Source organism: Melospiza georgiana, chromosome 2 (genome assembly GCF_028018845.1).
Source record: "Melospiza georgiana isolate bMelGeo1 chromosome 2, bMelGeo1.pri, whole genome shotgun sequence".
Taxonomy (NCBI): domain Eukaryota; kingdom Metazoa; phylum Chordata; class Aves; order Passeriformes; family Passerellidae; genus Melospiza; species Melospiza georgiana.
Genome location: NC_080431.1, coordinates 25,142,217 through 25,269,185, shown reverse-complemented (window position 1 = coordinate 25,269,185; position 126,969 = coordinate 25,142,217). Strand labels below are relative to the sequence as shown.

General features: G+C 40.8%; 4 protein-coding genes across 7 annotated transcripts; 1 reads left to right on the top strand and 3 right to left on the bottom strand.

Annotated features, from left to right (window-relative positions):
- Positions 1 to 6,144: 6,144 nt before the first annotated feature.
- CYFIP1 (cytoplasmic FMR1 interacting protein 1) lies at positions 6,145 to 81,276 on the top strand. Of its 3 annotated transcripts, none has more exons than XM_058019014.1 (31): positions 6,145 to 6,298; positions 23,599 to 23,722; positions 24,285 to 24,374; positions 25,164 to 25,241; positions 26,064 to 26,165; positions 27,660 to 27,841; positions 28,928 to 29,024; positions 29,163 to 29,291; positions 30,732 to 30,836; positions 30,999 to 31,090; positions 32,331 to 32,448; positions 33,518 to 33,640; positions 36,129 to 36,254; positions 36,567 to 36,733; positions 38,519 to 38,666; positions 40,517 to 40,670; positions 41,891 to 42,047; positions 42,601 to 42,697; positions 43,040 to 43,116; positions 43,213 to 43,321; positions 43,894 to 44,013; positions 45,975 to 46,174; positions 52,963 to 53,050; positions 63,825 to 63,968; positions 65,481 to 65,571; positions 74,267 to 74,397; positions 76,625 to 76,697; positions 77,784 to 77,878; positions 78,958 to 79,196; positions 80,055 to 80,202; positions 80,656 to 81,276. In XM_058019014.1, the coding sequence occupies exons 2-31, from the start codon at positions 23,606 to 23,608 to the stop codon at positions 80,818 to 80,820; spliced, it is 3,762 nt and encodes a 1,253-aa protein (XP_057874997.1). In that variant the 5' UTR covers positions 6,145 to 6,298; positions 23,599 to 23,605; the 3' UTR covers positions 80,821 to 81,276. The 3 variants fall into 3 exon arrangements, with proteins under 3 accessions (XP_057874997.1, XP_057874996.1, XP_057874999.1); XM_058019013.1 differs by lacking the exon at positions 40,517 to 40,670 and adding an exon at positions 40,064 to 40,211 and having other exon boundaries at positions 6,224 to 6,298; XM_058019016.1 differs by lacking the exons at positions 6,145 to 6,298; positions 23,599 to 23,722; positions 24,285 to 24,374; ... (10 more) ...; positions 36,567 to 36,733; positions 38,519 to 38,666 and adding an exon at positions 40,138 to 40,211.
- On the bottom strand, positions 48,256 to 61,672 carry LOC131080621 (fibronectin type III domain-containing protein 9-like). The gene is made up of 3 exons (XM_058019019.1): positions 61,335 to 61,672; positions 58,337 to 59,047; positions 48,256 to 48,576 (listed from the first exon to the last, which is right to left on the bottom strand). Exons 2-3 carry the CDS (start codon positions 58,925 to 58,927, stop codon positions 48,460 to 48,462), a joined length of 708 nt encoding a protein of 235 aa, XP_057875002.1. The 5' UTR covers positions 58,928 to 59,047; positions 61,335 to 61,672; the 3' UTR covers positions 48,256 to 48,459.
- Positions 81,277 to 83,786: 2,510 nt separating the features above from the next.
- NIPA2 (NIPA magnesium transporter 2) lies at positions 83,787 to 96,720 on the bottom strand. Of its 2 annotated transcripts, XM_058019017.1 has the most exons (8): positions 96,501 to 96,720; positions 93,447 to 93,503; positions 89,607 to 89,670; positions 89,031 to 89,246; positions 87,269 to 87,325; positions 86,400 to 86,490; positions 85,698 to 85,858; positions 83,787 to 84,754 (listed from the first exon to the last, which is right to left on the bottom strand). In XM_058019017.1, the coding sequence occupies exons 4-8, from the start codon at positions 89,167 to 89,169 to the stop codon at positions 84,117 to 84,119; spliced, it is 1,086 nt and encodes a 361-aa protein (XP_057875000.1). In that variant the 5' UTR covers positions 89,170 to 89,246; positions 89,607 to 89,670; positions 93,447 to 93,503; positions 96,501 to 96,720; the 3' UTR covers positions 83,787 to 84,116. The 2 variants fall into 2 exon arrangements, with proteins under 2 accessions (XP_057875000.1, XP_057875001.1); XM_058019018.1 differs by lacking the exons at positions 93,447 to 93,503; positions 96,501 to 96,720 and adding an exon at positions 91,650 to 91,809.
- A 3,627-nt stretch (positions 96,721 to 100,347) lies between these two features.
- On the bottom strand, positions 100,348 to 115,841 carry NIPA1 (NIPA magnesium transporter 1). Its single transcript, XM_058018661.1, has 5 exons — positions 115,667 to 115,841; positions 112,360 to 112,407; positions 108,341 to 108,431; positions 106,949 to 107,109; positions 100,348 to 105,670 (listed from the first exon to the last, which is right to left on the bottom strand). The coding sequence occupies exons 1-5, from the start codon at positions 115,824 to 115,826 to the stop codon at positions 105,159 to 105,161; spliced, it is 972 nt and encodes a 323-aa protein (XP_057874644.1). The 5' UTR covers positions 115,827 to 115,841; the 3' UTR covers positions 100,348 to 105,158.
- Positions 115,842 to 126,969: the final 11,128 nt, after the last annotated feature.

Here is a 126,969-nt window from a genome sequence, read left to right as displayed (position 1 = left end):
GTATGTTTGTGTTGTCCTTTGCTACCACATGACACACTTTTCCAAGTGGATGTTTTTTGTGGTAGCTGGACACCTATTAACAAAAGTAATTTGTACTTCTAGTTTACCATGACTCGTTCTCATTTAAGATTCCAGATTATTTATTTATTGCTAGCAGAGACAATGCGTTGCTTAGTAACTTTCTTACTCAGAGTAAAATTGAGTAGCATACTGAGAGTTTTAAAAGACATGCTTGGAATTTCAGCACTTCTGTGCACTGATTCATTACTTTTTGAGTATGTCTTGCACTCTGTGCTTTTGAACTATCTAATGTGGTTGCTTTATTTCTGCTTCCTATACAGAGATTACCTTCAATGAAATTCCTACTTTTCATAGCCTTACCTTGGATAATATTAGCTAGATGTGGGAGAAAAAAAATCCTTCAATCCTTCATGTGGTTGAAACAACAATTCCTAGTAAACCCCTTGGCCCATTTTACTTACTTTATGTGAACGACCCAGTGTAAGTGAAAGATTTTGCTGTTTCACCCAATTTCCTGCTTAGGCATTAATGTTGCATTCTGCAGAGAGACTTCTGTGCACTTTGTAGACAAGTGATGTTTATTCAGCCAGCTTCCAAGTTTGCTCATCTCTCATCACAAAAACAGAGTGGTAAGTCTGGCTCTGGAAACGTTTACTGATTCTAGTCGTGGACATCCTCAGTGTTTAACTTCTTGTGTGTCAGCACTACTTGGCTGACAAATTCCCTTCAAAGAGTCAATCTTACGGCATTTCTTTTTCTTCAGAGCCACAGGAAAAAAAGCAAGTCCTGTCTTTTCGTGTGCATGCCCTGTGATGCCACCAGGACCTTTCCATCAGTCCCCTGGCAGTTGTTAAAATGGTGATTTACCTGTTTGGAGAAAAAATTGGTTTTATGTGAGATACTTCATATCTTAACTATATATTTACTCAGATTTCCTTGTAACATTTTCTGTTTTCTTTACAGAACCGTTGTTTCTTGGATTCTGTCCTGAATGCATTCCTTCTGGATGTTTTGTTACCTTGTTTTCACATTCCTGTTTTGTCAGTTATTTCTGAATGTATTTGAATCTTAACTTTTGGATACTTTTTCTCTTTGTTAGAGGAGACACAACATTTGAATATGCTTTACTTGCTCTTCTGGAATTTCAAGTAAGCAATTTTGGAGACGTTAGGAAAGGTATAATCTATTCCATGTGTGTATAGATTCAAAAGACTTCTGTCATATAGCCTGTTGTTTTGTGAATTGCCAAGCTTAGCTGAAGCAAAGCATAAAGCACTCAGCAAAGAATGTAGAAACAGAATTTCAAAGCTTCTAAGGGGGTATAAAATTCTTTGGAAAGAACACACTCTATTATTGGATGCTGTCACAATTTCATTTCTACCTTTATTTGTTCTCTGTAGCTTCTGCATGCAGTTTTAACAAAGTTGCAGCATAGAAGCCTTTATTTGACTTGTTACTTTTCTTTCTTCTCCTTTGTTTTTCCTGTGGGCTTCTGTTATCTCTAGGCCACATTTTAGCACTGATTTAGTAAATTCTCCAGTACCTTCTTTGCTCTTTAGTTTTAATAACCCCTAATTAACCTCTATGTGCTTGAGGACCTTTGGTTGTGTCAAACTCTTGATATAAAAAAAGTTAGCAACCAGTCATTGATCAGATGGTTTCCATGGGAGCATGGATTAAAGATAGTAGTACTATATTACAGGCTGATTAAAAATAAAGAAAAAATTCCTCTGGCATGCTTTTTAATCTTACTAACTAAAGATTTGCAAGTTTTTCAGCTTTCCTCTTGTGCTACTTTGCCCACTTAGAGACAAATCTTTCCTCACTGATTGCATTGGTATTTGCTGGCTGCTGTAGTGTCTTGTTGCTGCACTGTGCATTTAGTGCTGGAAAGGCTGCACAGGATCACAGGTCTGAGGGCCTGGAGAGCAAATGAAGTTCCCAGGGATGGAGGGGCAGGGCTGGGGTGAAGTGTGAGGGGGCTGAATTGCCTAACATGCATGCCCTGATTTCTGCACTGATGTCCTACATGAGCAAAGTGAATGTAATTTGTAATGGAATCAAGAAAGATTTCAATGTGTGTTAATGTCTGTCAGAGACTTGGGGTGGGCTCTGGTGTGGTTTGGCAGCACGATGTGCAGCAGGCTTGGAAGGCAGGGTGAGGGGACACAGGCCCATTGTACATACATATAGAGTTAAATCCCTATGGTTTACAATAAAACCTTGGTCTAGTGTTTCAGAGAGCTGGAAAGCAGAAGTAGGGATCCCTGCTTGCTCAGATCCATTTCAGATGGTGTCAACTCAGCTCCAGGAGGGAAATGGGAACCAGGGAGCTGCAGGTGTCATCGTGTGCTAATGAGTATTCATGAACATGCAGCACACCTGCTGTTGTCAGCCCTGCTCTTGGCAGGACATGGGCACTTGGGGGTAGGAATCTGGTTTTTCCTGGGATTAAAGGTAGGTATGAGTGACCAGATCCCTGCATTTGTGTAAGGCCTTGTGAAGTGGAGGACTCCTAATAGGAGTTTCGTGTTTAGGTAGCTGGTGTAGACTTCTTGCTGTGGGTCAGATTCTCACTTTGCTCATTGAGACCTCTGAGATGCTGCTTTATGCTTGGTCTCTTCTGCTTAAGCTCTCCCAAGTGCTGTGTCCTCTTCATAAATGCCTATCTCCTGAGAGCTGAAATAATGTGTTACTGTAGGCAATGTGGAACCTTATAATATTTTTGTAGCCTTGTTGAGCTTTAAACCTTTAGCCACATACAATACCAAGTCTGTGCTGACTTCTGGTGTGAAAAATCTTGTCCAGTTCTTTAAAGTATGCACAAGTAGCTGATATGTAGCCAGAAGTTGGATTTAATTTTTAAATTGATTTATAGACAATTACCTATTTTCTTGTATGATGTCCTGTTCTTGAGGTGGTCGGGACCATTGCATACCGTGATTTTGTAAATACCTTCCTGTGCCAAATCAAGACAATTTCCTGTGTTCTTTATGAGGATGAAAAATCTCTGAACTCATAAAGGTAAGAAAAATTAAATGAATAGCTAGATGTATTGTTAAGCTTAAACACCAAGATATCTGCAAAACCAGAGAGTAACATCACCATCTGAGGCATAGTAGGCATCCAGTGGCAGAACCATAGGACTCCTGTTGAGTCCTGTGGCTGCTGTGGAATGAAACTCTTCAGTGTAATCCTGTGGGCTCTTGGAAAAGATTCCTTCATTGCCTTAGGATAAATGGTTAAAAGGAAAGTAAAAATGAAGTGAAATTAGCTGGAATTCAGGAAGTAGACCTGTGGCTGTCCTGTAGCATAGTGCCTTGATCAAAGGCAAATCCAGTCTTTGGGCAGTTGCGTTAAGCTCGTTACTACCTTATTATCTGATACTTGTGTGGTTTAGGTACAGTGTGCATAAATTGCCAAGCAATGATACGTTACTGTTGCAGATCTTCCTAAAGATTTTTGACAGACATGGGTTAAAATCAATTCCAGCCAAGAAAGGATCTCAAACTGCCCTAAGTCTGGCCTGATAAAAACCACACCTAACTTCAGAGGCTAGGATATCAGTTAGTGGCTTGATTGAGAATATGTAGATACATGTCTCTCTAGCTACATCTAGAAGGCCTGTGTTCAGTGTGGTAGGGATAATTGAGAAGGACAAATACAGTGGAGGGAGACGCAGCTCGTGGAGACCCGCCGAACATCTTTAATCAAGTACCATCATTGCACTCCTTAAGTTCCACCAAAGTGGGAAGAGCAGGGAGTTGTGGAGGCATTACAGAATTAAAGCAACTGGAATGGTATTTTGTGGGCTCACTTAAAATGGTTTTGATAGGCATATCACATGTTACATGAGACCATAGACATTCAGAAGGCAAAAAGTGATTGTTGTGTAATTCCTACATCAAATAATAGAAAAAACCAACACAGATCTTGAGTAGCTGTGTACTATCATCTACTTTTTTTGTATGATCTTATGTATAGGAATGCTAATAAAAAGCAGATTGCCCAGTCAGTGGGGAAGCAGCTCTTTTCCCCACTCAGTTATTTAGATGGAGATAGCAAGATCTGGGGCATCAGCCAATCCTTGTGACAAGCTGTTGTTTCCTGGACAGGATGGTGCTGGTTGGCAGTCTTGCTTTCATACAGAGCAGCTGCTCCTGGCACCAGCTGGCTGTCAGCAAGTAGGGGAGCCACAGTGGTGGTCTTGCTTGGGACAGACTGGCAGGCTATGAAGTATTGCCCATGTGGGGGCAAGCTGCTGTTGATCAGATCTCGTGGGGAGCATTCGACTTTGCCGTCCTTGCTGCTCTGTTGTGCCTGGTAACAGATGTCTCATGGCTGATGTAGGCTGAGGGGTTGCATTAACAAGGCTGTTCTGAATTTGCACTTGCTCAGGACAAGGAAACAAAACTAATTCTGTTTTACAAAGGTGAGTAATTTACTTAATCAAGCTCCTTGTCGCAAGCGGAATTTGCAGAAAAGGGCATAGCATGGATGGCGCTGGAGACAATCAGGTGTCACTTTGGAAATGGAAGCATCCAGCTCTGGATGTATTTTACACTTTTGCTTAAGCTGGGTTAAGAAGTTAGGCTGATAAAGAACTGTGATGGTTGAAAGGAATTGAAATTAATTTATTCGATATATGCACTCAAAATGTTTATGAATATATACAGACAGAGAATAGTAGCCATGTCCTAGATAATTAATTGTTTCATAGAAAAGACTATGTTGCAGTACTTGGAGAAAAACATGGCTATGAAGATGTCTCTGTGATATGATGAAATGCTAATGATAACATTTTGCAACGATGCATAACTTCTCCACAAGCTGTGGAAATTCTTGATGACATGGAAAGGGTGGAATAATTGGATTAGATCATATTTGAAATAATTAAAACTGGGGGTCTAGCACCTTATCCCCACTCTTCACAGGTTTTCTTGTAGATGCTATTACAAAAAGGTTATTTAAAGAAACTTGAGGCAGTGCAAACTTTTTGGGAAAAACCCAACAACCGATAATTGAAGTAAAGGACTAATTATTCTGTTCTCAGCACAAAAATCATTAGCACAGTGTCCCCTGAACAGCTGTTGAAAACAGAGACTTAAAAGTGCTTGCTATGGCAACAGTGTGCAGTTTGATTATGATTATAGAGAGGGTTTTCAAGGGTAAATAAAGTGTTGGATGCAGCTTAAAGCAGACAAATACAAGCAAATATGTGGCTTTGATGAAAAATTGTTTGCAAGTTCCCATGCTCTCAGGTGGCTGTTCCCTATGTGCAGTAGTTTGTGGATTCCTTCTGCCATAAAACAGTGCCTGGAAAGAGCAAACAAACTTCCTGACAAACTTCCGTGAAAAAGAATGGGTAGTTTGAGTTTGTGCTGCAGTGTCAAGTTCATTAGATGGAATCTTGAACAAGTAAGTAAAGCTGAACTTCAATGGGAGAACACTGCATGGAAAAAGTAAGAAAACTTTAAAATGAGAAAGTACGTATGTTTGGTGTCATTTACAGAAAAGTTCAAGTGGGAGGCTGCCAAACCTGCCTGGTTTTTATGGTTTTGATTTTAATGAAGTGTGGTTATTTCAATACAAACACCACAGACATGAGCACCCTCTGCAGGATGTTTAAAGGGGTTTCCCGCTCGATCCCTTTTGATTGTTAAAGGTTAGGTTTTTCATCCTTACGGCTGGTGTTTTTCCCTCGCCGTGCTGGCGGAGTTTAGCGGTGGGAAGCCCCGGCCCTGAGCTGTTACTGCCGCCCGGTGCCCTGTGGCGCTGGTTTCCCTGCGGTGGCGCTGGGGCGGGCGCTGGATGGCACTGTGCGGGGTTCGTACGAGTGGGCACGGTCGTTCTGGGCGCAGATCTGTGTTCCGAGAGGCAGGTTGCCCCGTGTACATGCACAGAAAAAGTGCCTTTCGTTAACAGCAAAGGGCCGGTCCCGGACGCCGCTCCGCCGCCTGCGACAGCTCCGGGATTACTCCCGGCTCCCTGGGAGGAGGAGGAGCCGGGCCGGAGGCTGCCGGGGGCGGGAAGGGGCGGCAGGTTTGGGATGAGGAGGAGGAGCTGGAGCGGCAGGAAGGGTGTTTCCCTGCGCAACTCCCGGCTGAAGTGACTCACGCAGGAAACTCCCTGCCAGGCGCGGCCCAGGAGCAGAGCCGCCGGCCCGACGCGACCCTCGGCGGCCGGGCCGAGCGGAGCCCCCGCACGGACGGACAGACAGACGGACGGGCTCCTGCCGCCGCGGGCAGCGCCGCTCCCGGGAGCCGGCGGAGAGCGGGTGGGTGCCCTTCCCGGGGCCCTCCCCGGATCCGGGCGCTCCGTCTGCGGGTCCGCGCCCCCGCCGCGCCCCTCTCGCCGGTAACCGTGAGCTCCGTACTCCTGTTGGCGTTGGCTCATCCCCCCTCGGTGTCCGGGGCTCCCGGGGCTGGGCGGTGCCGCGGGGGTCCCGCTGCTCGGGCGGTGCCCGGGGCCGGGCGGGAAGGGCCGTGCGGGGCCTCGGGCGGGCCGGGTCCCTCAGCGGCGGGCACCGAAACGCCCTTCTTGGGTTGTGTTTCTGGGGTGAGGGTTAGCTTGTTCTCTCCCGTGCCTGGCCCCTGTGTCTGCAAGCGCTCGAGTGGTCAGAGTTCTGCCTACTAGGCTGTCTTGGAGTGGGCTAGATGAGGAAAATATAAAAGTAAAAAAGCTCTATGCAGGTTCGTCTCCCTCCTCAGAGGAAGGAGGTGATCTGGAGTGTCTGTCTAAGGACGTGGAATAACTTCCTCATGAGGAACTTGAGAATTATCCGATAAAAATAACTATGCTGTAATGGCAGCAGCCCTGTAAGCTTGAAAATCCCCAGATGGAGGGTCTGCCACCCCTTCCCTCCTCTCTAATGAGCAGAGGTCTTGCACTTCATCTTTCTGAGTATTCCTGTAGTTCATCAACATCTCTGCTAATATTTTGCCTTTCGGTAGGCTCTCATTGCCTTGATTTTTATTCCTGTGCTGTTTGATGGCAGGTTGAAGTAGCATTTAGACATGTAAATGGTTGTTTGTGCCAGCGAGGCTGTTGGGAGGAAGTTGCCTTTGTGGGATGCAGCCAGTCTGCCTGAAGTGCTGGCTGGAGAGTGTGTATTGGAGGAGGAGGAAAGCTAGCTGGAGGAATTTCTTTTAATTAGAAGGTCATAGCAGGCTTTTCTGTAAACTGTGGGAAATGGAAAGCTTAGTCTAATGAGGACTCCAGTCCTTATTGCATTCCAGTTACTTATTTGGCATAACTTTATTATAATAAGCTCACTGAACATGTACATATGCAGTGTTGTGTGGTAGTGTTTTCTTCAAAATTGAATTTGTAATAATACTGTAGTGCAATTCAGCAATGTCTGAATTATGTTTTTATTAATTGTACTTAAACTGTTTTATGCTCAGAGAATGTCTGAGCTATATGATAGAAAAAGCATTCTACTCCTTACTTAAGTTCTGATTCTTGACTTCATTTAAGTCCCACTTTTACCTCTAAAAAGCTTTTTTTTTTTTTAAACTTTTGTAAACGTGAAGTTCTTCCTGTTCTAGTATAAAAGACTCTTTAAGCTTTCCCAGGCAACTGGTCTGTGAAGTCTGGCTGGTGTAGGCAGCCAGTTGTCTCTGTAGCTGCCAGGAGGGAGGAGGAGGAATTTGGAAGAAGTACCGCGTTGGGAAGGCTTAACCCCAGTATCATCAAAGCTTGCTTGGCTTGCCCTGTAAAAAGTGTACATCAGTCTTTCTTTGTAGCAGCTTAGATTTTTATTTTTTTTTAATAGGGACTATGTACTTGATGGAATATCTCTATTATACTTTGGTTTTCAGGTTGTCAGCTTGTTTATATATTCTGAGAATAAACCTCTCTGAGTCTTGGGAAAATACTCAGTCTCACCCCTGCAACATCCCTGTTTGAAAGAGTTTGTTTTGATTACAGGTCTTGGGTTTGTCAGTTTCTTTTGAGGGTCCTGATGCTGAGAGTGGAGTGGAGTTTGAATGGAGCAATAGATATCACAGCATTCAAACTTAAATGGAGCCAAATTGTCTAAGTTGTTTAAGTTTTTTTTTAAATATATATGTTATAAGAAAGGGAATGTTTCACAAACAATTCAGACTTTTCAGTTTTTAACTTCTGAATATGTGACTTATAAAAAAAGCTCATAGTGCTTTAGTGATGCACCTGTAATATTCAAAGTATTCATTAACAAAATTCTTGTTTCTTCAGTTTGCTTTAGATGGAAATTGTCCTCTGGGCATAAACCAAGAGATTCTCTTGGTCCAGTATGCTGATTTTGTAGCATAAATAAGTAATTACCAGGAATCTGTTCTAGCTCTGTGTTCCATGTTAGATATTTGTCTGATACATTCCTTAAGTTTTGGTTAGTGCTTTGTTTATTCATTCTGGCAGAGATTTGTCTTGGAAGGTGGCTTGTTCCTGAGGGTAGGTTTTAAAACCTTGCCATAACCCTCTTGTCAGAATCATCTGATTTTTATTTTAAAGTTTGTTTCTTGAAGGTTTCCAAGATATTGAGGTTGAGGTGGAAAATTCAGAGTGGTTGGAATTGAGCTGCAAGGTTGGAACAAAAAGATGGAACAAAAAGTCCCCACAAAGCTCTTTATTTGTGGGAACAGTTGTATTCATCCTCTGGCCTGAAAGCTGCTAGAACTGCTTGCAGTGCTATACAAGAGAAAATTAATTTTAATGTAATTTCCATGCCTTTATGTGCATATCAAATGGGTTTTATTTTACAGTTTTTGTCCTATGTTCTCTGGGCAAGTTCTTCGAGTGGTTCCTTGGTTTACTTGTTGCTGTACCAACAAGTAAATTAAACCTGAATGCTGGGCAGCAAGTTTTACCCTGCTGAGCTGGAAGTCAGCTCTGTGATTGACTTCACTGCTTGGAACAGTGGCTGTGTGACCTTCTGCATTTCCACTGTTTATACATTTTAAATAACTGCAGCTACTATGGCAAGCCCCGAGTTAATAAGCAATTGTGGCTGACCCAGGGTAGGTGCTCGTTGACCTGGGGATGCTGCAGGAGCTTGGCACAGCCCAGGCGTGAGGGGCCACTGAGGTGGCTCAGGGTGGGTCCATCCCTGTGCGTGGGACTGGGGTTCATTTCATGCTCCCAGGGATGGAGGTGAAGAGGGAGGAGTAAATGTAACCGACTTGTAAATTTCTGATCTGTAGAAAATATACCTTGTTTCAAGTGGCCTCTGGCAGGCTTTACTCTTGAAGGTCATCTGGCTACTTTTTGGCTACATTGTTATTTGTACATACGACAAATGAAAGCTGCCTATCCTTGTCCTGGTTTTTATGCAGAGCTGAGACAGTAAAATGAAAGGACATTTCAACACGGTGAAATATGACTATACCTACAAAAACTCACAAAGAGCTTGGTAATGGTGCTTTACATTTTAATTTACATACGTCAGTTCAGGGCTGTTCTTTACTGCTGGTCTGCCCTTAGAAGCTGACATTAGCAGGGCTCGGGGGCACACTTTGCTGGGTAATGCTGATAACAGAGTGCCTATTGATTTGCTTTGTTAAAACCTAATTCCATTAATCCACATCACTGCCTTTCTGGTGGTAAAAATAATGTATGATGCATTGATGGGACTTGCTACAAGAAGACAGAGGTGCAAAGCAGCAGTTAATCTTTCTATCTCTTGGCACCAAAAATGTTGTAAGATATTTTGGGTAGCTCCTTATCTCTTGTAAACACAGTGGTGAAAATCCTGAAGCATGTTTTCTTCATAAGACTTGAAAGATTTTTCTCTGTGTTAGTATGTACTGTTTACTGTATGCCTCTGTTATGTCTGTAAATATATGTGCACTCACAAATATTTGTGAAGAAAATCCTGTATTCACACATTTCAGTGTTTTGGGGGAAAGGTGGCTATCTTTAACTGGACTTAAACTGGAAAAAGTGGAGTTGTGGTAAAGGTTGGTATGGCACAAATAATCATCAGGCATTTGCCATCTCAGGAGAAACCCCCTTTCCCTCAGGCTGAGCATCAGCAGATATCAAGTGAATTTATATCTGTGTAGCCTTTCTGCAGAAAGACCATTGTGGGAGAGGTGGTTTAAGGCTGTGGACAGCCAAGTTGAGCACAGATCTGGCTTGGGGTGTTGGACAGGGAGCCCATCTCTCCAAGCCTTCCCAGCTGGGAGATGGTGGTGGTCCCTGCTCCTGAGGAGCAGCACTTGTATCCTGCTGCTCTGTCCCTTCCCCACATTTTCTGTAGCTGTTTCATTCTGCCAGACCTCTGCTCCTGCTGGAAGGGCCCCCAGCAGGGCATCAGTGTGATGGTGAGCTCAGGAGGGCTCTCAGGTGGGAATCCCTTCATTGCTACCCTATCTGCCTGCCAGGCACCCGCTGATGGGACTTAGCCAGCTTGGTGTGCTGTGGATTTGCAGCCCTCTTAGCCAAGCTGTGAGGTCCTGATGTGCTCTTCTCAGTGCCTACAGAGCAGTGAAAGTGAACATGGTAGTTCTTTGGCTGGGTGGTTGTTCTGTGGTTCTCTGTGTGTTGCCAGGACAGGTGCTCTGGCCTAGGCAGAGCTTAAAGTGAGTGTCCTCCACCAGAGTGGATGTTCTACCTGTTAACTTGACTAAAGCTTTTCTTGTTCAGGTAGTCAGGTAGCACATATGGAATTGGCACTTCTGCTTTTGCTTTCATCAGAGGTAAATGCCAGGGCAGAGGTAAGTGCAGGCTGTGGTGCCCTCCTTTTCCCAGTTTGTGAGTGCTCCCAGCTTACACAGTGGTTATTTGTGGGGTGAACTTGGAGGATTTCTCTTTGCTTGAGCCATACTCTGTGATATTTTCTCAGTTGAACAGTCTGTCTTTCAGCAAGCCTTTCTCATGGCTGGTTTTTGCAGGTCTCTTTTCCGTCACTGTTGGTCAGGGGGTAATAGAGTGACAAACAAACTTTTTAAAGCCAGTAATTGCTCATTTGGTGGGAAAAAATGCCATCCCCCCTCCTCTCCCTCCACTGAAAGGCATCTTAAGAATTCAGTCAGTGTGTAGACTTATGCTTACTAGATGACACTCTCTACAAATGATTAGCAGGGTTGAGTCTCAGTAATGTTCTTATGAATTACTTTATTCTAAAGTAAAAGAAAAATAATTAAATAGTGCTTTTGGTTTTAGAAACAAATAGATTTAAAAACCAATACTGTGGTTTTGTGTTAGGACATGAGTCTCAAGAGTTGACATGCTAAGAAGTGATTCCAGCTGTGCAAATGACACAAGGTGCTTTTGGAGATCCTTGCTTTATACTCTACACCTATAAAAGAGATTTTTTTTCCAGAGTTTAGATAAAAATATATTAGTACTGTACTTCAGTTTAAAATACTTTAATTCTGACAGGGACATGGACACTTTGTTGGCAGAAATAAAAATGCTGTTGACCTGAAGCTATTTATAGCCTTCTTTCAGTATACCTCTAATTATTTTAAGTGCTTTCAGTGATGTAAAATCAATAAGGAGAGTACGCTGAATGATAGATTCTGAGTGTGAAGTTCAGGCAAACTGTCATGATACACGGCTCAAGATAGATGTGATGGCTTGTTAGGTGATATCTGAAGTAATGCTTTGAATGAATTTCCACTGAAATTGTGTATTTTCTTGTATAAAATACTACAGGTGATGAGCTCTTTCTGAGGAAAAAGAGAGCTTAAGAAACTAAATTTTATTTATTTTTGTTTTCTACTTGGTCATGTACTATTTTCTTAGTTTTTTTAAGATAACTATTAAGCCATTATTTACTTCTTGTCTGATTCACTCTCTCCTGACAGAAATGCACATAATGTACATTATTATTGTACTGATTTAGACAATAAATGAAAAGCTACTTTTAAGCATGGATAGTACAAATTTGCCTAAACTATCTTCCAACTTACTATTCAGACGAAGCTGTGTAATTTTTTTTAACTGAAAGTGGAGAGTGTTGTATTGGTGACTTAGAAAGTACCTACAGGTATAGAGGAGGAGTGGGAATGACAGCAGACAGCCTCTCTTTCAGAGTAACTTTTCTTGAAGCCTTTGTTGAATTTTTAAACTCAAAACAAGGCAATGCTGAAGCCAGAGCTTCGCCTGCAGGCTTGCATTGCAGAAACCCGCGGGATGTAATGAATGCCTGTCGTGTCCCTGGGGGCACAAGCTGTGAGATGGAGCTGGTGCCAAATGCAGAGGCACCGTGCAAGGGGCACCTGGGGGCTGCCCCAGCAGTGGTGGGAGGGTGTCCTTCCCACAGGCAGGGGTGGTGCCCAGCAGGCTCCCCTGAGGAGCTGCCAGGCTGAGCCTGGAGCAGCCCTCTGTGTAACTGGGCTGAGGAAGAGAGTGCTGTCCTCCCCTCCCCCGAGAAAACAATGCTGCTTTTTCTTTATTTCTCTCCATTCTTGTGAAATAAAAGTGCAGAACTCCCATGCTTTATCAGGAACTGTAGTGATGGGACAAGGAGTAACGGGTTCAAACTGAAAGAGATGAAATTTAGCTAAAAGATACGGAAGAAATTCCTGACTGTGAGGATGGTGAGGCACTGGAAGAGGTTGCCCAGAGAGGCTGTGGGTGCCCCATCCCTGGAAGTGTTGAAGGCCAGGTTGGATGGGGCCTTGAGCAGCCTGGTGTAGTGGAAGGTGTTGCTGCTGATGGCAGGGGGGATGAACTGTGTGGTCTTTAGAGTCCCTTTCAACCAGTGCCATTCTATGAGTGCAAATAAACAGTTTGTCTAAGGTTCAGGGCTTGTGTTGTTGCTTAGATGGAAACCTGAAGCCTCCAGACTCTTGTCTTTCTCTCCATCTTTGAGGCTCATCTCTGTTACCTGTGACATGACCTCCTCCATCCACTGTGGTGCTCAGCTCCCCCATCCCCAGCTCCTTTCAGCCCACCTGCACAGGTGTGCCCCCTTTGAGTACCAGCAGTAAATACACCACACACCAAGGGCAGCCAAGGAAACCATGCTGGGCAGGTGTGAGCAGTCTGTGATGGAAGACTTCATCCTGAGCCATGCCAGGCTCATCCCATGTGAACTTGCTCTCCTTTCTCCTTTCTGGGGTGGTTATTGCTTTTGCTGCTCCCCTTCCCATTGTTTGCAGAGTGTTCACAGTGGGAGTGTTACCTTTGCTAAGAAGTGAGAGAGCTTTTCACAGCTGTAGTTGTAGTTTTCACATGCTGTAGGTGCTGTGCTTCTGTGCTAAACTTCAGTCTGCTCCAAAGCACTGCTGTGCAGCTTTGCTTCCTACCAGCCGTGCAGCAGCAGGATCAGGAGCAAGTACAGCAGAAATGCTTGCTGAGAACAGCTGCAGGAGAGAGCAGCATCAGCAGAATGCAAAAATGGCAGCAAACTGAGAAGATTAAAAAGGGCTGTGGAGGAGTGAACCGGGTGAGAGGAAAAGAATGCAAAAAAAAAGAAGGTGAGGGGGTTGGTCAGGAAGGTGAAATGGTGCAATACCAGAGAATGTTAATAGGGTAAGGCAAGTAAGTGTGGCAAGACAGATCTCAGCAGACCTAACCTAAAATGAAACAATGCTTAAATCTCTAGCTTCTTTGCAGTCTGAAGAGAGACCAAATATTTGCAGAAGAGGGTTCATTCTGTACATTAGTCAGTTCACTCAGAACTAACTCAGTTCTGTGAGAATTAATTAGTAAACCAGCACAAACCCTCTCAGCCTTCTAGCCCCATCAACAGCAGATTTTTTTTACATTTGTGACTTATCTTGGGCTTCAGACTTTGGTTCACAGATAAAGCAAACCAAACAAAACACCTCTGTGAATTCTTGTAGCACAAGTTCCATTGCAGAGGGGGGTTGCATGCTGCAGGACAGACACTTGAGACAGGCCCTCCCTCCTTGTTCATCTAAGTGGGATATTTTTGGTGGAAATTTTAGAGGCTTCGGCTTCTCCCATCCCATGCCATCACAATGGATTCTCAAATAAAATAAATGGAGTGAACAAATTAATTTTTCATTTTTGAAATGTCTGTATCCTCCACTTGAGCTTCCTACACAGGGATAGCATTTCACCCTGTATTTTAACATCAGGAAGTTGTATCTCTCTTCCAAAGCTTCAAGATGTGGAATGATGCTGCAGATGCATGGTACTGGCCAGGCTGCCCTTGGAAATACCTGGTTGTTACTTGCTGCTTCATCATCATCCACTGCAGATGCTGCTGCTGTAGAATTAGTATGTGCTCATCCATGTGCTCCTGCTGGCTGCTAGCACGGCAGGAAAAGATAAATTCACTCTTGTGGTGCCTTGCTAGCAAAAATAGAGTGACTCCAGCCAGGTGCTAGGGTACAGGAGTGCTGAGGTTGCACTGTGTTCTCCAGTTGTGGGAGGGTTTTCTTACTGATGCTGTAAAAAGGAGTCATTAGTGGACATACATGAGGCTTCAGGAAAGGCAGGTCTGGACTGCCATCACTCACCAGTCTTGGTCTAGGCTTCATTCAAAGAGCCTGAGACTCCCCCATTCCTAATCTGCTGTGATGGTAGTAGAGTGCCAGACCTTCCTTTTGTTGGGAAGTGCTTGAATTCCTCCCGGATATTGAAAGGGAAGTTACTTGACAAGCATAACGAATTGTTCTCTGAGTCCTGGTGGTCAGTGTGTCAGCTCCCTGGCAGCATCCTTGGCAGGGCTGTCCTGACCTTGCTTGTCCTGTGGGAGTGGCTGTACTGACTCACTGAAGTGTGCCCTTTATGTTGCATTGATGGTGCTGCTGTTGCCTACTGATACTGCCCAGAACTGAGTTTTCCAGGTGATAAGAGTGGTGTATCACTGAGCACTTGAACCTTGCTTGCACAATCATAGCATTGGATAAGGAGATGGCAGGCATGGGGATTGCTTGCTGTTCCCTGCAGGAGACAGAAGCTGGACAGGTGACAGTGTAGATTGCATGAAAAAATTCACTTGTGACTGAACTCAAAGAGCTTTTAATTTAGGAAGCTGAGATTTGCTAAAAAAAAAAAAAAATTATTTAAAGAAAAAATCATTTCCTCCCATGCTATTAGCCTCATGTTCTTCCCCCAGTCTGTGCCTGCTTTTGGAAGCCTGCAGTCACTGTGAGCCACATTCCCTGTAGGAGTCTGATACTGAAGTAATCATTTCTATTATATGGCCATTCTTCTGGGACTTGCTGTGCTGTTTGGATGGGGTAATACAGTGCTGGAATTTTTTTCTCTTTTTCATGTATTAAGCCTGTTTTTAAATTCCGTTTGCAGATGTATTTTTGAAAGCTTAACAGTATGTCAAATCTGTTGCACAAAGGACTGTCAGCTGCTGTTTGCTTTCTTCTGTCTTTTACTTTAATCAGGCAGGCCAGTAAATGATGTGAAAAGCATTTTTCTTTGCTCCTTCAGCTTATGCAAATGTGTTGCTTAGGAACGGAAAGGAGCTCCGGTCCCAAAAGGAACATCTTAGGCTGATCTGCATGGCAAAAAGGCAGATTGTCCTGTCTAGGGCACAGGAAAAGAGCATTCTAACAGAGAAAATCCATCGTGGTGCTGTTCTCTGAAGTGCTTTAGCTATCAGGGTGTAAAATATTTTCTTCTCAGTCTGAATTGATAGGTCAGCACTTGAATGGCTGAGGTGTTCAAAATTTAATTAAAATAGAACTAAAAGGGAGTTTTTGAGAGAGATCTTGGAGGTTTGAAATAAAAATGAATATTTTTGTAATTACTGTGCTGTTCTTGGAAGAGAAAGTCCATTCCCTTTTGTTCCCTTTCTATTACAAGGGCCCTTTGTGATTGGAATCTCATGGTTTAAATTGGGTAGGAACATTACACTGAATATTTAATCACATTTTCCTAATAGTAAAATTATTTAATTGATTTTCTGCAGTGCAGTAATATAGAAAAATGACACAATGGGACAAAAAACCTGAAAATGTTGTGTTGCTGTAGGGATAAAACTTAACTTCTGCTGTTGTGCTGACCAATTCTTTTCTTGTGGGAATGTTGTCAGCAGTTGCCATGGAGTTTACTGTGGTTGATCCTGAAGACCCCAGTTCAGCAGGCCAGTCACTCATCTTTTTAAATATACTTTCATTTGAATTTCTTTCCCTCAGTGTGTGGACTGTGGAATATATTTGCCTTTTTTTTTTTTTTTTGTAAATAGTATGTAAATGATATTTTTTGTAAATAAATAATTCTTTTCTTCCTCTTCAACTGCAGTACATAAAATTTTCCTGATTTTCATCTGTCCTTTTAAGTAGGGTAAGCTTTGATTTATTTATGCAAAAGGCATTTAGTTACTAATATTTATATTAATATATAATAATTTATTTTAGGCAAAAGCCACTTGTGCGGATACATATTTCAAATAATGGATTGCACATTAATTGAAATATGTATCTTCAGTAGCATCTTCAGTACCATGATGCTATATTTTAATTTAAGATTCAATGATTCTGCTTTTGCAGACTTGGGAAAGAAGAGACACAGTGTCAAAGGGAGTTGCTGTTTAAAGTGTAGACATACTTCCTCTTTGTCTTATTTTGAGCCTGGGAACATGTACAAGCACTTGGAGATCAAATGCATCTGTTCAGAACCAACATGTGTCCAGTGGACTGCAAAAAGGCATGGGGCATCCCCTCCCCACATCATTTTTCAGTCAAATGAAACATATTTTCTGACTTTGCAGATGAAAATAGTTCAAAAATTTCTGCAGTCCAGCAATTTTTTGTCATTGAAACTGCACCTTAATTAACTCACTCTTTGGCATGATGCCTCTCCATATTTTTAATATGAAATAATTTTTTTGTCACTTTAAATTCCAGTCTTGGAGAGCTTTTTGGGTTACGTAGAGAATGGTGCAACCCAAACCAATTCCCTGGGTGTCCCAGAGCACCTCTGCTTCCTTGGGCTGCATTCTCCAGCTGATCTTTGCATGTGTTTTATTGCTGCTGGACGTGTGCTGGTGTCCAGGGCTCTCCCTGGGCTGGGTGCAGCTGGAGGAAGGGCGTGCTCTGCACGTTTGCTTGTGCACTCACAGAGCTCTGAATGCTCTGTGGGAACTTCTCCTGCCATGGGGAAGGCGAGAGGCTGTGCTGGAGTGGGTCAGAGCGTGATCCCTGGCTGCCAGCTGCAGCCCAGAGCTGCTGGTCCAGCCCCTCCTGACCAGGGGCCCCAAACTCCTCCCCAGCCTGGGAACTCGCCCTGCACTTTGGTGCCTCTGGGATGTGTTTGTCCTGGACTGTTTCAGGCTGTTTGAAGTATAAATATCTACATAAGTATCTGCATTTTGAGTGGATGCATGCCAAGTTTAAGCTCAGTTTTCTGTGAGCTTTTGGTTAAATAAAGTTAAAAGATGTGGAGAACAACTATTTTTTTCTTTTCCTTTTTTTTTTTTTTTTTTTTTCTCACCCAGAGGTATATTTAAGATAGTGGTATAGTGTGTACCATGGTACCAAGATGGTGAGATAAGATCAATGCTGATATCCCTCTGACTCTTCTCACCCTGAGATTCAGCAGTGACTCAAATCTTTGCCTGTTCAGCTTTTCCCAGGTGCTGGGATGGATGTGCCTTTTGGAACCAGGAGGGAGAGGGTCTGTAGCAGTAGTTGGGCTGTTCCAAAGAGTACAGGGCTTCAGGAGAGGTTTGCTCTGCTGTCACTGCAGAAAAAAGTGCCTGTCAGCTGTGAGATTTAGATTTTAATTATTTTTATTTATTTCAGGGGAGTTTAACGTTGTAACTCCAACTTCCATAAAGTAAAGCAAGAATTGCAATAGACACAGTTGTGTCCACTGTCTGATCTTTGCAGTATGCAGCAATGTACCAGGAGATGTACTGTAAGGAGCTGACAGCAAAAAACACCTGGAAATCCATTTCCAGATAGATTGTTACCTGCTGCAATCCACTGTGCTTCAAGAGGGAAGCCTGCTATCTTACTGCTCTGATGGTTGTGTGAGGATAAATCCTTAGAGATTCCAAAGTGAGGGTGCTTAGATCTCCTCAGGGTGCCAAACTTTTGAGTGAGTGATGCAAAGGAAAAAAGTGCCTGTCAGCTGTGAGATTTAGATTTTAATTATTTGTGTTTATTTCAGGGACATTGAACACTGTTACTCCAACTTCCATAAAGTAAAGCCAGAATTGTCATAAAGTAAATGTGTGTCTAAATGTTCTGAAGGTGGCTTTCACTGTAGCTTGATATTTTCTACCTTTATTTTTATAGCTATTGATTACACTATAGATACTAATTATACTAATTAGTATAGTTAGCTATACTAATTATACTATTAATTGACTGAATTATACTCTTTATCAGTTTTCTGTGGGAATGTTCACTTGACAATCTTAGTGCAGATAATAATGACACTTTACAAGTAATTTAAATGGCATATGTACCTGTATTGTCCAAGGACTTTCCATTCTTTCCCTGTGTATTTTCAAGATACTCAGTATACCTTTTGGGTTTTTTGAAGTGTTTTGTGTTAGCATGATACCAACCTCATCTCCCTGTCTTGTCTAACACAGCCACAGCTTTGCATCTGATAACTTTTGTGGTGAAGGGCTTTATTTTTCACCAGTAAGTAGATATCATCAAACCTGGTTATTTGAGATAGAACTTTAATGTTGGGAATCAATGTCTTTGAAACTCAGCTGGATAATTTCATAAGACCATTAGAGGACATTTCTGGGAAGTCTTGGCCATAGGATAAAGAGGAACTGTGTGGTAATTTCTACACTTACCCCAACAAGGGTGCAGTTATCTAAGTTCATTTGCCTTACCCACATTTATATAACTACAAGTTATATTTGTTGGATTCTATGCACTCCTACTGAACATGTATAAGAACTGTCTTGTATCATCAAGCATATTTTTTCCTGTTTCATCTATTAATAGGCTGGGTCTTGCTTAACTCTTATCACTGAGAGAAAGCTTAAAAGCTTGTTACTTAACTCTCTAGTATTTGGGGGATTTTTTTTTTAACCTCTAAGTTTGAGAACAGAATAGTTCCAGCAATCCTTTCTCTCACAGTAATTCTGAAATTAATGCTTTATTATCTGCTTTCTCAGTCCTTACCTTCTGTAGCTATTATTATTTCTTCTGGTCAGTTTTCTTTTTTTTTTTTTTTTTGTCTCAAACATTTTTCTTCATAATTTGCTCCTGTTCATATTTTCTTACAAATAATCTGAAGCTTGAGGAGGCCCAAAAGAGCATGGCTGAGAGATGCATGCTGGCTGTTTTCTGATATGATTAGAATTAAGAATATAGACTTTCTGCAGAGACTTAGACATTATTCTATAGGGATGGAGAAGTGGAAATGGTATCTTCACTAGGACTGTCAATCATCTCCTCTAGATACCAAATCAGTGTTAGCAGGGCACTGCTTACATGCAGTTGCAGGGCTGAGAGCAATGGTGCAGAGTTATGACATTTTAAAGTTTGCCAACTCTTTTTTTTTGTGAATATTTTCAATAATAATCCAGTTCTGAAGTGAAATAAAATGTAAACAATGCTAAAGAGCTTTCTCTTTTTGGCTTCATTTTTCACATGGACAGAAAGTGAGAGATGGTTCAGTTCAGCACTTCTCCACAGCAAAGCTGTTCTGAGCAGGTCAGGCCCATGTGGTGCTCATTTCTTCAGAAATGAAGAAAAAGAGGATCTCCTAGTTTAAGCTAGTCTGTGGCCTTTCACTAGCATACTAAAAGAACCCCAAACCCCGGGACTGATATCTCTTGACCCTTGGACATGGTGGGACTTGGTACTGTGAGGCTGAAGTTCTTTTTAGACAGGGATTTTCTTGCTTTGAAATCCAGAAAAAAGAACTGGGAATCAGCACAGGTGTTGCTTTTCCCTGCTTAGAAAGCTGTGTGTGCTCATCAAACACCAACATTTAGCAAAACAGCTTGCTGGTGTGTGTGATTCTCTCTCCTCAAGGGACAATGTCAGACCATGAATGTTGAATGTTCACTAATTAAGTTGTGTACAACCAGGAAAATGTGTTCTTGTTCATACATTTTTACTTTAGTGCTTTAAGGATGGGTCATAAAAAGGTACCAAAGAGAAAAATATTACCTCAGAAGTAATGCTTACATGTCTTCTGCCTGAGAAAAGCTGTCCTGGGGAATTTCATGAGGGTACAGAACTGAAAACACAACTTTGTAGGAATTTAGTATGAAAAAAAATCTCAGTTTGTCCTCATGTAACTATAATGGTGAGTATGACTACAGCATTTTAGTCTGTTCTCATTTATGTAAACTCCTAACCAAACTTTTTTTTTTTAAGTATGTCTTAGAAGTTTCTGATGTTCTCTGCCATAAAGGAATCTGTTAAAATATTAGCTGTTCTACCCAGTAATTTCATCTGTTAAAAACTCATGACTATTAAGGAAGCAGAGCTATCCAATTTTTTGTCTTGGGAATTTTAGTTTTTCTTAAATTAATTTTTTTGAGCTTAGGGGAAAAAACAATCTGGTTTTTCCAGTCCCTCATCATTATACATGAGAAACAGCTGTTGTCTTTTTGGAGCTTTTTATTAACAAAGATAAAGAAGGGGAGAAAACCCCTGAGCCAGTTCCAGCTGTCGCCCTGCCGTTGCTGTTGTCAAAACTCCTCTGCTCTCTTCTGGGGGGTCAGAAATGTGAGGGGAAATGTGAATCACACTCTTGCAACGTTTGCAGATGTGTCAAAGCTGGGCAGGAAGGAGCTGCTTCCTCTTTCATGTCTTGCTAGATACTGGAGTGCAAAGGCTGGGGAGCAGGGACATTGAACTTGGCCATGGAAACGCCAGGCCTGTGGATACCTTTGGCAAAATCGCAAAGCGGAGCTGTCAGCGAGCAGCCTCAGAGCAAGAGGGCATGGACAGCTGTCTGTGCCCAGTGGCTTTTGTTCCTGCTTTGAGAAATGCTGAGCTTTGGGAAATCAATTTCTGAAGGATTTCACAAAATGTTTCTTCCTGTATCTCTTTTCACAACCCAGAGGGCAGCAGGAAGCTTTTGTTTCTTGCTTTCACCCCCGGCCTGTCAGTGAGGGTTTCCCAGACCTGTGCTATTAAATAGATGGCAGTGTAAGTCAGCTGGGATTTTGGGTTCTATTTTTAAATTATTTTCTGAGTATTAAAAACAAATCTACAGATAGTCTAATGTCCTATAGTCTGAATATAGCTGGTGCTGAAGGAATCAGCTGCACTCCTGTGCAGCTGTAAATATTGAGGTCAAAAGCCTCAATTCTCAATTCTGCAGGTATGCTTTCAGAATTGGGATGTACAGGACACATCTTCAGAATGTGCACTTGTAGTGCTGAGGAAGTACAAGTCATGAGCTTGGATTTTGTGAATGCCTGGCTCTGTTCAACAGCAGGGACACAAGTCATTGGTGGACCATGTTTTAGGAGGAGAAGGAAGATGTGTGGACTGGGGAGAGGCAGATGATACTTACCTTGCACGCAGTGGCACCTCCCCTTTACACAGATAGTTGCACTAGTTTTTGGTGTAGAATGGCTGGCCATTCTTCACTATGGGTTTTAGAATAATTTTTGTAGTGCTTTCTTGGAGCCAATGCTTTGTGGCCATTTGCCTGTCTGGTGGCAATGGGCTGTGGGCCATTGATCCCACCCCCAGCACATCCCAGAGCAGCTGCACACTGGGCATTTCTACTTTGACAGGGAGGCTAAGAGGAAGAGGAGTGTCAAGTTGGAAGGAGTCTGTCAGTTAATCTGTTTTCTTTTTTTAGCTAAAACTTGATTTATAGATACTCAGACTCATCTATAAAGTGCTTATAGATGTAGACTCATCTATAGATGTTCTGACTGCTTGGCAACTCATTTTCCTCTAGGGTAAAACTGTTCAGTCTGACCTCCCCACAGGATTTTTGCCCAGCCATGGAAGTTTTTTGGCATGTGTTGATTTATTGAATGAAGGACATCATGTTCTTTATTTGAGAATAAGTGTGGTTCTTGTGTTGGAGCTTGATCTGGATGTAGGCAGGTGTTGGGCAAACATCCTGGCACAAGTTTGCCACCCAGCACTCCTGTCAGTCCAGTCCTTCATCCCTTTTTTGGCAAGGATCACAAATTGCACAATATGAGCACTGGATTATTTATTTATTTTTTTTAACAAACACTGATAGGCCCAGGCTGGGAGCAAGGTTTGGGCTGGCCATTCAAGAAGAAATAGACCTATGAATCTTTCTGTTGGTGGTTGTTTATAAAGTTGTTGGCAATTTATCTCCATATGTGGTACATTAGCTTGGCAGCAATGGCTTGGTATACAGGGCTGGTCTCTGGAGATGGACAGGTAGTTGCTTAATTCCAACTCCTGATTGCTTTCTCTCCTTGGGTTTAGGTTTTGGTTCTGTGTTTTTTGTCAGCTGAGCCCTTCCTTGGAGGTAAAGCTGCTGTTTCTGTGGATCTTTCTGCAGGAATCTATAATTAGGCAAGAGAAAGTGAGGAGATGTTTCTGCCAGGCCAATAAAAGTGCAGTGAGTTGTGGGATCACCAGCCCATACCAGCTGTCTTGAAGTGAGTTTTTGTCAAAGCTGCATTGGGATCTGCTTGTACCCGCCTTATATGTGGGCATGTAACAAGTCCATGGGATGTCCCATGCCAGGCAGGCTCCTGCTCCTCTGGGATGTGGTGCTCAGTGTTCCTTTCCTCCTGGTTAGAGCAGAGGTCAGTGCTCAGCTGCTCCTTGCACCAGGTGTATGGTTTTTCTCTAGTAAATGGGGGGAAATAACATGCAAATAAATGAGACATCCTGATTAGAGATATTACCTTAAAAATCAAATTTTTCTTCACTCCACTGAGGAGAATGAGTAGATCATTATACAAAAGTGGATGACTGAGTTGTTCCACCGCACGTTTTCTTCGTAAATTTTCACAGCATCAGAATGGGTAAGGTTGGAAAGGACTACAATGTCTCACCTGGTCCAGCCTCCCTGCTGAAGCAGAGTCATCCTGCAGCACATGGCACAGGATTGCAGCCAGGCAGTTCTTGAAAAGTTCCAGTGAAGGAGACGCTACAGTTTCTCTGGGCAGCCTGTTGGTCACAGATGGCCCAGATTTCTTCCCATTGCCCTTCTTGGTTCAGAACCCCAGGCAGCAGCAGCAGTCAAAGGTTTATGGAGATTGCCATGGCCCTGAGGGGTCTCTCATCAGCTACCAAAGCAGATCTGGCTGTCCTAGGACATGAAACACTGGAAACTGCTGGCACCTTTTGACAGCCTGGTCTCCTGAACATGATTTGGTTGTAGAAGCTGTAGTGCATGAAGTTTTGAAAGTACATTGGCACAAAACTGAGCTTTAGAATCATCATAATTTCCTCTATTTTTGATTTATTTCTGGTGTCCAGCAGTGAGGGAGGAGAAACATTTCTTGAGTCCTAAAAGTGAGGACAGGGACGTTAGTGTGAAAAGTTTAAATAAAATTTGTATTTGAAAGTCAACTGGGTTTCTGTTTGACTGTTTCCCTTCTGTTTTGGTTGAAGGGAAACTTCCCGTTTCCCACAATATAAATACTTGCCTGCCCTTCATGTTACTCTTCATGTTACTCATTTATTTACCATGTATATAGTAACACATTTAAAGTTATATCTAGGTGTACACATCTACAAATCTACATTTATGTATGTATTTTCTAACCAGGTGCAAAATGACTGCTCAAGTAACTCTGGAGGATGCCTTGTCCAATGTGGATCTCTTGGAAGAGTTACCATTGCCGGATCAGCAACCGTGTATTGAGCCACCACCATCATCTCTTCTCTACCAGGTATTTTCTCATTAGAGGAAAAGATTTTTCCATTTCCCAGTGCTGTTAAGAAAGAATGTTTTGCCCAAAACTGAATTGCGTTTATATTGGCAATATATATAAAAATTATTTTCATAGAACCATAGAATGGTTTGGGTTGGAAGGAACTTTAAAGATCACCTAGTCCAGCCCCTCTGTCATGGGCAGGATCACCTTCCACTAGAGCAGGTTGTTCAAAGCCCCATCCAGCCTGGCCTTGAAGACTTCCAGGGATGAGTCAGCCACAATTTGTCTGAGCAACCTGTTCCAGTGCCTCACCACCCTCATAGTCAATCAGTTCTTGCCAATACCTAATCTAAACTACTCTTAGTTTGAATCCGTTCCCATTTGTCCTGTCACTACATGCCCCTGTGCAAAGTTCCTCTCCAGCTCTCTTGCAGGACCCCTTTAGGTCCTGGATGTTGCCATAAACTCTTCCAGAACCTTCTCTTTTCTAGGCTGGAAAATGCCAGGTCCTCAGTTTTCCTTCATAGGGGACATGCTGCTACAGAAGACTTAATTCCATGTTTCCCTTTCTCTGCAGCCAAACTTCAACACTAATTTTGAAGACAGAAATGCATTTGTCACTGGTATTGCCAGATACATTGAGCAAGCCACAGTCCATTCTAGCATGGTAAGTAGATGTTCCAATACACACTTTTGTATTGGATAGAACAGGAGGAGAGGAATGTGTTTTCTTGCAGTTCATTACAAGAATTATGGTCACAGATAACAGGTTACCTACTTCCTACCTCCAGGGGGAGGTAAGATGCAAAAGTGTCTGGCTTTTCTTTTTTTCAAACACACTTCTTAAAATTTTTTTTAATTGCCTTTCTTCTTGAGCAACTAATGTTGTTCAAAGGTTCCCTTCTTTCATGGCATTCTTGGAAAATTAGGAATAATATGTCTTACAATTCTAGAGCCAGTTCACAAACATTGGAATGGGCAGATAGCACCTGGTAACATGCTACTTAAAATTATGTATGTTTACATCAATCTACTACTAAAATTATATGGTTACTCATTTACGTGTTTTGATTATTTGGATATTGTTGTACCTCTCCTTTGCCATGTAGAAAGTTGCTCTGCATGTGCTGACTCTTTCATCCTTGAACATTCCACCTGGGGTCCTTGAATTTAAAAAGAGGAATAAATCCCATCACCCTCCCCACCCCAAGATTAGCATTTCTATTTATCCTTATAGATCACAGTGTCATTAGTTTTGGGAAGAAAGAAATCAGTATAATTAACCAGTCTAATCTGGGGAGATAATAATTCAGTATGCAATGCATGTGTGTTTGTACATACACATTCTGATAAGAGAAGTAGGTTCATTTGGACAAGGACTTGGAATGGCAGAAGACACATGGATATAATCCTTTTGTATTACAATTCCTAATTATATTGAGTGTCTTCCCTACAGAATGAAATGCTAGAAGAGGGCCAGGAATATGCAATCATGTTATACACATGGAGAAGCTGCTCAAGAGCCATTCCCCAGGTAATGGATGAAAACTCTACTGTGATGCAATGGTGAACTTCTGTCTTGTTTTGGGGTGGAATTACACAGAGAGATTTGTCAGTGAGATCCAAAGTGGAGTCTGCTTTGACTCCTGAATTGTTAAGCTGGGCATGCCATAGAACAGTGTCTTTTAGCACAGGTAGCATAGCATGTAAGGATTAACATTCAGGTTAAACATGTAAGTTTCTAGACACTTCTAGTCCAAGGCAGCCACTTTCTAAAGGTCAGAGCTACGCAGTTCTTTCTTGATCTGTAAAACTCCTGCTATGAATAGGGCACAAGCCAGCTTCAAGTGTCTGGGAGTGGCTGTACAGGAGTGGGGTGGGAAGAATATTAAGGGGTGTCAGAAAACTGAACACAATTATTACCATGAGTTGACTCCTTCCTTTTTTACAGATTTTTAATGCAATTATTTTTATACTGAAATGCTAGGAAGGCTGATCCTGTGGTTTAAATATTTAGGGTGGAAGTCAGGTAATCTGTTTCAATTTACAGTTCTGGCCCTATTTTAGTGCATGATTTTGAGCAAGTGGCTTAATCTGGAAAGGCTACACTCTACACAACCTGCAGAGGTGTTTGACAACTAAATTACTTGCTGTAAGGTAGAAGGGAAATCTTAGATTGTTTTGGGTTTTTTTACACACAATTAAGCTTACAAGATCAGCATAAGATTACCAAACCTGGAAATTTTTGTCTTTAAGTTTGTCTCTTTTGGATGATATTGCATTTTCTCAGGATCTTAGTTGCTGAGGCTTTATCAAAGAAAGTTCCAAGTATAACAACCTCTTTAATTATCCACAGGTCAAGTGCAATGAGCAGCCTAACAGAGTAGAAATTTATGAGAAAACTGTGGAAGTTCTGGAGCCAGAAGTCACAAAACTGATGAATTTTATGTATTTTCAGGTAAAAGGAATGGAAACAAAATTTGTCAGTAGGCTTGTAATTTTATATTCCTGCTTTGTATACTTCATATTGTGTGCTCAGGTACTGAACCTAGTCATTGTATCTTAGAAAAAACACACCAAATTCTCTTACAGAGGGGCAGAATTTTTAAAGCCTGTCTTAAAAATTTGAGTCAATCTCCATTAAGACTTTCAAAATAAAATCAAATGTAATTGTGTATAATCCCTATGCAGCACATGGAGACAGAGACCTGTCACTTCAGGAAGGAAGGAAATAGAAAAATAATGTGTTTCACATGTATAATAAAAACATCTCAGCACAGAAACCATTTGCTGTGGAGTGAGGGATCCACAAGTCTGGGCAGCAGAGCAGCAGGTGCAGCTTTGCTGTGGCAATTCATAATTGAGGCAAGCCAACCCAGCTGTTGTGACTTGCCAGCCACCCGAGCTGGAGAATAGCAGTCTGTCTTGCCTTCTCCTCCCTCCTGGCAGCTTGCCATCTATCTCAGTGCACTGAGGATGTTTCCAGGCATTATTCACAGATGGAGCAGCTAGAGCCTGTGGGGCCCGGAGCACACAGGAAGGAGGAGATTGTTGTACTCAGTAAGAACCCCGGTTGGGAAAGACAACAGGAAATGTTACATTTCATTCAATCTCCTTTCATTCAAGCAGATTACAGCTTTAAAGTCAGAACAGATTCCTTTTTATGTTTGGAGTTGCTGTCTTTTTGGTATTTGTAATCTCTATCTGAAATGGCACTGGTGTGCAATTGGAAATAAGCCCTCAAATAAACGTGCTGGGATGACTTAACAGAGCTGGCATGTACAGTGTGCTGTGGATTTTTGTTTGTTTGTTTGAAGGGAGCATTCCTATAATTTGCCTTTTAATTCATATATATTTCCTCACCAAAGAGCATGAAATCCCTTTTTTTCTGAGGGATTTTAAATATCATAGAATCACAGAATAGTTTAAGTTGGAAAGGATATTAAAAACCATATAATCCAACACCCCTGCAGTGAAAAAGACTAGATCAGGTTGCTCAGAGCCCCATCTAACCTGACCATGAACACTTCTAGGGATGGGGCATGCACAGTTTTTCTGGGCAACCTGTTCCAGTGCCTCACCACCCTCATTGTAAAAAACTTCTTCCTTATATCCAATCTAAATTGACCCTTTTAGTTAAAAAACATTACTCCTTGCCTTGCCCTATTTTTTATTTGTACTTTTAATTACTTTTATCTGCAAAGAAGAACCTTGGCTCTTGTGTCAGGCAAGCTTGGTGGCAAAAATCACTGGTGACACTTGCAGCAGCCATCAGGTACACAGTGGAGGAGCTGAAAGGCCTGTACTCACACCTTGCTACTTTTCCATGCTTTAAACATTTTTCTGCTTCACTGGAGCTTTTCACTGGCCCGGCTCTAGGTACACGATGAAACTCTCTCTCTGGAAATGTCATGGCTTTTACTCCCTGTTTTTCTGTCTTTCCCCCCATTAGAGAAATGCCATTGAACGGTTTTGTGGGGAGGTGAGGCGATTGTGCCATGCGGAGAGAAGGAAGGACTTTGTGTCTGAAGCCTATCTGATCACACTGGGCAAATTCATCAACATGTTTGCAGTGCTGGATGAGCTGAAGAACATGAAGTGCAGCGTCAAGAACGACCACTCGGCCTACAAGAGGTGAGTGCAGGGGCAGCAGGACCCGGCCTTTGCTGCCAGCATTCAGCCTCCCACGAGATGGCAGCAGCTGCTTTTCTTCTCACAGCTTTTTCTTCAAAAATAGTCTCTTCATGTGTGGGACGAGCTACCTTGGAACTAGGGATGGCTTGGCTGCAGTTAGGCAGTTGAATACATCTGTTTTCTGTGTGCTCTTCTTCCAGCAGCAATAGGTTTTTCTGCCTTTAATGCCAAGCTGTCAAATACTTCTGTCCTGGTGTATGCGAAATGCCATGCATATACTTTGTTCAGTAAAGCTTCTGTTTTTAAATTTGAGAGAAAGCTGGCTTTCTGGTAACTTGTGCTACTCCTGTTCTAATAAATTCTACTCTTGGCATCCACTTCTGACATTTTTAGCTGACAATTGTTGTACTTGTTCTTAAGATGTTTTGTCTTTGCTGTTCAAAGTCATTGTGATTGCAGGTATAGTAGGGAAGGGAAGGGGTGAGATACCTGTGGCCAAATTTTGTGCATGAGCTACCAGATGGCATCAGATATCTTCTCTTGAACACAGTGGCAAGAACAGCAGGGAAAGTCAGCTTTATGTGAGCTCTAGCATCTGTAGTCTTTCATGCAGAAAGCTATTCAGTCAATGACCAGCCAAATTCACCTGTGTTGTTTCTGCTTACGTGAGATTTAGTTTCTACCTCCACCTGTTGTAGTTGTTTATTGGAATATTATCCCAACCTCTTAAGCTTATTTGGTTTGCCTTTCTTTTTCTTTGGAGATATGTTTCTGAAGGCCAAAAGCTTGTTTTCTGGAAGACTGACTTTTCCTGGGGTGTTGAGTGGCTTGGACGTATAGAGCCACAGCTGCACTCAGTTGAAGGATATAGCCAATGATTTTTCATTTGTTTTTTCATTTCATTTTTTATTGGACCATCTAAGTAGGGATGTAGTGGAATTTCAGATAGTAAAGCAGTTTATTTTGGATAAATTAGGTCCATATCTGTCTTCTAGTGAATTTTTCACCTTTTTTTTTTGAGGAGATAGATTTACTTACAAACAGTCCTGGCCAAAGGAAAAAACAGTTTTTATTTTGTTTTTAAAGAGCTGCTCAGTTCCTGCGGAAAATGGCAGATCCTCAGTCCATTCAAGAATCTCAGAACCTTTCCATGTTCCTTGCCAACCACAACAAGATAACACAAGTAAGCTTGGATTGTCTTCTTGCAAGTTACCTAATGCTTTGCAAAAGTCTTAAAATAAAGCTCTTCCAGTTTGGTAGTAACTTATTTCCCAGTCAGTGTAACTAGTTAACTAATATCCTTCTTTTTTTTCCCCTCCAGTCTTTGCAGCAGCAGTTGGAGGTGATTGTTGGCTATGAAGAACTGCTTGCAGATATTGTGAATTTGTGTGTGGACTACTATGAAAACAAAATGTACCTAACACCCAGTGAGAAACATATGCTTCTGAAAGTAGGTTTCTTTTGGGTACAAAATTAAAAAAAAGAATGTTGAGGAGGGAACAGGTGTTTGAATTCCAGATTGTTTCCGGTTGTTTTTTTAAAAGGAACCAGATTAAGCAAATAATTCGCATTACTGCTTTTCCCCATTATTGTCCTTTTGTTGTATTACATGCTAAAATTATTTTAAAGCTTTTAATCCATTTTTGTTTTTCATAAACTGAAGTTGACCCATTTGAACTGCATCCAATTCTATGGAGTTGTGTTTGTATGAAGTATGATGACAGCAGAAGGGAACTGCTGCACTTTATTTTAGATATGTGGCAAGATTGTTTAAGAAGTTTTTGGAAGTGAGGCTGTGTATCAAATATTTCAAGAAACAAGTGTCTTGAAATTAGGATTAATTAGTCAGTTTAGTTAGCTGGACTATGCACCTGAAATAAGAGAGTGCTGGGCGATGTGAAATGTGGCTGATTTTCATCAGCTTCATTTCTTGCAGTCGAAGAAAAGATACAGAGTAAGAGCTAAAAATATGCCTCCTGACAAATATTTTGAGGCACTTCAGTGTTTAACTTTTGAAGAGCTCTGTTTATTAGGAGTAAACAAAAGTCTTCTGAAACCACACATGAAGTCTAGAGCATTTTTGTTCTATCTGCTAGGGTGCCCAGCGTGACTTTTGTATTTGGGCCTTTTGCTCACTAGAGATGCTTAGAACACAGTCAGTTCCTCTGCTTGGCTCCTGTAAATACTAAGGAGAATCCAAGAACATACTGAGCTGGGAGGGATCCACAAGGGTCATTGAGTCCAACTCCTGGCCCTGCACAGCACCATCCCCAGGGGTCACACCTTGTGCCTGAGAGTGTTGTCCAAATGCTGCTTGAGCTGCTGTGGCCACTGCTCTGGGGTGTGTTCCATTGCCCAACCATCCTTTGGGTGAAGAACCTTGTCCTGATAAATTCCTAATCTTATGTTTATTAAATACTTGGACAAAATCTTATTAGATTTTTTTTGGATGCTTCTGAGCTCCTGGGTGTATAATTCAGAGAGGCACTGAAAGCCAGAAAAGCAATCACTCAGAGCTGTTAGATCTAAACTTCTGTTACCAAATCAGTTTGCATGTACAGAATTTTAATAAATTGGAAGTGAAAAGAAAAGCTGTAAAAATAGCCAGACTCTCAGTGAGATTTTTTCTTTTTATGCTAAACCTTTATACAAACAAGCAGCATCTTTTAAGGGTAATTGATCAGGCTAATATTAATGTAAAAACTGCTAATACAATAAAAAAAGAATAGTACAGAAAAGTAGGTATTTAAAAATATATTCTGTTTGAAGGTGGTTGGATGTTTCAGGATTGGTTTTAAAATGTTACTTCTTTAATTATATGAAGAACAGACTTACAAGTTGTTACTTCTGAGGTCCTTTTGTGAAAGGCTTAATTTTTTTCCTTTTTCAGGTGATGGGCTTTGGATTATACCTGATGGATGGAAGTGTCAGTAACATCTATAAGTTGGATGCAAAGAAAAGGATAAATTTAGCCAAGATAGACAAGTACTTTAAGGTTGGTTAAGATGTGATTTTAAAGGTAGTTTCTCTTGCATTTTAAATATATTTAAATAAAAAAAAGAGATCATTTTGGGTTACAAGATGGATAAATAATGGTGTGCTTTCACTATGATTTGTGTTACTAATTTATCCAATCTGGTTTGTTCCCTGTGTACAGCAGTTGCAGGTTGTCCCACTGTTTGGTGACATGCAGATTGAACTTGCAAGATACATTAAGACCAGCGCCCATTATGAGGAAAATAAATCCAGGTAGGAAGGAGAAAGAAACAGAGTGGAGCATCTGGGATGGGGAAGATCTGACCCTTGGAGTATATTTTCATACTCACTTGTTAGTCCATGGGTCTGTGGTAATTAATAGAATTTTCACTTTGTCATCTTTTTTATGTGGGTACTTTACTATTAATGTAATTTGTGTAATGGATACAACTAAAGAAACAGAGGGTTTAAAAACCTTTCTGTGCTGCTGAGGTCATTCTTGTATCTGTGATGTTTATCACCTGGGTTGGAAGAAATTAATTTTATCTTACTCTAATTTAGTTTTTATTTTTCCCTTTAAATATGAAAAGTTTCATTAAAAGAAATGAAGGATTTTACTAAGCAAGGTGAGCAGTAGTAGTGCATGGGTGAATAGGCATGTGTACATTGTACATGGAGCAGCAACTTAGCTTGTCTCCCCCTATTTTTTTTTATTTTTTTTTGGCTAGGTGTGCAGCACAGCAAAATAGTTGGAAAATACAGCCAGTGATTGCATTAATGGATCCATGGTTTTTGGTTATTGCTTTGTTTTAGTGAACCTTTCTGTGCTCCTCCAAGACCTTGCCTCTATGTGTTACATGAATTTAGAATGCTGTGCTTTGCATTTTAATTCCTGCAGAAAAAACCCACATAACTTGCATGTAATTGCTAAGAGAAAATCAATGGCAATGGGCCTACTGAGCTACTAAAAATATGAGGCTACTTAACATGACGTTCTTGGTAGCATGTTTTTGTGTGCCTCTTCATAACATGTTAGTAGTCTTGATAATGTCTTTTTTATAGCTGAGAGCATACTATACAGTCTTCAGAGTTCAACAAACTAAACAAAAAAGTATCTGCAGGTGGCTAGAGTATCTTACAGCCTATAAGAGACTGCACTTCTGCCCTAGCTTTTAATCCTTTTTGGTCTTGCTCCTAAGTGCCCTTGAAGAGAGGTGCTGGTTTGTATTTCATAGCAGCAGCCTTTAAAAAACAAAAAGAAATATTCCAAAAGAGAAAACAAAAACTGAGCAGTCTTTTCTTAAGACTTGGAAGAAGTGCTATTTGAACTCAGAAGGGCAGTTCATGGCTTTTGCAGGGGTAAAGATGTGAAGAGAGAAAAAGCCTCAAACAACAGAGAAGGAAAATGGGTTAAAAAAAAAGTAATGCATTGCAGATCTTTCTTTGCAGTACCAGTTGTGCTGTTTATTGTTAAAACTGATTTAAGTGGGGGATTTTTTGTCTTCTGAACCAGATGGACATGCGCATCTTCCAGCAGCAGTCCCCAGTACAATATATGTGAGCAGATGATCCAAATCAGAGAAGATCACATGCGTTTCATATCTGAACTGGCTCGTTACAGCAACAGTGAGGTGAGTGGGGTTAGAGCTACGTGTGCAAATTGCACATCACTCATTAACAGTTGTTATTAAGTATTTGAAAAGCAGGTAAATCTCTGGCTAGCTAAATGATAAAGCTTGGCCACCTGAGTCAAGAAAAGAGGCTGCAGGTCTAATCCCCATTCTCTGAATTATATTTGTACTATTTAAATTTAACTTAATAATGACACATCATATAAACTCTGACATCCTTCGGTCTCTTTCTCTTTATGTATCTCAGATTTATCCTGGAAATTTTGGTATATCTCATTTAGAATATGTAGTCCTTGCTCCAAAGAGGCGCTTGTAACAGTTTAAACAAAACTAAGTTAAGATTAGTAAAAGAGTACAGAAATGCATATGTATACACACACTCATACATATATAGTATATAGAGACAACAAATAACTATGTATATCATATATAATTCATATCTTGAATTCATCTGCAACAGTATTGGAGTCATTAGGGATACCAGTGATTTCCATCTCTTGACCAAAATCTGTGAAGTTTCCTAAGTCTCTAGAAGAAAAAGCTGATGTTAGATGGTAAAGCAGGTGTGGTACACGATGCTGTTTTAGTGCTTCAATCAATGTAGAAATTTGGCTGTGGATGCTGAATACAGCTCATTGTGATGTGGATTTGGGTGTGTGTGGTGCTGTGAGGTCTCCAGGACAAGGTGAGAGATGAGAATTTGACTCCATGTTCTCAGAAGGCTGATTTATTATGATATGATATGATATACTAAAGAAAGGGAGAGGATACATCAGAAGGCTAAACAAGAATGGTAATGAAAGCTCGTGACTGACTCCTCAGAGTCTGACACAGCTGATGGTGTTTGGTCATTAATTAAAAACAATTCACATGGAACTAATCAAAGATGCACCTATTGGTAAACAACCTCCAGACCACATTCCCAAGCAATCAGATAATTATTGTCTTCATTCTTTTCTGAGGCCTCTCAGCTTCCCAGGAGAAAATCCTGGGCAAAGAGGATTTTTGAGAAAATATCACGGTGCCAGGTGTGGGGTTTTTTGTTTTGTTTTTCTTTTATAATGTCTAGGTGGTGACTGGGTCTGGTCGACAGGAGGCTCAGAAAACAGATGCGGAATATCGGAAGCTCTTTGATCTCTCTCTCCAAGGCCTGCAGCTCCTTTCCCAGTGGAGTGCCCATGTCATGGAAGTGGTATGTAACATGGGAAGTATAACCAGATGAAAAAGAGGTGTCTTGGTGAGGTTAGACAGAATAAAACTGAACTTAAAAATGTATGTTGTGTTTTCAAAGGATCACTGAATATTCTGAGTTGGAAGGGACCCAAAAAGAATCTTGTTTCCTTACTTTCCCTCTTCCTTCTTCCTTCACTCCTTTTCTCCTTCTGCTTCAAACCTCATTCTTAGAGGATGGCACATGAAGTCCACAGAGTCTAGGAGTAATGTTGCTGCTTTGAAGATCCAGTAGCTTCTATCTCACACAGTACATTCAACTTGTTCTATTTAGAGGATAGGCTGGCTGTCACCTGTGAACCTTCACCAGATGTTTTAATGTCACTCTTCATACAAACATTTTGTAGACTAAGACTTCATAATTTCCTTCTAAACATTGTTTAAAATTATGTTGTTGGAAACATCTGTACTGACATGCAGTCACTGAGGAGGTGAGAGAACAGCTCCAGCTGGCTGTGTTTAGACATCAGTAAATAGAAGCATGTATGGTTTTAACACACAAAAATGGATGGAAGGGCTCCCACTGGCTTTAGATTGGGCTTTTTTAGTCAAAAGGAAAGTAAATGCAGGAAAAGGAAAATATGAGAGGAGATGAGGGAGGGGAAATAAAGAACATGCTGTGTTGTTTCTGTATATTGTAGTAGTTTATTTTCAAAGCAGATGCCAGTTAGAAAAGTGGCTGTGGTTTTTCCAATAGGAAGCTGCTTAAGGCAGAAATTGAAGAGGAGTCCTTGTTATGGTGCAGACACTGAATAAAAGCTGTGTGCCTTAGCTGAACCAAAACACGTTCTAGGAAGGGTTGGAATGTGACTTACTGTATGAGAGAAGCCAGACTTGCTCCTCTTCTGCCTCAGATGTCTTGGGGACATGAAATAATTTGCACTATGTGATCCACAGAGGGCATAGCTGGTGAACCAGTTCTCTCTCATTTGTATCTTTAACTGCCTCTTTTAAAAGCCAGTAGATGAGTCATGCTTTTCCCTGTATTATCCTATTCCTGATTGAATCCACAGTGTATTTAATGGTGAAAGTCTTGTTCTCCTTTCTCTTCTTAAGGGAGTTTGCTGTCATCTATTCCTTGCCTCTGCAGCTCCTAGACTTGTACCCTTTATTTCTGTCATCACAAATTGCTGCATCCAGGGTCTCTTCACAGTGAAAATCTTCCTATTGTTTTATATCTCTGCAGGATGTCTCTCATTCTTAGCTCTGTTTTTGTCCTACTCATTCCAGGACAAACTTTCTCTGGCATCACAGCAGGTTTTTTGGGTATTCTCACTGCTTTTCATTGTCTTTCTAGTTTAAATGGATTCCCATAAATACTTCTCATCTAAGTTCAAGTTTGTATTCACCTTCTTCCTGAACTACTGAGAATTTATTCTGATAGGGAGTATCCTAATTATTTACCTGTCTCCACCTTCACTGAGTATCCATGAACATAGTTGTGTGCATCGTGTTGAGATAAAAACTTGCATATGTTTGTTGTGTGTGCATCTTAACCCTGTCAGTTTAATCCCTCCAAAGAACTTCTTTGTTTAATCATTTCCTCAGTGCCCTCTTTGTAGCACTCAGCTTGCAGGATGTGATGCTTCTCTTTGCCATAGGTTAATTGAAGCTGTTAATCCATTATAGTAGGCAAATTTACATTGCTCTGTAATTTAATATTTATGCTAAGGTGGTCTCAAGCAGGTCTTGTTATATGCTGAATTCAAACTGTGAGAAAATTGTATTTAAATGTGACTAGGATTTTTCACATGATGTGCCCTGATGGATATTAGGCCAGCCTGATGCTGGTCAGGAATATTTTGAGCTGTGTTTGCAGTGACTGAAAAGGCAGTATTTAAGAGAAGTGCACGCTGTGCAGTTCGTATTGTCACAGATAATACAGCTATTTCCACACATTTCAGCCTAGTAAACTTAAAAATCAAGCCCCCTGAAAAAAAACCCAAACCATCAACAACCCAAACCTGTAGTTTTCTGGTTGTGTTTTGAAATCTAAATGTGAATATTTCATCAAGTGGGAAGCTCCTCTTTTTGTGTGTGGGTCTAATGGATTGCTTTTTTTGTGTTCTGAAGTCTTTCTGAGTTTCTCATATTTCAAGCAGAGAAGAAACTTTTGCCTATGTTAACATTTGCACAGTAAAAAGCACCCTTAAGTGCAATACCTGTTGAGTTTGAGAGATGCATTTCTTTGGAATAATACAGAATCACTGGTTTTCAGGAGAAGTTTTTAGGGAAATTATTGTTTGGCATTTCCACCAGATAGTAGTTTCAGAATTTACACAAGGTTTGAACATAGTACCAAATAATATTCTTCAAATATTCATGAAAATGCTGTGATATTTCTCAAAGCATGCTATTTGTGTCCAACTGTGTTTTGTGTTTCTCAGCATTTTTGTTTCTTTTTGTTCCCCCCATCTTTTTCTCTCCCTTTCCTGCCTTGTGAACTGCAGTACTCGTGGAAGCTGGTGCACCCAACTGACAAATATTCCAATAAAGATTGTCCTGACAATGCAGAGGAGTATGAAAGAGCAACAAGATACAATTATACTAGTGAGGAGAAGTTTGCTTTGGTTGAGGTAAGAGAAATGTTTTTCTATAGGGATTTTCCAAAGATTAATTCTATACAAAAGAGAACATTCTCTATAGGCATTTTGCATACCCAGTGCAGAAAGACAGCCTGCCCTGTGCTGACTCTGAAACCAGAGTCTGACTCTGTGTTCCTCAATTCAGTAAATAAGAGGAGCATAGCAAATCTATCCTTTGTCATTTGTAACTCGTTAATTCCTCTTTTCTCATTTTTTATATTTAAAAATGCACTGTTTGTACAAATATAGACACAAAATAAGAAAAATACATTTGTCTGTTTTGTTGTTTTTTTTTTTTTGCAGGTGATTGCCATGATCAAAGGTCTTCAGGTGCTGATGGGACGAATGGAAAGTGTTTTCAATCATGCCATTCGTCATACCATTTATGCAGCTCTCCAGGACTTTGCCCAGGTCACACTTAGGGAGCCATTAAGACAAGCCATTAAAAAGAAGAAAAATGTCATTCAGAGGTAGCATTACTGTTCTCATATTTTTCTATATTCTTCTCTCCAGACCTTAGTAATTAGTTGCAGAATTGCACAGATGTTAAATTTTACCTAAGCCTGTACTCCCAGTCTGTCTGGCATTCATGGTTAGCTTGTTTGGATATGAATTGAAGTTGAAGCAGTCGGAAGGTAAAAATGAATGGCTGCCAGCATGGCTGCAGCAGAGTCCTGGCTGTCCTGAGCCTCTTAGGACTACTTTAGGAAGTCTTGTGTTCAATGTTGTTCGTTTTTATTTTAAGAAAATACAAATGCAGTAATACTGAAAGCAAAATCAGTGTTTGTATTTTGAAGAAAGATTTCACTGTTGTTTACTTTATGATTCCAGTATTTCCTTTTTTGTGTCTTATGTTTATCCCATTCTCTCTTCTCTTTGCCTTAGTGTTTTGTCTTATTTCTCAGCTTCTGCTGCTTTTGGTTTATTAGCCTTACACATCTCTTCCAGTGCTCCATCTGCCCACGCTGATTAGTGACATTTCCTGACCTTATTGTTTTTTGTCCCTAATTGTTTGCTTTTAATCTTGACTTGTTTATTGTGTTCACTCCCACATTTCATTGCAAAGCTCTTCGAGGTCAAAGTCCTTAGCTAATTAGACTATTGCTAAGTGCTCTGTCTGCCACAGAAATATCATCATAAGCTAAAAATAAATAAATTGCTCCACATTATCAGGTTTGCAGGGAAAGTGTTTTTGTCACAGGATTTTAATGAAATAGAAAAATATTACTTTCATACCTACTCAGATTTGGGATGAGACATTTTCTTGGTCATTCAGCATGCCACAGATTATGCCTGACTGTGTTCCTGGCAAGTATCTGAGTCCCAGTTCAGTATTTGGACCTAAAAGTATGAAGCTATTTGTGTAAATTTCATCTGAATTCTGGAATCTGAATTTCTTCTGAAAATTCACAGGATTTCACAGGAATTTTGCTTTTTTTCATTTCAAGCTATCATTGTCTGTCTTTAATTTTGTGAATAATCTGCTTTGGTTTGATTGAATGTTAATTGGATTCATAGTGAATACGTATTCATATTAGTATGAATTTGGTTTGAGTGATCCAACTCTGGGGTTCTCAACACAAGAAAGACGTGGACCTGTTAGAAAGGGTCCAGAGGGCCATGAGGATGATCAGGGGCTGGAGCACTTCTCATATGAAGACAGGCTGGGAGAGCTGGGGTAGTTCAGTGTGGAGAAATAAAGGCTCTGGGAGGCCTTATTATAACTTCCCAGTACCTTAGAGGGGCTTATGACAAAGAGGGAGAAGGGCTTTTTTGTGCAGGCAGATAGAGACAGGACAAGGGGCCATGGTTTTACTGAAAGAGGAAGGCAGGTTTAGATTAGGTATTAGGAAGAAATCCTTTATTTGGAGGGTAATGGAGCACTGTCACAGTTTGCCCAGAGAAGTTGTGGGTGCCCCATCCCTGGAAGTGTTCCAAGGCCAGCTTGAATGGGGCCCTGAGCAGCCTGATGTAGTGAAAGGTGTCCCTGCCCTTGGCAGGGGGAAAGTTGGAACTAGATGGTCTTGAAAGGCTCTAGATTAACTTTTCTGATATACAGCATGGAGTGGTTATTTTGTGGCTGTGTCATTCTTGAAAACGTTGGTGAAATTCTTTGTTCTTGGTTGGAATTACCCTGAGCTCGTAAATGTTGTTGCAAACTTTCTGTGCTCATGGAAGAATGCTTTAAAAAAGTAAAGTGTTCTATTAGAGAGCTTGGATGTGCTGCAGTCTGAAGATGTGGGAATTGTGTTCAGTGTTTTGCAGGCCATAAGGAAGACAGTGTGTGACTGGGAAGCAGGTCATGAGCCATTCAATGACCCAGCTCTAAGGGGAGAAAAGGACCCCAAAAGTGGCTTTGACATCAAAGTCCCAAGACGTGCAGTTGGACCCTCCAGCACTCAGGTATTTTCCTGTCTGGTGGTTGTGATACCTGTCAACAATTATTGCATGAGGTGTGTTCTTTCTGTCCTGAACTATTTTAAAATTGCAGGTTTTATTGCGGTCTTTTTTTAATGCTAAAAATCTACTCTGATTTAAATTTGTAAAATTAGATGTGCATAACCAAGAGCCTCTGCCTGGACTGCTGTAATTTTCTACTCTGTTACATAATTTTTCCAAGGATTCAATCACTTTAATTTGATTTTCTGGGAACAAATATTTTCTCATTGAGCTCCTAATGTTTTTAAATAATATTTTTGAACTATATGAATTATTTCTATACTGACTTCTATCTTTGGTATGGCTGGTGAAATTTTTTTTCTTAAATCACACTATTCAGTAGATGTCCAGTAGTTTAAAAATATGTTTAACATATAAATGAATGTCTGTTAAAATATGGGAAAATATATGACTTCTGACAAAATCCCAGTGTTCAGTAATGAATGATAAAGCTGGTCCTTAGAATCTAATTTGTCTGCTGCTGCCACTAAAGCGAGATATTTCAAATGTTTTCTGTGGTAGTCATCAAAATCCCATACCTAGATGCTCATTCTTGTTACCTCCATATAGTTCTCTTTATTTCATTTGTGGATGTGTTTGGAGAATGTATGGTCTGATATTCATAGCTCATCTGAGAAAATGAGGTACTGAGTACTTGAGGTGAAAAACTGAAGGCAACTGTGATTTGTGAAGACAATCTTTTAATATCTAAAATCTGTGGGAAAGAGAGCATGTGTGGTTAATAATTTTGGGCAATAAAAAGTTGCTTAGTTTGTGATAAGATTGGCTTAATGAAGATTTTGTTTTGATAATTGCAGAATAATTGTTTTGATTTCTAATTTCCTGCGGTGAAAGAAAAGGTTAAATATCACCACCAATTTGCTTCTCCTGTGCTTTAAGGGCTTTACTTCACCTTTGCAACATGCTGTTTAGAGTATGTGGTTCTCTCTGCTTTTTCTGCTCTTGGGCTGGCACACTTGTCCTTCTGGGTTGACAGGAAGGCAAGAGGTCAAATATATCCATTTTAGATAGATTTTCCTCAGTTTCATGTGTTTCTAAAATGGCTGTGTATGAACGGGTAATTGATGCTAAATAAGTTTTAAATCATTTGATAAGCTAATGGCTCTCTGAGCATCCTCTGAAATGAACAGGAACTTTCCCTTGGCTTGAGGCAGCCCCAGATTGCAGTGATTTTTCTGAACAACCTTTCTGTATGGCCTCCTCTGCATGCTCACTGTGCTGCTTTCCGTTTTTAACAAACTAACATGTTTTCTCTGCTTCTCTTTCCCGTTCCTTATTTACCCGTGTGTTTTTATTAACGGATTCTCTTCCCCTGCCTGCCCCTGTCTGTTGGTTTTTAGCTCTTCATGGTTCGCACTATGACAGAGTCCTTGAACTCTGCTGAGCTGTTGAAGCAGCTCAAGTCTCTGGGATTGGAAAAGCTATTGCATGTGACACACAAGTTTCTGAGGCAGTCCTACATCTATCCGCCTCTTTTAAACTTTGGTGGTAAGACATTACTTATTACTTTTACTTTTTGTGGTGATGTGAACTGTTCCACTGCAAGTGGTCTGCTGCTGAGTGTCAGTGGAGGTCCCCTTGGCACGGGTAGGCATTTGTGCTGCTGTCTAGGCTAGTGTTGCATCTGTTCCTCTTGCCTCAAAGGCTTTTATCCACACAGTGCCAGTTTTCAGTTTGAAGTGGAGCAGTCGCTTACTGATAGTAATTCTCAGTGTTGCTCAACTAATGTACCATGTGTATTTTCCTTTTTTCCCCTCCCCTTTCCACCGTAATTGTTTCCTTTAATGATACAGCTTTACATGGTGAGAACTATGTTAGAGTCCCTCATTGCTGACAAAAGTGGTTCCAAGAAAACCTTGAGAAGTAGCCTTGAGGGGCCCACCATATTGGACATAGAAAAATTCCATCGCGAGTCTTTCTTCTACACTCATTTGATAAATTTCAGTGGTAAGATATGTAGATGATCAGTGTCCAGCTTAGCATGTCCTAACACCTCTAACACGATCTGGAAAATGTTTCCGATTGCCTAAGTCAACTTAACCTTTGGTTTATTTATCAAAAGCCTTGGTCTGTCCAAACTTTTTCTGAGATGGTACTTAGCTTTGTGGTGGGATTTTTATTTTGACTTGTTACATGTTTGTTTCTAATGCGTCAAATTTCATATTGTTACCTCTTTTTTCTATTTTATGTATGTACTTACATAAACAATAAGCTTATACACACTGAAATTTTTTTAAAGGAAGTAGTTTTTGTGTTTTGGGAGATATTTTTTTTTGTTTTGTTTTAAGTACAGAGGAAACAAATTCTCTGTTGTGGTAAATTTGATGTCATTTCACTACTCTTACTATTCAGTTAATTGTAATCGGAAACATGCTGTCCTAAAGAATTCACCTACTGACATTGAGTGTACCTAGTCCTTGTCATCACCATGCTGTGTTGTCTTTCATTTTTGTTTTGCTGCTGGTCTCCTTTACCCTTGGAGAAGGGGGAGTCTGTTAATACCAGTCACTGTGCTAGCTGGGGAACAGCACTGCAAAAGGTCTTCAGAAGGTCTCAGTGTAAAAAGTTCATTCCTGTTTTAGTTCACAAGCCTTCAGGAAAGGCAGGATTGTACCAAGTGTTTTCTGGAGAGGTGGGAAGCACACCTCTGTGCCCTTGATGGCATCCTTAGAAACTTGTTGTTTTAATCCCTACTTCATGTGTCTGTCTGTCATTTCCCGCCCATCTAATCAACAGGAACATGTGGAGCAATTCAGTCCTCCATAGGGAGGGATGATACTGGTAGTTCCAGTGCAATTTTGCCTCCTTCACTTACTGCTTCCCAAATTCAGTGTATGGCTTTCTCAGCCCCCAGCTGAGAAATTAAACTAGAAATCCCTTTTTACTGGTGTACACAGTTTTTCTGTTTAACTGATAGTCTCATCCAGTTCCACTCTTTTTTTTTCTATAAGAAGGCACCACTTTGGGGGCCAGTGATGAATTCAGAACTCTTACAAAAAGTCATGGGCTTTACATTTTGAATTTGCTTTAGATTATATGCCCTGTGTACAGCTCTAGTGACTTGCACCTGCTTTTTTTTGTTTTGCATTGCCTCATCAGAATCACAGTTGTATTGTACTTGATGTATTTCTATAAGAAGTGTAATTCTCCCTTATTCATTCTGAAAGAAACCCTGCAGCAATGCTGTGATCTGTCCCAGCTGTGGTTCAGGGAATTCTTCTTAGAGCTGACCATGGGCAGAAGAATCCAGTTTCCCATTGAGATGTCCATGCCTTGGATTTTGACGGATCATATTTTGGAGACAAAAGAGGCATCAATGATGGAGTAAGACCCGCTTGTGCTCTTCCACTGAATGATTATTCTTAATGATTGCATTCCTTATTATAATGTTGCTCCTTTAATTGGTTTTAACAAGTAGTCATTGAGAAGGTATTCTTAACTTGAATAAAATTTTTGTCTTCATTTGCCCATTTTCACAGTCTCTTAAGTTTTCTTTTTGATGTGAATAATTGAAATGCTAAACCTTTCACATCATTGCACCAGCCATGTATTTTGCTCCTTGAGTTCTCCTTGCTTATTCTTCAGAGATATCAAATATAATGTACAGTGGTTAAAGCCTAGTTCCATTTTGATGGACAGCTAAAAAACAAGTTTTAGACTTCAAACATATCTACACCTTTTCCTAAACCAACAAATATTTTCTTAAAGGAAAAATTGTGATCCTTTTTATATAAACTAAAAAAGGAAAATACCCTGTTTTCGTGAACCACTTGTGGATTGCAATATTGATTGGCTTACTTCATCTTGACAGCACCATCCTAAAGAATCATGACTTTCCTACACATGTAACTCTCATGTTTTATTCTTTTTCTTGCAGGTATGTTCTGTATTCTTTGGACCTTTATAATGACAGTGCTCATTATGCACTTACCAAATTTAAGAAGCAGTTCCTCTATGATGAAATTGAGGCAGAGGTAAAGTAACCTTACCTACTGGAGAAAAATCATCTGTACCTGAATGTGAAAATCATGCTAAAGGGCAAGGTCTTTTTAAGAGATTCAGAACAGATGGCGATAATAGAAAAGCTGAGAAGACTGACCAGAAGATGGGCAACTGGTTGGGTGATATGTTGTGGGGAAAGCTGTAGACCTGTGCAAAAATCCCTCACATTAATGGTGAAAATTGAACCACATCTCTTGTACTGGGAAATTCAGACCTATTCACTTCCTTGACGATGTTTGATAAACAGTGGGAGATCTTAGAGAAGCTCTTTTAAAAATTTTAAGTATCTCTAAACATATATTTTTTTCCTCAAGGTAAACCTGTGTTTTGACCAATTTGTCTACAAGCTGGCAGACCAAATATTTGCATACTACAAGGCAATGGCTGGCAGGTAGCTATTCCTTCCACTATGAGAGCTTTCCTTCACACTTCTCTGCTCTGCTTTGCTGTTTAGTACACCTTTAGCATTTTCTTCCTTTCTTCATAGCCTGCTTCTGGATAAACGGCTGCGTTCAGAGTGCAAGAACCAGGGAGCAACCATTCAGCTGCTGCAGTCCAACCGCTACGAGACACTGTTGAAACAGAGACACGTTCAAGTGAGTTAACTCCAAGGTTTTATCTGAGTTGCTTGGCAGCTTTCCAGTGGTGTTGATTCATGTAGGTAGACAAAACTCATTTTGTGCTTCATGTTCTGTCGTCTCGGCAGCATAACTGAACACTTGAGATCTGCTTTTTTTGTCACATGAAGGTGTAAATTAAGAAAGAAAACTTAAAAGATCCTATTTTAAAGCAAATGTCTGTTGCAGTTAGGAAAACATGAGCCAAATAGGAATGCCATGGGTGATAGCGTTGTCTTCCTAGTAATGTCTTTTACTAGTTTTCAGTATGTTGTTGGCACAATATGATAGAAGCATAAAATGCTGATACAAGTATTTAAATATAGATGCAATGTGTACTTTTAATTCTTTTTGTGAGAATTGGGATGCAAATTGTAGTACTGCATTTGCTCATGAATTTATAATTTTTGTCCATCTGCTTTGTTTCAGTGTGTTTGGGATGCAAGTTCACAAAGTGAGAGTCTGTTAATCTGGGGGGGTCTCATAGTCCTTGTACAGCATGTCTTGTAACCTGTCTGGCAGCTCAGAGCCTCACACGTGTTTTCCCTTAGCTCCTGGGCAGGTCCATAGACCTGAACCGGCTGATCACGCAGCGCATCTCGGCCGCCATGTACCGCTCCATGGAGCTGGCCATCGGCCGCTTCGAGAGCGAGGACCTGACCTCCATCGTGGTGAGTCTCTGCTGCCCTCTGCCACAGCCCTGGCACACCACCCGGGGGGGAGCAACCCCAAACTGCTGCAGCTCGGGGCCCTGGGGGTAAAGTGTACAGGAGGCAGGCACTTGGAGCAGTGAGAAAACAAAGAAAGCAATCACCTTTTGATATAAGTTTTTGTAAGCGCCCACTTCTGCCCATGCTTATAAATAAATTGCGCATCAAAAAAACTAGCCTTGTGCTTGGGAGAGTCAAAATTCATGGATTTACTCAGGCAGCTTGGTTTTGTAGCATGACAAAAATAATTTTTTGGTGAAGGAAAGAGATCTGACTTGTCCCCGTGGAAGAGAAGCATCTGTGCAATATTGAGGTGTCCTTTTGAGTTAGTTTCCCAGTTAAAATGCTAAAAAACAATTTTTATTTCAAGACAGCATGAATTTGACAAGTAAACACGCAGTCAGCAAGAAAAAATATCAGGCACATTCAGTTCTGCTGGAATGAAAAATAAATTAAAAGTTGTGCAAAAGAGTTTACTGTTGTTCTTTCTGTAATAAGATTTTACCAGTGACATTTTGTCATGCAGTTAACTATCTTGGTTTAATTTCATTCTTTACTGAAGAGAAATCAAATACTGAGGCCATACAGCCTCTTGACTTCTGAAAGCTTGGTTTTATAACTTTGAATTATTGAAAGGTAGTTTTTCTTTGTTATGTGCAGTACACTTTTAGTGACTGAGTGAACAGAAACCATCAATGATGTGTTCCTTATGTCACAGGTTCTCATTCTTTCAGTAAGAGTAAGTGAGTGACAGAACTAAGGGTTGTCCCTTTACCATGCTCCTCCTCCTTGTTTTTTTGGTGTTCTTTTTTTGTTTTATGCAAAATGTTTTCTGTTGAAAACTGGCTGCTTTCCTCAGCAAGAAACTGATCCAAATAGATGAAGTAATCTGTAATTTCTGCTGGTTTTCCAGATAAACAAATGAAGTTAAAGTATTTACAAGACTGAGCTATTATTTTCTCCTCAAACTGGATTTCATTCTGTAGTAATAATCTTAGTGGTTTCTTTTTTTCCTTGAACTAACTTGCTCACAGGTGTAAAACTCCTTTGAAATATGGAGCACTTAAATCAGAGAGCAGTTTATGGAAAGATAGCAGTACTAATTTGATACAGAACTAGAAGCAGCCACTGGATATTTCTTCAGTAGAACACTGCACAATAATCTTTAAAAGCAATTCTTGAATTTTTTGGAAGTAAGGGTTGTGTTCTTTGTGCTTGGTATTTTCAATGCCTGATGGCAGATATGGAGTTATTTTATTTTATTTTATTTTATTTTATTTTATTTTATTTTATTTTATTTTAATTGCCAGAAAAGATGCTAGGAATTTCTTGTCAAGAGGAGAAACATAATGAAGTCAAGTACACGTGTATAGTCATGTAGCCTGCAGCTAGTGATTTTGTGGACACCTTCACAACATTTGTAAATGTTTGATGTGGTTTTTCATTGCATCTTTGTACATCCTTCACTGGAGTAGACCATGAGAGGGATTTATGGTAAATGTGATGTTATTCCTAATATTACCACTACAATAGTTAGTTCACCAGTTACTCTACTGAGCAGAAATTACTTTTGTGATTGCTTGTAAAGCAGGAAATGTAGAAAGGTGTTTCTGGCCTATGTCTGACTCCATTTAAGTGTTGGAGTTTTAAGTTTTGCTCAGTGGAGGAAGTGTTGCTACAGATCTGTGTTTGAGGACTATCTTTGTCTAAATACTCTTAAAGTCTCAGAAGGTTTAAGAAACAATCCCAAGAGTGCTGATTCTGTCCAGCCCTTTTTGTTACAGTAAGAGACTGGGGGAGAGTCAATTGTTCATTTTGACTTCTTTCTAGTTTTCTTTTCCCTCAAGGTTATTTGTGTACTTTGTTCAGTTTCTCCACTTTATTAAATGCATCATTCTCTTTTTTCCCCTTGTTTTTCGTAGGAGCTGGATGGCTTGATAGAGATAAACAAAATGACTCACAAGCTTCTGAGTAGATACATGACCTTGGATAGCTTTGATGCCATGTTCAGAGAAGCCAACCACAATGTTTCAGCCCCTTATGGCAGAATCACTCTTCATGTCTTTTGGGAACTCAATTATGATTTCCTTCCAAACTACTGCTACAATGGATCAACTAACAGGTTAGCAAGGCAGCTTTTTTATTTGCAGCTTTTTATTTATTCTACCACCCTTCTGCTGCTTGTTCCCTAGCAAGTGCTGACAAGTTCATCTCCATTCATTTAGTGTTTTCCACTTCTAAGGCTTTACTTGAAATGAAGCAGCATGAGTCATTTTACCAAGTGCTGTTAAATGCATGAAAGCCTGTTATTTGTCCACAATAGAAGGCAAATGGAACCACAGCAACCAAATTCTGACATTTTGATGACGTAGTTATGGTATGCTGAAAAACAGAGTGTGTCAAAACACTGCTAAGTGCATATCAGGAAGGTATTTTGAAACAGGATTTCAGGGTGAGATGATGGAAATAAAATTATAGTCCTGATTCTGTGCTAACGTGAAGAAAAGTTTCTTTCTGTGAATTATTTCTGATATTTATATAATTATTTCTTATTTCTGATTCTTTTTGTTCAGTGAATACTGAACTCTTCCTTTCTGGAGAAAGGAAGAGTTCAGTATTCACTGCAAACTGCAACTGTAGCCTTTAAGGAGAGTGAGTAATGGAAATAGAAAGAAGAAGGTAGGATCTAAGGTTTGAATGAGGAGGAAGCACAGTGTTCAAGATTTTGCATATCTGTGCTTCCTGCTTATATGCTGTTTTTAGGATTTGTGTTACTTTTAGTCTTTACTCAGGTTTTGCTTAAAGCCCCATGAAGTGACAGTAAAGCGATAGTGAATATTGAGCTGTAGGAAGAGGAGGAAGTCTGCTCTCATCTTATACTGTCTCCTTGGAGAGCTTTCCTTGTCTGACATGTTCTGTGATGGTTATGTTGTATTTTAGATCCAAGATTCTGTCTGAAAAAAAAAAAAAAATTTTTTTTTTGTGGTTAAGTTTTACCCAAGAAACTTCTGTTACAGGAATCTGTTTGCATGGGAAAATTGAATTTATTTTGGAGGGAGCTTCTGTGCAGTTAATGTGTCTGGAGATCAGTATTGGAATATTCAGCGTGCTGTATTAAGAATCATGTGACAATCTTGATGAAATGCTGCTCTTCCACCCATCAGCTTTATTGAAAGGCATTCAGTAGCTCCTGTACAGTTCAGTCTGTGTTCATCCTGGCTACAAGGGCTGCCTTACTGCAGACCACAGCACTTGGGAAGTGAGTGTGAGCTGCCAAAGGACATTAGCAGGGTCCTATAGCACTTAAAATCTGTACACAAGAATTGAGTTAGGCCCAGCTTGTTGGGTAATTAATTCAGGATAATTAATTTAGGAGATGTTAAAAGCAGCCAGATCTTAGGCAGTATGTGTACCATGTGTCTGATTTCATCACAGAAGTGCTTTGGTTTCAGTCAAAAGCCAAGTGTGGAGAGAATTAATGTATGTGTTGCACATGCTATACAGTGCCCTTTGATATTTTTGGTGAGAGAGAGAACAGGAAGTTTTTGGCCTTTTTATAGTCCTTAAGCATGTTCATTGCTTCCTTGCTGTTAGCATGAACTTCAAATTGCTGTGCTCTCTCTGCATTCAAGTGTACAGGTTATTGAGTGCAAACACAAGAATGCACTGTGAGGAGCTGTGTGAGAGCTGCTGGTTTAATGCTTGACTCTTGATAGGTAACGTCTTGCATAAAGGTTACATGTAAACAAGGGAAGAGAGGCAGCAAATAAAGGCTGGAAGAAAGAGATATAATTGTGATGAAAAGCAGAGAGATTACTTGGTGCTGTGAGGGGCTGGAGGCAGAGTTCCCAGAAAAAATGTCATACCTGTGGCTACTCTTCTTTTAATATGACAGCTTGGTATAAGAGTTCTTTTTAAAGTTAGTGTTTTGGTCAGATTAACTTGTTTCCAGTAGCTTTTGAAGCTCTTTTCCCAAGAATGCTTGAACGTGAAAATTTCATATATCTGTAGAAGAGTTCAACCATGTAGAAACTCTGCAGGTTTAGTTCAAAAGCTAAAGCTCTTCATGCAGAAGTGCTGGAACACATTGCTTGTTTAATTATTTGGGACTTTGGACATTTTTTTGTATCAGATAATGTACTGAGATTAGACAGTGAGACTGCTATTAAACGATTCAGCAATTTAATAATGGGAGTTGCCATTAATGCTGGCCAGCTGCACAGACTCGAGGACAGCAGTTTATGGAGAAGGAATGGAGAGATGAGTGAGATGATCTTTTCAGATTGGCAGTGAAATCCAAAGGTATTTTTTATCCACCTGTTGACCATCATGAAAGAAAGAAAGAAAGAAAGCAAACCTTTGGATAGTGCACAAGCATATGAGCTGCAGGTGAGGCCAAAGGTGTGTCTAGTTCAGTGTCCTGATGCTGTCAGCAGCCATAAAGGGGCTGAATTTGAAAACAAGGGAGGCTTGAGGTGATTTCTTCCAGGAAACATGCCAGCCTCCAGCAATGATTAGATGCTTCTGTAAAACAAAAATGAGGGGATGTTAGTGCAGTTGTGGTCCTTTACAGAGGTATTCATTTTTCCAAATTGTTTTGTCCCGTCCCTTTTATAAAGCTGTGTGAGGCTTTGACATTCATTGTGTGCTCCAGTGAGGAGTCTGCAGTGAAGCTTGTGCTGCATCTCTTTTAGATGCTCTCAAGCTATTGTCCACCAGTTCTTGTACTGGAAGTGGCCATAAACAGATGTTTCCCACTTTTTGTCCTTTCTGTGCTGCCTGGGATTGTTTTTCAAGAGCCCTCTCTCTGTTTGCCCTCAGTTGCATGTCTTTTCAAGCCAAGTCTTTCCACACCAGGAATATTTGTCATGCTTAGGCCTGCATCTGAGCTTTTTCCATGTAAAGTTAGATTCAAATGACTCAAATACTCAGTCTTAGTTCCTTTTCCACTGTCTGTAGTGCCCCTTTTTCTGCCTTATTTTCTTTACTGTTTCTAAGCTGATCTTTTCCTTCCTTGACAGCTTGTTTTGTATTAAGGACTAACAGAGAAGCAAGTGTGAGACAGTCTTACATTTATTTGAATTGAAGATTTTCTGTGCTTTCTTGACACAAATGATACAAGCTTCTGGAGACAGTATTCAAACTAGTAGCTCCATCTCCTTTAACACGTAACCCAAATCTGTGTTCTCTGGTATAATTTCATGTGTACAGCACTCTTCCAAATGCAGTATGACATGTTTCTTCCATGGGTACAGATTTGTCACAGAAGGAACAAAAAGACCAGCTTTTTATTTTTCTCTCTTCCTGACAGCCTCTCCTGCTTCCTTTTGCGAGCTCTCTCTCTCTCATACTGCTTTTGAGACTGGCTTTCACGAGAGAACAGCTGTGTCTTCTTGTGTTGCATACACTCTGACAGTCACTGCTCAGAAAAATTTTCAGCCCTTGCACATAGTGCTGGAGCAAACCTGAAAAGTAGCAGTGCAAACCATCTAGTTTCTGCTACCAGGAGCCAAATGGTACAGGGATATAGACTCATGTAGACTCACTCAGAGGGGTGACTGTAATCAACTACCTTTCCCCTCCTAAAAAGACAAGCAACCAACCAAAGTCTTTCTGGCAAAAGGAAAAGTGACAGCAATGGATTGGCAGATATGCTACTCTCTCATGCAGCATTTTCCTTGCTGTTTCCTCTGTTCTCTCCATCTTGGCATCCAGGTTTAAGAAGGGTGAGTCAGATCTGGTGTTCACTGAGAGGGGGTGTAGGGCTACCATTCATTCTGCTAGACAGGACAAACTAATTGGGGAATGATGGAAGCAAGAAGTGTTCAGTTAGACAGGGAGGTGCAGAGGAACGCTTTCTGTAGGAGCAGGGAGGGAAGACTGTCATATCTTATTACTTCTAAGTTGAAGCTCAGAAAGTTTGTGAATGAGGTTTATCTAACCTGGTGCCTGCAATGCAGCAGGCTCATTGCCCAAAGCAGTCTCTTTCAGTTATCTCCTTAAACAGATTGAAGTAAAATCACAGAATCATTTAGATTAGTTTGTGATGTGTTCACTATGAACTCCTTCCTGGTAGGTATCACAGAAAAATTAATATTAAATGATTTGATCCCTAAAATACCTACTTTGGGGGCTCATGTTGTCCTCTAGCAATTTGCTTACAAAGCTTTGGTAAGCCAGAAGGCTTTTCATCTGCTTAATCTACTTTGACTGCTTACAACCTGTGCTGATTAAAATGGATGAATTGCTCTGAGATCATCAACACTGATTAAAAATGAAACTGATTATCTGGGAATATGCTGAAACCTGTATCCTACCAGTATCCAGGTGAAAGTAAAAGTTTGTTTAGCTTTGATATTCAAAGAGCTTCAGTCCTTCAAAGAGACATTCCTCTTACTTGGAGGAGGAGCAGGAGGAAACCAACCAGCAGAATGTCAGGAAGAAAGAACACACACACACACACACACACGGAAATTGAAAAACTTTCAAGAAGAGTAGATGATGCTGAACTGTAAGGTTTTCATATAGCCCTTAGATTTTAGGGAAGAAATTTCTAATGCTTACGTGAATGATGTGTTTCTTTCTAGGATGATGCACTCTTTCGGCTGCTGTAGCCTTAATCTTAGATGTTGCCTCTCCATAACTTAACAAGTGACTGTCATCCTTTGCCCCTATTTCCTTACTCCTTTTCTTCCTCTCTTGGCCTCTTTCACTCAAGAAAATATAAGCAAGTGTGTTTGCTTCAAGTCTTTAAGAAAACTTTAAGACTATTTTCTACTACTCTGAAGCCTTAGAGATGGAGAAACCCCCAAGCATGCAGAGGAGCACTGGGAAGCACACAAGAGTTACCTGAGCATTTACTTGCAGTGACTCGTTTGCTCCCAGACACTAATTAAATTGTAATTGATACATATACACACAATAATTTTTGATAAATCAAAAAATTATAGTAACAGCTTCCAGAGTCATGGGATGCACCCACTTATATGTCAAAACACTCCTTTCCTTGTGAGTGTTTTAATTTAGTGGTAAAAAATCTGCTCTTGCCACATATGTCTGCACACTGAAACCCAGTCTTATCTCAAATGACATGGTATCTCTTATGATTTCATTTTAGAGATTCTCTTAGGGCTTGAAAATTGATGTCAGATTAAACAGGAGTGGGATTTTGGACAAAAAAAAGGGGGACTGGAGTAATCTCTGGCACTGTCGTATGTTGCTGATTACTTTGAATTCCATCAAATGTTTGCATCATCTCTGGTAAACTCATTAATGAAGTATCTGCAGAATACAGATTCAAGTAATCCCTCTCAAAGGAGAGTTTTCAGTTTCTATGTGAGAGAGAAGGGGAGAAACTTGTAAGATGAGGGAATATAAATGTAAGAATATCTAAATAATATATATAGTATCAAAAATAATATATATAAATAATATTTTTCCTCAAAATCTCTAAATGAAAACTCTTTCTGGACTACAGCAAGTACAAGTATTTTTGGGAAGCGTGGCTAATCTATAAATGAACAAGTAGCTGTACCTGTTTTTGAGAAGATTAAAAATATTATTCTGAAGAAAATATTATTCTGAAGTTATAGATTCTCACAGGAATGATTCAGAAATAAAACACAGTGGAAGTTATTGTAAGCAACATGGTCCAATTTATGTTGGTCTTGGTGAAACAATTTTTGATTATCATGGCTGTTCGTGTTTTTAGCTAGAAGATGGATATATTAAAAATAAAATGTCTCTGTTCTTTCTAGGAAGAATTAATAATGAATAATTAATTTTATGTGCTGATGAAATGTAAATACTTTAAACAAAAAAGATCAAGATACAATTATGTCTTATTATATTATAGTGTAAGGCAAGTTTTCTGTCCTGAAACATTTTCCTAGATACATTTCTCTGATATAGTATCAGACCAGCCTGATATTATACAACCATTTGATGTGCACTTCTTAAATAGCTATTTTCCCTCTTTGCTGTGCATATTCAGCTTTGCACCATTTATCAAGAAATACTTTTTAATCAAGGTAAAAAATAAAGTAGCCATCCAGCTTGTAAACACACATCCCCCAATAATTTTCCTCTGTTTAGTGAAGTTAAGCAGAATTGGCATTGTAGTGGATATTGATAAACTTCTTCCTGCCCTAAAACTGCAGTGCTGCCAAATGTGCATTACACAGTCAGCAGGGAACATCAGGGGGGAAGATTTGTGCTGCTGGTTCACAAGAGGACTGGGAATGGTCCTTCAGGCTCTGGTGGCCTCAGTTGTGGGTGGGATGGCTGATCCTGTCTTTGGCAGTGCTCCATATCTTTGTAGTTCTCTTGTGGCCCTCTTAACCGTATACAAAGGTAAAGTTAAGCATGATTTGTACTGGTACCTGCTCACGCTGAACTATGATCAAACTTTCAAAACATTGATTTTGCTGCAAGGATTATTCCCTTTCTCATGCCTTTTTTTAAAGGTAACATCTAACATATTTCTCCTGATGTGAATTTTGGGGGGAAAAGCTCAGAAACATTAAACAGAAATGCCATGTTCCTCTTTGAAGGCGTATTTCTCTCTCAAGGACTTAATTTTGCAAGCACATTATGCCCTGTGAGAGGCTATTGCTACTTGATTAGTTACTTCCCTGTTTGTTGGCCTGGGCTAGTGGTGAGGAATATTTTGGGATCCTGCACACCATGGGAAGAGCAGTAATTGTTGAACTGCAGTATGATTTGTGTCTATGCTTTTGGGCAATTCAGGCTGTGTGCTTCCCCAGTTTCTACTGGGGCTGAAAGGCTGCTGTTCTGGCTTTGATTGTATTTGCAGACAAAAGCAGTCTTCTACAGGGCAGGGTGCATTAGGTGCATACCTGCTTACCTAAGTATAAATAATGAACTCTTGTTTTTATTTTTTTTATATAGATTTGTTCGGACCGTGCTGCCATTTTCTCAGGAGTTTCAGCGTGATAAGCAGCCTAATGCACAGCCACAGTATCTCTATGGATCAAAGGTTGGGTTTGATTCCCTTTATCTTTATGGTTTGCTCATGTTTAATGGTATCTTTTTAATTATGGAAACTATGGTGTGTGAAAGTTATTAGAAATGGACTGAAATACATTTTGTGTGTATTTTAAATTGAACATACACTTTTTTAAGACTTGGCTTGAAGCTCACCATGTGTTTCAGCATTGGTTAGTCTGATGTACAATTGATTAGTCTTATCTGACAAAGCTAAAAATAAGCCCTTCTCTCAACCACCTTGCATTGTTCAGTTGCTAACAGTGGCAGAGCAAACTCAAAATAAAGATTAATTACTCATTGGTTACTCATCTGGTGAAGTGAGAACAAGAGCCCATCTTGGGTGCAGCCCTCTCTTGTGATGACAGAAGAAAAGGGAATAGATAGAAAAACTGTTTCAGATGTTATCTGACTTAAGAGGAATATAGATTCTGACCATCTTAAACAATCAGATACCTAACTACTTCAATTATTTTTTTTTATGTAATGTTTCTTTGGACTCTACCAGAGCTGATAAATTCAATGTGATGAACTTGGTGTCTTGGTCATCTCATCTTCTGTATTTATTTCCTGCTTTGCAGTTAGGTGGGCTGGGAAGGTTTGTGCAAGTTTTCAGTGGAAGGGTACGTGATTTGCAGTCACATACTCTGTCCCTGGGGCAATCCCCAGTGCTGAGGTTGGAAAGGAGCTCTTGTGGGTGACAGCTTGGAAGAGTGCTTGACACAAGAGAACAGCTGTGGGCTACCCAAGTGAGGAAAGTTAGCTTGCTCTCACAGGACCAATGCTAAGCTCATGTGTAAGAGATTTGTTCTCCCTGATCACTGCAGATTTATTTTCTTATTCTTCAGAATTATTGCTTGTATCTTAATGGCAGTTAAAGACATAGTGCATTAACATATATTTACATTTTTAATATCTAGTCAGAAATATTGATCTACTTCAAACTGCGCTAAAAACCATCAGTGCTATCTTCAGCAAATCATTTGGCACTATATGACAAGGTGTCACTCTAAATTTTGCAATGTTTTCTTGACTATCAGGGTGCCAAGCTGAAGTATGAAAAAGATAAATGAAAAAAATAAGGATTAAATTAGAGGATGGACAATAAAAAAGCTTAAAATTATTTTTTATTATTTAAAATTATTTAAAATATGTACTTAATTATACATCTAATTTATGCAAGTGTGCTGTAACTGTTATGGGTTACTCTCAATATCTACCTCCTACTTAGGCATGAACATAATTAGTCCTCGTCTTACTCGTATTTTCTGCACATCATATCATAGATGTATGGTGCAATTTCAACCCAGTAATCTAGGTTTTGGGATATCTCAGGAGTTACAAATTTCAGTGCTAAAATATCTGCTGCATTTGTAAAATGTAAAGGAGGTAGAAAAGGATTCACATGTTTTAATGCGGAATGTAGCAGCTGACTGTCAGCTCCTGTAAATAATGTTTTATGTAATTGTTCTCCAAAAAGGAACAGTAAATTATAGGAAAGTGGAATTTTCTTACATTAGAGTTATTGTGTTCCTTACTATTTTAGTAACTGACCAGATGCAGCATAGAGCAAAAACCTGAATTTCATAGAGATTGCTAACTTAATTTATCTAAGTGATGATGCAGTGGGGTGAGTGACAGAAGATTAACTGGGGAACAGTTTTTTTTATCAGTCAGGTTACATTATTAAAATGAGTTTAGTAATCTTCACACTGAGAGCTATACATTTTCAGAATTCTTGATTATTTTTCTATATGAGCAGCAACAATCAAGCTGAGGGGTCTTTACTTGCATTTTTGGGGCAAATTTCATAACTGGATAGGCCTATATTAGAAAATACTCATGACTCTCTCTAATTTTAAATTTTAACAAGAGTATATTTTTATTCTTGAGTTGAATTTATTTTGAAATTGAGGATCTCTGAGTGGAGTTTTTAACATTTCCACTTTATATAGGCAGTAACAGATAGGAATTCTTACATTATAGAGGCTTCGCTACTACAGCAGTAACTAAAGAAATTTTTTGTCTCTCAAAGCATTCACATATTCCCAGATATTTCTAAATGGATCAAAGCATCTGGTCTATATTAATGTGTATTGATATTTAGCATAGAGAGTTGTAGTAACATTCTCTTTAGCAACTCAAGTTTTCTGAGTGATATCTTCATGTAATTAGCCAAACAAAAACCCACAGATACAACTTCCTTATTCTGGTTGATGTGGAAGCAGAGCTGTCAGGTGGGAAGGAGCCAGCCTACAGAAGCTCATTAGCCTTTTCAGTGAGCTGGATTATTTTAAAAGTTTGATTGAGCATGGTCACTGAAATCCCTTTACTCAGTTAAAGTATGTGTAGGATTAATGACATTAATATTAGCAGGTTGGAATTTGGCAACATTGGGTGAATGCATGAAATATTTTATAATATACATATAAGCAAGTATCTTTCCTGGGGACTTGAACTAACTTTCTGTTAAATACTTGGTTTTATAGAGGTTGTGTAGACCAGAATTGAAAGGCTTTCTTTCTGTCTTATACAACATTTTCCAGATATTGTCATGGTTTTTTTGTCTCTGGCACCTTTGTAGATATATTTTGTGAAAAATTTGTGTTTGAAAGGTACTTCTCACTGTGAATATAATGATTTTTATCTACTGCAGGTGCACAAATTAAAGTCAGTTTGCACTATGTTGCAACCTGCTATCAGTTTGGTAATCACTTAGAATGTTTGCCCCATACTTGATGACTGTTGAGTGGAGAATTACCAAATCTAATACAGAATTGCCTGAATGAACGTGAATTAATCTGTAATAAAACTTTCTCAGCAAGAAACAAAGAATCATGCAGCTCTGTGGGCATGTGGTGACATGAGTTTTTCAGAACTAGAGCAGAAAACAGATGACACTCTGCATGAATTGCTCATTTGCAGCAGGTGCGAGATGGTCCATTGCTTGTGAGATGATATAAATGTTTATCTTAGGAGTGCACAGTAAACTCTGTGGGTGGAATGGTTTTATATTTAGAGAAGGTAAATCCCTTGGGAAGCACTACCATGGTAGCTCTTTGCTTTCTCAGTTGGATGTAGGCATGTCTTTTGGATGAGTGTGTTTGTGTATAAATAACAAAATGCAGTAGGTGAATTGCCTGGAAACTGCTTTAAGCAGAACTGCTCCTTGTTCTCAGTGTGGCATGTACATGTGTATATAACATAAATGTGTGTCTATATATGTATTGCACTGCCTTAAAACCCACATAAAAAAATGGACATGCAGAGAAGTAAACAGGTTTCCAAGAGCCCAAGATGTTGGCAGAGATTGATTGTGTGTCTCTTGGCCTCATTCCATTAATATTAAAATAATCTTTTCTTGATGAAAACCTAATCAGAGAAGTGTTACTGTCAATTTGATTACAAGATAATTTTAAAGCATTTTCTCTGTCCTTGCCACCCAGGCACCCCTTTATGGCACTAAACCTGTTGTGCTGGCTTCATGTTCTGATGAGGGTTCTTGAAATAGTGCCTATTTCATGTAACATTGTCATTTGAAACAGCAGTGAGCTGTTATTCTCACAGTTTGTTTGAGACTGACGTGCAAGACAAAGGAAAACGTGTCAGCTGGCGGAAGTGCTCTGCAGCAGGTGGAGAACACGTTATTGCTAACTTCACACAATAAAAATGCCTTTTGAAGTGTTTTCTGAAAGTCATACTCGCCCCCGTTCAGCAAGTGCTCTGTGTGTAATGCTTGTCCTACTCAAGAAAAAAAAAGTAAAGAAAGATTCATCACACTTATGCCAACTTCTCCTTAGCACTCGGAGTCGATGCATTTCACAAGTCGTGGGAATTGTTGTCAAAATAGAGTAGCTGAAAAGATCCGCTACCTGCTGTGAAATATTCATGGGGAGCTCTCTTGCCAAAATTGTACCCCCCCTTAGCTTCCAGGGTGGAGGGGGATGGCAGCTGCCCAGGCAGCAGCTCTCCAGCCTTCACTGGTGCAACCAAGCTGTGTCAGAGAGAGCTGACTTCACACATACATTCGTACCAAGAGCAATTAACTGCCTGCACTCACAGTGCACCTTTGGTTTTTTAGGCATAATATACAGCGATACTAAGATTTATTATGTTTTTATGGAACACAAATGCACTTAAGAGGTTTAAAACAGGGTGACTTACACATGTAAATCAGACAACACTTGTCACTAGTGAGGGTGAACAGATTTCTGTCCAAAGGACCTTGGCACTTTGCCATGAAGCTCAAGGCAGAGTGAGATGATCAGCAGGTTTTCTTGTTACAGAAATAAAATGCATTTTAGCATGTTTTTACTGTTTTGCCCCCTTCATCACACAGAATGTACTGTGCAGTTGGAAAGAAATTTGCAGCTGATTAATGCATGTTGTCATTAAAACTGAAAGGGAAGGAGAAAATGAAGGGCCAGGAGCTGCATCTCTGGATTCCATTTCCTCTGCAGGGAGTCTGGCCCATGGAGCACAAGGTAGCTTGTGGTGGGAGCAGAAGAGTGCAAAGTGCAATAACCCAGGATATTTCCGTAATTAGCTGTGAATTTACTAAGTCTCTATCTTCCATGTATTTAGACTGAGGGGAAATAAGACAAATGAGAGGATACAATTAAAATTCTGATGAGTTTTTATCTTACATTCTGAGACTGACCTCAGTGCAGAGGGGAGGGATGGGCAACACCATGGGCAGTGAAGTGTGTTGTCTGAGTATAGTACTGCTTGTAGTGTGTGTTTTGGGAAGCAGCTGGGATTGTCAGGGTAAAGCTCACACTGGCAAACCACTGCACTCTGTGTGTATGTTCCAGTTGCCTGTAGTGTAGCAGTCTGGGTTGCCATCTGAAAACTCCTACTCAGTTTTATTCATGCTAGTTAACAAAAATTATTTTGGTCACTTTTGGCTACTTTTTATATTTGTTTGCTGTTTTAGGCTAAAGAAAAGCAATGAAAAATCCCCTTGAAATGTAAACCAAATACTTGCTACATGCTTAATTTTAAATAATGGAGGGTGGGTGAAGTGCTCACTTCTTGGGCATGTGAACCTTTGCATACAGGCTGTTGGAAAGGGGTGTGAAATCAGAGGTACAGCCAGAAGTGCTGCAGTGAGCAGTCAGAGCTCCCTGTTGTGAGCACCAACAGTGCATCTGATGTGTTTGAAGTAGCTGGGGTACCCCATGTGGCAAAAACCTTTCTAATTTGTAGCAGAGCACTGTCCTGTCACTGGGACTCGCTCCTGACTTTTCGAAGATGTCACGATGGGCTCATTGCGCACCGAGGGATTCTCTATGATTGTGGCCAGCTGGATGCCACCCGGATGCTTTTCCTCAGCGTCCCGTGTGTGCTGGCTCTGCCTGCTGAGCTCATCCGAGGCGTGGGCCGTGCTTTTGGTCCATGGCCCCTCAGGCTCCCGCTTGGAGCTGCCGCCCCGCTCTTGCAGGCGCTGGTGTCTCCTGCGGCAGAGGAGGTGCAGGCAGCCGTAGAGCAGCACGGCGGCGATGATGAGGAGCAGCACGCCGCTGGTGAGCCAGATGCCCAGAGCCAGCTCCTTCTTGGTGCTGCTCGCCGACGCGGGGTCTCGTTCCAGCGTGTTGAAAACTCTGCACTGGTCGCTGGAGGGGTTTGCGGACTGGCAGGTCACGCACATGATGTACGTCGTCAGGGGAGTCAGGTTTTCAACCACAAAGGAGGAGCGAGTGGTGGGCACCCTCTCTTCCCTCTGGAAGCTCTTTCTGGAGTAGCTGGACAGCATGCTGTTCCAGTTAGGGTGGTACATGATGCTGTAAAAGCTGTCGACACAACTGGCCATTTTTGGCCAAATTACCATTGCTGTGTTTCCTGTGATGTTTTGGATGGTTATTCCCATCAGGATGATTTTTGGGAGTTTTTTTTCCTCTCTTGATGCTGATCTCCCTGTGGAAAGGGAAGGTGTTCTTTGGAGAAGCTGCAGCACTGAGGATGTCGTTTGGATCTTAATCGTAGTGCTCTGTAATGTAGGAATGGAGTTTGTTAGGAAAGTATGCTCTCATCTTTGGTACTGCAGTGTAAAAATGGGAATGAAAGTTCATAAAGTCTGGCGTGTTTTAAAATGTGTATTTCTCTTCCAAGTGAAAGTGTAAAGATAAACTTTGAGAAGTTCAACCAGAGCTGCTGCCTGTACCAGTGACCAGTTGTATCTTGAGAGATGGTGAATTTTTGCAGAATTTAAAATTGGGAAATCACTTCCTTTCACTTTTTTTCCCCCCAGGTGATTGTAAAAAAATGCAGCAGGTGTTTTTTTCTCTAGTCTGTGTATCTTGCATTTTATGTTAAGCAGCAATAGGGGTTGGCAGGAGTGGATATTGAGGAATAATTTCCTCTACCATTCACAAGTCTTTATTTTTGCTAGTCACAATTAGTTGAAGAACAAAAGAGCATGTGGAAACCTGACTACATATTATTTTGTCTATATCTTATGTTAGTTTCTTATTCGCAAGTTCACATAGGAACACCTTCCCTATGAAGACAGGCTGAGAGAAGTGGGGCTGTTCAGCCTGGAGAAGAGAAGCTCCAGGGAGATCTTGCAGCACCTTCTGGTATCTAGATACAGCAATACAGCTGGAGAGGGGCTTTTTATACAGGCAGATATTGATAGGATGAGGAGGAGTGACTTTAAGCTCAAAGAGGGTATATTTAAATTAGATACTATGAAGGAATTCTTTGCTATGGGGGCAGTGAGGCACTGGAATGGGATGCCCAGAGAAGCTGTGGAAGGTGTCCCTGCCTGTTGCAGGGAGGTTGGAGCTAGGTGACCTTTAAGCCAGACTGTTGTGTGACTCTGTGATACCCTCTGTGTTTGCTGCTAAATTGCACATCTGTAACCACTGCAGCCACACTGCGGCAGGGGCTGTGAGCACTGTACATTGGTGGTATCAGTGTCACAATTGTGAGCCTTGATGCTAGTCAGCCTCTTGGAAAAGCTCTGTCAAGCTTAGTGAAATACAGCTTTCACCATAGCCTACCTTTTGGATAAATAGTGGGGATTTTTAAAAGTTACTAATGCTCTTTGCTGTTTTAAGTCATTTTATGTAATCCCATAGTCTGCCTGCCCTGAATTTATACTCCTCCTCGTCCTCAATTCAAATTAGAAAATCTGCCAGTATTTTGAGATTCTCAGTATGTGTAACCACTTTGAATAGTGAAAGGAAAACACCTCTTTTCTTCAATTTCTCTAAATACATCTGTTAAAGAATATATAATAACAACCAGTGGATATTTCCATTTGTTTGGCTTGGGTTTTATGCTTTTACTGTCGTGATGGTAACTTTTGAAAAAGAGCTTACCTCAGCAATTTAATCTGATCCCTTAGTTTGATTGTCAGCTTCCAGTGGCACTCGTGGAAGCTTTTTCCACTTTGAAAGTTTCTCACTTTTTTTATGACTATAAATGCCCATGACAGTAACACTGTATTTCATTGTTTATGACTTTGTTGTGATAATTTAATATATTTTTTTTAAGATCAAGTTTAAAATGTTACATTTCCTGGATAAGTAACAATTAATTATTGAAAATTCTCCTGAGGAAGAAAGATTGTGAGATTTACTGATAACATATTCTGAAATTATTCTGTAGTACTAGTATTTTATACTAGATAAGAGACTGGGAAAATGTGTATTTTATAGGATATTTTAAATGGGATTTAGATAGTGGCACTACATTAATAGTAAGAATTCTGTACCTGTTTATATATGAAAATTGTTGCTCAAGGGTTTTGGATTCTACTTACTGAGAAGTGGGAAGAAAAATGTGTATGTTTATTTTCATGACAATATAAAAGCATGGATATGACTGATCTGGGGAGATGCTGCTTTTCTAATTCTGTGGTAAAGGCACCCTTTTTAATACAGCAACAAGATAAAGGAACTGTGTTTGCTGTCAGATAAACTTACCAGACACGTTTTGGTATCTACCCAGCTACTGCAGATATTAAAATAGGGTGCATTAGTGAGATCAGTTACCTTCTCTTTAACTGGTAGCTCCCTATTACTTAACATCATAATCTATATCTATTATAATCTAGTGTTTTTTTAGAACACTTTTAACACAGCCTAGGAACAATAGTTTCAACAGTTTAATCCTTGTATCATTTTGTAAGTAGAATGAGCTATAATTAAATAACAATAATACATTTCCATTGTTTTAAACTATCAGTTATTAGAAAACACACAATTACTGACATGTAAATGTTTGGAGAAGCCATCTGATGTTTTATAGATCATAAAGTCAGTACTTACCGTCGCTCCCTGATGGAAATTCCAGAACAGAATTTCTTTATGGCGATGCTGCTGTGAAAATGTTACAAACACCACTTTTTTTGTATCCCTTTCTATATGAATTATTTCCTGACTGGTCTCTGTTTGCCAGTTTGCTTTTTCTTCTCCTCAGATTCTCTGGACTGAATTCTTATTGCCTGGTGATTTCAGGTTTTTTCTCTGATGCTGCTGGTAGCATGGTTTCTTTGTCTCTTCCACTTAAATTCCTGCAAGAGCACATCTTGTCTAAAGATGCTGTTGCTTTGCTTATCAAAGACCTCACAGGAGAAGAAAATAATGTCTTTTCCCCCCTCTCTTGCTTGCCTCCCCTTGGCAGTATGCAGCCTGAGCATCCCTGTTATATACTCTTGTGTGTGGACCAGTGATGCTGTGAGTGATTAATGTTAGCACTTTGATGACATCAGCAACTAACAACTCTTTCCTTTTTTTTTTTTTCAATTTAAGTAGGGGAGGGAGCAAGTATAGCTTAAAAAATAATGAACAGCAGCTTCCCTTCTCTCCCTTTCCACCTCAACCCCCCTCTAGTTAGTGGCTTCTTCCCTAAGGATTTTATGCTTTTGTGTCTCACTGTGGGGGGGAAGTGCTGTTGGTGTGTAGTTTCTTTTTCTAAATTCCTTGTTACAGCTTAGAAAGATCCACTAATCCAACGTTTACAGGTGCACTGCAAATTTTAGGTACTTCCCCATGAGGTTTACATGAAAGATATATTTTTAGATCGGCTGGCTTCCTATTGTTATGTATTGGCAAGTTTTTAAAATACAAATATCCTGTTTTTGGGGCTTGCTTTTCTGTGACAAATTCCTGCTGTGTGAAGAGAGGTTCTCTCCCCTTAACCTCATGGCAGTAAAAGGCTTTATCCCACTAAAATAAAATTCTCCTTGTGCTGTACCTGAAATAGATAGTTCTGACATGTTTGTTGTAGGAGACTTACCTAATTGGAAACATCAAAACCAAAAAAAGGAAATCTCATCTTTTAGGGGTGGTTGTAAAAATCCTTAGTTTATCAGGACATTCATCTGCACATATGTTCTTAAGGTTTTACCACTTCTCTGTGCTGTCTTTGCCCCAGACCTCATTTTTGTCTGCAGAGAGCTATGGAAATGCACAGGTTGTACTGGAGGGATACAGCTTTAGGCTGTGCCCTGCTGGGACACATTTGGAGTTTGGCCTTTAAGCCAGCTCTGATGTAACAGTGGGACTGTGTTATGTACTAGGATTCTAATAGTTATTCAAGTGTCTATTTTAGTTTCCATTTAGAATTTTTAAGTTTCTAAGACCTCAGCTGGAAACTGGTGTTTATATAGAGACATAAAATATAAATAAAAATGTGCATATTCTATTCTGATTGCGTCAAAAGATGGTTTTTAAGTCCTTTTATGAGAATAAAGTCCTTCCAGAGCTTGGTAGAGTTTTCTAAATTGAATTCCAACTAGCTTAATGCCATGTGGTTACAGTATCTGGTGTTGACTTGCATAGGTTGTTAGGGCAGGATCTGGATTGAAGGGACTGTTCTTCCTGGAAAATCTTCAGTTACAGCTGTGTGTGAAGTTGAAAGTTCAACAGTATGCTGTTTTCTGTGTGTGTTTTAGAGAGAAGGAAAATTCAAAAAAGTGAAGGAAACATAGCAGTCCCTTCTGTATGAAGGGTGGCCAAGATTCCTGCTAAAATTAATTTCAGGGTATTAGGAGAACAACCCACTTGCAGAAATGGAGAATGCTAAGTTAGCCAGCCATCTCTAGTCTGCAGCTTCAGCAACCAGTTCCTAAATCCTCACATCACATCAGTCTGTACAGCTGTGTTCCTGTTCATGGAAGTAAACATGACTATGGCAAAGCCCCTGGTCCTATTTATACAAGTGTTGAAGAATTTCTATGAGGTTGCATCCCAGGCTTAGATTTGCTTTGATCTTGTGTACAGCACAGGGGTTTGAAAAAGAAAGATCCTTGTTAATTAGTTGCAGAGAGCAGTAGCTGCAGAAGGCTTTTCTTTTTTTGTTGTAGTTGACTACTCAAAGACTTAAAACAGTTATTATGAACAGAAAATTGAACTAATTTCTTTCAAGATATTTTGCACAAAAAATAGAAGATAGAGGAATAGAAGCTGTGCCTTAAATTCAGGGATCTGGACATGGCATTGACCACTTTTACCCCTTTATGCTTGTGTAAATAGAAAAGTAAAAAAGAGAAAGTGTTTGTGGCTTTATAAATGGTAAATAGAAGATGTCTGCTTGAAAAAAAAGTGCTCACTAATTTGTCTTGCTGATAGATTTAAGTTCCTGCCTTAAGAGAAACTGGCAAAGAGAAATTGTGTATTTAAACCTATTTCAGAGACAGTGAGATACAAAGATTTTATTTCAGTTTTAATGTGCTTTGAAATTACATTTAAATTACATTATTATTGAGATAGAGGCAGACAAAATTTTCATTAATCATATCTGTTTTCTTGTTTTAGGCATTGAATTTGGCATATTCCAGCATTTACAGCAACTACAGGAATTTTGTTGGTCCCCCCCACTTTAAAGTCATCTGTAGACTTCTTGGATATCAGGGCATTGCTGTGGTGATGGAGGAGTTGCTGAAAGTTGTCAAGAGCCTGGTATGCTAATTTTCCTTATTTTTCTGCTAGTTCAAATGGTTTCTTAGAGGAAATGTCTCAGGAAAAACAAAGTGAGATTGAGACCCTGGATAAAAATAATTAAAATAACTTCCATTGAAATTTGATATAAGCTGCGCTTGACAGTGTTCAATGTCTTGTGTGAGCAATAGAAATAATTGCTTTGGTGCCCTCAGGAGTGTTTTGAAAACTTTGGATTCTTCAATGGAGGTTCATGCAATTTGTGGTGACCTGAGCTGTTAGAGCCTAGGTAGGCTCTGGAAAAGTATGAGTATTTTAAATGAGTTGATTACAACTTAAAGACCATACTGTACATTCACTTCCTTGATATTTTTTGAGAACAGCTGTAGTGTGCTTTCTGCCTGGCCCCTAACTTCAGGGCTCTCATTAATGGCATCACTGATAGATGACTCCTTAACAACAGGAGTTTAACCTCTGTGCTTGATTAGCAGTGCTGCTCAGGCCAGCTTTGAAGACATTATCTACACAGCCTGGGTGTCCTGGGTATCTTTCTAACTGGGAGGAGGCTGAGGTGCTGGCTGTTTGCTATACTATGAGAATCTACATATACAGCTACAGTGCCTTGCAGTTAATTTAAGCCAAAGAAATTACATTTTCCTCCCTGTTGTTTGTAGGAGCATGCTGCCAAAATAATCCAACTGTACCAGGGAAAGCTGTGGTATTCATAATTGTACTTCAGGCACTTGACACATTTGGCAGTTTGTTTACAGTAATTCCCACAATGTTCTAAGTACATTTCTGATGTTCTAGAAAGGCTGAATCCTCCTTGAAAAGATGTTGTAATTTAATCCTCAGGGAGAGAGGAAGACACTCGTATTTTTCAGGGTTTGAGTGTCAAGTATTAGTTTGCTGTGTTTTATGAGAGGGGTGTTTTTATAACTTAGTGGTAAGGGGGCATTGAACACTTGGTCACTTACAGAGAAGGTTAAAAGGCCTGGGGAGGGTGTCCTGCCAATGCCTGATGCAGATGCTCAGATGTAGGGGGGCAGGTAAGGCAGAGGTGTCTAGTGGTTTGAAGACAGGCTGACTGGAGGCTGGGACTATCTCAGCTTGTATGTCCAGAAGAACCAGTTTGGGCTGTTGCCACCATTCCTAATCATTAGGGCTTTTTTCGTGTTGCTTTTGAACACATTCAGATGCTTTTTGAATGGTTTTTACAGCATTCAGATACAGCTTTTTAACCAAAAACCTAAAAGGTAGTTTGACTGTAAAGAGTCTATAAGAGAAAAACATGTTTTCCTTTTTTTACCCTCCTGGCCTTAGCTGTTGTGCCACTCTTCTTGTAACAAAGATGGCTAATGCCATATGAACTCTTTAAATTTGTAAAAGTTGCCTTTTGAAATATGCTGACTGGCAGAATTAAATACAAGATTTTTAGAGCTGCTTCAGGTCATGTATAGTTTGAATGCAGTTTGTTGTAAAGTTTTGTAGTTCAACAGCACTGACATGTTTGCATACATTGTTTTCTCTTAGTTACAAGGGACCATTCTTCAGTATGTCAAGACCCTAATGGAAGTGATGCCTAAGATCTGTAGGTTACCAAGACATGAGTATGGCTCTCCAGGTTAGTTTGTGTTTGATGTTACCTTAGCAGCCTTAATAAGATGATACTAACCACTATCTTCTGAATCTTTTATATCTGTCTTTCCCTCCCTCCTTTTTCTCCTGATAATCAGATTTTAGCCTGGCTTTACTTTTTTATTCCTTTTTTTTTCCCATCAAAAGAATCATTGAATGCCATGCTTTCTGAAAGTACTTAATGAAGTTTTAAGACTTCTGTTGGTAGGGCAAAAGGATGACAATCTGTATAGAGACAGCCTCATGACATAATTGATCTTGAGCTGGGACGTCCACAATAGTTTCTGTTTCTTGGCTTTCTCATTAGTGTGTTGAGCTTTTGCCTCAGCAAGTTAGCCTCTCACATTTTTTCTGTTTAAATGTCTAATTTAGTAACCCAGTTCTCTGGAACAGCCTCTTTGCCCTTTTCCTTTGCCCTCACCAAATGCAGGATAAAAGGAGTGATACTGCTGGGAGGTAAACTGGTCCTGCCAGAATAGTTTTGTCTGAGGCTTGTTGGGGTGCATCTTAGCCTCTCAACAGGAGGTGTGACAGTTGCAGAAGAAGAAATGGCATTGAAAGCTGCTTGCCACTGTGGAGAAATAATTGGCTAATTAGTATTTATCACATTGTTCACTGAAATTCTGAATCTGCTTTCTCCTTCAAAATATTCCTCCTTCACAACTTCTAATTAACACAAATTAGTCCTTCCATGTGCCACCCACCTCTGAGTTTATTTTTCCAGAGTCACTTAGTTTTATTAAATGCCACTCCAACTGGAATGAGGTTGGGTTTTTCTGCTTCCCACAGCTTGCTTGACGTTCATTACCAATGTTAAATGAAATTGAGGTCTTACTAAGTGTTTCCTTCCTGTTTTTCTCCCTGGAGCACAGAGGAGATGGATGAATCATGGTAGTTAGGAGTATAAAAATAATCTCTCTGAGGCTTTTAGCCATTCATTAAGGTCTGACCACAAAAGCAGTAGGTATTCTCAAATATAGATAATGTATCACCAGGATCTGTGATGCTGCACGTGACATTAGGAAGCTTGCCAGAAATCCTCACCTGGAAGGGGTAAATATTTGGCAGGAGATGCCTAGGGATTTCAGGATAAACCTTTCTCTTAAAGTTGAAAGACAATCCATCCTATAGGAAAGGCAGAACTTTACTGGTGCAATGGTAACAAACTACTTTGACCTCATATTTACTCTTCCAAAAGAAATGCCATTTGTTTAGATGCCTTCTGTACCAAGAGATCAAAGCAACTCTTGGTTTTACAATGGATCATCATACTTAGTTTTAGAATTGGATTGGATCTCAAAACCCCACCCGATTCTCTGCTCCTTTACTGTCAGGTTTTGTCTTAACACATGTTCTTTTCCTGTTCTGAACCATTTCTAGCAGAGGACACATAATGACCCCCTGGAGGGACTCTTCCAAGAAATGCAGAGAGAGCCTTTATAGCACTGTCACGCCGTCTCTCCCTTCCCTTTTGTAGTCGCCAGGCAGAAGAGCTTGGGGAAGATCCTCCCTGGCTCTCTCACACCAGGGAAAAGCTGCCCTGTGCTCTCTGACACCTCCCCATCATGGAGCTGTCTGCCCTTGGAACAGACTGGCTGAGAAAGGAAAATGTTCCGTGATGAGGATGTGCTGCAGATTTTACCCTTCATCGGGAGAGGAGCTGCCAGGCTGTAGAAGGGCAGGCTCAGAGCCTGCTTCCTTTCAGTCACTGTCCTCTCATTTCTGTGCTAAATTCTCCTCTTCAGCATTCTTTGCCACACCTTGTTTATGTGTTTTGTCACAGAAGATGCAAGCCAACACACCAACTGTTGTCTGTTCCCTCCTCTGCCTCCAAAAGCTTCCTCAGAAGTTGTTAGTTGTAGTAGTAAGGTGGGCTATGTCTGTGTTCTGCTTCTGTTCTTTCATAACAAATCATTTTATAACATCTTTCTAACTGGCACAACCTACATATACAGGCCAAAACTGTGATTACAGTCTTTAGATGAAGTATGTAGATTCTCATCTATCTTGATGCATTTATTAATTCAGAATTAATTTCCTGGGTCCATTCTCCATGTGCAAAGTGATTTAATCACACTCAGTAAGTAAGCCTCTAGCTCTTTGATGCACTTCAATACTTTTCAATTGGAGAGTTTTGTTTGGACTCTGCTGATTGCAATTCCTTGGCTCCTTCATAATCAGCCTTCTAGGTTTGTGGAATTCTAAATGGTGATTTATTGCTGCTAAAAGAAGCAGGGTACAGACAGTGGCATCAGAGTTGTTCAGGACTCCTCTTTGCCAATGGGTTTGTTTCCATAGGAACAGTCTAAAGCAGGGGGAGCTTGTTCATCTTGTAGTCATAAAAATATTTGTCTAAAAATACATTAAGCATAAGGATTTTTAAAGGGACCTTTTAAAGTTGCTAAAGCTCTTAAAGGAATATTTGCCTTGTAAGTGTTTAAGCTGGAAATTTCATCTTGGAGGTAACAATTTCTTCTGCTGTTTTTTGAGTATTTGAACCTGTCACTTCTGCTTTTAATGAATGAGTATCCTGCCACTCTGAAGTGTCATTGAATGCCATGAAGAAAAGTAGTTTGTGAGCTCTGCTGTGAGATGAGGCTTTTGTCACTGGTATACCACTCCTCCAAAATAAATTTTTTAAAAGACGAATGACCTTAGCAAGATATAAACTTCATGAGAAAGGAGCCAAATTGTGTCTTTTTTCCCTAAGTGTAATATTTCCATATTTCTGCTTTAAAAAAAAAATCTAACCAAAGAAACAGAACACTCAAAGCTGGTGCAAGACAAAGTACTTGTTATCCCAAGCCATGACCTCTTGAAGTCCTACAGGTTGGCATGGCAGTTTGGGGAATCCCACCAAAGCCCTGTGCCATGGGCTGCTGTGTTCCCATCCCTCCCTGGGCTGATTGTGCTGCTGGCAACACTTTGTTTCTGTTTCTGCACAGCAGTCTGGCAAAAAAGACTCTTCCACCCCTTCTTTTTCTGGAATATTTCAGGACAGAGTCTAATAGGAACGGGAGCAAGCCTGGCCTGGGAAGCATGGGGAAGGGCAGCAGTGGCTGGAGGCTGCAAGGGAGGCATCACTTGGGACATAGCAGAAGGATTTGTAATTCTACCTGTAGTCCCAGGTTTTTGCTCAAACTCAGATAAGCAGGAGAATAATTCAGGTGAGGGCACAATGAAGTCCACATTACATGAAGGAAATGTATTCACAGGTCTTCCTGAAACCTGTCCAGTGGAGAAGGATTTGGGAAGGCATCACAGACTGTTTGAAAGAATTTAGGGGAAACCCAGATCACCTTGATGATTTTAAGAGGACATTAAGAATTCATTTGATATGCAGAAAAATGGAATAATTCTTTCTAGCAAAATAAACACAGTGCACAGGCTCCATGGTCATAATTCCTGCATACATGTATATGATTAAACCTGATGAATATTTCCATTGAAGGGAATGAATGGCAGCTCTGTTGATATGCAGAGTTAACAATGTCTCTTTTAAGTCAAAGAAGTATTTGGATGCAGCATTTGAAGGTCTCTATGAAAGTGAACAAAAACTAAAGGATTTTTATGTGTACTAGCACCCAGTTTCTTGGGAGCAGCTTTGCTAATGCAGATTAGTAGATTTTATTTGAAAATAGCCAAGTCAGTTCTTTGCAGAAAATAACCCAAAACACAACTAGACCAAGAATTATAATCAAGGTCCAGTTTGTTTGTAGTCAGAAATTCAGTTCTAGAATTAATAGCTTATTTTTGTCCTAATCTTTTAGGTACCAGAATTGTTATAAGCTCTGGAACATGTTTGATTTCAGTCTGCAGGTGTGAATTGAGAAATGAAAAGTGACCGAAGTGAAGGAATCCAACCAGCTTTGAGCTGCAGGTGTTGATTTGCTCTGACTTCCTAAATTAATCAGTGTACAGACTGCACAGCTGAAACTTGGCATCTGCTCTTTGAGTGCTGTTGAGATAGGATTTTGGAAGCAGAGAGGGAGCCTAATCCTTTACTAATCTTCTGTACTTTACTGGATCTATTCTATATCAACAGTCTTCTGTTGAGATCTGTGTAAATCAGAAACTGGGATTATGTAATCAATTATTATGACACCTAATGTCTCCCATCTGCAGGAACAGAGGGATTTAATTAAAACTGCTTTCTTGGAGAGGAGGAGCAAAATACCTTGATTCATTTACCTTGCAAAGTTCTGTGTGTATATGTAACTAATTTAGTAACTTACGAATTCCACCCACAAACAGAATTAGAGGAAGAAGGAAGGTTGCAGGCAATTAAGTGAAATTAATTTTTCTGAGACACTTGTTCTTTTTCCAGGGCTTTAGTAGGCATGCATAGTCTTCCATAAAAATACACTTCTGTGTAATGTGCATAGAAGTGTAATTTGGAATGGCATTGCTCAAACATTAATGAAAACACGATGATGTATTTCTGCCACAGGACTCCACCTGGGGAGCAGATTGGTCTTTCATCAGAAATAGCCTGTGTAGCTCTGTAAACTTTCTTCTGTTTTGTTGGTAAATCAAGCTCTTGATCTAAAGGGAAGAAGTACACTAATGATGGCAGCATTTGGAACACCTGCATGCTAAGTACTGGCTGTCAGATTTTCAAAATAATACGACAATTTGTTCATGAATGCGTGTGGGTGTGCATATTTATATATCTGTAGATGGAGACTGGGGCTTTGAGTGAAGAAATAAGAAATTTTGTTAAGGACTTTGAGAGGAGCTCTTGTTGCAGCTTGAATTGCTGCTAGTAAAGTCCAGGGTAAAGAAGCAAAAAAGGCTTTTGCATAATATCCATAGATGTTTAATTCAGCCATACAGAGATGTTCCACTCTCGGACACCCTCTCTCCCCCAGGGGTCTCCCAGCTGGCCTTGGTCTCCAGGCAGTATCAAGGTGAGGCCCTTGGGAAAAAGGGAAGGAGTGGCTCAGGAACACCTTTGTTTGGGCATAGGAACAGGGGAAGGAGCCAGTGGGGTGTAACTTAGGAGAAGCCCCTCCAGGGCCTCCACAAGCTCTGTCATCTGGAGTGACTGTAAAAGACAGTAGGTAATTTTTATGATATGAACCTCAAGACTCTTTGACTTTTACTGTCCTGCTGCTTTTGGGTGGACTTAATGTCTCCTTTTGGTTTGTCACACTTTCAGTATGAGTCTCTTGTTTCTGGTCACAGTTCTCTGTGCTACTCCTGTTTCTCTCTGTGCCATCCTGCTCCTTTATATTTGCTTCAGGTGACATGGGTTATTCTCAGGATTTCACTGCTCATATTGAGAAAAAATATTTCTCATCTTTCCAGATGTCAGGCTTTTTTCCTGAAACTCCCCACAAAATCCACAGGCTGGGTAGGGAATTGAATGGAGTCTGAAAACCCTATTCTTTTTGATCCCTGTCATGACCAATGGTTGTTTCCATGTTGCAGCAGCAGAATCTTCCTTGCTGTTCTGCTCAGCTTCTGTTTCTCACCACGCTGCTCCCCACCCACCACACAAGCTAAAGGGAAGAGCATCTCCATGGCCATGCATGTCACCAATGTCCTGTTTGCTCAGATGGTGCTTTGTCTCCCTGGTGACCCTGTGGAGAAGTCCACAGTTCCTCATGGTGTTTTCAGGGAGTCTTCCAGGCCTTCTGTTGGTTCACCATCAATCTCTGTATGTGGCACAGATCGTAAGACCAGAAAGAGTGGTAGATGTTCTAGTTCGATTTCCTCTATGGCACAGACATCAGTCCAGGATAACACATCAGACTTTTGTTTGCAGAAAGTCTTGGAATGAGAAAAGTATTTGATTTCTTGCAGTTCATCCTTAGAAAACCTTTCTTTCTAGATGTGGAAATCCTTTCATCAACAAAACCTAAAGAAAGACTAGGGTGTGTAACTAAAACACACTGAAGGTTTGTGTAAAGCTGATTTCAGTTCCCTAACTTTGCATTTTCTTCCTAGCATCAAAAAATTTTTGGGGAACAATTTTCAACCTTTTCAGTCTGATCTTTAAAATGGGAGTCCTGGTATTCAGCACTGCCATGGTGGGCAGGTGTGTTTAAATGACAAGCACAAGTGTTCACTGCTCCTCACACACCTGGGGATTGTGCCTGGCTGGTATCCTGCAGTGTTCAGTGAGCACTGACAGCCTCTCCCACAGCTTTTCCATTCCACAGCCCCTGCGTTGAGGGGAGGTGGGAATTGGTGATGTGCTGGCATTGTTTGCTTTTTAGCTAGTTGTAAATGTGTTACCTTGGAATAAATTAAGCTCAGCAAGCACTCACTACATCTGACCTTTCTCCATCAGTTTTTCAGTTCTGTTTTTCTCTGAAGTTACCAAAGTACTAACGTTAGGTCTGAAATTCACCTTCAGTGAATACATGTGGGAATATTCATTTAATGTCAGTTTTCTATTGACAGACAGTTCTTTGAGATGTAACAGAGCCAGCTGTGCCTCCCCTCATCATGCACTTTCACACGTTTTGTGTTACTAATTTTAATGATATGAGGCTTTCTGTAGAAGTGTGTGGGTTACCTACCTAATTCTTTCCTTCACTGTATGTTTTCAAGTTCCTCTGTGTCAGTGGGTCTTGGGTCTTCAAAGAGACAGGAGCAGTTGTTGGTTGCTGTAAAGTTGTTTGTTTCTGGAATACATCAGTCTCAAAGGTGAAGAGATTAGAGTATTAAAGTCCATGATAAAAAGCTTTCTGGAATAGAGTCCCAATGTCCCAAGCAGAAGCAGCAGCAGCTCCCACACCTTTTTTTTATTTCTTTTTTTTCACCTCAGTACAGGGGGATTTCATTCATAAATCATCCAATTAGCTAAAAACATGATTCTAAAATATTCTTCCTGCACCTATCCAAGCCTGATTCTAATGTGGAAGTAGTGTCAGTTCTTACACAAAATCTATGCATATAATTCTGACTGTTCTATCTAGAAATGCAAACAGTATTCTGCCATGTCTAGAGTTAAGTTAATTTTGTGAAAGATAGCGCTACTGAACTTTAAACTAGGCTTTAGGGCTTTTTCCTAGCTAATACAGTTTCTTAAGGCACTTAAGATATATTTCTACTTACTTAAACTTACGCTCTTCCTTCATGTCTATGTGGCTTAATTTGTTTCAGTTTCTCTAAAGGTTCCATTCAATCCCTGCATTCCTTTCTCTCTCTGAGGGATTCAGAGAGGCTTCTATTTCATGCATTCTGCACCTCTGATTTTGAGGAATTTCTTTGGAAGTGATACACTGCAGGCTGGATTTCATGTTTGTGTGCTCCCTTCAGCCATTGCCTCACTGGGTAGAGAGCCAAGTATGATCTCCTGCATGAGAAGTGTTCATCAGTTGTGTCAAAGGAACTCATGGGAAGGTGCTGAAGGGCATCTGTGTTCTCTTTCCCTGTCTTCTCTCAATTGCTTTTGATGCAGTTGGGTGGGGATTTATCTGACTTGATTCGGTATAATGGAAATGAATTGCTGTGTGCAGCATGCAATTTGAAAGCTTTTTATGATGCATTTTCTTCTCAGTCAAGTGTTTAGGTGGCTTTTTAGAAGGGACAGGCTTGTGCAGAAAGGTGGAGAAATGCTGCTAAGAATTTGCAAAGAGCTGAAGAGCTGTGTGACCTACTGTAGTTTATGCTGCTCTTCCTCTCCCATCCTGCACATGGCTTGAATCTCTGAAAGATGACCAGACTGGGTCTCTGCAGAAGCTGCTGAACCTGTGGATTCCTGGGCTTTTTTCTAACCAAGGGACTGTGCAGCCTTTCTGGGACTGGAGGGCAAGACTGGAAGTCCACCAGCATGTTACACATCACCGTTGTTCAGGAGAAGTTTGATGGAAAGGATGCATGTTTATGTAAACTGTGTAGGTCTGAAAATCATAATTTTAGCTGGTTTTTAACAGCTTTGCAAAACTTTGACAGAAACTGTGTTCTGGTTGTGCTTGTCAGCAGGATCTGGTGTACCCTTGCCTGCAGAGCTTGACTTGTGATCTCTGTATTTGCTTCGAGAGGTCACATATCACCTCTGGCCCTGTGGCACTGTCAGAGTTATATCCTGACACTACCCTTCTTCCCTGTATCTGAGCTCTCTGCTCCTTGCTGGCTCTGTCATCCTTGAGAATAGCAGCTGTGAATTGAGTGTGTCAGTGGTGCAGCAGGTTGGGGAGCAGTGGCTTGAACAGGGCTTAAAGCAGGTGAGAGCTCTTGTCTCTCTTCCTGCTCCTGGGTATTTTTTTCTTACCTCTTATACTGGCTCCCTTTTCCGGGAGTGAAAAGTTAGGCACTCCATTTTGCATGATTTATCCAGTTAAAAAGGTCAGTGCATTGGCTTAACACTTCATAATCTCTGAGTTTTAATGCATTTAAATGCTGCTCCTTTCAGTTTCCTCTAGGCTGCATGTCTGGAGATAAAATCTCAAGTGCTGATACGTGGAGAGGGAAGTCCAAACCTGCTCCCTTGGTTATTTGTATTCTCAAACAGTGTACACAGGCACATTTGTGCAACCTTTGAATAGACAAATTGGTTAAAAAAGGCTTTTGAAGCGTAAATTGAAATTCATCCTGATCCCTATGACTCTTATTCACATGGCCAGTATATTTTGTTTGCTTTCCTGAGGTAACAGTGTGCCTGTGTGGTCATCACTAGATTTCTGCTGGCTTCTGAGAATTTGTTTTCACTTCTCTTCTGATTTCAGGTATCTTGGAGTTTTTTCACCATCAGTTGAAGGACATTGTTGAATATGCAGAGCTGAAGACTGTCTGCTTCCAGAATTTACGGGAAGTGGGAAATGCTGTCCTGTTTTGCCTCCTCATTGAACAGAGTCTGGTAGGTGCCTGCTGTGCTAGTTTAAAATCCATCTGTCTCTCAAAATGTACTCTCATATTTTTGTTACTAACGTCATCAATAACAAGGTTGAAATCTGTGAGTTTGCTGTTACTGATGGGCAGATGGGTAGGAACAGTTCCCTGCACTCCTCTCTCACAGTCTTGCAGGGGCTTTCATGTCTGTTAGATACAGTGATGCCTGACTTTGCTGGGTGAGAGACACTGCCTCTTGCAAGGTACCTGAGGATCTGACATTGCAATCTTCACCATAAATTATAATTAAATTATAATCCCCTGGCACTGCTGTATTCCTTTCCTGCATGTCATTCCTGTTGAGGTCTGAAACATCCCAAGGTTAACATGGACATCCTTGGACGTCCTCCTTGCTGCTTGGATGGCTGACAGTGGTGCAGAAATCCTCTCATCTGTCCTAGCTTGAGCAAAACTGTGAAATGTGTCAGCCTTTCAGCTGCTTCTAGTATATCTAGAGTTTACCTTAGACTGTGTAAACCTGCCTACAGCTGATGGTACAGTGCTACAACTGATCTTTATCCCTACCTCCAGTTTTCTTTTCCCACCTTCTCCCATGTTATTAGTATTTGCTCTTCAAACAAGATGCCCAGACCTGTAATTTGTTTGTTTTCAATGCTTTTGGGTGCTTACAGAGGAAAGGTGGGCATTGATAATGGATCAGAACAGCAACAGGTGTGCTGGCTTCCTTTCTTTACTTGCACGGTGTTGATGAATGTTGGGTTGGGGATGTCTCTTCCTGCTGTGCATGCAGGCACCCTGCCCAGGCTGTGCAATCTCTCAGTGCTGCTGAGGTTGGGCAGCATGCAGAGATCTTTGCTGACTGCAAACCAGCCACGTCATTTCCTCATCAAGCTGGCTGGGGGCCTGCTGTTGGACAAAAATAGACCCTCACGGAAGGCTTCTCTAGGGTGTACTAAAGCTGTCGGTGTTAGATAAGGTAATGAAGACAGGCTGTTCCTCAGGGTTCCTGCTCATGGTGTTAGAGGATCCCTCCCTCATGGTGGAGAGCAATTGTAGGGCCTGGGGACACACAGAAAGCTGTAGTCAATAATGGCACAGCTGAAACAGAATGAGAAGCTGGATTCCTTTGGATTCAGGCTGGGTGGGTGCCTGGTGAAAGGCCAGGAGGGGCCATCACTCCCTCCTGGGAGGATCAAGGGCGTGCCAGAGTGACACCAGCGTGGAGGTACCTTCTTTGGGACACGGCTGAGGTTACACTTTCCAGTCACACACCTGTGCTCGCTGCCTCTCCTCTTGTTTTTGTCCTCAGTCAGGCCCCCATATCCTGTCATGTATTTCAATATTTTTCCATTGTGGTCATCCCTCATAACTAATCTAGATTTTAGCGCAGTGCAAAGTGTAACTCTGAGTATATCTGTGGTAGTGGATGAGTCTCATGCATTTCCCTGGCTGACATCAAAGAATTAGAAGAGGAACTGGAAAAGGCACATGAACCCCCAGCACCCTAGCCTTGCTAAGAATATGGATGATGACCAACTTTTCTAATATTAATGTTGAGGGATTACAAATTAGTATGGTCTCTGCTTCCAACATGAGGGTCGTAGCAAAGTCATGCATCTGCTTCTGGTCATCTGCATTTTCCCTGTGTGTACAAAGAACCAAAGAAGCAGGAGACAGATGTCTTCCTTTCCCCTGTCCCTAAAGATGTAAAATACTTCCTAAGACATGATTCTCTGCTGTTGTCATAGTCTCAGCCTGCCTGGCAGGGAGACGCTCCCACCACGATAAGCTCCCATTAGGATAATGGGTTGTGGCTCTGGTAAAAATAACCAGGCAGTGAGTGAGTCATCCTCTTCCCCCTTTTGTCTGCGCCGGAGCTGTCTGCCACTTTCCCACCGAAATTACTCATCCTCCATTAGTTTATTTAATAAATACCCTGTCCTTTATGAGCTGCCAGCGGCGGGCGGGAGGGGAGTTGCCGGGGTTTCTCTGGGGGTGCAGAGTAGGCTGGTGTAATGTGGTGGTCGCTGGGAGCGATCCGTGAGGGGAGGCCGGGCTCGGCGCGGCTCCTGCCGCCGTGACAGAGGCCGGCTGCCCTCTGCTGTTCCTGCCGCGCCATCATCGGCCTGCGCTTGGAGTCTCGTTCTGCCTTTGGAATCCCGCTGTGGGAGTCTGCTGTGCTTTGAGGATTGATGCTTCTGTCCTAAATGCCTCTCGTTTTCCTTCTGTTCCAGTCTCTGGAGGAAGTGTGTGACCTGTTGCACGCAGCGCCATTCCAGAACATCCTGCCCAGGGTTCACGTCAAAGGTATGGGCACAATGAAAACTCCTTCCTTGGGTAACGCTTTCCCCTTCCCTTCCTGCTGCCGTGCCTTCAGTAACCACCTCCAGCCGCCCTTTACCACAGCGCTGGTAATTACAGGACACAGGTATCAGATCCAGGCCTGTTTGCCTGGCTGAAAAAACAAATGTTTCCTGGCAATGCTCTGTGCAAATGGCAAGGATGGATGCCCAGGGCAGTATTATCCTGCTTTGTGGACATAGTGAGACTTTTTTGAAGCTGCTGTTTAGCTTATAGAATTGTCAGTTAAATGGGGCATAGGGAGTCTGTCAGCAAGTAAGTAAACAAAGGGGGTCCCTGTAGATTTTTCACTTCCTTTTCACTAAACTGAGTATGTAGTAGTGAATATTTGCAGAGTTGCTTCCTATGGTGTCTGCTCTCCTCATCTTTCATCATCAGAAAGTGACCTGTCCCCCCTCCTCTTTGCCCTCTCTTCTTTCTGTGCTTCTCCTCTGTCTCCTTTCAATTTCTCATTGCTGGAGCAGCTGATTTATTCTACTTGGAGAAATCCCATCAGCTACAAAACTCTGAGAATATTTCCAAGCTCACAGTAGCTACTTGCATCTCTACATAAAACTAACCAGACCCTTGTGAGCAGTATTTTCCCATTTGCCAGAGAACATTTCCTACTTGCCAGTGTTGAGGAAGTGCCAACTGATTTTTAGCCTTGCTATACACAAGATTGCATCCTCATTTTACCTCACCTACTAGAGACAAACATTTTATGCATAAAGACAACTTAGTTCTCTCAGTACAAGTGGGGATCAAGTATCTTGGCAACAGCAGCATAACAGAGCCTTGTATTCTTCCTTGAATTTAGTTAATTAGATGTACTCTACTACAACTCCTTCTTTCTGTTTGCACATGTAATGTAGCATTTTAAAATATGTGTGTATTTCTCTAAAAGTGCATTGAAGATTACCCAGCTATTTAATACTTAAATTACCTAAAAAGAATGTTTTCTTTCTCCCTGGATAAAGATTGTGTTAAATTAAGAATTCTCTTGGTTAATTGCAATTTATGATTGCTCACTTTTTTAACATTTTCTTTCAGAGGGTGAAAGACTTGATGCTAAAATGAAGAGACTGGAATCAAAATATGCTTCACTACATTTGGTTCCTCTCATTGAAAGACTTGGCACACCCCAGGTAATCTTTCTCATTTGTGTCAGAAGCAATTCAAGAAATTTCTGATCATCAGAAAGCCTGTCCTGGTAGCTCTGTCAGAACTTCAACCTGCACATCCAGCTTGTTCACAGAAATGTTTTTTAGTTAAATCCATAAATTTGGAAGATGCTGTTAAAGCTTAGAAGTTTAAAACATTTGAGACTGGGGCAGAAGTGACTCATTTGGGGCAAAATGTTAATTGGTATTTATGTTTACCATGGGATATCCTCCTAGTGTAAGGTCCAGCCTGGGAACTCCTCCTCCAAATTCCACCAAAGCAATCAGGGTTTTTTTGTGCACATGTATGTATGTTTTTAAAACATTTTGTCACTCTTTCAGCCACTTAGAAACTCTTGGAAAATGAGCTGTCATTTGAGTTGAGGTCTCCTGGAAACAATGACCAAAGAGAACATTCTTGAACTGCCATCACAGTTCCCCTTTCTCAGGGGTGAGGTGCATTAATACCCTGCTAATCTTAGCAGTTTTCTAGTGGTTGAAATGTGAATAGTAGAAAGAAAGAGCAGAATGCCCTGAAGCAGAGCTCAGACTGCTTTTGTCATAGTAGGTGCTGCTGCACTAGGAGAGAGCTTGTGTGATGGCACAAGCTGGGACAAGCATAAGCAGCATTCCTCTTTTGGATTTTGTCTGAGCCTGTTGGTGCTCCTCTTTGGAGCTTTCTCATCTCTGACAGCAGCAGCTGAGGGAGTTGTGCAGGACAGCACACGCAGGAGCTACAGCAGAGCACTGAACTCTTTGGTTTTGCTTTCTGCCTCCATTCAGACCAAGAATTCTTTAAACTTCCCTGAGATAAATCCAGGACTAGCATTACTGCAGTTAGTGTTACTTAGGTTAAGTCTGTCTGCTTAAAAAGGATTTTACAATTTTCTCTGAATGTTTTTCCACTGATCTGATCCCCAGGTTAGCGGTGTCTGACCTCACTTTAAGTCAGAAGACATTTCTCCTAGAATAAACCACGTGTAACTGAAAAATATTTTTAAAAATCAAATATTGTGGTGAAGTGGCTTTTACCAGGATTTTACTTTTGTTTCTCTGCCCTTCAGCAAATAGCAATCGCAAGGGAAGGGGACTTGCTGACCAAAGAACGCCTGTGCTGCGGCCTGTCCATGTTCGAGGTGATCCTGACGCGGATCCGCTCCTTCCTGGACGATCCCATCTGGCGCGGGCCCCTGCCCAGCAACGGGGTGATGCACGTGGATGAGTGCGTGGAGTTCCACCGCCTCTGGAGCGCAATGCAGTTCGTCTACTGCATCCCCGTGGGAACGCACGAGTTCACTGTGGAGTACGTGCTGCCGGCGGGGCTGCAGTGCCGGCGGGGCTGGAGCGGGGCTGTTTGTGTGCCTGCCTGCAGGGGCCGAGGGCACAACCAGGGAGAAGTGCTGCCATCGCCACGAGGGGCTCGTCAGCCACCAACACAGATACTATTGTTAGCTGTAGTGAAAATAACCCTCTATTTTAAGTGTTGCCACTGTATAGTGAATGATCCTGTGACAAACGGGCCCTAGCACGTGTCTTTCAATAGGGGTAGTGCCCCAATAGACACCCAGCTTAAATAAAATAGCAGAATATTTGTGCATCTAACTTTAACAAGTATTTCTTCTCTGAATTTAAAAGCAGGAATGAGCACTTGGAATTTAACATGATTACCATGAATTAACCAGGAACTGTTGTTTGTTCTTGGTTTTGTTGGTTTTGAGAATATACTTATTTTGAAAAATTCTTGAGATGTAACATGCTCTTTACTGGGTAATTAAAAAATGGCATAGGACATTTACTTCCTTTCATGCCTGCAGCCTAAAGGAGCAGAGTGGTGTTGAATTCCCACTTGGTTTTCTTTGCAAGCATTGTTTCCACTGAAAATGAAATGTAATGCCACAGGAGTCTAATGGGTAGTAAATGCTTTTGGAGTAACTCTGTTACATGAAATTAAAGGAGGAGGGAGCGTTCTGTTTTTTTATTAAGCATCTATTTGAATTGCTTGTGATAATCTCCAATGATAATTAATGTACCAGAGCTTTTGCTTTCTAGATGAATGTCTAACATATTTATTATTTAGTGAAGTGGCTGATCACTGAGTGTTTGCTGTGGCTGTGTTTTGAAGATGTAGTTGAAAGGTGCTCTGTGGTGTTTCCTGTTGCAGGCAGTGCTTTGGGGATGGCTTGCACTGGGCTGGATGTATGATCATCGTGCTTTTGGGACAGCAGCGGCGCTTTGACGTGTTGGATTTCTGCTACCACCTGTTGAAAGTCCAAAAGCACGATGGCAAAGATGAGGTTATCAAGAATGTGGTGAGTTGAAAACATCAGTATTTACTTCAGTAATAAAGACAACAACTCAGAGCTGTTTGTACTCAGATGCAGCGTAGATATGGCAACTCTTTCTTTAGAATGAATTGCTGAAAATGGGGGCACCAGGATTTTCAAAAACAAAAGATTAAGGCTGGAGTTGGAAGTCTGGTCAAGCAGAATTCTGATGTCACAAATATATGAGATTTTCTTAATGCCTTCCATCCTATATATGCTCATTCTCAAAATGACAAGGCTTCTGTAAATTGAGCTTCTCTGCACCCAAAGCAGCAGTCAAAAACCAAAATGCACTTTCTATTTCCACTGGCTTAGCAGTGCAAGGGAAATATTTGTAACATTGCTGGGAGAGATGAGGTAACAGCATTTGCTGGCTTTCTGGCTAAGGCTTTTCATATCCAGAGCTAATTCCTGTGTCTGTTTGTTTGATGTTTGCAGCCTTTGAAGAAAATGGTTGAGAGAATTCGCAAGTTCCAGATTCTGAATGATGAAATAATTGCTATTTTGGACAAGTATTTGAAGTCCGGCGATGGAGAGAGCACGCCCGTGGAACACGTGCGCTGCTTCCAGCCACCAATTCATCAGTCCCTTGCCAGCAACTAGATTCTCACCTAACAATACTTCTTGCACCTCTTTAGGCTAAAAGTGTGAGAAACAAAGCAAGAAACAAAACCCACACCAACCGTTTTGAAGAATAGTCTTACCTGCATTTTTCAGTATGCCTGTGCCATTTGAGTGGCACACTCACACTGTTCTCTCCAGTTTCCAAGCACAGTAACTGTATACAATCCATACTTATTTTTCTAGACTAAAATTTTATACACTTTGATTAAAAGCCTGTAAGATTTTTGAAACCTCTTTGCATTCCTGTCCGAGGTGACCATTTTAGACTGGACTGGTATAATTTTCCCCTGAAGCTATAGAAATAATGGCTGTGGAGGGTAAAAAACGGTTCTGTAGAAAAAAATTTTAGAAATCAATGCATAATTGTTTGTATTAGAGCCTTAATTGCTTAATTTGCCTTTATTAAAAAAAAAAAGAGAAAAACAACAAAACAAACTCTACTGGTGCTTTGTGAATAATTTTCTAGTCAGTTGATTCTTTTTCCTCTTTGCAAATCTATTCTCAGAGATCAGTAATTATGGAAATGAAGGTTATTTAAAGTGTTTGTTTCAAAATTGTTTAACATGCAGGTGATTTACAGGATTCTAATATTTTTAAAAGGTGGAAGTTTGATTGATTAGAATGGGGACTGTTTGCCTTTTCCTAATGAGAGCTTCTAACACAGTTTATATTTTGGTTTGCAATCTATACCTGTGTACCCAAACACATTTACAACTGATGAGGAATTCTTGTTTACAAGAATCTTGACTACAGTGATCAGATATAATCTATCCCAGTACATAAACTCTAATGATGTTAATAATTATTTATTATGGAAAGTATTTGTTAAATTACATTTGCTGTATAATGCAAACACTGCATCAGTAAGATTGTAAAACTTTGCAACTATAGAAGTTGAATTTTAAAGCAAACCATTCAGCCAAAAGCAGTAACTCCTGCTTGCTTACTCCAGGATCCTGTCAGCTGGCTCTGGGATCAGCCCTAACCAAGACATGATGGCCAAAACAGACACAGACAGATAATTACATGTTTTACCCAGGATATGGATTTGTGGAGATGTTACTTGGTCAGTGTTTCTAACCCATAGTGTCAAACCAAGAATGCATTCCTTTGAGAACCTGTTTTTCTTCCTTCCCTCTTAGTAGTTCAGGTTACAGCACATCTTTTCTCCTGCTCAGCTCTTTCCAGGTGCTTCTCAGCCATGGAATTGACTCCACAGTGGGTAGAAATGAGCATTTGACAGAAGAGGTACAGAGGAAGTGAGGAACATACAGGTATTGGAGTGGCAGAGAACTCTGTTTTGAGGAGAGAAATTAACTGAAATTTCCTCAGCAAAACATTATGGACATTTTCCAGGCAATCTATCAGCAAGTTTCCACAATCCCAGGTTTCCCCAGGACATCTGTGCTTGAGAGCTGCCATTCTGGAGTGGTGTCTGTCGTGGTGAGAGTGCACACAAGGCTGCCCGGTGTGTGGGAGACACGAGTCAGAAGCACTCGTGCTTTGTTACACCAGCTCATTGCAGGATTTCTTTTACAACGTGCTTTACAGATGATTTTCTTTAAGAAACAGTCTTTTAGTTCACAGAACACTTTTGGTCAGCCAGATGCTTCCCTGTGCTTCCAGTTAAGCAAATGAACAACTTTCCTAATTTGCTGACATCCTCATTGGTTTAAGGATGTCTCCTACATCTGAGGTTTTGGCTCAGCACTGGTGCAGAAATGGTTAATTAATAAAGCCTGATTTTGTTTAAGAACTATTTAAAAAGAACTAATCATTATGTGAATAATTTCTAATTCTTACTAGTTAACTTTCAGCAGTAAGAGAATTGGTCCCTTAACATCTTAAAACTGCTATTAAATACATATTTTATGATCACTGAGGGGGAAAAAAGTTTAAGACAATTCAGACATTAGTCCTAGGAGATGTTTGTTTCCCATTTTTATAATGTAAATTTTTATTATTTTTCAAAAAGGATTATAGACTTGATAGGAGCTAAATATTCTTTATCTAGTATAACCTTTCCTACCTAAAAGAAAAAATGCAGCAAGGTGCACAAAAGGTGTAATTTTTCCAATTAGTTCTGAGCAAAAACGTTTTTCTTGTTTGACACCTTCACCCTTCCTGTATGTTATGACACATAAGGAAGGCAGCAGTATTTTGTTTCATAGGTGGTAACTTGGGGATTTCTGTCCTAGGAAAAAATCTTAATTTCTCTTAAACACTGAGCACTAAACCTGACAATATTGAGCAGTAACTATTAGTCTCTGTCCCAAGTATTTCCAACTTTCACATGCATAATAGAAAATTCTTATAAAACCTTCTTCCCTAATTTTTATTTTCTGCCTTTAGTAAAGTGAATTACCACCTACCTGCCTCACCCCTCCTCCCCTCTTTTTTTTGAAGCAATGTCATTAATGTTTCATTATTTTGGTTATTTTTGAAAATGTCAGGGTCGCAGCAAACAAAACAGCAATTCTGTGAGTTCAAGCTGTAACATCAGGAATACAGAACAGGCCTGCAGAGCCAGGGCAGCGTGGTGCAGCACAGACAGAACCTGACCTCTGTTACAGAAGAGGGAGCAGCTTCTCTGGCTACTAGTAATGATTCAAATCCTTCCTTCTGCTTAACCTGCCATAGCAGGAGCTACCATCTCGCCTATCCATGCAGAACACAAGCTCCTGCCTTCCTCTTTCTGCCAGCCTGTTACTCTGATTTGGTAAAGTTGGGGTTTTTTGATGCAAATCCAGCAAGTTTTGCATACAGCTTTACCTAACCAGTATTTTCAAAGGATCAGTTGTGCTTGGTTGTAGCCTTCCCTTTTCTCTTTACAAACTGGGACAGGAGTAGTTGCTGCAGCTCCTGTTTCAGTATGGTTACAGTCACTCCATGGGCACAGGTACAAAGGATTCAGGTTTGCTGCAACCTTTTTACCACCAATGCAGAAATAAAGCCATTTATTTTTGATAAAATTGTAATTAGTGCAATACATCTTAAAAACAGAAGAATGAAATGAAAGTATTTACACATAACTTAAGCAACAAAACCAATTGTGGTCTGAGGTCATTTTAGTACTTTTTAAAGTAAAAGTAAGGCAAATAAAAAACATTTCAGTGTTCTTTATCCAAACGAATCAAACTCAAAAATCAACGATTGTCTACACATACTGTTAAAAAGTACATGACTTTCCAGACAAGCTCAGACATTTCACAGCAGGAAAAAAAAAAATCCAGGGTTACAGAATTGTTCTTTTCTTAAGTAACACGTAGATATTTTCAGAAAGCTGACAGGCTTCCATTTCTTCTGGCTGAGAGACTCTCAGTGGATTGCATTTCACCTAGGCAGGCAGAACTTTCTTCATCATCATTAAAGCTGTCATATGTGCTCAGCAAAGTGCCATTGGCTGCTCTGTCATCCTTCCGCAGAGAGAGGGGCAGGTTTGCTAGGGTGAAGTTAACATCTTTGAAGGCATGCAATAAAAAGATCCCCACAATAATTGTCAGGAAGCCACTGAAGGTGCCAATAATGTCATCAGCCGCCATGTGCTGCCATTCCTTGAAGAGGATGGCAGAACAAGTTAAAACAGATGTGGTGAAGATTACATAATATATTGGAGTCACTATTGAAGTGTTGAATATATCCAGAGCCCTGTTCAAATAGTTGATCTGAGTGCTCACACAGACAGTAAGGCTTAGCAGCAGAATCCAAGACAATGGATGCTTCAGCACTGGTTTTCCTGCAAAAAGTTCCTTTATAGCAATGCCCAGACCTTTGACACAGGAGACTGATAAGGCTCCAATTACAGAGCAAATTGTTATGTACACAAGAATGTTGGTCTGTCCATGGCGAGGTCCCACCACACAGATTAGAATTAAAGACACAATGACAACGAGCGTTGCGAACACCACAAAACCTGTGGTTGGAGGAAAAAAAAAATCTTGTTATTTATAGACACTAATGGACACAATTGTTACTTATGGACTCTATTTATCAGCAGAAGTATTTATCTTAGAGGTACAGGGAAAACACTAATTAACAATGGGACCGACTCAGCTTAAACAGAAGAGTTCAGGATGTTTCTCATTATTCCTCCAGCATCACAGTTTAGATGATTTCAAAGTGAGCAAGCCAAAACAAAGGCTGTACCTCAGGCATGCTGTATTACCTTTACCAGTCTATTGGCAAGACTACTACAGGATTAGATTGCTGAACTGCTTTACACCCAAACTCTGAGGTGTAGATGCCACTGGACACAGGCCTGACTCTGAATTGAGTCTTTTTTAGGAGATGATACATTTTGGCAGATTGCTATATTCATCAGCAGATTTCCAACAATTAGGTCATTCCTTAAGAACAAATTTTTAATTTCTGTGCTATTTTCTCATGTTTAAGATGAGAATTGCCTTTGTATAAACAGTATTTTGCACACATGCATTTTTGAGTGCCTCATCTTCCACGTAGGCATAGCAGCTCATCTCTAAGATTTTACTTCTCAGAAGGCACCACAACACCTACCTTTTCACTTTAAGGACAGCTCAAAGTTGGGCTTAGAGATGACACACTTCAAGCAAAATTTATAGAAATTTTGTTTATCCACCTGTGCTGCTGCATTTGTTTAAACCATCACGTCAGTGGTTGCCATCAAGGCACTTTATTCAAGGCCAGACAAGTTCATCTTGCCATCATGCAAAGCTCCCTATAGAATTATGTTACAGAATTCAAATCTCTGCTTCATTTGGACTTGTCGACATGAAGCAGACACAGGCCATCTTCCTGGAACTTGAAAGCAGCAGTAATGAAACTATAAAATGAAGAAATGATGGGCTGTGTACAGCTCAAGCCAGTATTTTTCTTACCTGGATCACCTAGTTTGTGAGACATTTCATCCAAAGTTTCTACCTCTTCCTCTTGTGGAGCATGAATTACCATCACAGTTGATCCCAGTATACTTAACAAACATCCTATTTTTCCGTGTAAATTAAGTTTTTCATTTAAAAAGAAGGATGACAGAATGGCACTAAGAAATAAAAAAGGCATCAACAAATACGGGATTAGTAATAATTATTTGCTCATCGAGTTACAGATTGTTTTGACTGTACAAGTCAGTTGCATATACAACCTGCAACTTAAAAATAGCTATTTTCTATCTTGAGATATTTGCTGTGGACAGAACCACCTGTTAGTATTTGGCATCTCTGCCCAGAACCCCTTTTTTATGTTGCCTGCCAAAAAAATGTGGTATCTAAGAACTTGCAAAAATAATTTTACTAAGACAAAAATCTTTACATAGGAATGAAAACACTGCTCTGCTGTGATCACCATATTTTTGAAATGTAGAAGACAATAGCTTTTTCCAGAGATGGAGATGTAGATGCATTGCTAGAACCCTTTTGTATCATAGCCACTATGTATTTGGAGAAACTTAAGTTACTCCTGATGTTTATAAGCACTCTGTTGTGAAGAGTGCATTTATTACAGCATAGTTCAGTGACATATTTCTAAAGAAATATTTTACTTTTCTGTCTCAAGTCACCCTGCTTTCTGTTAGTGTTTCTTACCTTACAAGAACACTGAGAGCTCCCAGAGGAGTCACTAATGTGGCTGGTGCAAAAGCATAGGCAGCAAAGTTCGCTACTTCTCCAGCTCCCACTGCAGAGGAACAGCAATTAAAACCCAGGAGTCAGGCTCATGCAACAAACCTCTGATCAGGGCAAGGAAGTGCCCACAGTGCTCATGCACACACAAACATGCAGCAAGGGAACAATGCAAAATTCTACTGACAGCATTCAGCTAACAGTACTAGCAGAACACACCCCTGCCCCTCATCCCTACAATTAAATTTTAAAAGCAGGCGGTGGAACTACATACAACAGGTATTAAAATTAATTTTATCAAATCAAAAGGTGTTTTATTTTAGTGTCTGTGCTGTAGCTCCCCAGCCTGCCAGCTTGACTCATGAAGTTCTGCATGGAGAAATCTGCAATAGCAGATATAGCACAGCACATACAGTAAGCCAGTTACCTGAACACACACAGTAACTTGAGAGTTCAAGCAATGAAAAAAATTAAGAAAACAGGCATAATCCCAAAATATGCTCCCCTTCAAAAAATCCTATATATCTAAGCACTTCTCTGCTAAGACAAAAACCAGAATGCATATGGGTAGCAAAGACAAAACCAATGTCTGCCTAGTTCCACTGCACAAAGAGGGCAGTTACATTAAAGGAAGAGCTTCTGATGTAAGAGAAGTTACATTAAAATCTGAACTGCATCCATCAAATCACTAGGTGACATTACCATGTATTGCAGAAACCCAATCTCTTTCCCTTTTTTGTAACCATGCTGCCATCTGTGGCATAGTTATTTATTAAAATTATATAATGCAGATTGTATTTTTCACACCTAGATGAATAATTTTTGATACTTACTTGAAAGAAGTCCAGCCCACCACAGCCATTCCTTAAGGTATGCATGACCTCCTTGACCTAAAATTGAAAGAACATTGGCTATTCCACTAAAAATGTTGACACCCTGTCACTTATAACACTGCCATGACTTAAAATAATTTTTGCAACCCATGCCCTTAAAAACATGAGCAGCCTTTTGGTACCTAGGCTCTCTAGGTAAAAGGGTTGAAATCAAAGCATCTTCAGTTTCTGATGTGCCTGTGCCTCCTACAACCAGTTATTTCATTTCTTTTGTGTTAGAAATGGCACTGATGATTATATCTGCATTACCCTGAGAAACAGGGTTCTTTCAAATCACTGAAATTACATGAAAAGCCAAGTTATGTGTCTCTGCAGAAATTGTACATGGTTTATATGTGGCTGATTACATGTGCAAGCATCATATTTTCTCATTCCAAACCAGGGTGCATGAATTATGTATCTCAAGATCAACCATCTTTTAGAAGCAAAGATGACAGGTACTGAATAAAAATATTCAGAGTCCACCTTCTGAATCATCTGAGGATGCTGCAACTATACTACCTAAATTTATCTTCTTTCAAATTAAAACCATTGCACCTCATCCTGTCAATACAGGCTCTGGCCAAAACCAAACCAAAAAGAAATCCAAAGCCAAATCTCATCTCTCTGTCCTTTTTAATAAGCCCCCTTTAGGTTCTGAAAGGTGATGTAAGGTCTCCCAAGACCTTTTTCTTCTCTAAGTTTAACAATCCCAGCTCTGTCAGTCTATCCTCAGAAGTGTTCTGTCCCTTTGATCATTCTCATGGCCTTTCTCTGAACTTGCTTCAACATGTCCATGTCCTTCCCATGCTGGGGATCCTGGAGGTGGATGCAGCACTTCAGGTGGGCTCTCACCAGAGCAGAGGGGCAGAATCCCCTTCCTTGCCCTGCTGGTCACTCTTGATTTGGACATGTTTGGCTTTCTGGGCTGTGAGTGCACATTGCTGGGGCACATTCAGCCTCTCATGTGCCAGCATGTCCAAGCCCTTCTGGGCAGGGCAGCTCTCCATCTGTCCATCCCCCAGGAGCTCTCCATCTGTCCATCCCCCAGGCTGTGTTGATCCTGGAGCTTGGCCTGACCCAGGTGCAGCACCTTGCTCTGGTTCCTGTTGAGCCTCCTGAGGTTTGCACAGACCCACTCCCCAAGCCCATCCAGGGCCCTCTGGATGCCACTTCCTTCGCTCTAGAGCATCAACTGCCCCCCTAAGCTCAGTGTGGTCCACAGCCCTGCTGCCAGCACACTCAGTCTGTGTCACTGATGAGGATATTTAATAGCATTGCTTCCAGAATGAACCCTTGAGGTGCACTGCTCATCACACTCAGTTACTGCACGTGACTTTTAGTTTTCTAAAACAATCTTCTGGCGCCCAAACATGGTTAAAACTCTCTTAAATTCACTCAGTCAGAAGCACAGACATAGTTAAGAGTGCTGCTTGCAATTTGCAAGTACAATTTAGACTTAACTGACATACAAAGGAATCCTTTGACAAGTGTCCCCAGAGGGCATTACATATGCATTAAATAGCATGTGTCACACACAGAGCTAAGGGTATCTGACACCAGAGAAAAAGCACACCGGCTCTGTTTTAGGTTTCATACACAAGTAACAAAAGCCCAAGAAAGTCAAAACAAGATCATTAGTTTGATGAACTAATGAACAGAAGCAACCTTCTGGTAAACAGCAAAATCTAAACATGAGCAATTTATTACAAGATGTATTTACCTGCTCTCATGGAGCCTTTCCTGGCTAACCGGAGCAGACCTTTCTTTTTCAGGATGAAACTCCCTCCAATGAAAATGCTGGAACTCATGGCCAACACCAGACCAATACAGAAGTCATACTTCCCACGAGTTTGGCTCATCTCGTAAACTACTGAACACTGTCACATTGATCAACGAGGAGTAGAGCTTCTGATACTCAACAAAAAATGATGCAACACTGAAACATGAGCAAAATAATCACATTAGATTTAAGCTGGCAGAAAAAGGTGCTGCATAGGAAAATCTTCAACAGCTCATGTGACTGGTTCTCCTGCAAGTGGCTTCTGCAAGGGGTAGTTAACAAAAAAAAAAAAAAGGCAATCTGAAGCATGTATAAGCTTGCACTAAGGATGAGTAACTAACAAGTCTGAACACAGAGAAGGAAGAGTTTCTGACCTGGTGTATAAAACTGAAACCCAAACAAAAATTCCTTGAGAAACATTAGGGACATTTTACAAATACGTAATTTATTTTTCTTCTCATTGAGTATGCAAATCTGTGTCTGGCACACCATGATACTGACCAAAAAATGACTTACATTGAAATCAGTCTGTAATAGAGTTTGAGAACAGTCGCAGCAGCATTTCTTCCATATAAACTCCCTAGAAAAATGAAAGACAGTATTAGAAGGGTGTTTAATCATATAGCCAATTTTCATAATACAAACAATCCTGCACATGCAATTTCTCTTTAACAGGAAAATCTGGCAAGAAATAAGTCTTTTGTTAAATTATTTTACACAGTTTCCCATATTTGTATGAAGCACCTTTCAATATTAATTTTCCCTGTACTTTCATGCTTTCAACTTTGATTAATTTGCTATACCTCTAGGAAAACCTAACAGAGAGCTACTGGTAGGTTAGCATTAAAACTGAGCACAGATCCTCTTACTTGCATCCAGTTAGGCTGTGAAAATGCAGAGGAAAACAATAAGCACTCAACACAGCAATACTCAAAATGCTGTATGAGCCACAGCTCAAAATTCTCAAATCCACTTCCCTTAATCCTTGCACAAAAATTTTTAATATCTTATTTTGTAGGGGAAACTAAGTAAATGACCTACAAGAGAGTGCTTTCACTTTCTATAAACTTTTAAAAATAAACTAGATTCTTGCATGACATAAAACCACCTAACAAATAAAACCAAGAAAGACAATTCATCAGTGTGTGAGACAGACCAAACCCAGCCACTTCACCAGCTCCATAAAATATCATCCTGGTTTTAAATTCAAACAGGATTTTCAGTCCCTTGAAGAAGTTTTTTAATGCAAGGAAAAGACATAAGATTTTGTGGCTGTTCTCTGCACCATCTGTTGTAGCAGGTGTAAGGCACTCTGTTCAGGTAATCGAGCTAAGAATGTTCTTCCAACTGCAGCTGGTGCAAAATGTGACAGTGGTACAGCATCACCTGGGGGAGGAGGGACTGGTTTTGCTAAGCTTTATGCTTTACCAGTTTTTTCAACATTTGCTACTTTAGCTATACTATTAATGGGATTATTTTCACTGGTGTGGCTTTTTACTAAAAGACAACTCTCCATATTGGCAAAGCCACTTTTTTTTTTCCCTTCTCTCCCTGGCTTTCATACCTTCACCTACACTGACAGAGGAAAAGAGCATCAGTTAGTCCCATCCTGACACTTTCCACCCACTGCATTCCAGAAACAAGGGAAAAGCACAGGCTGCTTTTCTTTGCAGCAGAGGAAAAATGTGATTGCAGAAGAATGAAGAACCTTGTGTGCTCATAGGCAATTTTATGAATTTAGACTTGAAAAGAATGCTACACTTCAAAGCTAGTATTTCTACTTTCCCCCATGTCCCAAATATGCCCTGTCAACCACTTTGTTAACCTTGTAAACAACTCAAATCTCAACCACTTAAATTGCACAAATTCAGACAAATTACTGCTAGCTCTTCCCATCACATTTATTTGTCCTCACAGACACAGCCAGTCCCATTGTTACTCTGCCTTATTTCCACCTAAGGTTTACTCAGATGTCTACAGTTGCAGACACATGTCACACAGTCATGGTGGACCCAGCTTCCCTCTGAAGAGATCTGGTTCCCTCTGTATAGAGCAGATATTATTTGCATGTGCAGAACTGACATGTGGAAGGTCAAAGCAGTACCAGGCATTGGGAGGTTTACAATTTAGGAAATCAGGACTTTAATTCTAACTCTAAGACTTACTGAAAGGAGAACTAATGCATGCTTATAAATATAATCAAGAAAAATTATCTATGGGCATGAGAAAATGCCATGAAATGAGCAGTTCTGGAATAAATAACGCCTCTCATGTTTCTGCCTTGGGACATGCCAAAGCTGTTGCATTCCAGCAGCCAGGGCCACTACTAGGTTATAAACAGAGAAAAGCCAGAAAATGTAGGAGTTAAATAAAGCTGGCAGTTGTGCAGTGCTGCAAAGGTTCTCCAATCAAATTCACAGCTGATTTTAACACATAGAACACTTCATCCACTCAAGACCAGCAGTGTCATGGAGGCATATTGGTTTCCTGCTTCTGCTTTACTTCAGAGAAGTAAGGAAGGGCTGAGATTCTCCTATTCACAGAAACTACAACACCCACCATGCCTCCAAGAGCCACTCGTTAATGAACTGCCCGTGGATCTGCTGGTGTCATGAGTCAGAACTCTCAGTGTGCAACAGCGCAATGACAGATCACACAGGGAGCTGCGTTTGAAGGTTATCAGACACAGATCGATGCAGAAACTCGGAATGTGAAAAAAAAAAACTGTGGGAGATAAGCAAATCCAGATTAGCCACAAAGTTATTTTGCTTATTTTCAAGATGTAACCAAATGTATCATAAATGCTAGCAAGATACAGACTCTCTGGTCTAAAACACAGGATAACAGCTCTTAGCCTCTTTGCTCACAAGTTATTTTCTCTCAAAAAGCAGCATAAACACAGTGCTCCAAAGATGTTACATTTATTGCAGCAAGTGACCTCTCTAAATATTCAGAAACATTAAAAGTGGTGTAATAAGAAGAAGTAATATTTTACATTTAAAAGCAGATAAGCATAAGTAAGAATATGGGAGTTACCAGCCAAAGAAAATTAGTATCACTTCCACAAGCTGTACATTGTTTGGAAGCAATAATAAGAGCTGGGAAAGGCAGACATGGTGCATTGTTCCAACTTTGCTTACTTGGCCACAAGCCCTCTAGAGTTAATAAAAGACTTACAAGAAACAATCTAAATATACACTACATTATTTAAATTCAAGAATCTTTTTTAAAACCTGCTCTTTTCAGCTATGCTCAGGATGATGTCATTAAGCAAAAAAATGACCTTAACAGGCCATTTACTTCAACCCTCTCCCATCTACTACATAATTCACTGCTGCTCCTCATTATACATAATTCAGCCAAGCTTCTCCCACAAAATTCTTGTAAAGGAAACTTCACAAACGTGGCAGCCATGCTGTGATGCCATTAGGAACTCTCATTATCTGATCATCTTCACTTTTACTACCAAATCCCACTGCTGGAAAAAGATACAAGTCCCTTTATCTTTGAATCCACATATCAACATTACCCTGCAGGTGTCTCCTGCTGTGCCACCCTCTGGGTCCTTTCCCAAAAGCTTTTTTCAAGTGCAATTTCCAAAGCTGTATATAGTACTTCAGCTTGAGTTATTATCACTTCTGCAATAAGTGGTAGACTGTATTTCTTTTTAAACATCCAAATCAGGTGGGTTTTTGAGCCCTTTTTCTGCAGTCACCTACTGTTGAGTCATTTTCAACTTCTCTATCGGTATAACCTCCTGCACTTGTATAGCAAATTACTCCTGCCTGGGTGCAATATCTTCCATTTACTCCTATTAAAAAACATCTCTTTTTTTAGAAATGTTTCCTGAAAACATTCAGCCAAGGTTACACACTGGCAATCCCTCCCTGCCCAATGTTACTGATTATTTCTCTGTCTTTTGAGCTAGATCACTAACATTAAACAGCCAAAGATTCAGACATGATGTAAGATTTTTGAACAAAAGCCTGCTTTGACAAGACAATAATACTCTAGGTACAGCCATTCTGCATCTTTTGAACTGTTCTATGATATTTTACTGTCAATTCTGTTTAAGTTTTATGTTTCTAACATTGGAATTAAGAATCTGTTTAATGCCCTTCTAGCCATAAAACTTGTCAGGGAAGAAAAGGAGGTTGAATCAACAAGTTGCTTTAACAAATACACACTAACTATTATGTCTCATGTTGGCTGTTATGTGTTCCCTTCCCTTCCACAAGCATAAAACTACACGAAGCAAACATTCTCTAACAAAACAGAAATCCAAACAAACATTTCCTAAGAAAACAGAAATCCAAATGTTTGGTGATGAGCCTGTAGACAGCTCATTATACATACCAATTTTGTTCAGAAATCCAGAGGCATTCACTTCTTAAGTACTTGGAAGTTAGGTTTCTAAAACAGAAATCAAAAATACCATTAATTGGCATGCTAAGAATTTGGCAAAAATATTATGTCCGTTATTTCAAGGCAATTTAATTTTCATGCATGACACACAAGACCATGCCCTATCTATGCTTTAAAAAGGAAGAAGATTTTGTTTCAGAATATTTTGAATATTTGAATTTCAGAATGTTTTGAATAACAAATCAGTGTGATTTTAGATTTGATCTTCCTTAGATACAGCTTGCCTGAAGCCATAGTTATTTCATCCTTTTGTTTTTCACTTCACAAACCAAAGAAACTAACCTGTGATCTAAGTTATTCTTTGGAAGGTATCATATTAAAGTTGAACTGAAATACTTTCCTAATTCTATTGGTTTCATTCTGTAACTAAAGTGCTAAGGCCCTTTTATTGCAAGATAACTAATATCAAGTTTTAATTATTGGCTTTGACATGGTGAGTTTTCAGAGGATGTTTATATAGAATCACAGAATATGCTGAGTTGAAAGGAACCCACAAGGATCATCAAGTGCAGGGACAGCCCCAAGAAACCCACCCAGTGCCTGAACACACACAGGTTTAAACTCTGTCAGGCTGCTGCTGTGACACTGCCCTGGGGAGCTGTTCCAGTGCCCAACCATACTCTGAGTGAGGATCATTTGTGTAATATCCAACCCAAACCTTCCCTGACACAGCTTCAGGCCAGTCCCTTGGGTCCTGTCACTGGCCACCAGAGAGAAGAGACCAGTGCCTGCCCCTCTGCTTCCCCTCATCAGGAAGCTGCAGACCCTGATGAGGTCTGCCCTCAGTCCCCTTTTCTTCAGGCTGAACAGACCAAGTGGCCTCAGCTGCTCCTTATACAGCTTCCCCTCTACCCCCTTCACCACCTTTGCAGCCCTCCTTTGGATACACAGAATGCTGGGGCAGTGGGGAGCATGAACAGAGAAATGATCTTAGATTACTAAATATACCCCCCAAATATACCTAATTATTAAATGCAAGCCTTCCTCAGTCATGTTCCTTCCACTCACAAACATATCTTTTAAACAGAGGTACAGAGAGAACATTGAAGGACAGACACAACAGAGTATCAGGATAAAAGAGTTCAAACCTTAGTCATGTGCACCTTTAAAAGGCCAGGATGGATGCACACAGCACCTGCAGATTCTGTACACACTGCTTACGAAACAATATGTTCAGTTTTGTACTGCACATTTGCCCCAATACAGGGTACAGTTTCCCAGCTCTGCCAAAGTTAAAGACTGCCTAAACTTACACACATAATTATTTACATATTACACACAGGCAAACTAAAATCATATTTATGTTATAAATATGCATATATATATATAATGTTAGAGGCACTATCACATGCTCAGAAAACAAAACATACATCAACTACCCTACAGCTCTCCATTTTAAAAGGTTTAGATAAACTAAGGGGAAAATTAATACTTTATAGCAGAATTCTATTTATAAACCAAAAGCAACAAGCACTTCATCTTATGAAACTAGGAGAAAACAAAAAAATCCACATTAAAAACCTTTTCTTTGCATGTGCTACTTATAGTTATTTAAAAAACACTGACCTTTAATTAAAGCACCTCCACATAAAGTTAAAAGTATCTTCACTATAACAGTGTTATTCATTAACTGAATACAAACTACAGGCAGTGCTTTGCAACTGATACTGCATTGACTGTTTTCAGGGAAAGCTATCAAAATAGACTAAAGATAAGACTTGCCTCATCTTTGCTATACGTGGCACACGAGTTCCACTCTTGTGGGAGGAATAACCAGCACAGGGTCACTGAAGTTCCACCTTTGGTATTTTATATGGGCAGTTTCAAATTTAAGATAATCCAGGAAGGTAAAGTCCGATCTATACATTAGTCACAGCCACTCTTTTGACATGACTGACAACTGATGTAACCTGCTTTCTAGTCACCAGGACTTTATCAGAATGAAGTACTTTAACAAAAGCAGAACTAGGGTGACACTGAATTCTAAATACAACGATACCAACAAAACCTTATGGAACAATTTTCTATCGATGAAGCTGTTACCTTCTGAGGGGAAAAACCCTAACTGTATACAAGGCACTAACTGTATAAAAGGCATTAAGATAGAACCACGGTGACTTACATTTATCACGTTTTCAGTACAAACAATGTTAAAGACATTGTAGTGAAATAGAGAAAGTTCACGACTTGAAAAACATTGGAGAAAAACATGGACGAAGGACTTAGATCCAGGCAATATCACACAGTGTATGAATGAACAACAAATTTCACTCTGAATCACAGAATCAACCAGGCTGAAAAGACATGTCAGATGGAGTCACACCCATAACCCAACCACTACGTCAATAGACCTTGGCACTAAGTGCCATGTCCAGTCTTTTCTTACACAGCTCCGAGGACAGTGACTCCATCAGGTACCTCCCTGGTCAACCACTCCAACATCTCATCACCCTGCCTATGAAGAAATTCCCCCTAATCTAAACCTCCCCCCGTCAGCTTAAGACTACAATGGACTACAATGCAAAGCTACGACCACTTTTGCCATGTCAAAGTGATGCACCAGGGCTCTGAAGTTCTGAAGGTGCTCTGGAAGCAGGCTGCACAAGACTCTACCTGGGATAACTCAACTCTGGACCAAACCGAAGACAAACCATTTATCTCCCTGGTTAACCACACGCACCCCAGCACGGGCAGAGCCAGCACACTGTGCCTGGATCCCCCTGCTCAGTGGGAGAGCCCCCCAAACAGCCCGATTTGGAGCTTTTAGCCCCGGCCCTCTCAGACCAAAGCACAAGTTCCCACTACGGAGAAACCACCCTTGGGCACGAATAGCCAGGCTCAAGGCCCGGAGCCCCGCGCCCCCGGCCCGCCCGCTCTCACCCGCAGCGCTCGGCTCTCACCGCGGGCCCGGCGCCGAGCGCTCCGCGGGGAAGCAGCGCCGCCTCCCCCGTCCCGCGGGCCCCCTCCCGCCTCTCCCGCCGTTACCTGCGGTCACGGCCCCGCTCACATGCCCGCCGGGAGCGGCCAACCAAGAGGAGACGGGGGCGGGGGAGGCCGGAGCGGGCGGCGGGAGGGGCCGGTGCCCGTCCGCTCTAGCGCCATGAGGGGACGGGACAGGACGGGGCGGGAAGGACCGGCAGCGGCAGTGCAAGGCGAGGCGGCGCCCCGGGCCCGTCCGCCCCCTCCGCTCCGCGGTTCCGGCAGCGGCCGCCGGAAGGGGCGCGGCCCGGCCCGAGCCCCGCCCGCCGCGGGTCACATTGCCCTTCCCGCAGCGCCGCCCTCCCCGGGCCGGCGGCCATCCCCGGCCGGGCAGAGTGCCGCTACACCCGCCGGGCTCGCTGCGGCCGCCCCGCAGCCCGGGTAGGTCATTGCCGCCACCCGCCCCTGCCGGCATCCGCGGTGCGCGGATTTTACACTCACAGAAAATCGTAAAGTCACAGAATGGTTTGGGTCGGAAGGGGACCTTGAAGATCATCCAGTTTCAACCCGCCCTGCCCTGGGTAGGGACTGGGACACCTTCGACTACACCAGCCCCATCCAGCCTGGCCTTTACCACTTCCAGAGATAAGACATCCACAACTTATCTGGGCATCCTGTTTCAGCTCCTCTTCACCCTCACAGTATGGAATTTTTTTCTAATATCTAATCTAAAACATACCTTCTGTCACTTTGATACCATTTTCTCCTGCACTGTCACTACATAAATAGTTTTGCCCCATCTTTCCTATAAGTTTCCTTCAGGTACTGGAAGGCTGGAAGGCTGCAATTAGGTGACCCCGAAGCCTTCTCTTTTGTAGGCTGAAATAAACACAGGCTGTTTGCCATAAGGGAGAGAGACATTTTACTGGGCCAGGTAAAGGGAATGGTTAATGAATCAATTTAATCCAGGTCATCCACTCTCAGCACTGCTTTACCCAAACTGCTTTAATCTCATACAAAGTAAATGGATAAATACTTGTCCTCACACACAAGGAGTCTTTGAAAGTCCTAACAAGCAGCATCAGTGTCAGAGGGTTCTTCGGTTTCTTCATGACTATCTCTGAGTATGCTTTACACAGCTGCCTTGTAGCATTAAGTCTGAACAACCAACACTGCCAAAATACCTGTGGTATCTCCACACGGAAGATGCAGCTCTTTAAACTCAAGACAGTTTTGTCACATCCCTTAGGGAGAGCAGTTCCCATTTTTTTTAGTCTTCTCAGGATTTGTGTTGGCATTATCCCAGTCTGCACATATAGCTGCTTCATTTCTGCAACACCTGCAAAGACATGGAAACAAAACCAGTCTTGGCTTTCCCTTGTGGAATACCCATGACAAAGCCACTCCTCATCACGTTACCTACTGTATTATATCTCATTAATGGTCCCTTGCTGACACAAAAATTACATTTCCACACCACCCAAAGCACATGGTTAAATGTTAGGCCTATTTTATTCTCTAAGGCAACATTCCATTCCCCAATATAAAACTAATCTAGTATTCTTGACATGAACTTTGCACTTACAAAATAGTGTTATATGTGTGTGTATATATAAAAATATACTTTAAGATAAAAAAGCTGCTAAGCAATTTACAGTAATTACCTACATACTGACACAGTAAGACACTGGCTTTTCTGTGTTTTACCAAAAGATATCAAAACTGTGAAGTCTTTGAAAAAGTTAACAGCTAGTGAAAATGATTTCTCAAATGGATTAAAAGATTAAAACCTGTGTCACCTAAACCAGTACAGTATAAACAGAAGCAGCTAATTACTGATAGCTAGGTTCAAAGCTTAAAGGACCTAAAGAACTTAATGTGCCTGTGATCATGCCAAATGCTGATAATGTGTATGTGTACATATTCCTGAGTTAAGAGTAATGTCTGAAGCAAGTCAATTTAGCCTTCCCCTTCCACTCTTGTCTCTCTCTGCTCTCCTCCCTTCAAAAACACCTCGCAACCAAGCTAAAACAATAATGAATAAATATCTGAAAATATTCACTCTAATATTAACCTCTAAGCAGTTTAGGCATTTGTGGAACTTCAGTTGTTCTGTTAATCCCCTCTCTTGTGTTTTTCAGCTGCTAGTTATGCTTAACATACATGCAACTGTTCAAAGTACAAATTCAATGCTTTGCATTTGGCACAAAATTTGGCACAATAAATATTTATTTCAAAGCCAGGGGCTGTGCTCAGTAATGGAAAATACTCAAACTATCTCAGAGTAATTTACAACAGCACAGTATTTCAGGCATGTTGGTTGAGTATCTGGCAAGAACTCCAAGCATGAGAATGGTGGTAACCTGCCTAATTTAACCTGTTCTCAGAGGGCAATTCAGATGCACAAACCATCCCTGTGCCTAAGGAATTTAATGAGAGAAGTCAATGTAGGTCCTTTGGCGTGGACAGGGTTTTTTAGGGCTTAGTATCTACTATGTGTATAAATATCTTGTAAAATTTAAAAGGGCAAAGGGCAAAAACACACCTGTACAACCTCAGGAAGCTTTAACAGGGTCTCTGGTGACCACTTCCCTGCTGTGTTTTGTGAAGACAGCTAAGCAAAAAAAAAACCCCCACATCTGTGGGTCTACTTGTGCAACATCTACAGTGTCACAAGGAACTTAAGGGACTCTGCTTAAGACTTAAATTTGTAGAACAAACCACACAAAAATCAACAGGATTTTTTTTTTCTTTTGACTCAATGAGATTTTTGTCTTTAATGGTCTTCCAATATGAACTGCATTGCTGAGATAAATATATTAACTGTGTTGCTGAGATAAATATGCTCAGGATTGATTATGTCCCAGACTTTCAACAACACCTGTGGTTGTTGAATGGCACATTTGCCTTTACCACAGTGCTGCTGCCTTAGAGGCCAAGCTCCTGACACGCCAAGACAAGGATAACTGAATTTTCTTGCTAACAACATACAGACTCCTTATCCTACCTACTTAAAAATCAGAGATGCTGCATGCAGAAGTGAAAGCCTTTCAAAATTTCTGATCTTTGTACGTTGCATTAATATCATAAATACCTTAAAAATAAAATTTCAGTATAAATCCATACCCATCTTTTCCACTTCACACATTTAATATTATTGAGGAGCTAGTTTCCTTGTTTAAAGATAACTTTGAATTTTGACTGACAATAATATCAATGCAGCCCCTAAAACACAAATGAACAGAATGGAGCAGTTCTTAATCATAAATCCCACCATTAAAAAAACAAACCCAGCCAACCAAAATCTCAGAGACAGACTCTAAGTTATGTATTTGCCAGTACCTGATACGAGGGGCTAGGAATTTCAGATGAAGAATGAGATGGGCAATCACTGCAGTTTTCCAAGCAATTCTTTCTACAGAGAGCTATTACGACAGAGAGTAAATTAGACTGGTGACACAGACTTCTTTACAGCTGTTGCCACTTGATGCACAGCCAAGTGTGGAGCAGTAAATATTGGAATAGAAGCTCTAGCAAGTAATCAATGTACAGCAGTGCAGGAACACAGCACGTGTTAACCCTGAATGCACAGTTTGAAGTGACTCAAGGCCCAGCAAACATTTTTGCCAGAGAAGTCTTCATTCTACCTGTGAGCACACTTCAGTCCAATGAAGACATTGAGACTGCAGCCTGCTGGTAGATACTGGTATAGATCAACTGGCCCTCTGTAGGCCAACTGATCCATACCCAGGCACGAATCTGCTATTCTGGTTAAAAGCAAAGCTGCTATTTTATGAAATAAAATGGAAATAATTTAGGCTTATGAATTGGAATTAGCCTGTAAAGCAGTGTGTAGGAAACTTGATTTCCCTCTGACCCCATTTGCTAAAAACAAGTCACAAAACAAGCATTGAGCTAGAAATAAATCATTTATTTTAAAACAATACAGGTTAATAAATAGATTAGTTATCAGAAAACTTACTAAATAGCCTTTTATAATTTACACAAGGCAAATACAACATGCCTATAACTATTTTTTAAAAAGCAAAAAGAGTAAGCTTGACTTGTAAGCCATTAACAAATCTATATATACATTATTTGGAAGCTAATAAAATAAACGGTTTTTATGTAATCTGTAGTAACTATATTGCAAGAGCATTGAAGCAACCAAACCTGACATTGTATTTTTGTTGCCAACTACCTTTTCCCTACATCCAATTAGAACTACTTTTTACATGCCGGGAAAAAAAAAAAGGGAAATTAAAAAAAAAAAAAAAAGAAAAAAAAGGAGAAAGTTCCACAGTAAAAATAAAAAAAGAAAAAAAAGAAAAAAGAAAAAAAAGAAAAAAAAAAAGACTTAAAAATACCCTTTTTGTATAATCTTTTCCAATATTTTCCACTCTATAGAGCAACTGTCTGGGGAGGCATGTGGACATGGAAGGACCCAACACAACCACAAACAATAAAGAAAAGCCAAACTTATTGGAAGCTTTTAAAAAGAAATTTCTTAATCCGTAACATTTCAACATTGCTGTCTGATACACTTGGGCACTAGTAATGATAACTGTTGACAACATTGGTGCCTAACACAGTACACATTAAAAATCTGCATTCTGTAAGCCCATAGATAGCACCAAAGAATTATTACAAAGACAACAGGTAACAGATAAACATTTGATAATGCTTGATTTAACAGTAGAACTTCAGTAGTTACACCATCTCAAGACAACCAGGGAATATCTGTAGAATCCTCGATGTCTTATTTTTATGAAACAAGAATGTGAAGGGGGGTACAATGTGCAAACAACTTCCCATTTAAAGCACCCCCTAATTATTAACCCCAAATTTCTTCAAATACAAACCCTGTATTTTTAAAAAATCAAATGAAAGCTAAACCTTACTTTCTACTGTTTCAACAACTTAATCCAGTGTTTTGATTTTTCAGTGCTAGTTACTTCAGAAAAATACATATGTTCCAATAAAATCCATATTATTAATAGGAAGCCTCACTTGTCAAACTATGGTATGACAGGTTCTTATTAATGTTAGTTGCAGCTCACTAATAAATAGGCTCTATTTACACATACAGAGTCCTGGAAAGTCAATACAGCAGATAACTTGTTTAGGTATTTTTCTTTTTTTACAGAAGTACTTGAAGTGTAACAAATGTGGTTTTTTGGTTGTATCAAAAAGGTTTCTATTCTCCTACTGAACATTTGAGGGATTTTTGTGTTTGACACCTAATAGAGATTGTGACTGACAAATGCAAATCCTCCATACATTGAAGGGATAATGATCAAAGAGCTATCCTCAAGTGAGTACCAAGTAAATATGTTTGACAAGTATAACAGAAGTCAGACATAGGGAGTGAAACACCTTTCCTGTGGATCTGAACAGAATTCAAATGCATTCCACCACTGTAATGAATCCAGTTTTTCCATGGGTAGCCTCTCCCACTTCTACTTTGGAATCAGAACTGAAATCATCTGGCTGGCAGCTATCAATGCATATAACACAATGAGAATGTGAAAAGGGCAGACCCATGAGGGATGCCAGAGCTCAGGAGACAACTATGCACATTTGCTCCCTGAGATGATGGAACTCAGATATCTGTCTTATTCAAAGTGCTTACTTGTCAAAGGGGTGGAAAAAAGAGGGAACAGCTAAAATTCAACTTCATCAGTGCCTCCTTTTAAATCAGAAAAGCAATGGGACTAAAAAAGGTAGGACACCTGGAAAGAGGAGGGCGTGGGATGGAGGGGGAAAGAATCCTATCAACAGTGACAACAGAAAATGCTAATACATTTCTAAAGTTAGAACTGAACCAGATCCACGTACAGCAGAACTTGAAAGAACACTGCTACACTGAACAAAGTAGCAAAAATAAAGCTTTCAGTTACTTAGCATTCAAGAAGTAAAAGGCTGCAGATACAAATGATGTGCAAGGCCACAAGAATTTCTTTCACCTTATGTGCTGGCTTTTGACGTCTTTGTTTTAAACATCAAGGTTAATTAGACATTTCTAGAAAGCTCATCAGAGATGAGGAGCAGCTGGGGAGAAGAGAACTGTGCTGATATTTATCAGTGGTTACAATGGTCAGAGGACCACAGAACATGGTTGCTACTTTATTCTTCCTCTGCATAGTGAGCACTTAGCAAGTAAACTTCATGTGGTGCAGAAAATGTCAAGGTTTAGACAGGGCAATCAAGTTATTCTGAATCTAAAATTTACTAATAATTTGCATATGCATCTAACATACTAGGACAGGCACTTTATAAATAATTAAGAATTAATTTTCAAACCAGCCAAAGAAGGAGTAAGATGAGACCACAATAATTTCCATTCTGACATAAAGATTTTCAGAAAAGTCTTCAGAGATTAAAGGCTAATACAAAGCCAACATACAACTCATGAACTTTCAGCTGAATTTTGAAAAGACAACTTGACTGCTTCAAAAAACAGATAACATTGTTTTAAAACAAGTAGGTTAGTACAGGTCTCATAACCTATGTGCAATTCCAGGTTCAATCAAAAAAAAAAAAAAAAGGGAATTAACATGACAAAATATGAATGTTTGCTGAGAACCAAGATACCATCTTCCAATCAATAATGGACAGATGCTAGTTTAACCAGATTTCATAGCCCAATTACCCTCATCTACAATTCTCAGACTTTCTAAAAACCTTGCATAATATTTGAAAATCTATGAAGATGGTCTTTTCTCTGCTAGAGCTACTCTATTTCATTAAGATAACCAGTTACTGCATGTTGGCCTGTAACAATGCACATTTCTGCCAACTCAAGAGCCATTCCCTGCAATATGGAGTTTTAAAACAACCTTGCAAATAACATAGTAGGGCTCTTACTCCCTCAGAACAGTCCCCTCAGAACACTAAATCTTTTGGATTCACTTTTGCAATTATTGCTGCCATTAGTAGGGCTTAAAGCATTCACTTTAAATGAAAATGGAGGCTGAGTTTTAAGGAAACCTCAATTCAGGTCAACAAAAAACATCACAAGAGCAGACAGTATTACTCCCCACTAATCAACATCCATGGTCCTGTCAGGCAGCCACAAAGCTACATTCATGATTTCTTGATAAAATGTTGTGAATTTTCTCAAATATTGTCTTGTAATCACATTGGGATTTTCTGTTTTCTCGGGAGATGTTCTCATCTAGAGACGTTGAGTTCCACTGTACTCATTTTTGTACTTAGACTGAAACAAATATTCACTGCTTTTCAAGACTTCAACTTTTTGACCAAATGTAAGTAGAACATGAAATTAAGTGTTTCATTCTTTAACATATCAGTATTCTCTAAATGGTTTAAACTGAGCTGTTTGGAGTCATCCTCATCATAGCTTAAGCTGTGTGTACTACTTGTAAAAATATAACAACTGAAGTGTTCACACAAGTCTGTGAATTACTGATCTGAATGGATGTCCCTGTCAGTTACCTAAAACTCTCAGAATGCTTTTGTTTTTTCAGTATTTAACCTCCTTTTCCCACATTACAAGAACATCAGACCATCTTTTTTGAGCCATGAGAAATCTCATGCTCCTCTCTCTTTTAAATTATTTTTTTTAATGGTCCCTATTTATTAGCTGTTCAACAAAATGGTCTCATGCTTTTAGTCACTAAACTAAAATAAAGGTATGCTGAACTGATTTCAACACTCCTCTTCCCATTAGGACCACGAATTTTTCAGAAGCTGTCAAGGCATCCAGGGGTTTCAGTTCAGGTTTGTAAATTGTTCCAAAAACATATGGTCCTTCTAGATGCTTTATACGTTTAGAATTTGAATATAGTCTGATATTGTAGACAGTGAAATTGAATTATTAAACCAGTATAGGCCATCTGAAACAAATACATTCAAAATTATGCAGTATTTTTTGATTGCAAAGGCACTGAAACAGTTCTGAACTGCTTACAAATAAGCCAATGTAGCCAGTAAGCCTGTGCATCATTTCCACATCCTTCACAGTCTTTCTACCTGCTCCCACTTAAACACTCTTAGATGAATGCAGTATGTCTTAATGTATGTAAGTTACAAAGGAAAATGCATACCTGGACACTACCATGAGGTGATAAGTAACTAGTGAAAGATATTTAAGGGTCCACTGCTCTGAACAGAGAACTCAATTTACAACTCCCCTGTGTCTTCACCGCATGGCTGACAAAGTTGCCAAGACAGTCACTAAAAAGAACAAATTACAGTCCACGATCCAACATTTGTCTGAGAATTCACAGCCTTGATGGTGAAGACATTGCTATACTGAGATTCACAAATTGTTCCACTTACTTTTCCCCCTTTATTTTAAGGTATACATCACTTGTGATGAAAGGTATCAGATTGAGTGCATTAGAAACTGATGTCCTCTGCCCACAGAAATGGTGCCTCAGAATTCACAACACAAGCTTTCACACAGGTCTGTCAGAATATTCACAGAGCTCTTCTGATGGACTACCTTTTACAGTGAGGAAATACATCGGTCTCTATGCTGACTCAATTAGTAGTTCCAATTAAGGTCATTTATTGTGTTGACTGGGTTACATGGACAGCTGTTCCTTTGAAACTGGATGGAAGCCTCCAGTTCATTTCACATAGGCCACCAAATTGTCAGAGGGTAGTTACCAACCTGAATTCTATTTGAAATAGTGACCTAGAAATGAACAGCTCTGCATCCTTCCCTGAGCCATCCAGTTTCCCCTCAAAAATATTTTAATCTGTCTTCATGTTAGGTTTGTTTAAATCTCCAATATTGAAGTTGAATTCCTTGAAGACTTGTATAAGAACAATTCCAATAGACACTGTGGTGAATCCACAAGCCATGCCCAAAAAATCTACGACTCCTACATTACTCCATTCCCTGAAAAGGATGGCTGAAGCCAGCAGGACTAGAGTGGTAAACACAACATAGTAGATGGCACCAAACACAGAGGAGTCAAAACACTCCAGTGCCTTATTGATGTATCTGAACTGAATGATAATGCTACATCCTAATACTGCCAGAAGTACCAGACAGAGGTACAGAGCCCTTTGACTTGATGGGTTATTGTGAAAGATATCTTGAGCAGCCAGCCCAATGCCTTTTGTGCTGGGAACAGTGAAACTGCCCAACAGAGAGCAAATACTGATGTAAACCATAATATTAGTAGGTCCATGAGCTGGAGCTATCCAGAAGATAAGCAGGAGAAGCATTAGCAGCACTATGCAGAGATAACCCACGAAAACTGGAAAACAAAAAGAAAACAAGAAAATATCAAGATAAGAACTCTAGGTCTTCTAAAGATTTTAGCAGGCAAATCCTGTCCTAGCAGTGACTTTCAGGTATACATCACAATTAAGATTTGCTATTGAAGACAGACCCAAATCACTTAGCTTCCAGAAATATCGGCATCAAAACCTGATGATGATGTCATGCTCTTTGGGAAAAACAAATAACCATGTACAAAATAACACACTGTGGCACATTTGAAATGGATTTCAGATGGCTTTTTTTAATCTTATTCTCTTTTCCATTAGGACTATACTCCTTAAAGTCTCCTATGACAGACAGAAAGATAACACCTCATTCATAAACAGTTCATTAAAGCACGGTGTATAGATCCAGCAAAGAGCTTCAACATAAAATTATATCCCACTAAGGTGAGCACGTGAGTTAGAACAAAGATGAGGCCATATTATTTACATTATACAATCAGTATACATATAAGAGGAGTGAAAAACATTTCATGCTTTAGAGTTTAAAAAAATACAGAGCCAATGCTCTTTGTTCAGATTTAAATGGTAAACTGAGACTAAGGTATTTGTTTTCTTTTCTTTGTTTGCAGACTTTTTGAATAGCTGATGTTATTAGGTTTGAGTTTCTCTCACTTCAAGCAAATACAAGAAAAACAATAGTTGGCAGTTTGGCGCTTAAGCAAGAAAAATAAAATTGAGCCTGGAACATATTAGTACCAGTATGTGTCCTCCAGCAGCTGGTGAGAAAGAACAGGCATTTCAGCATATGTCTCAACAGCCTATTTCTACATACCTTTATTGTGCAAATAAATCTGGGAACACAACTGGTATTTAGTATAAACTTTTAATTAAAAAAACATGGAGAAATAAAGGAGAGAAGAAAGAGAGTATTTTTTTTGTTTTGTATAAAATAACTTAAATTGAGGTCCTAGATTTACACTTTTCATCTCTAAATAGCAAGATACAGTCTTTTCATAATGTTAAAAAATTACAAGTTCAACTGGCCATTGTTCTGAGCTTGCTGTGCAGGATAATGTTTTCAAAAGTATCCATGTTTTCCTTTCTGCACACATGTCCCAGTAAATACAACAAGTTCTAAGAAGAGCAGGGCATAGTTTTCTTACACAAAACCTGTATTGATTTGCCTCTGTCACACTGTGATTTCTTCATCAGTCAATTTCCCTACCTGGTAGAAGTGGTAAGCCTCTTCCTCAAGCATTTTCCTGCTCAACATCAGAAAATCATGAATCAATGAAAAAACAAACTACCTGGATTTGTAAGCTTCTCTTCAAGCTCAGCCTGAGTTGTTACACTCTCGGACTTCGGGGAATGGATAATGAGAACAACAGACCCAGCACAGCTCAGCAAACATCCCAGCTTGCCAAGAATGTTCAGTTTCTCTTTCAGCAGGTAAGAAGCTAAAATGGACCTTTGAAAAGAGGAAGAAAAACAGAAGTTTGACTACATCCTGTTAAAAATGTTTAACAGTGCTGTGCCGTAAGAATTACCCTTTTAAAGGAATACTATCAAATGCTGATGAATTCTCAAAATGTATTTCCTACTTATCTGAGGAAAGATTTATCCATTTGCAGTTTTACTCCATCCTTGACATCTCACCTTAGGAAAAAAAACCAAAACAACACAACAAAACAAGACACAAACCCCAGCAAAACTTCTAGACACAACACCTCAAAAAGCAAAACCACACCACCCCCTCAACCCTCCCCCCCAAAAACTGAAACCTCCCAAAGCAGACATCTGACCCCCAAGGTAGACATCTACCCACTACCAATTTGGTGAGCTGTCACAAAGCCCCATTTTATAGGTGTTAAGCAGTCAGGAGATAAAAGTGACCTTTGGTTACAAAGATCCCGGGGCTGGGCTCAGATATGTAGCTGACCAAAGTGAGCAAAAATAAGTGGCCTAGGTTAAAATAAAAGGAGGTATTTAAAGCACCATCAGTGTGCTTCATAGTGATAAAGCTAAAGACAGACATGAAGCAATGCCATCTATACTCTGAAGCAGATGCAGGCAACAGAAAAATCTCAAGGTAATGCACAGCTTTGTTTTCAAAGAGTTGTGCTTTTTCACTGCAGTAGTTCAACAACTGTAATTCATCTATTCACAAAACATTAGTTACATATTAAACTCCTTAAACTCACTGCCTTTTCTGTGCCTCCCACACACATAACTTCTAAGAAGCCAGGGGCATGCATGTGCAAGGAACTCCCTTGAGTTTTCCTCCTTGGCAAGAGGCCAGATCCAATAAAATGAAATCAGCATCAATAAACACACGTGGGCTATGGATAGCTGGAAAGACTGTGAGACAAAAGGAAAGATCTACATTGTAAGGGAACTGTGAACTAGAGAATAGGCAGAAAAGTCCAGAACAATCACAGAAAAGGGAGGAAAAAAAAAAGTTTATCTGTTTGAAATCATAGTGAGAACTAAAAGCAGAAGATACTGAGGAAAACTGTTCTTCACTGCCTTCCCCCAGCCATGCTTTCCCGGGGAAAACAGGAATAAGTGACATTGTAACACATCATGAAGAGCCATAAGCCTGACATTTCTCAGTGGACCTCCAGTGAGCACTGAGTCCATCTGACATTTTACTAAGTAGTAATGACATCCAGATAAGAACAAGAAAAGCAAACTCTTACCCAAATGGAACGCCAAGAGCTCCCAAGGGCGTCACTAGCACAGTTGGGACTGCAGTGTAGGCCAAGAAATTCCCTATTTGACCCAGTGCCACTGTCAAGAGAACCAGAAATAAGCCTTTAAACCCCTTTGTAAAAACAAGTAATCAAAACTTGCCCAATACTGTTTGGAAAGACTGACCTAACGGGAAAACAGATGTTACAATTTGCTTAGTTCTGTTAATTTTGCACATAAACAAAATGGCTGGAAATTTTCTATAGTTTTGTATTTGTTAATACAAGATTTATATTTGCCACACAAGAATATCCAAGTGGGCACAGTAAATAATCTCATTTGTAATTTCTCTTAGTTAAATATAAATAAGACTATGAATTAGAAACACTCATGGATTATAATCACAGTATTACACTCAAATATTTGTATGAGGAGGGGTAAAAGTATATATAATCCATGGTTTCATCCTTAGAATGTGCATTCTCATAAAACAAATGTACTTGATTATAGTTCCTAACAGCAGTGTTAGTTTTTGGGGGGGAAACAAAGACAGCGCTGAGGAATCTACTACTGAAACACTAAGCACGTGCATAAGGGCTCTTCAATATACTACATCCAACTTTTCCTAACTTTTGTAACATCCAAAGTCATTCCTGACAACTGCAAAAAGAACATGCCTGAAAAGACACAGTAACAGCCTCAATCTTATTTCTCTTTCTTCCAGTAAAAGTAAATTCCAAGATTTACCACAGTATTGCACATCACAGCTGTGACAACAGTTCATGTGTTCAAGTTTTCAGTTAAAAACTAAAAGCTAGATGGTTTTGCAAGTGCTGGCAAGTTTATAATAGGTCAGCATACTTGCATAGTTACAGGGTCTGTGGTAACTGGCAATAAGCTTGAGATTGAGCACATATTACAGCTCAAATTTCCAGTTGCTGTTAAAAGCCATTATCAGCATTTAAAAACATTTCAAGAATCCAAGATGTCTTTATGCTCAGGCTGGCACTGCCCTCAACTATCAAATGTCATTACTATCATCCAATTTTTTACATCTGCAAAGCACTCTGCAAACATTAATTAATTTACCAATTTAGCTCACATTATCAGTAGAGCTGAAGACCTGTGTAACCTACAGGAAGTACGAAGGAGACAAAAAAACTTGCAAAATTGCAGAGTGTGGAAAAATTATACTAATTAAATTCACTGAGGCTTTCTCTATGTGCAGGAGTGAGACACAGAAATTGATGAGCAGCAGCATTTCTGAGGCACAAGAGACAGTGGTGATCTCCCTGTCCCTAGGAACGGAGTAACTCAGTTATCAGCCTCAGGCTGTTTGGAGATCTATGCAGCAACTCTGGCATTATCTTCAAGGCATCTGAAGGCATTGGGGCAGATCTTGGACGGAGAATGGTGCACAGCTGGCACTCTGCATTTCTGCAGATGACATACATTTCCAAATGACTCGGACAAAAGGGTGCTTTTTTTGGAGGTCAGGTGTCTGAACTTTCTGTTGGAAGAACACTTAACAGATGGCATCAACATCAATCCATAAAGTAGCTTCTGTCTCTGAAGCTTCAGTCAAATGGAACATATTGTAAGGTAACTGAACTTACTGGAGATTTTCCATATCACCATGTCGTAGTAACCAGTAGTAGGAGCAGTCCCTTACCACCACAAATGACAGACCAGGACTAGTTAACACCAATTAAAAAAAGAAGCTCAGTGATTTTTACCATCTACCCAATGTTGAGGACATTTGCTGCCAACCTTTCCAGTCCTCTCTGAACAGAAATTCCTCATCAGATACATCAGTGCTGTAAGTCAAGACTTGACTTCAGTTCTTGAAGGCACACCAAGCTTTTAATATGATGAACAAGTACCAGTACCCTCAAAGTTACTGCAACACAAAACCTGATGCACACTGGCATGTCTCCATTAGCAAGGAGACCAGAAGTAGACCTGAACTGCAAAAGATACCTATTCTTGGCATGCCAGGGGCTTTATTTCAGACAAACTTCAGCCTGCTCCCACTAACTGAAAGTCTATTTGCAGCTCACATGCATCAAGTACATTAAGTATGTTTCTAGAATTCATCTTCCAACCTAGTTTCTTTTTAAAGACCAGGTCAGGAGCCCCAACTCTGCTATGAAATGTGAAATACAGCCCAGTCTGTGGTGACAAACAGGAGATACACTTCACAAGTGCGCTCCCCATCTATAATACACTAATGCAGATTTTTTCACTGCAAGAACCAGCCACATCACTGCTGCTATCAAAACTTGCACTGAAACTAATTAATTAGCCAATTAATTAGTTTAATGCTCATTGAAATACCTGTATACATGCTGCATTCACTCTTTTGACTACAGAGTAAGGAAATGTGCAGAATGTGCAGCCCTTCCTCTGAAGTCTTCAGTAATCCAGTGGATCCCAGGGCCCCCAAATGGTTGGGCAGCATTATGCTGAGTCAGCATGCCAACACAGAAACACTTACTCACCATCTGAACAAACACCATGAGAACAAGTTGATAGAGTTTATGTGGTTTTTGTTTTTGTTAGTCATATAAACTCCAAATTCTCTGCTTGAGAAAATGATGTCAGCTGTTATCATTTCACCCAGATAACTGGGGGCTTTGCTAATTCCACAAGTAACACCTTTCCCCACAGAGCCTTTCTCTGCATCCCATAGGTGCCTCCCTGGCCCTTGCTGCTGCTGTTTGTGACTGTGCTGCCATTCTGAGTCTGTAATATCCACAAGCAGCTCTTCTTGCTCAGTTCCTTGGTAAAGCCACTGAGGTTTTGTTTTGAAATACCTGCATCTAGCTACTGGAAAAAAAGCCAGCTGATACCATTCCCTTCAGCTGTTTTGCCTTCATTCAGTTCAGTCAGCTCTTTTAAGCATGAAATTGTTTTCTCTGATTCACCAAGATAAGTCCTGTAATAAAACCTCCCTTTTTTTAACTCTTTCTGCTCAGAGATTACAGATGGGAGCCTCGGGAGTGAACAGCGACTGATGTACAGATTTACTTTTACTTAGGCAGTAGTGATCCTGTCAGGGGAGGAAACTGTCAAAGATCTACTTAAACTCAGGTTAAATCAGCTGAGGACTTTCCTTCTGAAGCTCTGTTGGCTTCTACACTTGCTGCGAACTTTGTCCTTCAATGGGATCTCTTGGTTTTCATTCCTTTTGCATAGCTTTAAGACAACAAAACCAAAAATCAGAGACCTACCTTGCTGCCACAAAATCAGAGGCAAAACTGGACCCATATACTTCTCAGAAACAGCATCAGAACTTTCCAAATAATTCACAAAAGGCTGGATTAGAATCTAAAAGTGGGGTATGATTCTAAACTTGTGGGTAGAAGCAGGGCTCATGTAAGAGGAGAAAGCTAGCTGCTCCCCATGCTCCAGATTCCCATCAGAAAATGAACTTGGTGTTAGCAGTTACAAAGATATTAAGGGTAAAAGTACACTGATCTCATATCAGCACCACAGAAGGCTCTGCATTAATCTTGCAGATTAAAAGCAAAACTGAAACTGTATCTGTTGAACAAGAAACCGAAAGCATTTTGGGTTTTTTTTTTTAATTGCGGCTGGTCAAATGCTTTCTGATCTAAAACATAACATGTGTTCAATGAACCCTTTTCTGCAGAGCAACAATTTTTAATTCAGCTTTGACTTTTATTAAAAACTGAGCTGGCCAGTGCAATACAGAGACACAAACCATGCAGGAACCCAGAGTCAGAGCAGTGTGTGGCTGCCAAGGGCTGCAAGCACCAAATGGTTTGGAAATGTGGAAAGATGGCTGACTCATGTTTGTCCCAGCTCTTTGCCTCTGCAAACACCACCAGGCTTGGTAGCCATGGTAAGAGTTTACTAAAAGTGGAATATTTCTAGGGATAGAAATTTCATGACAAGGAAGTCTAAGATTCAAGATGAAAACCCAGATTTCCTGACGTCTCCTATCACCATCTAAGCAAAGCTCCCTTTAAAAAAAAAAATTAAAACTTTTCAATATACTTACTTGCAATAGTGCCCGACCACCATACTATATCAGTTAAGTATGAAGTACCTGGAAGTATAGGAAAATGCATTAGAAAAATATGAAATCAGAGTATTGGAACTATGAAACAACAGTCTCAGTTATTAAATACCTTAATCATAAATCTATTCTTCAAGGCAACTGAATCTGAGATTTAAAAAAAAACAAAAAAAAACCCCCAAAAAACAACAACAACAAAAAAAAAAAACCAAAAAACAAACAAACAAACAAACAAAACCAATATTGGATTTGGCTTATGTTTCCAAGTAAGACTTTCTTAAGACAATGTGTTAGTCAGAAGTTCTGGTTTCCAGTCTGAAGTACCACCTATGTGACACTAATGCAGTATTGTGTAGAAAAGCATCCAAAATGTCAACAAATGCTTCTGAGGATGACATTTAAACATACAAATTAAAACCACTTCTGGGAGAACTGTAAACCTATGGAAACAGAACATGAATTGGCTCAGTTAGTTTGGTAATACAACCTCAGTGAAATTTTATCAGAAAAAATGTAGCTGAGAAATTGTTTTGGTAGTTTTGGCACACAGGTTTGGCAGGACCATTGTGTCGCCTTATCTTCCTGCATTTAAGCATTGGAAAGTGCTCCAACTTAAGTCTCTGAATTTCTAACATAGTTCACTTTCAGTGAGGAGTAAAATCTCTGCATTGTCCTTAGTGCCTCCCAAACTGGAGGGTGGTTATCTTCATTGTCAGATTACAAGCTCTTGCCTTGGGATGTGCCCAGGTGGAGCCTGTGCACCACAGAAGTTTTGCTTCTGCAGAACATCAAGGCTCATGACCACTTCCTAAACTAAAGCATGGCCTTCTCTGGGCACAACCTTGGCATCAAGTCATGCTCCTATGTTTTGCTCCTCTTTCTAGCAATACAGCTCTGCATTCATTTGGGAAGATGCCCTCTCAAAAGCTGCTGGAGTAGTAGGCAATACTGTACCTACTCTGAAATCCCAAATGGAAGGAAAACACAGCCATCACTAACTCTGGAGACATATAAAGAATTAAGCACTTGGAAATCACACTACACAATTGAAAAGAGATGAAATATGACTAATGAAAATGGCCAGCTTTAGAGTGGGCGTAGTAATTTTTTAGACTTTTGTTATTGCATATAAAATAAAAACACTGTTGGGGGCAGAAATTATAGAAAATATTGACTCAAGTAAGGTAACTTTGCAAAATATTTGTCACCCACTGCTGTTTGTAAGTAGACAAGGATTGCTAATTACATCAATACTATATTATTGATTCAAGAGAGAAGACAGAAGAGACTTGAAGTGCCTCCTTGTTAATTATACAACACCTGCTGAAGACAATGGAAAGAAGACATCATTTGACACTGGCCATCTCAGACTCACAGCTCCAACTGCTAATTCAAGGCAGATCCCTACTGGTTCATAACACAAAATAGAGAAAAACCTGGGGTATTTTCCTGGATGCCTCCTCACTGAGCATCCCAATAGAAAGAACTACAAAATGCTCAGCAAGATGCACAAACACCAGTAATATCTTCAAAACAGGAAGTTTTACAGCTGCTAGCACTGAGAAAACAGGCACACGCCTGTCACTCACTTAACCCAGTGCTCCACTGAAAGTTCTTCAGGAGTAAATACAGTCTAAATGAAAACTTCCTCCAGCTGCCTTGGGTTGCAAAATTATTCTTTTTCTCTTGTGTTTTCTCATTGTTTCCCTTTCAAAAAAAAAAAGTTTGTATTTATGATGCAAACGTGATTTCTCAGTGGACAATCAAAATGGGTTACAGCCATCTTGGAGGGAAAGGGAGACTATGCTTGCAAAACAAAAATTTGTCTGATGCCTTTAGATGTAAGGTCATTGCAGAAAAAGCAAAAAAAAAAAATTAGATCAGGCTGCCAGGTTGTAGTAACATAGTTCCAAGCTTGCTTTCTCCACTGCATTCACCCTGAACATGCTAGATGCAGCAGGCAATAGAAATGCAAATACAAATATATCTACATATATATATATTTGTATATTATACGTATGTGCACATATAGGTACATATTTACATACATGAAATGGATACAGAGAAAATACTTTGTCCTGGAACTGAAAAGGATTTTTCTTTAAAAAGAGCTCCTAGAACTTATGGACACATGCTCATACACAGACACCACCACCTACAAAAACAAATGGCAATTGACCACAGTAATACAATTCAAAGGCATGATGCAACCTGTGTTTACAGTCTTCCCCTTACATAAAAATATGATACTAAAAACAAATAAATAGATGTTTTAAAATTGCATTTTCCTATGTTCAAAGCACAAAGATGCAACTAGAAAATGCTGTTAAACTGCATGCTTTGGGGAGCTCAAGTTTCAAAATAAAATTCAGAAGATCTTCACACTCGTGAATTTACAGCTTTGTTTTGGCTACACTGTCTAGACAGCACAGTCAGTTCCTGAATATGTTCACCTCAGGAAATAATAATGAGGCATGGGATTTCAATATGAAAAATAGAAGAAATATTATGTTAGAAGAAATATTTATGTTACTGATCTGTCTCTTCTCAAAAAGTGGAAACCACCACATGACTGATACAACCTGCATGTGTCTGTGGAAGCGCTGGAATAAACAAGCAACAAGATGTGCTGGTGCTGTTCATGGCAAGAAACTATCTAAGCCACAGAAACTGGTGGTAAAGTCCCATAAGTACATGAAAAGGAAGAACCTGTGTATGGGCAGGAGCGCAGACAGCACCCGAGTCCCAGTGCTGTGTTACAGTGTGTCAGACCAGAGCTCTGCCCGTACACCGGGGGGCTGTTGGTGATGCGCATTTCCCCAGCGCTGACACCCCCTGACCGACCCGCACCGCACCGCGCCGCGCCTGCCGCCTCTCCGCTCATCTATCACCTGCCCTGCGCCTCGAGCCAGCCACGGAGCTCTCCCGTCAAACGCTTAGGTGACAAACTGAAGCCGGCTCCCCGCTCCAGACCGCGGGAACATGTCCCGCACACCAGGCGCCACGGGCACCCCCCGACACAGGCTCCGACCCAGCCGAGGGTGCCCGTCCTGCTCGCCGGGCCGGGTCCCTGGGCAGCCCTGCCGCCTCCTGCCCTCCGCTCCGGGCCGGCACCGCCGCAGCGCGGGGAAGGCTGCGGGCGAGGGAGGGAGGGAGGGAGGGAGGGAGCGGCCCCGCCGGGGGCAGCCGAGGCCCCGCACACCTGGGAGGGTACCGGGCTGCGGAGGGAGGCCGGGAAGCCCCGGGAGCGGCGCTCCCACCCGCGGCCACCGCGGCGCCGGGCCCCTACCTCTCCCGCGGGCCCGTACGATCCCCTTCTTCTGCAGGACGAAGGTGGAGCCGTTCACCAGGCTGGAGACCACGGCCACGCTCAAGCCCAGCGACACGGCGGCGGGGCCGGGGCTCTGCGCTGCCCCCTCGCCCGCTGCCGCACCGACCGCCATCCGCATGGCCCCGCCGAGAGCTGCAGGCGCGGCGGCTGCCCGGGCCCAGCGCTCCCGGCAGCGGCTCTGCGCCGGGACCCGCCCTGCGCTGCGCTGCGCCGCGCCGGGGGCGGCTCCGGGCGGCAGCGGCGGCTCCTGGCGCGCGGCCCGCCGGGCACGGCAGCACGGTGACGTCACGGCCGCGCTGCCCCGCGGCCGGGCCGGGCCGGTACCGCTGCCTCTGGGCCCGGCGAGCCCGCCCGCCCCGCTGCGAGCCCCCCGCCCCGCCGCCGCTGCTCTGGCGGGGGCAGACACCGGGCAGAGGCTCGGAGCTGCCTGCGTTCGTGGGCAGGGGGTGCGCGACCATGTAAACCAGGGGGATGTGGAGAAACGCGCACAGGAATGTGGAAGGAGAGGAGAGTCACAGCAGGGCGAAGGGATGCGGAAAGACAGAGGGGTGCGAGAAGACGTGCAGAGGGATACGGTGTGCAGGACAGACGAGTCCCGCCGGGCCAGAGTTTCAGGTGTGCGAGCAGCGCTTTCTTTCCAGCGCTCTCGCTTTCCCGTGGGGTTTCTAAAATTCACGTTGCCTCCCGGTCCGCCCGAGAGCCTGGGATGTGGCGGCGGCAGGGCCAGGCGGGGGTCGAGGCTGCCATCGCAGCCCCACCGTGCCCTGGAGCTGCCCCTCCATCCCCCGTGCCCGGCCAGTGTGCGGGGCAGAGCCGGACAATCAGCCAGGCACTGTGTGGCTGCGCCCTGGGAAAGCCTGGCCTCTGCCGGGAGTCACGCACGCTGTCTGAAAACTGGGGGATCCCTAATCCCTCCTGCAGTAAATCCGGTAATCCACTTGTACTTCCAGGAAAAAATCACTCTCTTCTAATGGCGCAGAGCAATGTCAGATTCTAACATTTATGATCCTCCTTTCTTAGCTATCATTCAGCATCTTCCAGGTCCTGGGAGGGCACGAGCAGAAGCCATCCTGCCGTTGCAGAGAAGGGCTGGAGATCCCTCTGGAAGCAATACAGCTGGGCCATCACAGGGCCACTTCTCTTTGAGAGACCTCAGCCTCTCAGAGATGAAGTGCTGAGCTGAAAGTAATCTTCCTTGCTCAGCAAAGCATTTTGTAGCAGGTATCTCACTGCAGTTCTTACTGTTTCCAGATATATGTTGAAATAAATCAATCCATAATGGATTCCTGTGGCAACATCCGTCTAAGGAAATGAGCTATGGTATCTTGGCTTAATATAAATGCAAGTGGGTATTTTTGTAATTTTTAGCAATTGGGCATGGTTCTTCGCACATATTTTGGCATTTTCAGGAAATATGAGTTTAGAAAAGAGGCAAACTCCTGGAAATATTTCTCTTGTCGCATATTTCTTAGTTTGCCTACACTGCTTGAGGCAGCTGTCCTAGGAAGGCACAGGAACGCTGTGATGATTTTTTTAAGGTTTAATGGCAAGATATGTAATGCTTACTGCAGTAGTGCCCATATTTTCACTTAGGCTGTTTCATCGGATCATTGTATCAATACTGAATGTGATGGAAGAGAGGATTCATCCTTGTGGGACTCACAAGACCTGCAAAATGAGTACACAGGAGGTGGAAGAACAGTTATCCATAGCAACCCTTGGAAACAAAGATAGAGGTGAAGACAAATACAGGCTAATTATAAATATCCATTTCTGATCTATATACAGCCTAGTAACATGTACAGAAAAAATTATTACAGGAAATAATTTATGCTTGCACAGTGGAAAAATGATACATATTTAACAGCCTTTGCATCTAATTATCAGGCAACTTTCTAAACACAGCTCAAACCTGGCCAGTTTTTATACTCAAAATCTCTCCCTGCTGTGGTTAAAGCAAGACAAAAGCAGGTACCAGAGATCTCAAGTTCATTTCCCTCCAGCCCACTCCAACCATGTCATTTTAATATCTTACTTATAAATCTAATATCCTACTTATAAATCTTATATATGCCTTTCCAAAATATTTGGATAGGTAATTCTAGCATACTTAATCTGCCTTATTCAGTAGTTACTCTTGCACTTGCCATATAATAGGTATTGTGTTCCTATGGATTAGTCATAGACTAAAATAATGTGTGCAGCAGTGATAAATATTAAATTTGCAAATATCTTGAAAAACAGCCTGCATTCACCCAATACCTGCATTATTAAGCTTACAAGCAATTTGGACCAAGACATAAAAGCACCTCAATGAAAACAGCTGTTGTCATTATATGAATGGAAATAAGATGACCTTTTTATAACTATTATATATATGGCACATATAAACTCGTTAGGTCTGTCTAGTCCTCTGGGGCTTAGTTTCATTATGATAGCATCATTCCTCCTGCCCAAGCTGTGTCATCATGTTGCAAAATAACAGGCTTTGAGTTAGTTTGGCTTTGACGTTGCAATGCTCAGTATTACTGGTGCCATATCAGCCTGATGTCCCATGGACACACAAATTGCAGAGGAGGAACCTCAGATTTATGTGGCATTTCCTCCAAAAAGCTCTGCTCCCCTCCATTAGCATGGGTATCTAGGGTCAGCCAAGAGGTAGGAGAAGTATTTTTCAGCCTTTTGTAAGTCTCCTGTCCAAAGGAAGGGATGAGTGATTGAGCTAAGCTGGAGTTCAAAGTGACTGAGCAAAGTTGGTAGAGGTTACACCATTTTTTTTTGCAGGGTCAATGGACCTTTTCTGATTAAGATGTTTTTTCTCCTGATTTGAAGGGGAAGAAAAATGCTTGTGCCTGATCTAAGGGAATTGATTGCTTCCTCTGTAATGCCTTGGATTCCTCTGTTATTGTGTTTGGTTTATGTACAAGAAAGATTTTTTTTTAAATTAAATCAGTTGTTGGGCTGTTTTATCAAGGCTAGAGGAAAATCAGATAGTTCTGTGTCTGGCATAGAATGAAAATACAGTAACTGAGCCCAGAAGATAATCTGAAACTCCTTATAAAATAGCTGGGAGAGCAGGGTGGAAGTTTACCAACAGCTCAATCAGACCCTGAGGCAACAGCAGTAAATCTCCTTGGCAGAAGGACTATAAAGATTCACTGTGCCAGCAACTGAAGCAGTAAGAACTGAGATTGCAAACTAAACAGCAAGAAGACAGCAGCAATCCTACTTTTCTAGTTCTTGAGAAACAAAGACCAAAGTAAGGGCAGTTATATGAAGACTTGTGTAATGATCCACTGAACCTAGGCCAGAAAAAAACCCTTAAAATCCTTTAAAGGCAGCCTTGATCAGTCGCTAGGAGTATAAAAAGTGGCTTTGGTATAAGTGAGACCTCACTGGTACAGGTGGTCCTGCTTTGGAAAGAAAGAGACCTTTGTTGAAGTCCAGCTCTTGATTTGCTATGGGCATCCATATGTATGGATGGGAGAATGTATGGAAGCCTGCTGAAAGGTATTGCTCTGCAAAGATAGGTCCTGTCAGCTTTTTGGCTCTCTATTTCATTAACAAGGACTTCATTGAGTTTTTAGGCCCAGATTTGGGCTTTTAAAGTCCAGAGTGTTCTTTGCGAAATGAAATTCTAGTGCTGAGTTCTACTGCAGTGTTGACAATGGCCACAAGACTGACTCTTCTGCAGCTGGAACAAAAAATTAGGCTCAGCCTTGATGTCTGAATTTGACTGTCTGGGACTGCAATGAAATGCTGCCTTCTATCTGCAATACTGAGCTCACACAAGCTTCTGTGGTGCCTCTGTCCTGTGGGTTTTAAGAGGAAGGGTAGCCCTTGGCATACACCAGCTGTCTTCAAGGACAGAACAACAGGCTGCAAATCAAGGCAACTCAGTGCAGTCTTAAGCATAAAAGTGAGGGGTGATTTCATTTTTCAAGGGGTCCAAGGATGGTGCAAGGAAGCTTGTTAGTGATGTGTAAGTATGGTCTGAATGAGTAATGAAGGCTTGCTGCCCATGGAAAACAACTTCTCTGCTAAATGACAGTGGGCACACATAGTTCTGTGGGTTTGGAAGACTTCAGCATCCTGAAGAGGTGGTGCAAGACTGATTTTAAGTTATTGACACAGGAAGTATGGCAAGACTACTGTAAACAGACCATTCCATTTCTGCATTCATTCCCTTTTCTGCAATGAAAACAGATCTCTTCAGAGATAACCTGTCCTTCATGCAGCAGGCAGAAGTGAGATAGCTAGTTCTGGTAAGTGTGCATGACCATGCTGCAGAGAATCCACACTAATTAGCATCATGTCTGCTCACATTTGCTCTGCAGAATGACTAGGGAACACAAAAGAAAGCAGAGATTTCCCAGTTAATCCTGTAGCAGATGTTATAGTTCACCTACATTAATTGCAAACTCTGATGAGGACATTCTTTTCTATGCTGATTTCCAAAAGATGATTAGAAAATTTTCATGTGATGGGTATAGCATATGTAGATCCAGCTCCCTTTCCTCCTGTATTAGGAGTGTGGTAAAAGCCCAGAACAGTATTTTAGCATGAACCTTTAGAACAGGGCTTCCAAGGCATGGTCATCACAATCATCCTAAAGTCCACCCTCCCCTGGCTCTATTACAATCTCTCACGTGAAGAATTGTCCTGTCTTTCCCATACCTTGACTCTTAAATAGACCTACTGATCTTCTGTTTGAGATAAAGGGAGTTCTGGCTTGTGATTCAGACTTGCAGTTGTCTGTACATTATCTTAAGCTTTGACATGGTGATCTTATTTGCTTCATAAGCTGCATACCTAAATAAATCATAGTTGTTGGAGAATTTTGCTCAGAAATGGCTTATAGAGTTTTGTTCAGACATGCCATAATCATATACAGCTGATGGAAAAGTAAAAGGCAGCTGTGAGGAGCAAATTCTCAAAGCCTGTTTCTGTAAACAACAAAAGTTCTCAGGCATGTTTATGTAAACAGCAGAAGTTCTCAGGTTGTTTTTTAATAACAAGTAAATATCTTGTTCTTGGCTGGTATGGGAAAGCAAAAGTTGACAAACATGGAGGTCTTGAGAACTTTCATAACAGGGTGAGAAAATAAATCTTGGTTTCAATAACAAACCACAGGTATTGAAAACAAAAGGAGGGGTTAATGTGTAATCTGTGACCAATGATGAGCTCGGGTTTTGCAATATGTATGAGTTTAATTAACACTGTTATAAAAAGTGGCTGGTAGATCAATAAATTGGAGTTCGATGCTGAATCAAAGGATGGGTCGTCTCCCTTCGCTTCAACACGTAGTAATCATTGCATTACCTATGGTCTCCCTGTGGTTACAGGAAGTCTCTTCCTGTTAAACTGACCAGCTGCTGAATTCCATGAGTGAAGACTACATTGTAGGGTATACCTTGGAGTTTTGAAGAATTAAAATTCTCTCAAGTGAGGAACATAGGAGACACTCCTATTAATCAAGTAAACTCACTCGTCAGACTTGCTGGGTAGTTCCAACAATGTATGTATGGATTTTCTACTACATTGTTCTTCAGCAAAACATCTTTCCTAGCAAAGACCTCAAGGAATATTGCAACCAGCTGGCTGTTCAGAGATCAATCTTTGTACCCTTGAGTGCATATTCCACTCTGAAGCTGGAATGTCGTGATAAATTTTATTTTTATGTGGATGCTTTTGAATGGGGTTTCACGGTTCAATATTGTTGGAAAACTGAAAATGCATTGCAATGTATCTGAACTGGATTTTTTCCTCCAAACCAAACAATAGGATATCATGAAAATGGCCCCTGTTTAACTGCTTTCCTCTTGAAGCTTCACTTTCAACTGACAGTGCATTTGCAAAGTGTGAAGCCATTGTGCTTCTGGGACCCAGTTATTTAGTTCCAGGTGCTTATGGTATGCCACCATAGCAATACGTTCTGTTTACTAAATGTGTGCCTTCCCAGCAGCAAAGCTACATCTGCAGCCTCACTCATCATTACCTCTGAGAGCACAAAGAAGCAGTCTGTCTGCTCTGGGAGAGCAATGCTGAGTTGCTGGGATTCCCAACTAATGGCCTAAACAAAGTTCTAGCTGAAGAAATCACGATAGGCTGATGCAAACTGTTTCTAGGGAGAGTCTACCAGACAGTGCATGATGGAAGAAGGCTTACTATGATCAGCTACTGCAGTAATTAATATTTGTTGTGGTTTAACCCCATCCAGCAATGAAGAACCACATAAGCCATGGTGGGAAAGAGAATCAAAAGAGTAAAAGTGAGAAAACTCATGGGTTGGACAATTTAACGGGACAGAAAAGGAAGACAATTATTATTGATGATGATCAGAATGATGATGATATCTAGAAGAGGTGTTGCAATTGCTCACCCCTCACTGATCAATACCCAGTCATGTCCTGTGCAGAGACCCTGGGCCAGCTCTCCCCAGCAGTTTATAAGCTGAGCATGTTGCCCTGTGGTATGGGATATCCCTTGGCCCAGTTTAGAACAGCTGTCCCAGCTGTATCCCCACATAATTTCTTGTGCCCCTCCAGCCTTCTTACTGACAGTGCATGGGAAGCTGAAAATTCCTTGATTTAGTATCAACACTACTTAGCAAGGACTAAAAAACTTGTGTGTTATCAACACTATTTTCATACTAAATTCAAAACTCAACACTTTACCAGCTACTTGAAAGATGATTAATTCTATCCCAGCAGAAACCAGGACAGTATTTAATATATAATTAAAATAGAGTTTAATATATAAAACATCTGGTTAAAGAGTTGTAATTAAAGCCAGCTGTTGTAGTTATTGACCTATGCTGGAAGGAAACCATTTGGCATGAGGTTAATCTAACTGTGCTCAGCAGATGTTCAGTGCTGTGCCACAATCATTGCACATGCTGATGTGCACCTTTTAATAAGACAAGGCTATATTAATTTGTATTAAATGTAGCATCAAGATCTCAGTCAAGGTCAGAATGGTATTGTCACCTTCTAGGGAAATTTATTTAACTTCTCTAAATCCTGTCAGCATCCATGCTGAAGAGTCATTTTTCGTAGTAGTTCACCTGTTATGTGAGAGATCAATATTAATGCCTTGTTGTACATCATAGATCCTAACATAATTGGGGTTTTAATGATGACTAAAATGTTTGGGTTGAGTTTGGTCTGACTTCATTCAAAGCAGCTGACAGGACTGCTGACTACTTAGGTGAAATTGGAAGTCATGTTTCTTGTCCTTAGCAGATGAGGAACAAGGGACGTGGGACTACTGAATTACTGAGTTTCTTCTTATTTCAGCTCTTCTACTTATGTATTTGGGCTCTCTTTGACATACATCTGTCTTATGGATTCATTTGATAATGTTTTTTTCCCTCAAATACTTACTCCAAAGGGTTTGTTCCCTCTCACAGTTCTACTGATAGTTGTCACAGTGTTATATGGAGATTGTGATTACTGGCACCCTGGCAGCAGCTGACTTTTGCACAAAAGGTATTAGGTGCTAAACTGTCAGAATGAGCCTGGAAAACAGGAATCCTTGTGCTTAGCTGTCACTAACTTTGAAGTGCTGAGAAATGTTTACTGGCTATGTCAGATGTCCAGCAAATATTGCAGGAACCCTCAGGAAAGTCTTCCTATGTATAGACTGCAGAGAGATAAAGTGATCTTTGATGTACATCATACTGTCTCTAGTTTTACTGATTAAGAGTATTTTAATTATGATTTTAATGATGACCAGTGCTGAAATGAGATGTTGTGGTGGAGAGTCAAGGATGACCGTAACAAACAATAATGTCTCAGGTTTAATGGTCTAATCTTAAATTCAATCAAATGATGAGGTTCCTTTGTCAAATAAATGTCATTTAAAAAAGGAAATAGAACAAAACAACACTTTTTAAAAGGAACCTGTGAACAAAAGAGTATTTTTAAATCTTTTCTTTCAGGACATCTTTCCTTCAAATGAGACTGCCTGCATAATAGCACTGTAAAAGGGAGATAAGATAATTGCTACTTCAGCAATAGAACAGCAGGAGTGCCTGAAGCTCCCTCCTGTCTGAGATTTAGACAGTAGCTGGAACAGAATAATTCTCTACCTTAATGTTTCTTTTGGACTCTGTTTGGCTGACTTCAGTTTTGCCAACCCCCAAAATTGATATTTGGGAGACTTCCCTCTTTGGGACCTTAAATAAATCATTGTTTGTCCGTTTGTTTTGTTTGTTTTGCCCCCTCCCCCTCCCGCCATTCCTTTTAACATCTTCTCTTATACCCAGAGACAATGACAGGTGCTGAAACATCTGCCATGTTAGAGCAGGGAAGACTTTCAGCCATGGCTGTTAGAATTTCCTCAAAAAGCAAAAAACTATCAACTGATCTAAATGGAAAGAACAATAATAGCAGAATCAAATCCATAGCTTGCCTTGCTGCTGCAAGGTGGGCTACCACCACACAGTGGCTCGAGGAAATGATCCCCATGCTGAGGTGCTGAGAAAAGTGGATGGAAATGTTTTCTTCTAGCAAGAAAGGAAACAAACACTCTGCTATTTGCAGTAGTGCTTAAAGCAAATCCATGTGAACACTTGCTGATCTGAACTGTGAAATGAATGCATTACAGTTAGGCTCTGAGATTCAGAACTGAGCTCTTCTCAGTATTTAAGTTTGGGCAAGAGGACCTACCAACAGTGGTGTGCTGAGAAGAAAGTGGCACCTCAAGTGCCCCTGAGCATCTGGACTGTGAGCCTTCTTTTCCACTGGTTCACTAATGTTTGGGCATCTTTTTCCATGCACAGAGGATTGCAAGCAGGAGCATACAGGTTTTTGAGTACCCAGCAATTATTCCTTGGTGAATGTGACAGAAGGGAGCAAGGTCTAACCTATGGGGATAAATAGCCTAACATGTCTGGCATGCAAGCCTCAGCACCCCTGGGCAACATGTTCTTCTTGGTCAGTCATGTGGGAACACATCAGTCTCTGTTGCTCCTTGGAGCAGGATAATCCTTTGTCTTGATGAGCTGTTGTCTTCTACCCGCCTTCTGAGGTTTTTTCCTCAGTTTCTAACTTTCACATCAGCACAGTTCTCTTGAGGCCTTGAGTTAATAATGAATATGAGTCAACACTTTCACTTTTTTTTTTTTTTTTTTTTTTTTTTTTTTTTTTTTTTTTTGGTGTGTGTTTTGTTTTGGTTTATGTGTGCTTTTCTTATCCTGCCTGGTTTTTAAATTTCCTGACAACAATTTTCTTCAGTAAAGCTACACATCTTAATTCATTAATTGGATGCTGGGCTGTGGGCTACTGTTTATGATCTTTGAGGAGGACATGGCATTTTAGCACAGCTATTCTAGAACTGATAATGGATGCTTCATTAGGGATCTGGGGAATACATCTTCTGATGAGGGAAGATGGCCTGTCCCTGGGGAGCTGCTGAAAGATGAGCAGGGGAGGTAGGAAAGCAAGAAAATTACATGGGGAGCAAAGAGCTTAAAAGGCTCCCTTTGGGTGAGAGGCAGGCTTCACCAAAAGTGTGGCTGAGGCAGCTCTCATTTGAGAGCTGCAGGGAAAAGCCTTCTTCTTCTATTGTCTCCTTGTCCTGCTCAGGGGGGCTGGTTTGGCTCTGTGGCTCGCAGCAGTTACAGCTTTCTCCTGGGTCCTTTCTCAGCCTGGCAGGGGATACTTTGTCCCCTTCTCCCTCTGCCCTCTGCTTGCTGCCTGCCCTGCTACACTGCAGCCAGCACCCAAACCAAAAGCAGCTCTAGCGTGGGAGGAGCATCCAAAAATGCAGAACACACTTATGGTGAGGGGGACGTAGAAAAGCAATCTGAGGACTGCTGGCTCAGTGTCTCTTCTTCCACACTGCAGAGGAAAAAGCAGCATTTCTCTGCATTCCAAAATAGCATGACAACATTTGAATGCCCAAATGCCACTGTGTGCATATGTGACAGGGGCTCTCCTTTGTCACAGGAAATTCCTCTATAAGGGCCAAGCTGGGCTAGTACCTGTCTGGCTCCCACAGAAAAAGCTGGGGAACCTGGGAGGACAGATGTGCACTCTGAAGAAATTGCAGGTGTCATCTCCCCACCTTCTCTGTCCCCTCCTGGCAGTTGTCCAGCCTGTCAGACTTGTCTGGAAGTCACTTGGGTGTAAATGTTGCAGTGCACGGCTGTTGTTAAGCTCCCGCTGTCCTTTGGGGTGGTGCTCGGTGGTGCTCCCTCCAACAGAGGGAGCCTCAGGTCTGTCTCCTGTCCCCACATGACAAGAACTACAATCTGCATCATTCATGCAAAACATAACAGCCAGGAAAACTGTAATTTTGGCTGCTGGTCTTCGCTTCTTATTCAAATTTTGACAGAGTTCCTCTTCTTATATGAGCTTTCAGAGCTCCCTCTCTGCTGTATTTTTAGTGGATTTTTTCCCTAGGATTTGTTTTCAAACTTCAAACTCTTCTTCTATTCTACTCCTTAAAATATTTTTGGCTGCCTGTGTTCCAATTACTAATGGTTTTGAAAGGGTGAAACCTTGTGTTTTCTATCTCCTTTCTAGTCAGACACTTAAATATTGCTGCAATAGAGTTCCTACAGTGAAATGTAGAGAAAATGGGAGATCAATATAGATTATTGAACTTTTATGCAACAGAAGTAATTATCTTTGACCCCATACCTATATGCTAGGATTAAATGAACAATGTCCTCACTGTGAAACTATTTTTCTTCCATTTAAGAAATACTTACAAAGCGAATCAGCAACTTAACAGTAGGCTGTGTATTTTTATAGTCTGTCTGAAAGTCTGGGTAGTTCAGATGGCCCAAGTGGGTTAAACATAAATTATGTTTAAAATGGTGCTGCAGACAAGAAATGTCCAAATTTAGCCTTTCCATGAAATTGTAGTTTGACCCTCTAGTGAAAGTGTTTGCTGATAGAGCAACATTGCTATATCATAAACCTATGAAGCACTGAACCCGTACAAGGATGAAATCGGGAAGGAGACTGCTATGAGGCAGAGATCTTCCCTTCTTGGAGAAGTTGAAAGATGTCAGATGCCTTAGGGGTGCAGATGGACAGGACTGTCATTTTCTTCAGCACCTGTGGGGTGGCTGGACTGTCCTGTACTGCTCTCAGGGCCTGTGAGCTATTTCACAGCAGTGTGTGCTCCCAGCCAGCTCCCTGACATGCCTGAACTGTTTGTATCTCCAAGATTGAGATCTGATTTGTCACCCTGCCTTTGCCAGTCACCCCTGTGCCCTGCTTGCCCTGCTCAGGGACTGAGCCCTC

Coding starts and splice junctions, on each gene's coding strand:
- LOC131080621 (XM_058019019.1), bottom strand. CDS start 58,927: ATGGGAATAACCATCCAAAACATCACAGGAAACACAGCAATGGTAATT. Junction 48,577..58,336: donor CAATCATAGAGAATCCCTCG/GTGCGCAATGAG, acceptor TTTGTTTTACAG/AAGCATCTAATCATTGCTGG.
- NIPA1 (XM_058018661.1), bottom strand. CDS start 115,826: ATGCGGATGGCGGTCGGTGCGGCAGCGGGCGAGGGGGCAGCGCAGAGC. Junction 108,432..112,359: donor GTGGTCGGGCACTATTGCAA/GTAAGTATATTG, acceptor TTCTCTTGACAG/TGGCACTGGGTCAAATAGGG. Junction 105,671..106,948: donor AGAGAAGCTTACAAATCCAG/GTAGTTTGTTTT, acceptor TTTGTTTTCCAG/TTTTCGTGGGTTATCTCTGC.
- NIPA2 (XM_058019017.1), bottom strand. CDS start 89,169: ATGAGCCAAACTCGTGGGAAGTATGACTTCTGTATTGGTCTGGTGTTG. Junction 87,326..89,030: donor GAAAGGCTCCATGAGAGCAG/GTAAATACATCT, acceptor TTTCAATTTTAG/GTCAAGGAGGTCATGCATAC. Junction 86,491..87,268: donor GTGGGCTGGACTTCTTTCAA/GTAAGTATCAAA, acceptor GTTCCTCTGCAG/TGGGAGCTGGAGAAGTAGCG.
- CYFIP1 (XM_058019014.1), top strand. CDS start 23,606: ATGACTGCTCAAGTAACTCTGGAGGATGCCTTGTCCAATGTGGATCTC. Junction 32,449..33,517: donor CTCGTTACAGCAACAGTGAG/GTGAGTGGGGTT, acceptor TATAATGTCTAG/GTGGTGACTGGGTCTGGTCG. Junction 43,117..43,212: donor TACAAGGCAATGGCTGGCAG/GTAGCTATTCCT, acceptor CTTTCTTCATAG/CCTGCTTCTGGATAAACGGC.